Genomic DNA, 144,179 nt, shown 5'->3' with positions numbered 1-144,179 from the left:
CAATGGGAAAATACTATACATTGTGAAATTAATTATTTTAAATAATTAATTTTGGTACAATTTATTTTTTCCTAGTATTAAACTAGAGATTAATAATTAAGCATTCTCTACACTTAATTATTTATTTCTTGAATTTAATACATTTAATTAATTTGAAAATTAAATATCTAAGTTGATTTTTAATCATCATACTTAAATATTTCTTTTTCATGACATTTAATTAAATAGAAAATTATTTTTAGTTGAAATTTAATTTTTCAACTAAATTTAAATAATTTTCAAAATATATTTTTTCTTTATTTTATTAATCAATTTTCGAAATTGCATTTCTTAAATGCTAGAATTTCGAATTTTATCTTGAAAATAGATTAAGTTGTAAATTAATTATTTTAATTAATTCTTGGATCAACTTAAATCAATGATTTTTTCATTTATTGATTAATTTAAAATAAATTGAATTAAAATATATTATTAGAAATTGAATTAATTAGTCAAAGGAAAATCTAGATAGATGATATTTTTGAAGTATTTTTCTAATGTATTTAATTAAATAGAAAATTAATATTTAAGTTGATTTTTATCATCATACTTAAATATTTGAAATTTTTCTTATACATTTAATTAAATAGGAAAATTATATTTTTTTGTTGTAAATTAATTTTATTAATTAATTTTGGGCCAACATTAAATTAGAATAATTTTTCTAGGATTTATTTTTATTTTAATATGCATTTTTCGAAAATTGTATTCTTATATACTTTAATTTTTCGAAATGCAATATATATTTATAGAAAATAAATTTGAGTTGTAAATTAATTTAAATTAATTTTGTAACAACTTAAATTGAATATTTTTCTAAATATTTATTGGAAATTATTACTAAGATGGAAATAATTCATGTTATTTTCATATCCATCTAAGTAAAATTTATAAATATTAAATTAAAATTTATATTTAGAATTTTTCATTCTAAATTAGAAATTTTAATTAAATAAATATATATTTAAAATAAATAGAATAAATAAAGAGAATCAAAGAAAATACAACTCACTTTAAATAATGAGCTTGATTATTATTAAGATATTCGATCTCCATTGTGGGTTTTACACCGCGTTTGTTTTAGTGAGTAATCCTCCCTAATGGAGGAACGTTCATTAGCAATTTCGCACCGTTTAACCTCGCATGATAAGTAGTTTGTAAGTGTTTTGTATGGTATGGATCACCCTAATGGTGGCGACCATACTTGACTTGCAAATTATGAAACAATGGTGGAAGCTCATAAGATAGAATTGCCTTGACTCTCGCCTAAACGGGACAACGCTGAATTCCAATCTTGATCGAATAAAAGGTTGCTAGAATGGTTATCATTTTAGATGAGCTGACAACTCTATTCAATGGATGATGCTTTGACTCTCGCCTAAACGGGACACTGTATCAGTTTGTTGAAAAACCTTGGAAATTATTTAGGATTGTATGTTTTAGTATTTTCACTTGTCATTCCTACTTGCTATATGCTTATAATTTCTGAATTGTGTATGAATTTATATTGAACCATGTTATTTTCTGTTATTAAGTTGTAGTTTAATTTCGAATCTTCATTGTTGGTCCAACATGTTTGTTTATCTAATGAGATAAATCCCTAGTGGATTTTCACCATTAGACATACATAATAGTGTTAGATCTCGAAAGATAAATATTGTATATGCAACATCTAGCTGTTCATCAATTGATGACACCTTAGACTAGTATTTTTACGATATGAAACAAGAAGATTACATAAATAAGATTACTTTGTCTTTCGCTAATCGAAGCATCGTTGGATTCTTATTTATAAACGAAATTATCCTAATTCCTCTTAGCTTATTCATTTCGAATTAGCTCCATAATATATCATTGGATGAATGGTCTATTAATCATTTCATGTCATTATATTTTCTCTTAAGAAATTAAATGACGCCTATGATTATAATCCCGAAATTCTATTCCCAATTGATATAAATCCTCAATCTTAGAAATCTCCTACTTGTATGGGCAAATCTGACTTAGAGTTTAAATAGTAGTGGTGGTCCAAGAAAGAATTACTCATTATATTTGGTTGAATTTAAGTCTTTGACTTTAATTTTAAAATCCAAACAGAAATTTTCTTATATTTCTAATTCCAGATACAATACAGTTACACTTTCTCAAGTGTTTAATATCCATCTTTTATTAATGGATTCAAACTGTATGGAATATGAGTTAGGTATTCTGTGACCAGGACCCACTTGCACTATTCTTTTATAAACCTATGTCATCATAGACACTACCACATTTTTTTTAATCTATGGCATTTGTATCTTGTTCATAGTGGTTTTGACAAGATCAATCTCTGCAAAGAGTTAATATGCCTATATCCACTGAAAGTAGTTCATCTCATTCGCAGATGGATGTACATTCAGGGGTGGATATGAGTTTTTCGTTGTATTCTTAAAACGATAACTCTAGATTATACCTTATGCAAAGAAATTTGAAATGTTTGAAAATTTTCATTAATTTCTAGCAATGGTTAAACACCATTAAGGTAAGTGGTTAAAGATCTTGCGAACTGATAGGGGTGGAGAAATAGTTAGTAGATATGCAGTTCAAAGATCATTAAATTGATTTTTGAATTATATCCAAACTTACCTCCCCGGAAATTTCGAGTTGCATGTTGATGATTAGTTACTAGTCGTTGCCTAAATCCTTCTATGGTAATACAATTTCAGAATGATGTAATGGTTGGCTACTTAATGTAAATCATTACTAGATTCATGGATGACCTAATCAAAATCTTAAGAAAAGCTAGAACTGTTAACCATGGTTTGTTAGCTATTCTAAGTGATTAGGGGTGGACCATCCCATTGTCAATAGATAAGAAAGTGTTTGTTCAAACAAATACTACTTTTCTAAGAAAATGACTAAGTCTGAAAAACAAGTAGCAATAAAGGAGATATTTAATTCTTGATTCTAAAAGCGTTCTATCATCTTATATAACATATGATGATCCCACTGCCTCTGTTGTCTTGTCACAACCGAAGAGATCAATACCATTTAGTTTTCTTAGACATAATTCACGGTGCCTTGTCGTAGTGGGAGAGTTTCTAGGAACTCACCTTCTTATGACTTGGGAGACACTAGTGATTAAAATCCATTGTGAGTTTAAACAAGTAATGGATTGTCAAGATAAGAAACTAAGAAGAAAGCCAATAGAACTATGGTTTAATCCATTCACATGGAGTAACCTAAATTTTTCTATTACAAGGACATAAAAGGAAATTTTCGTTTATAAGTCTATTCAATGGACTTAACAAACTTCCTGTTCCTAGTATTATAGGTTTGAGTTTATCTAAACCTATGGCTTGTGGTATACCTGGTAATTACTTACACTAATGCAAGCAACTTACTTTAGTAAGATGCTGAAGCATTTTCTTTCTAATGGCAATCTATAGAAGCTTCACAACTTCTTAGGCATAGATTTTATTTATCTAAGGAAAAGTCTCAACTATTCCAGAAAAGATAAAGCCATGAAAGAATTTTCTTACATCAACAGTGAGAGGTCTTAGATATGCTTTTGTATGCCTTAGACCAGACACCTGCTGTTGAGTGGGAGTAATGAGTAGGTATCAGATTAATCCAGGAGAAGAACATTGGAAGACAATCAAGTAAATCCTAAGATTAAGAAGAGGAACTATATGTTAGTCTATAAGGGTGTGTTTAAAACTCTTAGACTACACCATATCAGATTTCGAAATTTGCCTTTGTGCTAGTAAATCTTTCTGATAAGATGGTGGTTACTCTGGGGTGGAATAGTGATTTTGGAGAAGTGTAAAAACCTATCTGAAGTCTCTAGGTCTACCAGAGAGAGACTGAATGTTAAAGTCAGCAGAAAGGTACTTATTCAGTCTAAGGAAAGTTCTATACATCTTTGGCACCATTCCAAATTGCCTTAAACTACTAGTGTTAATTTCCTGATTAACCAAAAGTAGTTGCCAAAGGTATAGAATCCAGTATCCCAAGAGAGTAGACATATAGAGAGGAATTTCACATTATCAATGATTTTGTGATTAAGGAAGAGTAATGGTGGAGAAAAGGTTGTGGTTAATTCAACCTTTCAGATCCTATTACGAGGACTTTACTACTACTACACTTGATTTGTATATCAAGGTGTTGAGATTAATTGAAACGCACTTTTTGTTTTATATTAGTGCAAGTGGGAGTTTGTTGGGTTTTATGCCCTAAATAAAACTCATTTCAATATAATCAGATTTACTTATTAATATAGATCAGAAATAAAACTTAATGTTGCATGGTTCACATGATTTATTTCATGATTATATGTACATAATGTATAAATTCATCTGAAACCCTTTTCACATACTTGATCCTGTTTATTGTGCCGTCAACACATTGGAAAGTAAACATGACTATGTGAATAAAGTTTCCTAGATTTATCAGACACAGGGTTTTACTGATATGATAATCTACAACAAGAGTTTACTTGCATTTGGAGAAGTGCTATGTTCTTTCCAGAACATTGGTTAAAGTAAAGCTCAGGTTGGATGCATGGAGTATGCATCGGAAGGGACCGATATTGAACTTTGACTTAGATTTAATTAAACTTACCGTAAAATCTATTCAAGTCAATATCGCCTAGTTGATCCTAGATCAAATGATCTTAATCCTGTTATGTTTAGGTTCAATCTTGAAAGGCTATTCGTATTCCTTGAATTGTTAGTTAAGCCTACCTTTTGGTCAGGGTGATACGTACTTTTTGGGAACACGGTAGTGCAATTGAGTGGGAGCGCTATCATAAACATGGAATCTATAGCTTCTATCTGGCGAATAGTAAGCAAAGGATGATCTCCTTCGAGCTTGACCAAACGAACATAAATGGTGGAGTACCCATTTCACATAAGCTGAAATATCATTTATACGGGGTCAAGTGTTTTAAGGAATAAATACATTGTAGGGTGTAACGGTAATTTAATCCCTTTACAGTGTAGATCATTCATATAGAGGATCATTGATCACATTAGGATTATAACAATGGATAACTAATGATGTGCCTATATGGTGGAACATATAGAGCATTCTATATACTGAGAGTGCAATTCTAAGTTCTATGCGTGGATTCAACGAAGAATTAATAAGTTAGTGAATTTTAGTGCTAAATTCTTGATCTACTTATTGGAAGCTCGGTTATATAGACCCATGGTCCCCCCACTAGTTGAGATAATATTGCTTGTAAGACTCATGTAATTGGTTTTGATTAATCAATTATAATTCTCAAATTAGACTATGTCTATTTGTGAATTTTTCACTAAGTAAGGGCGAAATTGTAAAGAAAGAGTTTATAGGGGCATATTTGTTAATTATGATACTTTGTATGGTTCAATTAATAAATATGATAAATGACAATATTATTTAATAATTATTTATAGTTATTAAATAGTTAGAATTGGCATTTAAATGTTTGAATTAGGAAATTGGCATTTTTGAGAAAATCAGATACAAAAGGTGGTAAAATTGCAAAATTGCAAAACCCAAGGCCCAATCCACTTATGTATGGCCGGCCACCTATATGTATATTTTAAATTGATTTTTTCATTATTTTAATGCCATATAATTCAAATCTAACCCTAGTGGAATGCTATAAATAGATAGTGAAGGCTTCAGGAAAATTACACTTTTCTCAGACTTTCTGAATCAGAAAAAACTGAGCCTTCTCTCTCCCTATCTTTAGTTGACCACTCTCTCTCTTCTTCCTTTGAATTTCGAAATCATTAGTGATTAGAGTAGTGCCCACACACATCAAGTGATACCTCAATCATAGTGAGGAAGATCGTGAAGAAAGACATTCAGCAAAGGAGATTCAGCATCAAGGATTCAGAGAAAGAGATCCAGGTTCAGATATTGATAATGGTCTGCTACAGAAAGGAATCAAGGGCTAGATATCTGAACGGAAGGAGTCATTATATTCCGCTGCACCCAATGTAAGGTTTCTTTAACTTTATATGTGTTTATTTTATCGTTTTAGAAAGTTCATATTTAGGATGTTAATAAACATACTTGTGAGTAGATCTAAGATCTTGGTAAAATAAATTCCAACATTAACACCCTTAGGATATCCAAGAAAGAAACATTTAATTGCCCTAGGTTCCAATTTGTCAGGTTTCTGGTGTGCATATGCAGTGCAGCCAAATATTTTCAAGTGATTCAGTTTAGGTGCAGTGCCATGCAATTTTTCATAGGGGGTTTTTAAATCAATCACTCTACTGGGACTCCTATTAATCAAATAACATGCAGTGATCAAAGCCTCTCCCCAGTAGATTTTACCTAAACCAGAACTAATCAACAAGCACCTAACCTTGTTCAACAAGGTTCTATTCATCCTCTCAGCAACACCATTTTGCTGAGGGGTGTGCTTAACAGTTCTATGCCTAACAATTCCAAATTCAAAACATAACAAGCCAAATTCAGTATTAATGAACTCTAAACCATTATCTGTCCTAAGCACTTTCAATTTCCTTTCATACTGATTTTCCACTTCAATTTTCCATTCTCTGAATTTCTCAAGACATTCATTTTTGGTTTTAAGTAAATAAACCCATACATGCCTACTGAAATCATCTACAATGGACAAGAAATAGTGTTTACCTGAGTGAGTTCCAACCTTGTGAGAACCCCACAAATCAGCATGAACATATTCTAGTGGTCTTTTAGAACAATGGTGACCAGCCATGAATTTCAATCTGTGATGCTTTCCCAACACACATGCTTCACAGAAGGGTAGTGAGTTCGGTTTGAAATTGCCTAAGAGCCCTTGCTTGGTCAGTTCTTTGATCCCTTGCTCACTCATGTGATCCATCCTTTTATGCCACAGTTCCATCTCAGTTTCTTGGTGTTGCACAACACTAGCTTCACAAGCCATTACTGTATCTCCTTGCAGAATGTACAAACCATTCTTCTTTTCACCTTTCATGATAGTAAGAGACCCCTTTGCAATTCTCATATGACCATTGTTAGACTTGTAACTGAAGCCTTCATCCTCAAGAGTACCAAGTGATATCAAGTTCCTTCTAAGTTCTGGTATATGCCTTACTTCATGTAGCATTCGAATAGTACCATCAAAGTGCCTAATAGCAACCTTTCCAATGCCAATTACCCTACAAGAATTGTCATTTCCCATTAGTACAGTACCACAATTTACTTTCCTATAGTCAATAAAATTTTCAAGAATAGGACACATATGGTAAGTGCATCCAGAATCAAGAATCCATTCATTTGTGATTCTTTGATCTGAGACCATATACAAGTCACCATCAGATGAGCAACGATCTGATTCTTCAACATTAGAAGCTGAATCATGCTTCTTTTCTCTGTCTTCTTTGAGTTTGTTCTTGAACTCAATGCAAAACCTCTTGATGTGACCTACTTTCCCACAGAAATAACATTTTCTGTCCTTATGGTATTTTCCTCTTGATTTCGATCTTGATTGGGATCTATGTTGGCCTTTGAAATGATCCTTTCTGTAGTGATCTCTGCCCCTATTGTTGTCTCTTCCTCTGGCCAAGTAAGCTTCATCTTTGACATTGTCTTTCTCCTTGGACATTTCTTGTTCTTTGGACTTCAAGGCTCCAAGAACATCATCAAGGGTGAGAGTATCTCTTCCATACTTGATCACAACCTTTAATTCTTGGTATGCAGGTGGCAAAGATCTGAGAAGAATGACAACTTGGCTTTCTTCATCAACAGTGTGCTTCAAGTTAGCCAACCCTATAATGATTTGGTTAAATACATCAAGGTTATCATCTAAAGACAAATGAGAAGACATTTTAAAACCATATAAAGATTCTAACAAATTAATCTTGTTAGTTAGAGAGGGTTTCATGTAAATCTCTTCAAGCTTGCTCCATAGTTCTCGAGCTGTCTTCATATTCTGAACCTTTCTTCTCACTGTATTGGACAAGTACATTATGATAGTGTAATATGCCAATTCCTCCATATCTTCAAGTTCTTCCTTCTGCAACTTGTCAGTGAGTTCTTCCTTGGGTTTCAATGCCTTGGCCACTTTTTGACGAACAAGAATTCCCTTCAAACTTTCTCTCCATAGGCCAAAGTCCCCTGTCCCATTGAACTTCTCAAGTTCAAATCTTGCTGATCCTGTCATAACTGGTTGCAGACGAGTCTTGATTGAATCTTGATTCTTGAATTCCTCAAATGGATCTTGAACCTAAAGCTCTGATTTTGTTGTAATTTCAGCGGAAATAACCTTGAGGATTCAATCATAAAATCTGCAATGAACTCACAACTTTGACAGTAAAATGAACATAAACCAATTAATCTCCATAATGAATCAAATCCGAAATCAAACAAAGAACAACACACGATTTTATCCTGGTTCCGGTCCTAGAGATCAATATGATCCCTGGCCATACTCCAGCTGAGAAACATCACCAATCTTCATTAATATGAGAATAAGAGAGCAACAGTACAATTACAATAACTAGAGCAATCACAGCTCAGATGGTACTCGACACACACCAGAGAAAACAGTCACAGTTTTCTCTCTATCAACCCGAGTACACCCCTTGTTCTTGACCCTCTTCAAGAACAGAACTCTCAGCTTAGAACCCTAAGCAGTTCCCTCTAATCCTCTCTCTTATTCTCTCTCTGTCTTTCTTCTGTTCTCTATATGTATTAGAAGTGAAAAGACTAGACTTATATATAGTCCCAACTCAAACAAGGATAGCACCAACTAACTAACTAACATAACCGAAAGTTAGTTAAGTTAGTTGGTTTAAATGAGTTGGATAATAAGTTGGTTTAGAGGATCAATTTCCACAACTAAAGTTTTAATTTAACATTCCATACCTATTAATCACTACACAATTACATATTTATATGTTATACGGGCTTTTTTTAAAAAAAGTATCTTGATTCAATCCCACGATCCTCCCAAATCATGAAATATCCCATACTTCTATAGCCACTTGACCTAGCTTCAAGTGGTTAGATTCTACACATCACTTATAATTACTAATTAATTGCTAAGCTCTTTCACTATTTTCATAGTTTAACAAAGAAACTGAGCTGTGCATGTTTAACTCTGCCCACATTGCACAGCATTCATCCTTGTCTTGATGGGTGTGCCTTGTTTTCTCATTGGTTTGATCCTTGTCTTTGTCTTGATGCTTTTTTCATTTCTTTTATTTGAAAGCAAGGAAAGAAACAATTAATTGTGCTTGTTCAAACCTTCAATGTTTAATAGAGGTTTGTTGGTGTTTTAATTTTAGTTAGCAACTGCTTTATATTGTTTAGTTCTCATTGTATTGACTGGTATTCAGGTTGTTGTTCTCGAGTTAATACTGTGCAAGTTATGGATAATAATTTCATAAACCATTTATAGGTCTGTCTAGAGTAAAAGGTTTCCCATCTTGGTTTTAACAGATTTGAACTTCAGTTTATATGTATTCACATTTGGACATATTCTATATCTCTTTTTGTTTCTCTGGAGACATTTGTATCACTTATGTTTATCTTTTTGGCCCAATGTAGATTGTTTTCCCTCTGAATATGTCACATTCCTTTGAATTTGACTTATGAACTTGGGCTAGCGAGGCACAGGTAAGAATGTTCTATTGTTTCAAACCTCAAACCAAGATAGATTTATATATATTTATTTGATAACATCAATCATTTTTGCTTGCATTTCGGCAGGTATTTATTCAAAATTTGGCTATGTTTTTATCTTCATTTTATCAGGCAAGGTTCTTTCCCCATTACTTGAATAGTTTTTGTGGTGGTCTTCATTTTTTTTTTCTCTACTTGTTGCTTTGTTATAAATTGATTAGTACAACCATAACAGTCTTGCATCATTAGATAATAAGACACATTTGTAACAATTGAATTACATCTTACAGAATTACACAATTCCTTGTTATAATTTTGAACTCGTTGGCTTAGCACATCTAAATATTTCTTATCATCCCTCTCTTGTGTTCAGTGTCACATTGATGTACTGGAAAGTATTAGTGAGGTTAAAACTGCATTATCACAGGTCTTGAATATCTCATCGCAAATAACCTAATTATGTACATTGTTTTTCACTATTCTAAAACCACCACAGAGAAGATTTAACATACTAGAATCAGATAGTAGATAACGATGTTAATCATATTTCAGAATAAGAAACCAATTAATTTCAAAATTTTGCATACTACAACAGTTTTTGCTCAGTAAAAGAGGAAAAATCAGCTAGCTAATCATTCCTCTTACAAAAAAAAAAGAGCCTTCTTCAAACCTTTCAAGGTCATGTAATTCCAGCTCATGCGGCTGCGAACAAGAGATGATACTTCAGTTTCTAGATCTGCCTCTCCAGTTTCCACGCCCACCACCACGTCCACCGCCACCCCTTCCACCACGACCCTTGCCACCGCCTAATGCTTTATTGGCACCGGCTTTAATTTTCAGGTCTTCTGGCAAAGGCAGAATACGATCAACACACTTTCGGAAGCTAAAATCATCAGTAGATTCATCATTTCGAATGAGGAAGAAGCATCTACTCTTCCACATTGGATGGAATCGAACTTGGAAAGATTTAACCCCTCCACCAATCTTTTTATCTGACTCTGCGTGGCCCTTCTTAAGCAAGTCAAGTAGAACCATGTGCTCATACTGCCAATAAAGAAAAGATATATTGGTCAGTCAAACAGTCGGTGAAAGTCTACAATGCTTTTACTTTCATCCCATCATAGATTAGTAACAATTATCATTTACCACTTATAGTTTGCAGGACCTATCAATGATTTCTACACAAAACTAGAAGAACACAATTTTATCAAGCAAACTATAAATGAGAATCTATACATGTATATTATAGCTTTCTCATTCCTTCTTATGCACATAAAACTCCGCAATGGTGAAGAGTAGTTATGCTAAGAAAACTTCAGTTCTTACACTCGCCCTGATCATTGACCTACTACACTGCATGTTTTGGCGTTTCTATGACAAATGAAAACGAGCTCTTCAACACAAATTAGATTTATTACTCAAAACAGAACAAGACAAAGCTTTTGATATGAAAAATTATACCACCTACTTGGCTCACATAATATCATGTTATTCATTACTTTCACAGTCCTTCGGGTCTAGTGATTCGCTAGTTTCCTTAATTGAATCAAACAAACAAAATCCAAAGACAGAAGTTTCTTAACACTAATCACGTTAAAATCCTAGCATTGGTCTCAAAGTAAAATACTTTAGAGTTAGGAAGAGCAAAAGGTTAAGTATTTGCTAAGAGAATATACAGAGCACAAAATCCCCACTGAAAAAGTAAAGTACGAACTCAAAGGACAAGTGAAAAACAATGCCTGATTTTGATTTTGTGAAGAACAGAGTCGTAAAAGGGCATAGTTACCTCGTTAATGTTCAGATTAGGAGGCCAGTAGTGCAAGAACTTGAAGAAGTAATCAAACATCTCAACCGATGAACTGAAAGTCTTCGGACCCAATTGAACCGGACTCGGTTGTGGCTCATCTCCTTCCCCCAGCTTCTTCTCTAAGCGTTCCTCCTCCACAGACTTCTCGCCCTCACTCACCTTCTGCTTCTTCGAAACGTCATCGTTTTCTTCTTCCCTGGCTCGCTTCGAGTTGGGGTCTCCATTAGTGGCGGGCTCATCGGCAACGGCGGTTTCCTTGGAAACCTGAACGGGTTCTAGGTCCATCTCCTCGGCAGCCAAGTTGGGATGCTCGGAGTTTGTCTCTTCCGCCATTTCTGTGAAATGTTTTGGGGTTTGATGGCAGTGAAAGAGAAACCTTAAAACCCTAGGATGGATTTTGCTTTATTTCGTTCGAAACTAAAAAGAACCCTAATAATGTTTTGGCCTCTTATAATAGCCTTTGGAAAATTCTAATGTGAAAATTGTGCATCATTTATGCACAAAATTTTTTAGTTTAATTATGTTTGTTATGATTATTATTTAAGACATCTTAGAAATTTAAAAGGGTTTTTTTTTCATAAATGTACAGCAAAAATAACATAATTATAAAAAATATTTTAAAAAAAAATTATTTTAAAAACTTATATATTTTGAAAACTTATTACTGAAACCATTCATTTTAATCATTAAATAATAAACTATGTTTATTAAAACTCAAAATAAACAATTTCGTAAAATTAATTAAACAGTTTTATAAAAATAAACAAGTTATTTTTTTTTATTAAAAGATAAATGTTTATTATTTTTTTTAGTATGAATTATTATAATTTAATAAGATTTTTTTTTTATAAAATACAATATCAAAATTATAAACATTAATGTATATAAATATAAATCAATACTTAAAATTATTAAAAATAAACATGACACATAGAGTGATATAATAAATATATATGAATATTATTATTTTATTTATTAAATTAGTGTGTTTAATAAATAGAATATAAAATAAACATATATATACAAAGTATTTTATATTATTAGTTTGTTTATTATAATTGTAAACATAAAAATAGAGATAGACAATTTATACTATACTAAAATAAGTATATTTTTTTCTATTGTTTCTATATATTGATTATTTTTTAATGAATTAGTGAACGAATTTTCTATTGAAGTATAATTCTTACATCAAAAAATAAATAAACGCTACGCAAGTATACGCAATCAAGTAGTAAATCTCACACAGGTGAGGTCGATCCCACAGGGAATTGGATTAAGTACCACTAAATTATACTTATGATTCTATTCGGTAAATCAAAAGCAATTATGATTTAAAAACAGTAGAATATGAAAGAAATTCAGAAAACTTAATAACACACTTTAAAGTTGAGCAAGATGAGGCAATAGGGAGGAGAATCATGTTGTTGTTTACCCAAATTGATAATGATTAATTACTATCCTATTCTTGGAGTGAATGACAGATTATGAAATAACCTAGCTCCTTTCAGATCTTCTAGATTCTAAATCACATGTTATCTAATTAATTCCTTAATTAAACTAACATGAAATCAGCATTAAGTAATAATCTACTCGTCACATAAGTCATGTAAATACTTTCGTTTCACATAGAACATTGATTATCTTAATTTTAGCATTCTCAATTCTCACTTTTCAGATTTTGAATTGAGATCATAGAGCATGCACAAGGTGATCAATCTTAAACATGAAATTAAGAACAAACTAAGATAATTTCACACACAAGAATTGAGGAATGGTAATTAAACATTAACTAGGCAAAACATTAAACAACAATCATCATCCTCCCTAAATGGGAAATTTAGTTCAGAAACAAATCCATAACCATTCCTATAGCAATATTCAACATAAATAAATTAAAGAGGAATAAAGAAAAGAACTGTTGGAGGATGAATTCTGGATCTTCACTTGAATCTCTATGCTCTTCCTGCCGCTCTCAGCTGTGTTTTAGGGTTCCAAATCGCTCTCCCTGACTTTCAATCGCAGTTTTCTATTTATAATTGAAATTTAGGGTTCGATGGACGAAAATGCCCCTGGTCCGTACGGGATCTCGCCGCGGCCAAGCTTCCTCTCGCCGCGGCGAGAATTTGCCAAATTTAGGCTCTCTCTGTATCTCGTAACTCGCCGCGGCGAGCCTCTTCATCGCCGCGGCCAGATATGCAAAAACTCAAAAATTAAGTTTTTCTTCGGCTCAGCACGTCTTTTAATGAATTTCTGCACTCGAGACCTCTTTTACTCCAAAGAACCTGAAAACATAGAAAACAAGCGTAATTCCGTCCCAACACAGCTAAAAATGCACATAAATTGGATCCAAAACATAGGCTAAAAATAGCCTAACAACTCCAAAAATTAATTAATCAGAAAAAATAAACATGACACAATAAACAAAGAAAAAGATAAAGATAAACAATTTTTTTTTATATATATATATATTATTTATTTTCTAAAAAATTACTAAAAAAATAAACATAGCACATATAGAGTGATATAATAAATTTATGTGAATATTATTATTTTGTTTATTAAATTAGTATGTTTAATTAATAGAAAATAAAATAAACACATATATTAAATGTTTTATATTATTAGTATGTTTTTTATTATAATTGTAAACATAAAAATAAACATAGCCAATATTAACATATATATAATAATCAATAATTATTACCATATATATTATAAAAGAAATTGAAAAAAAAATTATATTTCTATATAAAAATGTATGAGAAAATGATAATAAGTTTTTTTGCACATATTTTGTAATTAATTAAAATAATGTATACAAAATTGTAAAATGCCCAATTTAAAATTCCTATAATTGTATAAGGTAAAGAATTTTTTTATATTTTTATTTTTTACGATTTTTTATAAAAAATAACACGAAAAAAAAAACTACATAAATATAACAGAAAAATAGCATTCAAATAATATCAAAAATAATATACAGATAACAAAAAATTAATAATAAATTAACAAGTATACAATAGAAAAATACCATGTTTTCTATAAATAAAATCGTAAAAATATTAAGAAATCATATTTTTTATAATTTTTTTTTTGTTATTTTTATGTATTTGTGAAATAATCTCTTTAAAATTTGTTAGATTCATCATAATAATTGTATAAAGTAATTGTGATATCTTCAACTTGAGAGATATGATATTATATATAAGTTTTTTTTCATTAATTTTATAATTTGGATTGTTTTTTCAACATTTGAAATTAAAATCATACTTTAATTTAATATTATTATTTAGTAGTGTGTTAATTAAATTTATATATTTATTTTATAGGTGTCTCTTCACTTCACTTGGTTATTTAAAGATCCAAGGATTTTCATAAAATAAGTTTTAATTATAATTTATTTTCTTAAAATTATTTTATCATGTGAAATTTTTATGTTTTTCTTAAAAGTTTGTTACTAATTCTTTTTTAGTGATGTAATTTGTAGATATTCTTTTAGTATGATAAAGAAAGCAAGATGAGTGTTTTTTCAATTTTTTTAAAGTTTTATTATCCATTTCTTTTCATGCCTTTAAGATAGACAAAATATTTTATTGTTTGGAAAAGATACATATGCCTTCATGATTTGGTGCTATATTATTTTTTCAAACCACTACAATAGAATTGACAAAAAAAAATTACATCCGTATTCCTTTTAGTTTATAACATGTTCATCATAGGAGTGATTCGTTCATACAAAATTTTCCTAAAGAAAGAAATTGCTATTGCTTATGCTGTTTTTCTTTTTCGTAAAAAAATGTTTCAAAATATCTTATTTTATTTTCTTTTCGATAATTAAGAAATTTATTGAACAAATGATCACAATATTGTACATTAAGAAGAAAGAAGAAATTCCCTTCAATTAAATAAGTTTTATATACACCTAAAAAGACATGCACAAGTACTAAATTATGTGCAATTTGTTCTTTATAATTTAGGATGGTTTTAGAAGATTGGACATCAAATTTAAATAATCTACAAATGATCTTAAGTTATTTAAGTACAGTATCCTCAAAATAGCTCAACCTTTACGGTCTGCTAACCCAAAATCCTTACAAAAATAAAAAACAAACCAAAATAATTAAAGAACAAATATATACAAGTTTAGCTTATTATTTGATTGATGAAGGAGCAATTATTTTACAACATGCTTAATTTAAACTTTATAAGACCATTACCGATTATACTGTTCAGGGAGGTTAGGAATGTTTTTTATAACAAATAAAAATAAAAGACAAAAAAAAAATATAAGGTACAATTTTCACTACTTAGAAAGGTTGGCCCAAGAATTTAGTCAGCCTTTCGCAAGCCCATGAATACAGGCCGAAAGACCAACCCAAAAATAATATACCAACATGAATTAATTAGAGTAAATTAGATTCTATACCCTTTTTATAATGTTCTTTTTTATTTTTACCATCTTTTTCAAAAGTTTATCATTTTTACCTTTTTTTCTAAATACTTTACCAATTTTGCCCCTGTCACTTCAATATATTCTCTATGTGATTCCCTTATGTGAGGATATTTTGAGTACAGTACATATAAAAAGAAGTATGTTTCAATTAAATTTAAATTAGAGGTAGATTTGGTTAATTGATAAACAAAAGAAGTATCTTCTAATTTATTCCAATTAATTAGGGGGTTTTACAAAAATATCTATTTTTTTGTCATTTTAATATTTTACCATCGCACTCTTTTTTTTTTAATATTTATACCAAATTTTTAAAAATATTGTGTTAAAGTTTCAAAATTATAAACTTAAGTATTTTAGTAAAATAAAAGATAACTTAAAAACAACTCTAAAACAATTTAACAAACAACATAATAATAACTATAAAACCACAAAAAGATAACTGCAAAGTAACAAAAAATAATAAAATAATAACTTAATTGCAATATGCAAAAGAATGTCAACTCAATATATTTTTATATTACGATTTTTTTACTTAGTTTTGACAAATTTATCTTTTTCTACTACTACATTACTTTTTTATAGAATTTTTTATTATAACTTCATACTTTTCATTTTTTTTATTCTTCTTTTCGAGTTAGTGGAAATTAAAAATAATAATTTATTTTTTAAAAGTTAAATTAATAATTCCTTTAATTATAGAAATAATAAAATAGATTATATAATATAATGTCTAATATATAATTAATATATCGATATCTACTTGTAAATTAAAAATAAAGCAAAAATCTTATTATTTTACTTTAATAAAATGTATAAAAAAATAAACTAAGTATTTAAACTATAAAGTAACACACATACAACCAAAAAAAAAAAAAATACACTATAAAAAAATACATATAAATAAAAGAACAACTAGAAAATAATTGTTGAATGATTAACAATAATTTATATTTATATCAGCTATTAATAAAAATATGTGAAATTTAATACTTAACTAAACTGATCCATTCCATATATTTTGTTGAGGCCTATAATAAGTTTGTTGGTTTTATTACGGTCTCGGCCCATGCCAATGACAGGTCCATAAAATGGATATTTGCCTCTTTGTATTTTTGGGCCGAATACGAAATGCATTTCAATGTCAATCTTTATGTTCCGCCATCACCAACACTAAATTTTGGGATATTTTAGGGAAACTTACAAAAATATAAGAATTTGGGTAAACTTTTACAAAAATAATGTCACAAGGAAAAGTTTTCAAAAATACTGTATTTTTATAAAACACCAGTAACACAAAACAGAACAACTCAAAACAACAGTAGAACTAAAAAATACCAGTAGAACACCAATAAAAACACACAGTATACTACAGTATGAAATTTATAAAAAACACAGTAAAAAAGTAAAAAATACCGCATTTTTGTAAAAAAAAAATGGCAAAAGTTAGTATATTATGTAAATTTCCCTATTTTATTTCCTGTTACGTCTTATGTCCATCAATTTCTGAATAAATACTTTTGTATTTATATTTTTAGTTTATGCATTTTTTTTTAAATTAAATAAAAATAATCAACATATTAAAAGCATAAACATATATATTTATTTGTAAATATTCATAAAATTATATAATTATATTTTCTTGCACTTTTTTTCAATATTGAATATTTACTTGTATATAAGTAAAAATGTATTATATTGTATGTCAAGAAATACTACAAAAAATTGTTACCTTTAGTGATAACTTTTTAGTCACAACATAATTTTTTTTATGATTAAATGTGAACTTTAGTGACAATAATATTATTTGTGACTAAAAGATAGTATTTAGATACAAATTGTCACTAATTTAGTTTTAGCCACAATAATTATTGTGACTAAAAATATATTTACTCACAACATAATATTTATAACTAATATTTTTAATTAGCTACGACCTTTTAGTTACAACATAAAAATGATAATTTATAATTAGTACTTAACAACTTTTTTACTTTTAGTTACAAGTTTTATTGTGATTAAAAGTAAGATTTTTTTGTGTTGGATGTAATTTTAAGTATAAGTAACCATTCTTAGTGATGAATATTTGTATTCTCCTTACTCAATTGTATTAGTAAATTAAAATCTTAAATTCATATACAGTAAATTAAATTGATCTATAATATATAATATGTGTAGGCCCTAAAGAATTACAAACGTGCATGGATATAACAAATATATAACGATAAAAGATGAGAGTAGCCTAACTCATAATATAATTAATTTGACTTAGCAACAAACAAAATGATGATAATAATGATGATATTGATGACCAAGTCGATTTTTTTTTTATTACAATTCAACTAAAGTTTATATAGTTTCTAAAATGAAATTACATTTTCAATCCAATAAATAAATAATAATAATAAATGAATAAGTAATTTTTGTTGTTTTTTTTTTCTTTGGGGAGGAGTGCCTGAAATTGCATATACATTCTAGTTGTCTTGTCTGTGGCGTTTGCTAGAGAAACAATTTTAGAAGCCAATGGTTTTCTTCTTCTTTAATTTCTTTTAACGTTTTCTTTCATCTTTTTCTTTTCTTCCAACCAATTGTGTACCCGTGCTATATATGTTATGGTTATAAAACACTTAAAGAAATATATAAATCACAGATCTAAACATATTCCTAAAGTGCTTTAATATAGAAAACCCTAAATCATAAATCTATAAAGCCTTTGCTAAATTAAAGAAGAAGAAGATGATAAAAGATCAGCGGAAGCACTAACCTGAAGCCATTGTTGGAGATTGCAGAGAAGGTTTTGATCTTCCAAGAATACACTAATTTTCTAGAGTATTTTCTCTGATGGGGAAGGAGAGAATACAGAAACCCTAGTGTTTCTTGGGGACCACTACCTATTTATAGAGTCATCTTAGAATAACTCTTGGGTATTTATAATTTGGCCCCTCAACAAATTATAAATTAACTTATGGTATCTACACATAAATTCCATGACACTTTAATACCCTTTTGATACCCATAACATAATTGGTCACTTAATTTTGTATCACACTTTATAATAGCATATACATTATACATATGTGCCCACAAAAGATTTTTAATCTAACAATCTCCCACTTGGGCAACATATGTTACCTGATAAATGTATAACCTTATGAGCTCAAAATTTGCTATTATGAAAAGGTATTTACAACAATCTCGTCCATCAACTATACCCATATAGGATCAAAGCGATTTTCGTCATATCAATCATGACTAAACCCATCAATGGTCACATATACAAATATAGCCAAATGACATAGATCAATCATGGATGTGTAGCATGGAAATTACATGCAATGTGAACCGAACATGCCTATTTCCAACTGGTCCTCCTTAAACCAAAGTGAGGTCAAACTTAAACATAACAAAACAGAGTGAATAAACTGAAAACTTTATTTCTGATCAGAAAATAACCAAATACATAAATGTCTTAAACAAACATAAAGCAAAGAAAATACAAACTCCCACTAAATCATGATATCCTCAAGTAATACTACACCCATGTGAGCAGTGTGCTCATGAAAGACCTTGGGTAATAATCCTTTTGTGAGCGGATCCGCTATCATGGAGTTTGTCCCAATGTGCTCTATGGATATCTGTCCACTCTGCACTTTTTCTTTCACAACTAGGAACTTTATGTCAATATGCTTTGACTTGGATGAGCTCCTATTGTTATTGGAATACAGCACTGCTGATTTATTGTCACAGAATATCTTAAGTGGTCTTTCAACATTCTCCAAAATACGCAGCCTAGTGACAAAGTTTCTCAGCCATATTCCCTGATTTGATGCCTCATAACACGCTACGAATTCAGCTGCCATAGTGGAAGAAGCTACAAGTGTCTGTTTGACACTTTTCCAGGATATAGCTCCTCCAGCTAACAAGAAAATGTAGCCTGATGTAGACCTTCGTTATCTTGGCATCCAAATAAATCGAATCAGAATACCCTACGACCTCCAAATGATCTGATTTCCTGTATGTGAGCATGTAATCTTTTGTTCTCTGAAGATACCTCATAACCCTCTTGGCTGCTATCCAATGGTCCATACCAGGGTTGCTTAAATATCTGCCTAACATCCCAACAATGTACGCAATATCTGGACGCGTACATACCTGAAGATACATTAGACTCCCTACAACTGATGCATAGGGAATCTTTTTCATTTCCTGAATTTCAAGGCTGCTTTTAGGGCATTGTCTAAGACTGAATTTGTCTCCTTTAGCAACAGGGGTATCACCTGGTCTACAATCTTGCATGCCAAACCTTTTGAGTACTTTATCGATATAGCTCTTTTGTGATAATCCAAGAATACCCCGAGAACGATCTCGACGTATTTGAATTCCTAATACAAAAGAGGCGTCACCAAGATCTTTCATCTCAAATTGCTTAGATAAAAATCTCTTGGTTTCGTGCAATAAGCCTATATCATTAGTGGCAAGCAATATGTCATCGACATATAGAACCAGAAATATGTATTTACTCCCACTGAACTTGTGATATACACAATCATCAATAATATTCATCTCAAAACCAAATGAGATAATTACTTGATGAAACTTGTGATACCATTGACGAGAAGCTTGCTTGAGTCCATAGATAGATTTCTTTAATTTGCAAACCATATTCTTTGGGTCACCAACCACAAAGTTTTCTGGTTGCTCCATATAAATTGTCTCATCAATGTCGCCATTGAGAAACGCTGTTTTAACATCCATCTGATGTAACTCAAGGTCAAAATGAGCAACAAGTGCCAATATTATCCTAAAAGAGTCTTTCGATGAAACCAGAGAGAAAGTCTCTGTATAATCAATGCCTTGTTTCTGAGTATAGCCTTTTGCTACAAGACGTGCCTTAAATCTCACCACATTACCATATTCATCCTTCTTGGTTTTAAGTATCCACTTACAACCAATTGGTTTTACACCTTCTGGTAATGGGACAACTTCCCAAACTTTATTGTCTTGCATAGACTTATTCTCTTCATCCATGGCATCAATCCACTTTTGAGAGTTAGAACTTTTCATGGCCTGATGCAAGTTGATTGGATCATCTTCCATCATTCCAATTTCATCCTCATGTTCTTGAAGAAATACAAAATAGTCATCTGAAATAGCATTTCTTCTCTCTCTTGTGGACCTCCTTAATGGCTCTTGTTCTTGAGGGTGTTGAATTTGTTCTTCTGGAACAATAGCCTCATTTTGATTTGGGAGTTGTTCAACATTATCTTGTTGAGGTTCCGGATTCATTTCTTGATCAATGACAGGTGTGGAAGCCTGAACATTGTCTAAAATGATAGTAGGAACTGAGTTTGAATTCAATTCCTCCTCAAAAACAATGTCTCTAACCTTATTTCTCCCCCCAAATTCAACATCCTCAAAAAATGTTGCAGTTCCCGTCTCAAATATATTTCTGACAGTGGGATCATAAAACTTATAGCCCCTAGATCGCTCAGAATAACCAATAAAGTAGCTGCTAACTGTTTTGGAGTCCAATTTATTTTCATGTGGCCTATAAGGCCTTGCCTCAGCTGGACATCCCCAAATGTGGAAATGCTTTAGACTAGGCTTTCGACCTGTCCAAAGCTCATAAGGTGTTTTTGCAACTGCTTTACTTGGTACTCTATTCAGAATGTAAGCTGCTGTCTTTAATGCTTCTCCCCAGAGGGACTCAGGTAAGGTAGAATGAGCGATCATGCTCCTTACCATATCCTTAAGAGTCCTATTTCGTCTCTCAGCAACACCATTCATGCTAGGTGATCCTGGCATGGTGTACTGTGGGACAATACCACATTCCTCTAGGAATTTAGCAAATGGTCCTGGACGTTGTTCACCTGAGCCATCATATCTACCGTAGTACTCACCACCACGATCAGATTTGACGTTCTTAATCCTTTTGTTGAGTTGATTCTCAACTTCAGCTTTGTAAGCTTTGAACACGTCCACAGACTGAGATTTTTCATGAATGAGATATAGGTACCCATAACGTGAGTAATCGTCTATGAATGATATAAAATATTGTTGACCATTCCAAGATGCCGTAGGGAATGGCCCACAAATATCTGTGTGAATCAATTCTAAGACTTCTGAAGCTCTATTGGCACCTAATCTCTTAGTTTTGGTCTGTTTTCCCTTGATACAATCTACACAGACATTGAAATCTGTGAAGTCAAGAGACTCTAAAATGTCATCAGACACAAGACGCTCAATTCTACCTCTTGAGATATGACCTAAGCGTTTATGCCATAATGACGCTGAATTTTCTTTATTTAATTTGCGTTTAGTACCTCGTGATTCCACATGCAAGGTTTCATTATAGGATGCAATTGTTTCTAACAATAAAGATTGTCATAAGTATTCAAATAACCAGTTCCAATAATATTTGAATTTAAAGACAAAGTAAACTGATTGTTTCCAAATGAACAACAATATCCAAATTTGTCCAACAAAGAAACAGAAACTAAATTCCGCCTAAAAGACGGCACAACAAAAGTGTCTTTCAAATCCAAATAAGAACCAGTTCCTAATAACAATCTGAAATGCCCAATTGCTTCCACTTCCACCGATTGACCATCGCCCACAAAGATGTATCTTTCACCATCACTTGGCTTTCGGTAGCTCAGGCAACCCTGCATAGAAACACTTATGTGAGTAGTAGCAATAGAATCTATCCACCAAGTGTTTCTAGGTACTGAAACTAAATTAACCTCAGAACAGACCAAAGCAAGATTAATACCTTTCTTTACACGCCATGCGTGATATTTGGCACAATCTTTCTTCACATGTCCAGGTTGGTCACAAAAGAAACAACCCTTAGAATCCTGTTGTCGTTTCTTTTGAACTGGACCCTTAGCAGCTTCATTCTCAAATTTCCTTTTCTTGCCCTTATCCTTAGGAGTAGTGGCCAAATGAGCACTTTCGGTTTTGTCCTTTTTTAACCTTTCTTCCTCTTGCACACAATGAGAAATAAGCTCGTTGAGAGTCCATTTCTCCTTTTGACAGTTGTAACTAATTTTAAATTGGTTAAACTGTGGAGGAAGCGTTAACAAAACCATGAGTACAAGTACATCATCTGAAAGCTCAATCTTAAGTGTCCTTAATCTTGAGACAATATGATGCATTTCCATAATGTACTCCCTTACATTTCCTTGACCCTTATACTTCATGTTCATTAAAGAACCAAGAAGTGTTGTCATTTCAACCTTATCGTTTTTAGCAAAACGTTCCTCAATTTGTTCAAGGAAATTCTTAGCCATAGTAACCCCTTCGGATTCTGTGCCCCAAAAGGCTTCTGGAATGCTGTGTTTCATAATCATTAGACTCATGCGATTTGAACGATCCCACCTCTCAAATTCCCTTTTATCATCATGGGAACTTTCCTTAGCGAGAGGTGCAGGTTGTTCATTCCTTAGTGCATGGTCCAAATCCATACATCCCAGAACTATAAGTAGGTTCCTTTTCCAATCCTTGAAATTGGTCCCATTAAGCATGGGAATAGAATTAATGTTAGCAGATATTGAAGCAGCAGAAGATGAACTAGCTGAATATAGAACAAATAAAACAAGCTCACATTAATATGCATAATTAAACAATAAATTCAAAAATTGGTTAATCCCATCTCAAGATACCAAACACACATTAATATCAAGTCTTTGGACAGTAATATTAACTGTAAGCGGTACTCTTGGTGTAGCAATCAAATATTGACAATAAAAACTGTGTCAAACAATAGGTCAATCTTTGGATTAACGTATTGCTCACACAAAATACCTTATAATTGTCACACATTTATTGCCACAGGTATGTTTGAAATCTAGCGAAATATTCACTTACCTTTGGGCTAGTTAATATAAGCATCAATTACAAACACACAACCATCCTAATATTTAAATAAATTAATCTACACAAAAGAGGTCACTTTGGCGACATATTGTTTCAATTAATTTACTCAAAATATTAGTCATAAACCAACACCAAAATTTGAATTAAATTGTTCCAAATATATAATAAACTGAATATTTATATATCCTTAACATGTAAAAAATACAAATTCTGAAGCCATTCTTAGTAAATAATATGAATATATTGAATCAATCAATAAAAGACTCATCAATATATGGAAGAGACTAGATATAATAATATACATTAGAAGCCACAAACTGAAGGCAAACCGCAGCCCAAGAAAAAGGATTGATTTTATATATATGCGTATGAATTAATTTTTAGGTTTACTGCTTATATATAAATCGTACAAAGCATATATATAATATGAATTCACAATTCAAGCCATAATACATTATAATGAGAAGACAAAATTATATATACATTGATATATATTAGAATAGCCAAACATATATACGTATATATGGTACAGCATATAAAACAAAATTATATATATAAAATGCTGAAGCCTGAAGCCATTAATTTTCAATTGTAGCCGAGTATAACAAAAGAAAACAAAAAAAAATTAAATAAATAAAACGCATCACATCAACGACAATCAATCGAAACCGTATATATATATATTAACATAAGCAACTCAGAAATCACGAATATATATATACAGAAGCCATAAAATATTAAGGCACAATATCATTCAAATAAAAATCAAAATCCTAATTTTCAAAATCCCCAAATTTCATAAACAATATCATGAGATCTTCAATTAATTCAACAAAGGTGGCTCTGGTACCACTTGTTAGGGTTATAAAACACTTAAAGAAATATATAAATCACAGATCTAAACATATTCCTAAAGTGCTTTAATATAGAAAACCCTAAATCATAAATCTATAAAGCCTTTGCTAAATTAAAGAAGAAGAAGATGATAAAAGATCAGCGGAAGCACTAACCTAAAGCCATTGTTGGAGATTGCAGAGAAGGTTTTGATCTTCCAAGAATACACTAATTTTCTAGAGTATTTTCTCTGATGGGGAAGGAGAGAATACAGAAACCCTAGTGTTTCTTGGGGACCACTACCTATTTATAGAGTCATCTTAGAATAACTCTTGGGTATTTATAATTTGGCCCCTCAACAAATTATAAATTAACTTATGGTATCTACACATAAATTCCATGACACTTTAATACCCTTTTGATACCCATAACATAATTGGTCACTTAATTTTGTATCACATTTTATAATAGCATATACATTATACATATGTGCCCACAAAAGATTTTTAATCTAACAATATATATTAGAGAGTATTAACTAACGAGTTTGACTTTAGTATATTCACATGTGCATAATTACTAGTTTCAAATTTTAGATCATTATTGAAAAACTAAGTATATATGAATTAATAAGTAAATAAACTCATTTTGACTTGTTAATCATGATTAATAGTCATATACTTGAGTATATTTCAGATTGAAATTCTCACCAACTATATTGGCCTTAATAGTTGACTTATCTAATTGACATGTTGTTCGTGACCACCATACTGTAATTTCATACAATCGGAACAAAGTACAATTTCAATCTCAATTATAGTTAGTTGATAACTATATATATTGGTCCCCTATATATATATTTCTTGGCATGGGTCATATATAATACTATATACTATATATAATTTAGCTAAAAATTGAGATTGGGATATATTTTTCCTGAACCACAAGTTGATTTATATATATACATATCTATATATATTTTGATAAAAATGTAAGGGAATACAAACAAACTTTTTATGACCAATGCATCAACATATAATTAGTAAATTTTGTGATCAAAGAATTAATTAATTACGTTGCATCGTTTGAGATTTTTTTTTTTCATTGTTAATTTGTTATGCAGGATAAAATTTGAGATTTTCTTTTCTTTCTTTAATATTTTTTTAGGAAATTAAACATGTTTGTTATATTGGCACAAGTTTGAGTCACACTCTAAAAATTTATTTATTACGTTAAGAAATTAATAACATTGTATTGAAATGGGAAATTTGATTTTCTATACTTAGAAAATCAAAAAAAAATTTCCCTAAACCAAAAATTTAAAACCTAAAAAAACTATTCCTTTTTTTTCAAAACCCCAAAAATACCCCCCTCACAATATTCTCTCTCTGCATCATCTCTCTCTCCCTCTATCTCACCCCAACCGCCCACCCTCACCCGAACCACCCTCACCCACCCACGTCAACCCCAACGCCGATCACCACCCTCACCCTTGTCGACCACGACCCCAACCCCTTCGACCCCAACCCCAACCCGAAAGAGCAACCCCAGTCCGACCCCAACCCCAGTCTCTGAAACTTTTTTTTTTTTTCCTGCGATTTGAGAGAGGGAAGAAGACAGAGGTCCGATGGTCGGACCTTGGGGGTCCGATGGGTCCGATGGTCGGACCCATCGGACCCCCAAGGTCCGACAGTCAGTCTTTTAATTTTTTTTTTTTTATGCGATTTTGGAGAGAGAGGAAGAAAGAGGTCCGATGGTCGGACCTTCGGGTCCGATGGGTCCGACCATCGGACCCATCGGACCCGAAGGTCCGACCGGCTTTTAATTTTTTTTTTTTTTTTTCCCGCGATTTGAGAGAGAGGGGAAAAGAGAGGTCCGATGGTCGGACCTTGGGGTCCGATGGGTCCGATTGGTCGGACCCCATCGGACCCCATGGTCCGACCATCGGACCTGGGGTGTGGGATTCTTGGGACCGGCTAGATAGAGAGAGAAAGAGAGATAGTTTTAGTTTGGGGGTATTTTTGGGGTTTTGAAAAAAAAAATATAGTTTTTTTAGGGTTTAAATTATTGGTTTAGAAATCAAATTTTTTGATTTTCTAAGTATAGAAAATCAAATTTCCCATTGAAATTTAGGCATCCTTCTTTATAGCAAATGCCAAAAACATGGTTTATCCATGGATATTGCATAAAATTCCGTGCCACTTTCTATCTCACTACGCAACAAAAAGAAAATCACATGAACCAGTCTTATATATATTACTTTTTTAAGATAACCCATGATCTCTTCAATAACCTAATTAGAAAAAAAAAAATTAAGGTACAAAAGTTATAACGTACTCTTTATCTATAATATTAGTGCCCAATTCCCAATTAAAATAAGATTTTTTTACTAACAATTAATATAATTATTTTGCCCTTTACTTTTGACGTGTTTAAAAAAATATTAAATAAATATATAAATATAGTAGATGTGTCTAATCTCACCTAAAGGATAAGTAAACCGAAAGAAGATATATAGAGATGGATGTGGTGGTGGGGTTCTTTGCCTACTTGGGATACCTTTTCTTTCACTTTCTTGGCCATGATTTCATTTCCCATGCAAATGGTTTTATTCTCACTATTATTCATTTCTAGTTTGAATTTCTTTTTCATCTTTTGAAATTTCTAATCTCTATTCTTTCCCCTTTTGTTTTATCTGAGATTTTTCTCTATTCTTTGGGCAATGAAAGAGCAAGATGAGACGTAAGGAGGACGGTGTTTCAGGATATGTAAAGAGAGAGAATGGGTAGTCTAAATAAAACTACAATACATATAGAATTTTTTTAAGTAATAAAACATCTCTTTTCCTTCTACTATACTTGTTTTTTTTTTTTTTTTTTGTATTATTATTTTTAGGATATGAAGAATATTTTTATATATCAATTATATTTTAATTATAGTAGGTATTCGTTTTTTAAAATTTTTGAATATATTTCTAGTATCAAAAATAAAATTTAAACACGTACTTAGTTATGCATATATGCATGTTTATTTTTATTTTTTAAGCTGTTAATTTAGAACAAAATTTTCAACACCATAAATTATTTAAAATTTCACAAAAATAAATAATAATCTATTATAACTATAATATATAAAACATCAGAAAAAGAAATATTATTTTTCAATATTCCAAAAATAGAATACATTCTTACAATAAGAGCATGAATGATACCCCTAATTAGGAAATTTCATAATTAAACAAAATATAATACATAAGATTGTTACACACATATTATAAAAAATAGTGACATATATTTATAGGGCTTTAAGGTCAGACTTTTTGGACGGCCTAAGGGCACTACCCACCTTTTTGTACCTAAATTAAGCTAAGTGGAGCATGTGGAACCCATCTGATTTTTGTAAAATTGGGGTTATATCTTATTTTTCTGTCCACTTAGAAATTATATATTTTTTCAAAAAGAAAAAACTAGGATTATATTTCTCTCTCCCCCACAACAAAATAAAAGAATTAATAAAAGAGCTTTTTATGTATATCTTTCAAAGTATTTTTCAAATTATTCTAAGATTAATTAAAAGCACCTTGAAAAAAATTTCATACACCACTTTTTTTTTATATATATATATAATATATTTATTAGACTAGGGGGTAAAATAATTAAATTTCAACATGATCTCCTGATTAAAAAATAAAACAATTTTTGTGGGTTAAAAGAAAAATACGTATTGAAACAAATTTTGTTGGTGGGATTATATATGGTCAAATATTAAGATATTCTACTTATTATCATCAAAGGAATGATACATATATAGTAGATGACATATTTGGTCTCTAAAATTATTTCACTAAATATTTTCTATCGTGTGGCAGTTGAGTCATATATATATATTTCCCTTTCAGCTATCTCGATTGGTGTCAGCTCCATGACCATATATATATATAATTGATCAATTTTTCTTGTCCTCTATTAATTAATTTCTATATGAATAATATACCCTAGTTCTTAAAATGCCCGGATAGCATGGGGGGCCATGAAAGTAACTGCTAATTTCTATTAATATAATTATATATAAAAAATATCGGCTACATGCATGCTTCCAAAAACAATTATATTTGGTATCATATCTTAAATGCTTAATTTACTAATTAATCAATGTTTACCGTGAGTAAGATATAGTTATATTAAATTGGAAAAAGAAAGTAATAATAATTTACTAAAAAAAAATTATGATGAGAAAATAATATATAAATTTGATTAAAAACGTTGTAGAGAGTACTACTATTTCATTATACATACACATAAAATTAGAGAATTGTATAGATAAGCTAGTCAGAATTCCTCCAACGTAGGGACAGGGAATTAAATTAATATATATTAATACTTGATCTATATCAAAGACTAAAGTTGTTCAAATATATATATATTTATATCTATATTTATATATATATATATATATAGATATCAAAGGTTGTAAGACCCTGACGAAAATATGTCGTAATTTGGTATATATAGAACAGAACTTATGTCATTATTATAAATAGTTTTATTTTGAGCAATTTTTGTACAGTAGAGAATTGTCAAAATCATTTAACATCCTCTCCTAAAAACTACTTTTGAAAAAAAAAGGAAATAAATTATAAGAATATCTTATTTTATATATATGTATATTGAAAAAGAAAATAATGATATTACATTCACCATTTTTTCTTAGGTTTTTAAAATAATTTTTATTTTTGATATATATACTTTCCCTTACATATTTTCTCTCTTTCTCTCCTCTTGTCTTGAGAATTGATTTGATCGAGCAAGAAAAAACAGAAAGAATCTCGAATCCCAAACAGAAAATTAATGAGAAAAGAGATAGAGAAAAAACGAAGGGGAGATCACGTACAAAAGAAATTCTCTATAATCTTTATGTGTTACACACATATATATTTATATATATAAGATGCCATTTAAAGCTGTCTCTCTCTTCTTGGTCTCCAATCATTCTTTGATTCGAGGACCACGCTTTTTCCCTTATCATCATCATAAAGAGTATATATTGTATAGTAGCAATTGATTAAACATTTTGTCTTTGACTATATGTGATCCATCAACAGCTATATATACATATATAGAATTTATTGATTTAGAGAACAAAAATATAAATAAATATATACATGGCATTTCAAAATATATGTGTATAATATACCTAATTTTTTATTTTGTAATTATCTCTCTTGCTATTTCTTTTGGATTAATCAAGAGCAGCCAATTTTTTAATATAAACCAAGTAAAGTGAGTATAAGTATATGAGTATGTCCTCTCATTTAGTACCAAAGAAAAAAAAATGAAAGAAGACTATATATATAATTTGTAAATAATAATTGGATTTTCACTAAAAAAAAACATAATAATTGGGAGGAATCGATAAGTATTAAATGCATGTGGTTTAAAAGATTATCAACATGTCACAAAGCTACATGTCCGTATTAATTTATATTATAAACATTTAATTTGTTTATTACTCCAATGCACTCGATCAGAATATATATCTGTAGACTGTAAGTCGTAACTGCTAATTAATTCAACTTCATTCTGATCTTTTTCTTCTTTTTTTGATGAGATGAACCGCTCATTAATTCCACTGTAGTTATATATTATATTGTTATATAAATATGTATTATATATTACAATAGACAATGTGTATGTATCATCGTTCAGTTTGAATAATTTATCATTATATATATTTAGGTCAACTAATTAACACGTCCATTAAATATAATTATAATTAAAATAGTTACTAATCAATTTATATATAAGTTGCTTAATTACACATATAGTCTATTGAGTAGTGATTGATTTCTCTCCCTTTGTTTGATTTTGAACTTTTTGAATGAGGTTATAAAAAAATAAGAATCTTTTGTGTTTGTTAGTTTAATTGGTGTCTTTCCAGTAGTTTTTTCTTTTTCTTGTTTCCCAATATATCCTTTGACAGTGACTGAAATGTTTCCAACACTTTTGGGAGCATGTAAAAGTACATGTCTACCTCTCTTTTAATCTTATAACCATTTGGACCTTTTCTTACATATCACCTATACATCGCTTCATTCCCAAGCCTCTTCTTAATTATTATAATTATATATATAAATAAGATCGAATCATATTGACAAAAAGTAATAAGTACTAAGCTCTTTTAATTATTCCGTCAAAATTAAGATACGAATATAAATAAGAGTAGCTTATACTGTAAGCTCTGTGTTTCAGTTAATTAAGCTAAAGCCTTTAAGTACTCTTTGTGATTATATTTAATAAATGGATGGAAGACTGATTTATTAGTTGTTTTTCTTTTATATATGACATATGTATATTGTATATATATGAAATTTAAGTATATATTATATGTAGGCCCTCCACCATTTTTCTGTGATAACTTTAGGACACGTAAAATTGAAGGCAACCACTAAAAGAAATAAAATGTATTGCATGCGGCCGAGCTGTACGTAATGGGGCCCTTTTCTCTATCTATTTTGGCATGAGATGGGTCTAGAGACAATTTTATTTAATGTTATATTATATATATGCTCTTTGTCTTGTAGCCATTAGTTCTCTGTGTACATACATTTATATAAATATAATTAATTATTTATATTTATATGCACATGGGATGGCTCTTTATGATACATGGCCCAGAATTAAGTTATATGTCATCTACATTCATATTATATATACTTGTATTTTTCACCCATTAATTTCCTTGATTATTTTATTTAGGTAAGGGCAGGTAAACTTCTTTTAAATATATAATAAATAAATGAATTATAAGGTATAAGGTATTGATACGTACTAGCTATAGCTATAGCTAGATGATATGTTTCCCTTTGTTTTAGTTACTTTTATCTTCATCAAGCACATGTGTGGTTTTACAATTATATGGACAAAATTTAAAAAAAAAATATTTCCTTGAAAATCGGGATTACTTAATTGTTAATTTTATGATCCGAAACTAATTAAGATTACATTTTGATGGGATTTTCTTTATTGAAAAATGTAATGGGTGATGGAAAATTTTAAGCAAAATTAATATAAAATTTATACTTTTGATCATATGATTTATGTGATGCGTAGAGATATTTACTTACTAGCTAGCTACCACATTTTATAGGTAGACATGCTAATTTATCACACCAGCTTTAATTAAGAACATTAATTAATATTGCAATTCAACCAAATTTATATACAAGAGCCATATAATTAATTATGTTACAATTCCTTTTCACTTTTTTTTTTTTTTAAAGAAAACTATAAAAGAAAAGAAAAAGAAAAATACGTACGTTATAGACTTAATAATAGTGCGGTGATAATTCTTAATTATTATTTGTAATGAAAGGCATAATCATTATACTAGCAATAATAGTCTTGCCATTTAGTAAATAAATCTTTTTATCACAATGACTAATGTTTTGTTACTTTTAGTAGTCAAAAAAAATAATAATAATAAAAATAACATTTACTGCCACTAATAAAAGTTTAATTTTTATTTTTAGTATGGAGCTAATAATTTTAATATTTAATATACTAGAAATGTTCTTTCTAGATTGAGGGATTTGATTCCAGATCCGAATATGAGGCCTTCATCACAGTACCAAGCCAGCTTTAGATCGAGCAGTACTATATTAGGGGTGTGTTGATGAATTTAAGAAGGAAAATATATACACATATATGATTGTTTAAAGATTAATTTATAAATGTTATTTTGGTTGAGTATGTAAGGGAATATTTGGCTAGATTAATATTGATTAAGTTGCATTATTTAATTCGTTAATGTATTTGGTTGGTAATTATGTGAATACTTAGTTAGATTTATATTAATTGAATTGTGTTATTTGGTTAAATCCAAGGAATCTTACTCATAAATATGTACACATGCTTAAGGAGGTTTATTGGACCACATAGGTTTATTCAGATATCATCTAATTATATATTGGATGTTGAATTTTATAATCTGATCCAATCCAATTAATTTCAGCAGTCATCCAATCGATCCAACATTTATTGGATGTTAGATTGGATTAGTTCTATCAATTGAATATATTTCATGTATATTATGGTTTAATTTTAGTTTATCTAATATTTTAGACATAGTATTTTTTTTTTTTTTTGAACGGATTAAATCCATCTAATATTTTTTGATCAAATATTTATTGGATTAGATTGGATAAATTCAGTTAAAAAAAAATTAATATTAATTTTCATATATACATATATGTTAGGTATAATAATATAAAATTTAATTACTCATTTAAATTAAATAAAAATATTAATTAGTTCGATTAAATATTGTATTAGATTTGGGACACCTAATCCAATTCTGATTTGATTCAATTAGATATTCAAAAATAACATACAATCTAATCCGATCATAATTGAATATTTAATGTTTGGTGGTTGATTGTAAATGGATCCATCGATTGCCATTGAATTGGATTGTTTTATCCACACCCCATCTAAACTTACAATTATGCTGTACCTTTAAAAAAAAATCGTGTGCTAAATATTTAAAAGCTTGATTGATTTGAGATTTGAAAATAATTTTATGTTTTTAAAAACTTAAAAGATGAAGATCCACATCAAGATACTTAAGTTTTAAGCTATAAAAAATTAACAATTTAATATTTTTTATATTTTCAAATTATTGAATCCAAAAGATTTCACAATGTAACAATACTTTTCTTTTTCTATTTTTACTTGTAGACTTAACTTTTTACCAAAACAAAAGATTTAAAAAAAAATTGGACCATATATTTTCATAGCCTATATTTTATAAAATAGACCATAAGTTTAATGTTTTGTTAAATTAAAACTTAATAAAATAATATAACCTCGAGGTGTAATTATTAGACTAGTTATATTTTTTGCATTATTCTGGGCAGAATGTTAACTTTATGTTAGTTATATTAAAAAAATAAATTGTCGAAAATTGAATTCAAGGTCTATTAATTTTGTCCATTTTGAAAAACTCAAGGTTGAAATTATCATTTAACAAAATAAAAGATCAAATCGGTAACTTTTGTAAAATACATAATCTAAAATTATATTATCTAAATTAATATGTAAGAAATTTTATAAAGTACCATTGTGATAGTCAGTAGTCTCGTGATGTGTAAGGGGAAATATCGGGTAAGCTGTGCAATCTTACATCACCTATAAGGAAGGTTAACTGTGATATAATTCTGAGCTGGTATAGGTATGTGACTACACAGTTGAAGAGAGCATACATGGATTGATTGATAGTGCTTATATCAACAAGGTGCATCTTGTTTTCCGGTAGCCCCTTACGAAATAGCTCCACAGTTAAGCGTGCTTGACCTAGGATAATTTAGGGATGGGTGACCTCCTGGAAAGTTTTCTGAGGGAGCATGCGAGTGAGGACAAAGCACGCTGAAAATACTCGTGTTGGTCTGTAGGGTCGGTCTTTAGTCCAAGAAGCAGCCAGAGTGACGTACCCATGTATAAGAGTCATAATTCAATGAGAGGAAGGTCCAATAGAAACTTGAAGCGGGGACATTACAACCATGATACAATATTGTATACAATTTAGAACACTACGAGTAATTAAATAATATAAAAAAAAATATTTGATTACTCCATAAAAATTATTGAAAAACAATAGAGTTTGGTAGTTCAATACAAACTTAAGTCTTCCTCACTAAGGTAGTGTTTCGTTAGAGGTAGTTGTGTAAATATGTGTATGTCGTGCTAGCACGACTCATATTTTATCGTGTTTTTTAAAGTACGAGTCGTGTCGTGCCGTGCCACAGGTAAATTTGAGTCGTATCGTGTCATGCCAATATTTTTAAAAAATAGAGTTCACACGACCCGTAAGCCCGGTATTTTTAGTTTATTTTTTTTACATTATTTTGTATCAAATTTGATAGTTATTTCATTTTTATTTTCATATTTTTTAAAAGTTTTGTATACCTATTTTTAATTTTTTATTAATAAAATTTCATATAATTTTTTTGACTTAATATTTAACATATTTTTTTTATTCATATGTAAATTTTTGAAGAATATAGGAAGGATGATTTTTTTTTTTTTTTAAAAAAAAAAAAAAACTAGTATAAACTAATATTTTAATTTTTGTATAAAGTAAAAATTATTAAATCGGGTGCTTTTATAAATTTTTGAGGTGTAAATAAAATTTTCCTAGGGAGAGATGTGAGCCGAATGTAAAGTTATCGAGGGTTGTCCTTAGGATAGGGCGGCTGGAGCCGTTACCCGAACCCCTGGCCCTCACTCCATGAGGCCTGGAATTATTTTCAAAATACCCAAAAACAACTAAAATTTACGTTTTTATGAATTTTTTTACAGACCATTATTTTAAAAGAAAATTTTTGTTTACACGTTGCTAGAACATGAAAACAACAATGAATATTAGTCAATAAGATTCTTAAAATAAAAAATATAAATAAAAAAAATTTGTAAAAATATAAAAAAAAAAATCATAAAAATGTAAAAGAAAATTTATTTTAAGTATATTGTGTAAATTTTTTTCTTTTTTTTTTTTTTGTTTAAAAACAAGATTAATCCATGATCGATTCCTAAAATAATTTTGCTAAAAAACTGTTTATTTATTTATTTTTTTTGAATTTTATTTTATCTCTCAAATAAAATGTTTATTTTTTTGAATTTCACCTCAAATCCCATATAAGCTAGGGACGGCCTAGAGACGGCCCAGCATGCAATTTTATAAATGCAAGATAAAAAGAGTTCCAAATAAATGTACATTTAATTAAAACCTTTGCCAGCTGATCTGATCATTTCTCAACACAACAGATGGCCATATTATATAAAGCTTAATTAGTACCACAATTTTTTTTTTTTTTAAAAAAATATTTAAAAATTTATCGTTAACGTAGGTTTATTAATTTAAGAAAAAAAAAAGGGTAAGAAACAGACAAAATAAAGTTGTCAAAATAGACAACTCTTCTAATATTTTATTTTTTTGATTAATTGTATATTTATATAGATCTAATGTCAAAATAGACAAAACGCTATCACATTGAATTGAGGTGGTTTTTATGACATACCACATTGCATCAATTTTGGGATCATCAAAGAGTACAAATTAACCCTCTCTCTCTCCCTTTCTCTTTCTAAACAGAGATTCAAGATTATCCATGGCCAAGCCGTGTCGATCACTCAAACGTGAGAAATGTCAAAAATACTAGACAGATCAACCATCGATCTAATTTAACCAACAACCATAAAAAAAAAAAGTAATATAATTACAATTCTTTTTATATATATAAAATAATTAACCACCACACCCTACCCTGATCACCAATTAATCTAATTCTAAACTACCTCACCTCACGATCATTGAGTTGTGAAAAAACCAATCTTTAATTTCCCAATTCAAACTAATTATCATAATTATTATTATTATTATTATTGATCAAACAAGAAATTACCAAACCCCATCTACCAACCCAACAACACCTATAGTACCGCCCCTAAAATAAAAATCCTAATTATTATTATCAATCCTTATAATTCAAAATTTAACAACTATAATTAATATACTCTCTCTCCTGGGTTTGATACATGTACAAAAACAAAATGGCTAGCTTCTACTGTTCTATAGATATATATATGTGTATACATGAATTATGAATCCCAGATAGATCAAAATACAAATGTGTGTATATATAATATATATTCATGTTTAATCATCTATACCATTGATTTCAATACATATATGTACATTTAAGAAGAAAATAATTAAAGAAACAGCTGAATTACACCTTATTTATTCATAAATACATAATTTGATCAGATCGATCCAAATTTATCTGAATTATGTTTTACTGCATACACATATACATATATATATATGTAAGAAAAGAAAGAAAGAAGATCGATCTCCAATATATTTAATTTCTGACCAGAATATATATACATTCACTTTTACATATTCTGAGTCTGAGGAGAAAAGAAGAGAGAGAGAGAGAAGCAACACACATAAGACATGTATGTATACTTTTTTTTTTTTTTTTGGTAATGGTGGGTGAATGAACGAAATTCAGTGTATTATACCCCAAAAAAAAGAGAAAAACATAATATATATATCAAATTACCCCAAAAATTTAAAATTAAAAAAGAAAAAAAATCCGTGTGAATACTTAGATGAAAGAAAAAGCGTTAAAAAAAATTAAGATTCATTTACATGGACAGCATCTTTTGGCCGCCGCCGCCGTAGAAGAAGGCGAACCATTACTATTATTCGTTGAGATCGATCTGAGAAACTCATCCACATCTTCACGATTCTTCACATCGAAGAATTGTAGCTCCGTCAATTTTCTCTTGCATGACGGGACTCGTCTCGCCGGTTTTCTCGGTGCCGGCGGGCACGATACGATCTTCGGGATTTTGTACCTTTCTGATGTAGGTGTGACGCAAAGATCGTCGTTTTCTTTTTCTTTATCGTTATCGTTTTCTTTGATCTCTTTCTGATGATCAGTACTACTGTTATTGTTGTCGTTTATCTTGTTATTGATCTTATTCTTGTTATTGTTTTCATCGTCTTGGCCGTCGTTTAGTCTTTGAATTTGGATGATTCTTCCGAGTAGAGGCGGTTCGGATGGTTCCGGTGTCTGAATTGGGATAGGAGAAAGGTTGATCTTCGATGAAGACGATAAGCCTTGGCGTAATTCTAGATCGGTACTTGACATGGTTACGGAGAAAAGAGGAGGAGAGGAAGAAGATGAAGATGAATAGATATTGAGCTTGTGTAAAATTAATTAAATGGGTTTGTGGAATATATAGATAGGTAGATAAAAAAAAATATATGTATAGCTATATATATAATAAATAAATAAATAAAATTTTATAATTTAATTTTGGGTATGTAATAAAATGAGAAAAAGGTTACAAATGAGAGAGTGAAAGAGAGTTGGAAGGCGTGCGTTGGAAGGTAATAAGAGAGAGAGAAGAGTCAGAAAGGTCGTTGATGGGTTCTTTATTCTAACCTTCATCTTACGAAAATGACTTTCCTTTAAAAAAAATAAATAAATAAATATTTATTTACACAAACAAGAAAAACTTTCTATTTCTTAACTGTCTGAGTAGATTTTAGAAGGTAGCTTTTTATTTATTTATTTAATTTATATGTATCTATAAATCTCGTAATAAAAGCCCATTTAAACATAGAAAGCAGCTTGTCAGCTAGCTGGGGTTTTTTGTGGGGGTCAGTATTATTATTATTAGAGAAAACGTTGGTCTGTTTGCTCTAACTATTTTTTAATAAAATTAATTTCTAAATAGAAATATATTAATTATTATACCGAATGAAATATGGGTACCTTATTTATTACAATTCAAGTGTCTTTCCAATTTGAGTTTAAAAAATCTTGTCAGATTTTATGGGTTACACCTCAAAGCTTCGTATATAGTTAGTAATTAGTTGCATTGAGCTGTTTAACATTATTACCCGATTTATTGATGTTATTATGGTTGAGCCATACTTCCAAATACTCCCTTTCCCTTAATTAATTAATTAATTTAATAACATTTATAGATTTTCAGTAATTAGGTAAAAGAGACGGGACTCAATAAATTTCATAACTAAAATAGATTTATTACTTTGTTTCCTAATTAAAATTGATTTTTTACAAGAAATAAAAAAGCATCTACTTTTGGGCTATGGTGGGTAACTTGGCAGAGCTCTCACAAGCGGACAAATTAGACAAGACCACGTGTCAAGATTGAGGAACTTTCTAACCGAGTAAGCCTAGAGTTAGTTCGATAAAATGACAAAAATACCCCTGTTTAGACTGCGTGTCGTAAAGCAAATCGTTTGGAGTACTTGGGGGTGAAATAGAGGATAAAACTGGAATAGCAAATAAAATAAAAAGGGAAGAATCTGAGGCCGTTGGTTTACTTTATATGGATTGGGATGAGTAACGTAAATTGTACGTTAGATGCAAAAATTGGTAACTGTAGAGCCACCGTTTTTTTAGCTCACGCGCGCTCCAACAGGAGTGAATCTGAGACCACATTATTCATGACCTGAACAATGCTTTCATTGTGTTTTTTTTTGTTTCATTCTACACCTTTTTTTTTCTTAATTAAAATTGTTATTTTGAATGTTTTATTATATACCCCTATTTTTATTTTTACCCAAATTAAATACAGTACTGTCACTTTTTCTAAAATTTATGCAATTCTTTATTTTATTTTGTCAACTAAATTTTATACAATTCTATGTTCTTTTCAAAAATAAAAATCATTAAAAACCGAAGAAAGTTGTTCGATCATTGTGATCTCAATTCTCAAATTCAAATTATTAAATGATATTTAATTAACATATTTATTTGGCATTTGAGTGTAGTAGTTGGGTTGGGGTTTTTCTACTAAAAAATCTAACCAATATAGACATCATTAACATTTCAAAAATATTTAGAAGGTGGTGAAACATATGAATCATTTCTAACCTTTATTACTTCTTCTGATTATATTTTTCAAAATCATTTATGAAAATATTTATAAGTAGAATTAATTGGCTTAATTTTCCACCGAACAACTCATGTGCTTACTTTTTCAACTGAATATATATATGTATTCCTTTTCAAGTGAATTGTCACAGATGACAACAGTACTATATATGTATATTCTTTTAACATGTTAGTCTGTTCTCTTCGCCGGAGCGTGAGAATCACTCTCTCCAGGTGCGAGTGGGATAGAATGAGAGTCCACAAATAGACATATCTTTTTGCGGTCTCTATCTAAAATGAGAAGATTAGTGAAACTGAGGTTGCATAGGATACCTTGTTGGAGCCTTGAATATGCTCATCTACCAGATCTCTATTTATATATATACAAATATATATGTACATATAATAAAAAAGAAGAAATAGGAAGATTGGTAGGAATGGGTTTTTACCAAATATACCAAACCAATTATCACAAATGAATCTTTCCACGTGAACTGTCTGCTCTTAAACACTCTTATTAGCTTCTTTTCTTTATTTATTTATTGAAATTAATTTAATTTAATTCTCTTCTCTCTTTTTGCTTGGTTTTCACCGTTAATGATTAGCCTTATACAAAAAGAAAGAAAGAAAGTAAAGTAATAGTAGTAGTAGTAGTAGTAGTGAAATCTAAGTCTTAATAATATTCTTTTCATCATCCATGTGCCCTTGGGTTTAGCTCTACATAAATATTGTACACATACATAATATTTATTATTTCTTTTTTTATATAAATGTGGCTATATTTGGTGATCATTTCCAACACTCAATTCTACATAATTATAAATTATTATTATATTTATAGATAAATTTTCAAATTTCAAACTGAGATTCAAATTGGCGGCCAAACTAGCTATCACTATATATAAGTTAGTGCTGTGTGACAATATATATATAATTTTTTTTATATATATTGTGAATCTCAGGCCACCGGACTGTTAAAAATGTAATATAAATTATTTTATCAATTCGATCACTGTTAATCATGTTCTGTAATAATAATCTGAGTAAAAAACATTACATTTATAGACCACAGTCTAATTGAATTTTTTATTAAGTTATTATTAAATGCTTGAAATAATTATATGCACTATTATTTAGTCAGTGATGACACTACAAAAAAAATCTTGGGACAATATTTCTTTTTTTCTATTTAATAATGACAAAGTAATAAATATTTCTTATTCACAACTTTCTATATATATATAAAATTTAATAGCACATTTCAATTTTTTATTGACACCAAATAGTAAGATATATAATATTTTTATTGACCAAATTTTTACAAACTGTGTTTAGAAAAATACTAATGGTAAAATTAAAAATAAAATATAGATATAAGCCTATAAGGTTATGTTAATTAATGAGAAGTTAGCACATATAAAAATTTTTTAGTTTACTAAATTCAATCTTATTATTCCCCAAATCTATAATTAATCTCATTTTATTACTCCTCGAATTTGTAAATTACCGAAACGCATGCATATTTTACTAATTAATATGTATCAAAGTTATAAATATGAATGTTTCAAAAGTATAAATAATCATTTCTAACCTTGCTGAAATTTTTATCTTCCTGTGCGCTTTACCGAAAACTAAAATTAATCGGTTATTACAATTATTTTTATATTGCAGTAATTTCAAATTGAAATAATAATATAAAATATATAATTAATTGTGTATAATATAGTATATATATAGTGCAAACTCCAAAGTGAATTATTAATAATAATAATAATTATAATCTTATATGAAGGCTTGCTCCCTTATAAGTGATCCTAATTATATTATGCTAAGATTTTTATTTTTATTTTTGGTGTGTGTTAGAACTAGCAGACAACAACATTCCAGATCTTAACTCCATAATTCTAAATAACCCATTGTTTACTTTATTCTTTGTGTCATTGGTTGCTTAAGAATTACAGTTTTTTTTTCCTTCTCTTACTTTAATTTCCTTTTAATATTCTCTGCCTTTCATGATAAATGTACTAATGAGAACAAGAAATCCAGATCCAAAGGTAGAAAAGAAAAGAAAGAAAATAATAATCCCATCACCACAAGCCCTTGTAAGAAGAATTTATTCTTTTATTTTTTTAATATATATATATGTAATACATGTTAATTTTTTTTTTTCTTTTTAATGCCAAAACAAACCAAGTCAACAAAGTGCGGAGCAAAAGTTGGAGGAGACCAGATTGATTATGTATGTGATACATTCTTTTTATTTTAATTATTATTTTACTTTTTTTACGATATATTTATAGAGTGAATTGTAATTAGTGGAAATTAAAAAATTATCGCTTAAGAATATTATATTAACGTTTAAAAAACCACTATAGATAAAACGCAATAAATACCACTGTAAGAATGTTGCGGACCTTACTAATAAATGTTTTGCTCTCTTGTTCAGTAAATAGATATTGTACTATATATATACATATATAAATATTTATACTGATGATGATTTTCTTTTTCATTTTACTGTTCATAATAGAAAAAAATAAAATATATATATAAATATTGTTGAGATGTAGCTAGCTTGCCATGATAATGACGGGTACAGTAGTACTTGTATATAAAATTAAAACATGTGAATAAATTCCTTGCATTGTAGGTAATTATATATATACATTTACATACAACAGCTAGCTATATAGTTCAGAATTATATTAATATTTATTTCAATTGACTTTAAGCTTTTCTGTATTTTTACCTATCTGAATTATAAATTTTTAATCCAATAAATTTATGGATCCTGTTTTTGCATAATTTGGAGATCTACCTTCCAGGTTCATCTAATAATTAAGATCACATAATTAAAAATATAATCTAATTTAAAGATATGCATAAAATTATTAGCATTTTCCCAAATCATGCATGTTTCTACATTAACTGCATGCCATCACAAAGGATATATATTTATATTATTATTTTTTTCTGAAAGATATACATATATTATATAAAAATAAATTATCTGGTATACAACTTTTGCAGACTTTATATATATACATTAAATACATATAGTTGTCTGACTAAAGGCACTGAAGATTTCAGTACGTACGTTTATATAGACTATAGTAATGTCCCACTATACACTACACTTTTAAATTCGGTAGATTTTCGATTGTACAATTGTGCCAAAGACTACACTCAATGTAATTTAGGTATGGTAATTATTATTAAATAAAGTGCTTTTAATTATCTATAGCATGGCACTCTATATATAATATTAGTTGGCCCGTAATTTATCCTTTATAGTTTATATATAGTAAAGAATAATATTTGAACATTAGTTTATATATTTTCTATTTTACTTTATTTTATATTTAGCTTGAGATCTTATAAATTTTGTAATTTTCTTAATATTTTTTTGAATTAAGCGTTTATATATTACAATGCATAACCTGAGACTCGAATCCAAGACCTCCAACACACACGCACCCTCCTATGACCACTTGAGCTAGCCTTAAATGTTTGTAATTTTCGTAATATGATTACATTTTCATGTATCACCGTTGCCAAAAATAACTTAATAAAAAAAAAACGTATGATACCTCATTATTAATATAAAAACATTTTAATAAAAAAAATTTATTAAAAAGAATGGAAACTTTAATTATGGAATAAATAGAATCAACCATTATAATAGATAAAAATCCAGCACGGATATTATCAATATTGAAACTGCAAGCTGGGCATAAATAAGAGCTACGAGCAACACCATGAACAATTTTATTCACATAACGCTTAATAAAAGATAAATAAAGTTTAGAGAAGTTAAAATGAGCTTATAAGAGCTTACAATCTGGGAGCACAATACCAAAGGGGGAAGGTAAGTTTAAAGAACTAAAGACAACTTGAATTGAAACTAAAGAATCGGTTTCAAGTTGTACAACTCTCCAATCTTTCAAATCAACCCAACTCAACGATTCTTTGATCTCCAAATAAGCCTCCATAAAGGTCGGCTTCGCCCAACCATCATGGCACAATGAGCGAGCTGATCAATCAACATGCCAGAACTATCACGAGCCACCAACCCAATCCCAAACTTCCTAGCTAGGTGAAGCAAAAATCACCCTATCGACATTCACCTTATAATTGTGTTAGAAACCGGTTTCGTCCAATGCTCTAAATCATTATTCGATCCCGAAGGAACAAATAGAGATCTCATTTTCTTTTATTGAGCATATAACCATTAATTAAGGACAACACAAGCCGAAAGAATAACATATATGGTGCAGAAGAGGACTTCTCCCGCCAAACCACTGAGTTCTGAGCATTCCACACCGCACAAGCCACCATTGTTGCCTCTTCTCTCAAACCAGATGAAGCAGAGTGCTGGCAATATCTTCCCAAACCAATCACGAAAATCTTGTTTGTTTATACATTACCACAATTCACGCTTGAACAAGACCAACAAGATCTTGTAAAATGATAATTTACCAACAAGTGGAAGATTGATTCAGCCTCTTAATTACACACAAGGCAAATCTATCAATTAGTACATATTTAGACACTAATTGAACTTTAGTTGCAAGATAGTCACTAAGAGAATGCCATAAAAATTGGTACACTTTCCAAGGAATTTTCAAACTCCAAGAAATTTTCTACAAAAACACATGATTATTAGTTATAAGAAGAACATCATCTTTATGTAAAAATTAATTATAAGCTTTTTCAACTAAAACTGCTCATGGATATCAAGTTATTATTTTATGGATGATTATATGATGGTTATATTTTTGGGATTTTTCTAGTTTTAACAAAAAAAAAATAACAATATTACAAAAAAACTTTCAGCTGGCCAAATAAACAAATATACAATCCAAATAACAAATGAAACCTTCGATCAACCACCCAGCAACTCAACACAACCGAAATGAAACCCAACCAGAAAGAGAATCAGCATTAATTTTTGCGACATCACTTGATAAGACAACCGAAATCAATCAAAAAAGGGATATACTGTTTTGAATTCATAAAAAAATGTAGAAAAACTAATATGAAACTAAAATTCAATCAGAAATCCAGTATAATTCGCATAAAACTAATATCCTAACTTTAATTTTCAAATCCATTAATTGCAGATCTCAAAAAGTTGAACTAGAGTTCCCAAACAATCCAACTCAACTATTATCCAAAAAAAAATTCATCAATACTATAGTAAAATGTTTATCCCGGTGTATTTTTATTGTTTTCTTAATTTCTAATGGTGAATTTATTTATAATAAATCACGAAGAAACATGTAGATAGAGTTACACACGTGAAAATACTATTTTGATTTTTAATATTTCATAACAATTTTATTACAGTTGCATAAATATTTTGCTAACAATTATTTCTCCACATATTACTATTAAGGTATAAGTAATTATTGATCAGTAACAAAAAAAAAATACTAACAAATAATTTCTTATTACAGATACACATTCACATTTAACATTTTTAGTTGCAATTAAGTTGCACGTTAGTTGAATAATAATTTTGCTACTACAATATCATAGTATTATAAAAACAGGGCTTGAAATTATCAAATATGCGACTTGAACAGATAAAATATGATTGTTGTACTATTCATTTATATTAAATATGTGGAATTATTAATTGTTTGGTGGTTTTATGTTAGTTGGCTCACAACTGATATAACTATTGCATTACAGTTGTCTTGAAGTTGACTTCTTCTTTTCCTACTGGCTGTCAAGGTTGAAATTATTTTTCAGGCAAAGACGCCTTCAACTTCTTCTTCACTAGACGACGACCACCTTTAGCAACGGGAGGAGCGAAATCGACGTCATCATCGTCGATAACTGGGCGTTTCCCTTTAGCCTTGTTAACAACTGATTTATGATCTATTTTTTAAGCTTTTTTTGACAAAAGAGATGGAGAAGCAGAAGATGATATATAAAAAAAATTGATAAAGGAGGTAGTTGGAAGAAGAACATGGCGAAGGTTATGGCTAAGAGGTAGTTTTTGTAGGTTAAGAACGTGGGTTTTAAAAAGGTAATGACTGATGGTTTGGGCAAATAGGAATGGATATGTGTAAGTGGTATTTTGGTAAATAAAAACTTATTAAAAATAAAATTGTTGTCTACACCTTCTGAAGGTATTTTTGTAAATAAAATGCTAATTTATATTTTTCATGTAATAATTCTTATATTTTTTTTATAACTTGTTATAGTAGATTATTAGGAGGTGAAAATTCTATTTTTTACTTAAATTAATTATAATTAACTATTTATTTAAAATAAATTAATTTTTTTAATCATAATATTTAATTAGACCTTCTTAACACTTGATATTTATAATTTTTTTTATTTATTAGAAAATACAATAAAATTAGTTAGTATTAAGTTATAAATAATTTATTATCTATTTTTTATTAATTTTTATTTTATTTATAATAAAAAATTGCGAGAATATAACGCTTACTTACTCTCATTAAAATATATATAAATTATTATAATATTTATATTTTCACGAAAAATAATAGGGGAATTACTTCATATACTATTTTTTTTTTTAACTTTTTTTTTCAAATTTACGGTTTGGGTTTCTAAAGTGGTTGCAGTGTTAGTTGCAATAGGACTTTCTGTACGATTTTTTGTTGCAATTTAGGTTGCAGCGCTAGTTGCAATAGGGGTTTCTATACCTAATTCCGTAAAAATAAAAAATAAAACTGTTTTGAAATGTAAAATTAAAAATGCCCCAAAATAATATAAAAGCGACATAATATAAATGTAGCACCATATGAAAATGTGAAAAAACAAACTTAAAATAGTACTCTTTTGTATTTTTGTTAAAAAAAAAACCCCTTCAAATCTGTAAAAGTAAGACTATTAAAAATGCTATATATATATATACATGTATTTGTGTAATTTTTTTGTCTTTTTGGTAATTATAAAAAAATCCTTATTATTTTAGCGTGCCTTTTTTACATGAAATTTCCTTACTTTTGATTTTTTATCTATAATTTTACAAATAATTTTTGTGTTTTGTATATCTCTGATCGCACAGTATTTATAGTATTATTTTTCCTATAATATTAAATAAATAATATGTATTTTTTGTATTTTGATACAATTATTAAATTTACATCCGTACAAATAAATAAAAATCTTGCATGGAATTGCCTGTGTAAAAGCACATGATATTAATTGTTATGTATATTGGTTTTGATAGAAAAAAAAAATGGTATAAAGATATAAAATTAAATATGATTGTATATAGATATTTCGTCTTGTTTGAATACTGTCGTTTAATGAAAGCACAATAACTTCTGCAAAAGTTGAATTATTGAGGAATTCCTATTCCCTTTGTGTGCACTGTGCGCAGTGTCACACTTTTTCTTTTAAAAATATAAATAAATAAATAAATATCATCCATTTTTTTCAGTGTGTATTATATCATCTTATTTTTAATTAATGTATAAATATCTTTATTTTTGTTTTCTGAGAAGAAAAAGCCCCATAGAACACAACCTTTAAAAAACAGTATATGCTCAAATAAAGGGGCCAAAGACAATCATAGATTCATTGATAATAATTGGTATCATCTAACATGATGTTCTGAATACAAGTAGGATAATCCGCCACCAAATTACTACTATGGCAAAAAAGTGATATGATATTAAGTTATTAAAATTTAAGGACAATGTATAAAACAAATATTTTGAAAAGAAGAACAATGCGCTATAATAAGAAGAATCAAGGGGAGCCCGACATTGTAACTTGAGCACCATGCTTTGGCAGTCGGACTCAAAATACACCTAGTGAAGCCCAAATATATGACACTGACCCTTAGCCTTTCGAAGAGCCATAACCTCCGCCATCTCCGAATCATAACACCCAGGGCCGGTCTTGAAAATATATAATATTATACACCTCAACCAACTAAGTTATGACTATTTATTGTTTATAATACACTTAATTTTATTTTAATAAAAGCCTAATATTTTTTTTTTTATTTTGGGCCTCCAAAAAAGGACCCTAGGCACGGCCTAGCTCGCCTATGCCTAAAGTCGGTCCTGATAACACTCCAAAATTGTTAAAACTTATTTTACCAAGATATTAATTTATTAACATTTATGTTTAATTATCTCATAAACAATCAAATATTCTAAAAAATAAAAGCCATAAAACGATCAAATAACACATAAAAGATTAGACATCCTCACATTGGTTGTAGCGGAATTAAATATCTTTTTCCGTTCAATTTCTCTAATCTCTAACACTTGATTCTCGTTCTCTAGGAGAGTATTATTAAATAATGAACCTGGACCCATGACTGAAACAGACTAATGGCCCAATATATTTGATTTTTTCATTATTTTTTAAAAGAAATAATTATATCTTTCTCCAAATATACAATTTGTTTAATTTTATTTAATAATTATAAATAATTATCAAACATATTTATAATTTAAATATATTTATTAATTAGACCCATAAAGTGTATTAATTAACAATAACCCCCAATCTTTCTTTTCTTCTCAAATTTTTCCAAACTTAGTAAAAATTGTCAAATAAGACATACTCCTATTTTAGAATTCTAATTAACTTATTAAATCAATTAATTGAGTCTATAAGACAGTATTATCTCAAATAATGTAAGGATCATGGGCCTATGTATCTACACTCTCAATAAATATATCCAAAATTTACCAAGTAAATTTTCTTGCTAATTATTAATTCCTCATCACTTCACTATAGATTAGAAATATTGCACTATTGATTACATAGAATGCTTTATATACCAAATATAAATACGCTATGAATTATCCATTATTTCAATCTAACTAATTAATGATCCTCTATAGATGGTCTACATCGAGTAGAGACAAATTTACTGTTTTATCATTTGATATGTTTTATCATTAAAACACTCAGCTATATATAAATGATATTTCAGTAAACTATTATAATTACTGAAATAAGAGTTCATCTTTATATGCTTTAGCCAAGCTCTAAGGAAACTACCGTTTCACTTCTAAATAGTTATAGAAGTTATAGATTCCAAATCTATAATTAACGTTCACACTCAATTGTATTATCGAACTCCTAACATTTAAGTTGTTGGGAATATTTTATCAAGATCTAGATTTACTAACAAGTATGTTGATTAACATCCTAATTATGAATTCTCTAAAACAATGAAAATAAACACATAAGGGTTTAAGAAAACCTTACATTGATTGCATCGAAATATAATGACTCATTCCGCTCAAGATCTCTAGCCTTTGATTCCTTTCTGTAGCAGAGCATTATTAAGATCTGAACCTGGATTTCTTTCTCTCCTTCGAGTTTTGTTATTACCACCGTCTTACTTACTATGATTGAGTACTTGACTTGCTATATGTGGGCATGGCACTCATTCACTCAAGGTGTTTCGAATGTGAAGAACAACGAAGGAGGTGAAATCACTAAGGAAGGAACTCTCTCATCTAGGTTGGTTGAATAGTCAAGTTGACACTAGTTGGATGAGTGAGAGTATCATGTTTCTTTTATAGTGTTTCAACTAGGGATTATGGCTGAATTATATGAATTAAAAAAAAAATATTGGGAAAAATTAACTTCTAGGCCGTACACTTCAATGAGCAAACTTTAGTTAGATTTTTACCACTTTATTTTAACCACTTATTCTTCTTTCAATAATATCATATTTTCCAATTCAATCTTATAACTGCCAAAACTATTTATTTAATAATTATAATTAATTATCAAATAAAATTGTTATTTATATAATTTATTAATTAGACCATACAAAGTCTCTTAATTAACAAATTGACCTCAAAACTTCTTTTCTTCACAATTAAGCCCTTGCTTAGTGAAAATTCATAAATAAGACATAGTCTAATTTTAAAATTATAATTGATTAATTAAAATCAATTAACTAAGTTTGCAAGCATGTTATCTCAACTAGTGAGGGGACCATGGGCCTATATAACCAAGCTTTTAATAAGTAGATCTAGAATTCACCAAGTAAATTCTCTAACTTATTAATTCCGTCTTGTGTCACTATAGATTTAGAATTGAATAGCACTTTCAATTATATAGAACGCTCTATATGTACCGCAATATAGATACGTTATGATTATCTATTGTTACAAATAGTCAAAGATCGTCTATAGATGATCTACACTAAATAGGAATAAATTTACCGTTCTACCCTTCAATGTAATTTATCCTTAAAACATAGCAACCTATAAATGATACTTCAGTAAACTAATATAACTACTGAAATGAGGCATCAATCATTTATCTCTATTCAGCCAAGCTCGAAAGAAATCAGCGCTCACACTTAATTGAATTACCATGTCCTTAATCTGTATGTCACGAGAAGATCCAATTGGTCGATTTTAACGAACAAATTGAAGAACATAAATAATACAACTAAGTTGAACCTATAACCATATCAGAATTAAGATCCATAGACCTAAGATCAATCATTGATATTGACTTAGAAAGATATAACAGAAAGTTTATGATATCTTATGTAAGATCAATATAGGTCCCTTCCAATGTATACTCCATATATCCGATACTGGTAAACTTTGTCAATGCCCTGAAAAGGACATAACACTTATCCAAGGTGTAAGTATATCTTATCGCCGATTATCATGCCAGTCTAAATCCAGTGAACTAATAAATCATGGGAATTAAACTTTTGAATATATAATCATGATCATATTTCACTGTGCTGACGATACTATAATCATGAAGTAATATATATATATATTACATATATTCTGGACTTAATAGAATTTATACATTAAACATAATCATGAAATAAATCATGTGAACCATGCAACATAAAAGCAATTTCTCATCTTATATTAATTAGTAAATCTCATTATATTGAAAAAGAGTTTTATTTAGGACACAAAACCCAACATAAATATGGGCTAGTAAGCTGTTAACGAACAAGTCTAAGATTTTACGTTGTATAATTAATAATAATTCAAAGCTTAACTATTTCAAGATTGAGATCAATTGATCTAAGATATCAACTAAGTGATAATGACTTAGAAAAGATACACGTACAATTTTTCGTTTGGCATCCAAACAAAATAGCTTCTTTCAAGCATTCTTCTACCTCACCAAGTATTCTCTCCAAGCATTATTCTCTAAATTAAGTGGGTAAAACTTGAAAGTCTTGTCATAAATAAATAAGAGGGGGATGGAGGGCTAGTTATTTCCATCGATACAAAGTTGGAACCGGAGTTAATTCCAAGACCAAAATGAGATAACTTCCATGAATGTGATTATTATCATATTTACCTTATACCTATATTTTTTATGAACATTAACTATACTTAAACATTGTCCTATTTATAGGCAACCTAACAGTTTTTATTTTATTTTATTTTATTGAAAATGGAGATTTTTCATTCAACAAAACAAGGATTACAACAAAATAGGCTTATCTCCATGCCAATAAAGCAGAATAAGCAACAAAGGAGATGCCCTTATTCCACAAAGCACTAACACCAATTTCTAGTGCGTATATTTTGCTAAAATATGAGCTAAGTTATAATTTGCCTCTTTAAATGTAAAATGAAAGCACAAGAAGCTAGGTGTAACAGGGACGAAACTAAGTGTAGACTAGGTGGAGCAGGCCACCCCAGTTGAAATTATTTGTATCCGTCTTAAACTATTTAAAGTTTAGATCTAAATAAATTTGTTTTGGGTTTTATACAAATACTTTTTTGGAGATACAAAATCCAACTAAAATTATTTGGATTAATCTATTTAGAGTTTCGGTCTAAATAAATTTGTTTGGGGTACTATATACAAAAACTTTTCTGAACATACAATATAAAGTAAGTTTGTTTGATGTAGTGGTATTATAATTTTAAAAATTTAAGAAGGTCACAAGTTCAACATATCAACACTCCATATACCAAAAAAAATTAAAGTTTTATTGTTGGAATTTGAACTACCTAACAACTAACATCTAAGGTAAAAAAAATAAAATATCATTACATAAAAATCACTTAAACATAATTAAATATATTTTATTTCCCTATTTAATTCTATAATTTTAATTAAAATCTTAAAGTATCGACATGGTATAAAAATATGTTATCGTTTCACTTTAATTTTATTTCTAGCTTCGCTTGTGACAATTGTGAGAAATTAGACTTTTGATGCTCCAAGTAATTCCAACAAGATCACCATAGTAGTTCTATCGAATTCCCTATAATAATTAATAAAATTGATTGTGATTGAATTTTTACGAGTTATTAATAAAAATATTGACAAATAGTTAAAACTTTCAACCACTAGAGAGGAGAAAAAGGTATATTAACGATGTTTTTAGATAAAACATATAATTCACTAGTTGATATAAAATGAGATGAATTATGAGTATTCTAATTAAATCGATCAATTTTGATATGTCAATATTATTTTGTACGCAGAATTTTGTATAATCTACTCAATTAACATTTGAAACATACACTCTCAATCGTCTATATCTACATATATATAAATATATGCATGTATCATATTTAGTGAGTAGTAGCTACTAGCTATAATTATTATTAATTTCATATAATAAGTATCCTAAGAATAATCACACCACCGGACCCATAAGAAGCCTGCCTCCATAGACTTCTTTGTTTCATTTTAATAATTTCTATTAAAAAATTTGATATATTCACTCCAATATTTATTTGGGTAATTATACCATGTAGGTCACACTTCTTATTTTTTTTTTTTTCTTAAAATTTTATGTGATTTTAGTTGCTAACGTGACAATATGGGTTGCGAATTGAGTTAGGTTGCAATTTAGATTATTGTAACTTGAGTTGCCATTTAAATTGCAATTTTAATTAAGTTGTGGTTTGAAATTGTGATTAGGATATTTACTATATTTATAATTTATACCAATTTATTACAGTATTGATGAAAAAAAAAATGAAATGTTTAAGTAAATGAACAAATCCCTATTTTTCTATACAAAATTAATCGAATTATTATTATTATTTTTTTAAAAATTATGAGCCATATAATAATCATGGAGACGTGTGAATGTGATGTGTTATATCCATATTAACATCGCCCGTGACAAATTTTTTAATTAACTTTTTTTACACATTAATATTGTTTATTATATATATGTCAAAGAGTTAATTTCTGTTGTTAGGTAATAGGTATGACCATACTGAGGATTAAAAAACAAATTACGTGCATGGTTTTTTCTTCTTCCTTTTTTTTTCTATAAAATATATTTGACGTAAATATATGTAACAGTAACAACAATCACCTCACTATGTGGCTGCTCAGTAGATCAGTGGGTGAAGTTTCTTATTTAATTTTATATATTTTTATAAACACTATATAATGTGATGACAGCAGGGTTGGTCGGATAAAGACTTTCGACACATTTCGAATCTGGTTAAATTAATTAATAAATGGATAATATAGGATTTTATTTTATTACAAATTAATTAATTAAAATAGCTCTGTTCATGCATGTATGTAACTCCATCGTCAAATATATTAATATATATTATCGTTTGTATTAAAACCAAAAGTTAAAACTAGAGCAGACCCTGGTTTCTGAGCCTATGCTAGTTAAATATGGTACATTCTCATATTATAACTTAGTTTATTTTATAAAAGAAAGGAAACAGACAAAAGTTTCATGCATTATTTGTTAAATAAGGTTTATGCATGTAACATTGGTTCTTTTCTTTTTTCTTATTTTTTTGGCTGGTTGTTGAAGAGAGGATATTTCTTGGAAAATGAGTACATAATATTTTTCTTGTTGTAAGAATCTCTTTTATTTTTACCCTTGTAATTTTTGTACTCTGCTCAACATATATAATATACATATAGTAAGTATATAGTACATACGTACGTAAAATAAAATATGTTAATTAAATTTAATCACGTTGTCACACTAAGAAATAATTAATTCACCTAAAATTACCGGCCGATATTGATGATTATTATATTGTTTGTTACAAAAATCAAATCAAATAAAATGGTCTTAGTGATCTGCTAGCTTGGGATTAATTAATGACGATCGATTAGGTAGTGCAATAAATTTTAGAGAAAATGTTTAATTTGTTTTTTTTTTCTACAGCAAAAGTTAAAAAACACTTGATTTTAGCTTGAAACTGAAGTTTGTGCCACCTTGTAAAGAAAAGGAAGTAATCATGTGCTTCTTAACTAAATGGTTATTAAGTCAAACGCTTTTAAACAGTACTACCTATAAGATATATATATATAAGTATATATATATATATATTGAAATAAATATTATATTATATAATATAAATATATTTCACATGAGATGATTCCCTTCTCTACAAGGATCCAAATAACACAGCTTCATATTCTGATTTAATTTGTCCATGGCAAAACATTTCATGAGAACCAACCCAAAATACATCAAACGCATATATCATATTTTAATTTCATATTTTTTTACAGAAGAAGATTCACATAATTAATTTACATATTTTCATTTGTCATCAAATCCATATTTTGATTTCCTGACTTCCATGGTGGAAGTACTATAATAACACATGTATGTTATGTTATATAGTGTCCTATTTTTTCTTCCAAATAATAATCTAGATTAATTTTTTTTTTTTTGAATTTAAACTCAAATCAACATAATAATCTCCATTAATGTGTATTTAGACCCAGGAAACAAAGCAATGTATTTCCCATAATTAATAAAGTAATGAATTATAGGTTCATGAGCATGCATAAAAAATATAAAATCAATAACAGTTATAGGAACATGTGAATTTATTAACAATTGATATATTTTTTCCGATTACAAATGCCTCCACCAAACCTTTATTATGAGTATTAATAATTTATGTTAATGACATGAGTGAATAGAATCTTTGTAGAAACATGTGATTCTAATCAAATTAGAAATGCCTCCAAAAACACAAACAATAATCTAATATCGTGAAAATTAAGAATCTGTTCATAGCAGTGTGTGATTTCACTAATTTACTTTTTTCCAATCACAATGCCTCCTTTTTTTTTTTTTAATTTTAAATAAACAATAAAAATATATTATTTTATTTTTACATTTTAAGACAATTTTTTTTATATATTTTTTACTGAATTTTACACAAAACTCTATAGCAACTAATGGAAAAATCTAAATCGCAACCAAAATTCATATGCAACCCACATAAAAGTAACCGGAGCAACTAAAATTATAAATTTAAAAAAAAAATAAAAATAATATATAAAATAATTTTCTTAAAATTTTGTAAATTGCCCATCTCTTTTTAGTATTATAGTTTTTTCTTCCTTGATTGCCAAAATTATATAACATATATAAAAAAGAAGGTAATGAATAAATTACTTTATAACATCACTTATCAATTATCACAAGATTTTTGTATGAACTTTTTGCATCGGGAAATTCACCTACCTTTAAACTAATTTTAGCTGATCACGACAACTATACGTTAGTTTTCTCACATATGCGTTTGCAGTGGTGAAAAAAATAAAATCGGAGGGTAAAAGAGGAACTCTACTTCAAGAAGAAAAAAAATAAATAAAGTAAATCATGTAATATTATTAATAGCAATTTACAATCTAATTAGAAAAGGTAAATATTATTTTGGACCATGTTTTTACAAAAGTTATAGATTGGACCTTGTATTTTGTTAAATGACAAAATAGACCCTGTATTTTTTAAAATAATAAAAATAGGACCTGAGCTTAATTTTTGACAACTTTTTTTTTTAATACAACTAACTTGAAGACAATGCTTAATACGAACAGATACAAAAAAAATATAAACAGTTTCGCCATAGCACTTTTAGATCGGATTATAATTAAACTTTATTTTGACAAAAAATCAATTCAGGATCTTATTTGTACTATTTTAAAAAATACAGGGTCCATTTTATCATTTAACAAAACACAAGGTCCAATTAGTAACTTTTGTAAAACAGACAAATAGTATTTACCCAATTAGAAAACACAACTAAAATTAGAATTTTTTTAAAAAAAAAAGAAAAACATGTCAACTAATCAGCCACTTAATTTCCAAATAAAAAAAAAAAATAAATAAAATCAGATGAAAAAACCAATTAACCTTAAAATGCTTATATTCAGTATACTTCACTACACAAAAAAACAAAAAAAAAAGACACAGCAGTAGATCTATTGCAGGTTGCAGTCTTGCAGATCTCTACTTCTCCATTATTATTTCTTATTATTTAAAAAAATCGGTTTTTTTAATCTGATTTTTTTTTGAAAAAATCACTGTTAGTAGCTTCAACAAGAAGCTATTGTCTGTGTACGCAACTACAAAGATCAGAAAAATGCAGAGAACTCCTCCAAAATAAGGAAATCTGATTCCTATTCTTTCAAGACTTTTTAGCATTTATTGAATTGGATGGACTGCAATTCCCACTGAGCTTGTCCCCGGATGCTCTTCCAACTCCAAATACATGTTAATATGCTAGTCTACTTGGCTACAACGTCACATAATATCTAAGCAATCTTTTCTTGTCATGAAAAAATCTCTACGACCTCTTCTATTCAAATTCCAATACATGATAGTGTGATGGCCTAACTACATCTAATCTAACCAATACTTCCAATAACATTTTAGAGATAATATTTTTTTATTACTATTATTCTTTTGTAATGAAGAACATATATTATACTCCACTCTTGAAAACAAGTGCTTTTAAAAGTACTACTTACTACAGCTACAAGCTACAACATCGTGTCAACCACCAATAGGCAATAGACAATGATACCAAACCCATATCAACCAAGTAGAACAGAAAATGGTTAAGAGCACACTATAATCTAAACACAAAAGCAGAGTCACTCAGTGAAATCAACATCATTTTATCAGATATACAATCAATTCATGAGCATAGCAACAAAATTTTAAGCATCAGTCTGAAGAAACATTATTCAGACCAAAACTTCACAAAGGCATCTACAAACACCTTAAAAACGACCCATATTGGGTTGCCTTCTGGTTTTCCAGGGTTCTTAGAGGCCCCTCCCCAAGATTCACTGCCAAAGATAAAAATGGACAAATGAATAAGTACAAATGAGGCAGTTAGAATTACCTAATTCTTATAACAGAGCAAAGATCACTAAGCACTAGAAAATTTGAAATTGAAATTATTTTATACTATGAGATTTGAAATAACTACTTACAGATTGATTCTATCTAAAGTTGGATTACTTCCTTTCTGGGGCTTGCCAACTTGTTGAGCATCAACTTCATTTTCATTCAGCTCCTTCTCAGTTTTCAAATACTCAGATTTACCAACACTCTTGTCAATATACTTCACATTGATGCCATTTGGAACGTTTACAGCCTGTCAATGCATCAACAAACACAACTTAACAAACTATAGATAATTGCAGAAGAAAGAATTAAAACAAGCAGCACCCATTATCTTGTTCAAATATTCAATTTATCTTCTATCAAAAAAAAAAAAAAACAATGTATCAATTTACTAAAACGAGAGATTTTGTGAATCTTGATTCTTGAGTGTCAAAAAATTATTAAAATGATGTAGCGATGACATGACATGCTTCACCAAAAGCCTACCTTAGCTCCTGAAATTGCCTGGCTTTTTTCAATGGTTACTGCCGTTACATCGTTGCTAGATACTTTAACATCGTTGCCATTCAAATCTTGAATTTCATGTCCAGTACTTTTGTTAGAGCACCTTGAGCTTTCCAAAGATGGATCTCCATGTTTCTCCATTTCTTCCGCATTCACCAAGCCAGACTTGTTATCATCTAAACTATTAGAAATATTTGTCATGTTTTTCTCATCCATCAAACTAGAACTTTTTAAGGACTCTATGCCATCTGTCTGAGAACTCCCAGTATCAGTTGCTAGATCCACTTTTACAAGGTCTTGTTTATCAAAAGAATGTGCTACATTAGATAGTTCATTGGAGCTTCTATCAAACTCACCTGCTGTCGTAGTAGCAGGCTTCAGAGGAAATGTCTCAACTGTTACATCTGCAGCTATACGTGTCACTTTAGACCTAGAAGCTGTTGATTCTTCAGCATTCTCTGCTTCAGAAAGTTCACTTGAATGCAGCTCTGCTGCATTCTGTTCCTGAGATTCTATATTTCTCACATCAACCTGAATGCCATTGATAACATGCTCGCTGTCAACTTCCTCTTGTCCAGGACAAGCATAATTCCCATCTGAAACTAAATCTGCTTCCTTGTTAGATTGATCATCACCATTCTGCTCTAATTCCATAAATCTCTGCCCTTGCATCTCTACATCTTTTGGCTCACTCAATCCTCTCTCAATAGTAATATTGACAACTTGGCCATTGTCAAACACCTTGTCTTCAAGTACAGCATGATGCCCATTAACCAAATTTGGTTCTTCATTACTTCCATGGTATTCATCCGTTATTATTTGAGATCCATTTGATAATTGTGTCAAATGATATTGAGGAGCCATAGCAATTGAACCCAGCGGGTATTCTTCCAACTGATTGGTGCTTTTACCATCTCCACTTAACTTAGCAGGACCTAGAACCCTATTTTCTTGGATTATATCCCTGACGATTTCTCGTACTGTGTAGAAAGACCCACCCACCTCCTTGTGGGTAAGATTAAGTGATGGAAAACTCCCATTGTTTAACGTTTGATACCTGAAAAATCACCAAAAAAAAATGAGAAATGCAGATTTTTAGTTAGCTACTTCCCTTTAAATATATAATTGATTCAAGATAATTAAGGTATTTTAGGCCTTCTCAAATCTAGAATGTGTGAACAACACCACACACTGATACAACCATTAAGCAAAATTTCAAATCAGACCACGCATACTTTATCCAATGAAGAGTAATACTATTATATTTCCTATTCACGTCATTGAACCAGTGCAGAGCATTGCAATTGTACTTCTGAAATAGGACTTTTAAACAGCCTGAATGAAGTTTATTGATTGCTGGTAAGACATCAAATGAGATAAACTACACAAAAACATAGCAAAATCTTGATGTAAGGTTTGAAGTAACACATTTTACCAAATAAGCCCACGACGTTTAAGAGCCTAGAATACGATATACAAGATAGATACTATGAATAAACAAAGTGATAAGATTTAACACACAGCAAGGATCCTCTTCCAAAGTCAATCACCATAAAGGAAAGACAGTGTGCTAATATGACAACTTGCAAACGTGAAAATAATAAAAAACTTGAAACAAATAACCATTTGGTGCAGCATAGCATAACAAAATAGCAATTACTTCTTTATAAAGGACTCGACCATCGCCTTCCTCTCTTTCTTGGAAAGCCTAATTCGGGACTTTCTCCCTTCAGACTCATTGCTTCTAGCTAGGGCAAATGTTTGCCCAACCCAACCACCCTTTACAGCATGCATGACATCCAGAGAGTTCACCACCTGGAAGTCCTAACCTTTATGTAATAAACACAACAAGTCAGTAAATTCGTGGAGAAATGGTACAAATAATTAGCAAGCCCAAGCCAGAGACTGGAATAATATAAAAAACACACAAAACTTCATTCCTGAAGCCTACTTCAATGGTTTGGCAAACTGTTAAATAATTATGATGGCCTCAAGTCAAATCAAACACCAATCTGAAAATTCGTGGAAAAGCCCAATCTAATGACAACACAACATGAATTCAACACTCAACAGGCCAGTGTTCTAATTAGGAAGCTAGCAAGCAATGGTTTTCTTCATATGAGCATTGAATTACCACTTCAATTCAGTACGCTTCTACCATAAAATAAAATTTTGAAACAGACTCCATAAGTTCAAAACCAAAGTCCAAAATAAAAACAGCAATACATACAATTAGATTTAAACTACAGATGTTGGTCCAAATTGCAATTGAACACTCCAAACAGCAAGAACCCACATTTTAGAACAAAAAAAAAAAAAAACACAACCATCTACTGTCACACGAGCACATTACCGAAACAGATGATAACATAGGTCGCACGAATCATAACTATTCGTAAAATGTTCTATAACACATGAGTTTAACCTTCAATCTTTACAGGGTGGTGAAAAAGGTCTAAACCCTTATAACAACAAAAAAATGGAACACAACAGTCGATAGAGCTAAGCAAAGAAAACCCATTAACAATAATCTTGTTTGAGGGAAATGGAAGCATTTAAAACCAATATGTTTGCAATTTTATTATTATTATTTATTTTATTTTTTTGTAAGAATTGATTCAGTGCAGGGGAATTCAAGCTAAGAAGATAACGAAAACAATGATAAGAGTACTAATGCCAAAAAAAAAAAAAACACAGTACCTGGAGCGAGTGAGATAGGAAGGAGAAGAGAGAGATTAGGTAAGGTGGGCTGGTGCAAAACCCTACACTGCACTCTGTCTCAGAGAAAAAGATCACAGTTGTAGAAACATTTCCAATTGGCCCGGTTAGTGAGGGCGGGAGGTGCTATTAGTTTACTATAAAAGTTGGGTCGGGTCTTAGTGATATGATGGGTCAATCGATCCATGGGTCGGGTTGTGCTGCTTCCTTTACTTTTTTATTTTATTATTCGTTTCTTCTTTCCTATGTTTGACCCGAATGATAAACGGGTTTGGTTTGGGCCATTGGCCCATCAATGGGCATGAATAAGACCTAACCGAAAACCCATAATTTTGGGAGGAAAATAGGTTGTGTTTTGATTGGTATTTGAAAATTTCATAATTGTACAAAATAAACAGAAAATTTAATTAAAAAAAGTTCTTTAACACTTGGAAAATAAACTACTCTAATCTTTTATCTGAAACTAATTAATCTTTCAACGTGATTTATGTTTTTATTTTTTATCGAAAAAAGTAGACTACGTGGTTCAAATTTCTTCGATTCTGAAAATCATATAAATTTTAAATAATTTAATCTGTAGAAAATTTTGTTAGTTAGGACCAATTTAAATAAAAATTTGGTAGCTATTATTTATCAAAATACTAAGCCCCCTCGATGTCCATCTTTCTCATTCTCTCATTCTCGATTGTGCACAATGGTGCCAACTTCGGTCATCGCAGACCGAAATAGAGGCCATGGATGGCCTCCCCAAGTCTCGAGAGGCCCAAAAATGAGGAAGATTTCATCGAAGAAATAGAGGGTATGGATGAGTTCAGAGAAATTGGGAATTTGAATTTTGGTTTTAGGGGATTCTCAAGATACGAGTTTCATGTCGGAGACTATTTGAGTCGATTTTTATTTCCTTCTAAGCATTATTTTATGAACTTATACCCTTTTACAACCATTAGAGTACTTTAAAGAGGAATGGCGAGTGAAAGGTGGTTGTGGTGTGTTCTGATGGAGCTCTCGTGGTTGGTGAAGAAGAAAAGAAAACATAAGTAATTTGCGGCATAAATATTTAAGTTTAACTTTTTGTTGTAAGTTATAATTTTTGAACTTTTGTAAATATTTAATTATTAAGTGTCAAGTAAATTGTCACGTGATAATTCTTGATTAGTATAAATTATTAAATTTTTATTTTTGAATTAATAAATAAATTTAAATACCAATAATATTATTATTTATTATAAATAAAATATTACGATATATATATTTAGTCAGTGCCGAACTTTGACATGGGGCCTATCGTACAAGGCCCCCATTTTTCTAAGGTCCAATTTTTTTTTTTTTTTTTTTTAAAAAAAGGCCTACTTTTTTTTCCTATTGAGATTGTTAAATTTAAGGACTTTTGTCTAATTTTAGTAAAAAATTCTAACATGGATGAAAGTTCAAGGAGCGTGATTTATTTTATATTATTAGCAATAACATATATATATTTATTATACAAAAATTTTATGCGGATGGTGTACATAAATAACATATCGAACAAAAATAAATAACATAGTGATAAAATATATAGAAATGTTCATTTTAATTAATAAAAAATACAATAAAATTTAATATTTACTAATTAATAAATATTTTTTTTTAATAAATAACTATCTTATTTTTATATGTAATTAACATTAAATAAATATAATAAAAAAATATTTTTATTTTAATTTTTCAAAATAATATATATATATAAGATTTTTGTACTCAATCAAACATTGTAATTTAATTAACAGTAATATGATTACATATTACCCTACATAACCAAACACAGTTTACACATTTCCCTATAATCATATTCTCTTTTATAATATTCCCTATAATCAAATTATTTTAAACACCTCATACCAAATGCCACCTAAGTGTTAAGTAATTTCTCACGTGATAATTCTTGATTGGTTTAAATTATTAAATTTTTTATTTTTTTAAAAAAATAGTTTAAATTTACTAATAAAAAAATAATACGTGAATAATAACTTAACATTTAACTTACAGAGTTTGAAAAATATAACTAAAGTATTATTAGCACAAAAAATTAAACTTAAATATTTATACTACAAATTACTCAAAAAAAAAAAAACAATACTTTAATAATTTTAAATTATTTTTAATTAAAATTATAATTTGGATTAATCAAAATTTACACATCACATTTTATTAGTATTGTAAATTGTAATGGTTAAAAAACCGACAAAAAAAAAAAAAAGACTTAAAAACATTAAAGTGTGAAACTATTACCGCTAATTTTATTAATAATTTTGGTCTTTCAAAATTCCCTGTATCGATGTACTAAACATCACCTTTGTACTAAAGTATAAAGCTAAGAAAAGTATAGAAGAAGAAGACGCAGCACAGCGAAGGGAAAGTTAATATTTGCAGTAGCGAGTTACTAGTCTTATTGTGTTCTGCCGCAAAGAAAAGAAAAAGAAAAGGTAGACCCAAACTCAAAACTTGATTCCGCTCGTAAACTCGCAACTCGTAAATTTGTAACACTTGATCTTCTCCCGCCAAATTTATCTCCTGCTTGCCTTCGGGCTTTCCTCTTCTTCTTCAGGATCATGAATCGCGGTCGTGGTCGACGAAACCCCCAAACCAATCCCTCTCCGGATGGTGCCTCCGCCGGTCGTACTCATCGTCCTCATGTGAGTTTAAACCATGTGCTTCTGCTTCTTTTACTTTTTTAGTATTTGAATTGTCAAAAGTCTGAAACTTGGGTTCACTCTACTTTTCTAGGGTTTGAACATTCACATTAAATTTGGCTTTGTGTCAAAAACCTCCGAAATCTTTTTGTTCTTTTAGATGAGAAATGATTAGGGTTTCTAATTTAATCATTAAATTTTTAAATTTTCTGTTTTAAGTCTTCTGGTGGGCTTTTACTCTACATGTGAAATGGAAATATGAACAATATAATATTCTTTTTTTCCACAATAAGGAGAATCATACTTCCGTTCAATGTAGCATTTAAAAGCTCTTGTTTCTGAACCAAATTCAGAAACCCAATTATAATGTCACTTTTATATTTTGTTGTTTATCGTTGAATGCAGGGATCAAGAGCGTCTTCAAGTGGAGGTAAAGGCAAGTTTATGTATGTTGCTAAAGATCAATCAAGATCAAGTCCAGTCGAGCCAAAGGCTGGTACTCTGGAACAAGATAAGTGTTTGATTCATACTGATGTGGTCCCCAAGGAGAATTGTCCTGTATTAGTTTCTCCTTCAAGTAGAAGTAAAGATAAATTTGTCTATGTTGCTAAAGATCAGGCAAGATCAACTCTAATTGAGCCAATTACTGGTACTCTGGAGCAAGATAAGTCTTTGTTTCATTCTGATATGGCCCCCAAGGAGAATAGTCCTCTAATATTTTATCCTTCAAGTCGAAGGAAAGATAAATTTGTCTATGTTGCTAAAGATCAGGCAAGATCAAGTCCAATTGAGCCAATGACCTGTACTCCGGAGCAAGATAAGTCATTGTTTCATTCTGATATGGCCCTCAAGGAGAATAGTCCTCTATTATTTTCTCCTTCAAGTGGACGTAAAGATAAATTTGTCTATGTTGCTAAAGATCAGGCAAGATCAAGTCCAATTGATCCAATGACTGGTACTACGGAACAAGATAAGTCTTTGTTTCATTCTGATATGGCCCCCAAGGAGAATAGTCCTCCATTATTTTCTCCATCAAGTGGAAGTAAAGATAAGTTTATCCATGTTGCTAAAGATCAGGCAAGATCAAGTCCAATTGAGCCAAAGACTGGTACTCCAGAACAGGATAAGTCTTTTTCTCATTCTGATATGGCCCCTAAGGAGAATTCTCCTCCAAGCTGCTCTGCTGCCTTAAGTCATAAAGGAACTCAGATTGCACAATCTATAGTGAATTTGACAAATGATAGTGTGAAATCAAACGAGTTAAATATTTCTTCCCCGGACCTTACGCCTTCTGTAAATTGTGGCAAGGTTGGAACTTCATCATTGAAGGGTCCCAAACCTCTAGCAAGTGATAAGAAGCCTGAGAATTCAGAGCCCTCATCTGTCTCTGGTGCTTTTGATATATGCCCGCCTAAAGCCACCAGTTCTTCTAAGTTAAAACCTTCTCTATTTGCAATGAATCGAGAGAGGCGGAGTCAAGTGAAACAGACGGATAGTAAAAGTGGATTTGTGAGAAGGCCTGGAATGGTTTTGCTCAAGAACTTCATTTCACTTAGCGAACAGGTGTTGCTTTATTTACTCTATTTCTTACAAGATAGCTTCTGGAGGGACCTCTATCCCTTGATTTATTTGATTACTAACATAAAGTCTACCTCGTAATAATGTGTGACATCTTTTTTATGACCACGGATTTTTCTTACCTTCGTTAATTACTTCTATGGTGTTACTGTTTCTTATGTGTTTAGGTGAAAATAGTGAAGCGATGCCGTGACTTGGGATTAGGCCCTGGAGGTTTCTACCAACCTGGTTACCGTGATGGAGCAAAACTGCATTTAAATATGATGTGTCTTGGCAAAAATTGGGACCCGGAGTCTAGCCAATATGGTGATATCCGGCCAACAGATGGTGCAAAACCACCTTTAATTCCTGATGAGTTTTATCAATTGGTTGAGAAAGCAATCAAGGATTCTCACGTCCTTATATGCGAAGAAGGGAAAGTTGTGCTTGCGAATGCTCAAGGCATTCTTCCCAATATGAAACCAGACATTTGTCTGGTAAACTTTTATTCAGCTAATGGGCGACTTGGTCTTCATCAGGTTCCTCTAATCACACTTTTTACTAATATTTATATTATTTTCTCTTGAAATTGATTATCACAGGCTTTTTATAAACTCTAAAATATACTGTATATGCATCTCGCGACGATGCCTTCTGTGCAGGATCGTGATGAATCTCCTCAAAGTATCAAAAAGGGATTGCCCGTTGTCTCCTTTTCCATTGGAGATTCAGCAGAATTCGCGTACAGTGATGAAAGGGATGGCAAGGTAGACACTGTCACTCTGGAATCAGGAGATGTTTTGATATTTGGTGGAGAATCTAGAAATGTTTTTCATGGCGTGGCTTCTATTAAGAAAGATTCCGCCCCGCAAACTCTATTGGAGGAAACTAATCTCAGGCAGGGCCGGCTAAATCTTACTTTCAGACAGTATTGAAATATCCAGACCTCTAGCTAGTTGTCATTGAAGTCATGTTAGCTGATGGTGGAACAATTTTGTACTCTTTGTACAGTTTAATAGTTTTAGTTCAATGAAAGTGTGTTTTGATATATTGATATTAGATGCAGTTGTTAAGATAGGACTTGTTTTGTAATCCGTACCTTGTCCAAGTAAATTCATTTTTGTTTTCCACATTATTTTAAGGTTACTTTTCATTTTTGTTTTCAACACTATACTAAGAAGTATTTAATAAATCTAAAAAATCTTAAATGTGAACCTTTGATGTTAGTCTACTCCCCAAACCCTCTACTTCAGTAAAGATATCATTGTTTTTATCATTTGTCTAAATATGTAGATATGGATTAGTAGTATCATGCTAAATCTGCGGGCACGTACATTTTATATTCCTTAAATTTAATACTTCATTATTACTCTACCAACAAGAAAATTAATGAATAATAAATGCTCTTCATTAAATTACCAATTATTATCATTATTTTGTTTGGAAGGGATCAATTAAAATAAAAATTATTTGTTGGAGTGAAAATTCAATTCAAATGGTTCAAAATTTGTTGTAAAATAAATAATAATAAAAAAAGCGAGAGAGAGAAAAGGAAAACTCGTTTTTCAGTGACGACAGAAGAGAAAAGAGAAGAGAGACGAAGTGAGAGGCATAACCTTCTCTCCTCTCCAATGCCAGCTCTCACTGTTCACATTGCCATCTCTTCACACACCCACACCTGAGGATAGCTTTTCCGTCCCTTTCGCCGGGAAAAGAGAACCAGAAACCAATCAAGTCTGCCAATGGGCCGAAATTCGTCTCCTCCTCCTCCAGATGGTTACGACGGTAATGTCAACACCGTTTCCGTCTCCGGTGCTGGTAATGATATTGGTTCTCACTCGATTGGTTCTAGCTTTCTTTTCAAGCGGAACCCTAATCCTATCCACCAGCGAGATCGAGGCAAGACATTGCCGGATCGCCCTTCGTCGTTGTTGTTGCGGGGTGTCCGATCGCATCCCAGTCGTTTCAATCGTAAAGGTTTTATGTCGTTGTTTCCTTTCAAAGGGAAGTCGACGTTTTATTTGGTGATAATCTTCGCTGTATTCTTGTTTGCAATGGCGTCCATGGTGTTGCAGAGCTCGATCACGTCGGTGTTTAGGCAAGGAAGTGATAGGGGGAGATTGTTGAGAGATGGTTTGAAGCTCGGAAGTACGCTCAGGTTCGTGCCTGGGAAAATAGTACGTGGACTCGCTGAGGGGAATGGTCTCGATCATTTGCGGAATGAGCCGAGGATTGCTGTTCGGGCGCCTAGACTTGCTCTTGTGAGTGTTAAACTGTTACTTGACTTTGCTTTAGTTTCTGAATGAAGATCTAAATTCGTTTCTTAATATGTGGTCATGTTAGTGTTTATAAATTTGAATTTTGGTTTATGGAAGTGTTTGATACTTGTTTTGTTGATAATTGATCGTCATTCTAGTGATGGGAGTGAATTGGGACTTGTTGTATAAACTAAAGGCTTGGCAACTGTACTGAATGCTTATGTGCAATTGAAATGACTCTTCTGTCTCTTTTTCTCTTGGTAGAGGGGGAAAGATATGGCTTCTCTGTATCTTATTTGAAGTTTTCTTAATCGTTAGGGGCATTCCATTGCTTCCGGTGGGAGTTTTTTTTTTTCTTTTTCTCCTGAAGTCGGGTTTTAGATTTCTGGATTCCATTTCCGAAATTTCTCCATGGAGTCCGGACCAGTACTACTTCTTATGAAGTTAGATATGAGTTATGGTTATTAATTGATAGTTTGAAGCAGGGAATGACTACTGTGATTAAGCATATTTTCTTATATTATAAGTATAGCTGGCACACTTGTTATAATTCACAAATCAGAAATATCATGTTCAATTCTACGTTACCCCTCCTCACTACTGAGTACTGAGCCAGCCTCAGTGCTAAACAAGGGTTTTAGCTCAGGAAGAAGTTCCTTTTTATTTCGATGAGAGAGGCAAGTTTGATACTTCAAAGTATTGTTTCCTAGTACATCACCGTTGCATTTGTCTGTGTTCAGCTTTATTTTTTTGATGAAAGAGACAGTTTAGAAATTGCAAACGTGGACATACATAAAAAGGTCCCGCTGGATCCTGGAATCCATACTTGAGTCCTTCAGCATTTGAAAATATGTGTAGATAGAGCTTTCAATGGTTTATGGAAATTTGAACAGGGAGAAGGCTATGATCATGAACCTTCCCTCCTTGGTCTGCTCTTCTTTTATCTATGTATTATGATATCTGCAATATTATTATCCAATAGTGATCTATGTTATCGAGGTATTACATTATAGCTTTAGCGTATGATCATGGTTAAATTATAATTTTAATGTACTTTCATGAGTATAAAATTTAGCTTAGATTCCTAACTTTTGATATCCACATCATTTTTTGTATCCTGCAGAAATGGGGATTTGATGTGTGTGTGTGTGTGTGTGTGTGTGTGTGTGTGTTTCACATTGTATTAAATTGGGATTCATTTTGTTGAATGACAGATATTAGGAAACATGAAGAAAAATCCACAATCCCTGCTGTTAATAACTGTGTTAAAGAGCATGCAAAAGCTTGGTTATGTGCTTAAGGTGAGGTTTTACACATTTCATCTTTTAATTATTTATCTTTTATAATTGCTATTGTAAATATTGCTCGTTTGCTGAGAAAAAAATGTTTCAATGATTGTATATAAATGGTATGGCATGATGCTGTAGTAGAAGCGATCTATTTTCTTATTAGATATTATAATAAAAAAAGGGGGCCAAGGAGTTCTTTAATATACAGTGTTTCAATTTGGTTTGAAAGCTTGTGTCTCTTTATAATGGCTTTTTGACAGATCTTTGCTGTAGAGGATGGAAATGCACGGTCAATATGGGAGCAACTTGGAGGCCAGATTTCAATTGTAGGTTCTGAGAGTTATGGACACATTGATTGGTCAATGTATGTTTTCCTCTACTCTATCATTGTGTTTTTTATTTTTGATGAAGTTATTTATTTATTGCTTCTGGGTTTCCCAACTTCACTGTTGTGGCTTGAAAACATCTATCATTTGGTCAATCAGGGAAGCTTCAATTCTAGAGAGGGTCTTCTCTGTTTCTTTGTTTGCATAGACTGATCATTGGTATTTTATTTTCATTTCTCTGTAGCTTTGAAGGTGTTATTGTTGATTCGCTTGAAGCAAAAGGGGCTATTTCAAGGTGGGTTGGTTTGATAGATTTTTGTAGCTTCCTTGACGTTTACATTTTAGGTAGAATAGCTTTTTTTTTATTTCCTTTCAACCGACTGGTTAGTTCTTCTTGATGTCCTTGTTGACGGATCTTGTTACATTTCATATTTTGCATTTCCTTTTATTTAATATTTTAGGCGAAAAATTTCTTTAGTACGTGAGCTATTTATCTTAAATATTATTTTCATATTTGAGAGGAAAAAGGGAGAGGGATGGATATTCTTTCAGTGAATTAGTTTAGGAATTTATCATGACTTACATTGATAGTTAAGAGGTAGGAATGAGACGAGCTTATAATGACCAAATATGTACTTTGCGACAATCATCAATATTAAGTTTGTTTTATTTGAAGATTCAGTGATCGTTAAGTTTTATATTTGCAGCCTTATGCAGGAACCTTTCTGTTCAGTACCTTTGATATGGATAATTCAAGAAGATACCCTTGCAAAGCGTCTTTCGATGTATGAGGAAATGGGTTGGATGCACCTAATTTCTTACTGGAGAAGTGCTTTTAGCAGAGCTAATGTTATTGTGTTTCCAGATTTCAGTCTGCCGGTAGATCTGCTTTCTTTTTTTTAAATGTTATGTTGCTCGTTGTTCCAGTACTTATTTGTATTACTTTTCTTAAATTTAATTGCTTCCTGCATCCCTAATCAGATGTTATATAGTGTGCTCGACTCTGGAAACTTCCTTGTCATTCCCGGATCTCCACTAGATGTTTGGGCTGCAGAACGCTACATTAAGACCCAATCCAAAATTCAGTTAAGAAAGAATAATGGATTTAGCAATGATGATTTGTTGGTTCTTGTAGTTGGAAGTTCCACTTTTTACAATGAGCTATCATGGGATTATGCTGTGGCAATGCATACAATAGGACCTTTGCTAATAAAGTATACTAGAAGGAAAGATCCAGGGGGGTCATTTAAGTTTGTTTTTTTATGTGGTAATTCCACCGATGGATATGATGACTTCTTACAGGTAATTATTTCTATAATCTGCATTAAAGATAAAATTCTTTTCTCTTATTAGTTTTAAATTATCTTGCATCAGTTCTAAAATGCTTGATTCTTTCTTCTCTTTTCAAATGGTCAATAGTAATGACTAGGAAAAGCTCTGATGTCCCAAGAAATACATGTACATTGCTTGGTGAAAATTAGTTCCTTAGAAATTATTGCATAGATGAGCATACAAATTTTGCCTCATGTAGTTTTTCTGTAACGTACCTTGTAAATAAGCTTTTTTAGATTTTTTTTTGACCTATTATGTTTGCTGAATAATGCTCTAGGATGATTTGAATGGTGGATCAGTGAGATAAGTTTTATGTTAAATTTATGCAAACCTGGCAGTGGCAAGTAAGCTTCACAATATTTTTTTGAGAGAACCTTTTTTAAATAGCTTTTTGAATTGTTGAGATTATTAATTTTATTTTATTTTAACTTTAAAAAACTTTAAATTTTAATGGCATCGCTCATTCCCCAGTGTAATGTTTATTTTGTCAATAATTGTTTGTTTTCTTATAAAGATAAAAAAGAAAAGGCAGTTTGGTGATGAAAAAGGATCAGAGGATGGATAATACTCTTTATGAACATTGCAATTAGATATTTGTCTTCTGGTGTGTTGAATTGACAATTGACAGAAGTTTCTAGTCCTTGCTCTGGGGGATACATTGATTTATTGATTGAACCTTTATTTAGGAAGTTGCTGCACGTCTAGGACTTCAGGATGGTTCTTTGAGGCATTTTGGATTGAACAGTGACGTGAAGAGTGTGCTGTTAATGGCTGACATTGTTCTTTATGATTCCTCCCAACAAGTTCAAGGTTTTCCACCATTGCTTCTTCAAGCTCTGACTTTTGAAATTCCAGTTGTAGCACCTGATTTACCTGTCTTGAAGAAACATGTGAGTTTTATTATCAATATATTTTTACTGTTTTTAATTTAAGAAAAATAGATACCATGATTGACAAGATTAGGGAATTTTCTATAATTTTTATTTAGTTTTTAAAGGACCTTCTAAATTGCAGGTAGTTGATGGAGTTCACGGGATATTCTTTTCAAAGCATAATCCAGATGCTTTAATGAGGGCTTTCTCACTCCTTATTTCAAATGGAAAACTTTCGAGATTTGCTCAGACAGTTGCCTCCTCTGGCAGGCGCCTTGCAAAGAACATGCTGGCATCAGAATGTATACTGGGTTATGCACGACTTCTAGAGAATGTGCTCAATTTCCCTTCTGATTCTTTCCTGCCAGGTCCGGTGTCTCAGCTTCATTCTAGGGTATGGGAATGGGAGTTGTTTCAGAAGGAAATTGATTTGAAATATGGTGAAAATCTAAAATATGACGAGGGTGGATTTTTGCTTCAAAACTTGAGCGTTGTTTATGCCATTGAAAGAGAGCTGATAAATTCTGCTAATGTCAAGAACATCTCAGAAGATGGGACTGGAAATATGGAACAAGATATCCCACATCAACTTGACTGGGATGTTCTAGAGGAAATAGAGACCTCTGAAGAATATGAGAGGTTGGAAACAGAGGAGGTATGCTATTGTTTTTACTCTTGTAGTTTTTGGTTTACTATAATTCTTTCCCGATTCCACCACTTTTCAGTCTTTTACTTTACTATGAAATATTTTGTCCTTATCCGCAGCTTGAAGAAAGGATGGATAGAAACTCTGGTATATGGGATGAGATATATCGGAATGCTCGAAAATCTGAAAAGCTTAAGTTTGAGATCAATGAGAGGGATGAGGGAGAACTTGAGAGGACAGGTCAGCCAGTCTGCATTTATGAAATATACAGTGGGGTTGCAGCCTGGCCATTTTTGCACCATGGTTCGTTGTACCGTGGACTAAGTCTTGTGAGTACTTTATGTATAATTATATATTTAATATTTATGTTAGTAAGTCTTGTGAGTACTTTATATATAATTATATATTTAATATATATGTTAATTTTGTTCATATCCATGTCAACTTTTTTACTTTCCTTGTATTTTTGTACAATCTAATTGTATGTTAAAGTTAAAGGAACTTAAAAACATTATGGAATTCTAATCTATAGATTGGTTTAGCTAGAGAGAGGGGATCTAAAACATAAAATTACTACTTACAAGGCTTTATTTCAAGAATCATTTTATTTAACAGTGGCTGACCCCTTTTTTGCTCTTTTTGCTTTGGTTTGTTTCTTGCGGATACCCTGTACCCCTCTTTCTTGTAAATTTCGTTCTTGATATTTATAATACACTCTTTCTTACAGAAAAATGTAGATTAAAAATGCAAAATTACCACTGAGAAGTCAGAGAAGTTACAAGTGACAAGCACTCATTTGTGGATTTTTTTTTTGTAATGTGTTTATATGTGTTATATTGTACTTGCATAATTGAGTTCTTATAGGCGTGTCTTTTGTCTTCTCACCCTTATCAGAACTTTTCAAGTTAGATTAAGTCATAAGTATTGAAATTTGCACTAGAAGTTTGTTGTTACACTACTTATTGAAATTATCCTACGATGTATGTGGCAGTCTACCAGAGCACAGAGATTGAGATCAGATGATGTAAACGCTGTTGCTAGGCTTCCTATTTTAAATGAAACCTATTATAGGGACATTCTTTGTGAAATTGGAGGAATGTTTGCTATTGCAAAAAAGGTGGATAACATTCATGGGAGACCTTGGATTGGGTTTCAATCATGGCATGCTGCTGGTAGGAAGGTATTTAATTTATTTAATGAATTTTACTTTTGACTTTTATGGAATTCCCTTAATTTATTCCGTCTATTTTTTCTGGTAAGTATTAGAAACTTTTCAATTATGCCACAAAGATGCTGCTGAACCTGATAATGTCATCTTTATTTTTCGTTACAATAAATGCTGCTGTAATATTTCTTTTTTCATTCTTGAAATAAATGTTTACAGTTTCCTTTTCATTTTTGAGAAAGCAGGTTTCATTGTCTACAGAAGCTGAAAAAGTTTTGGAGGAAACAATACAAGAGAACACTAGAGGAGATGTGATATATTTTTGGGCACGTATGGACATGAATGAAGGGTTTCAAAATGCACTTACGTTTTGGTCCATGTGTGACATCTTGAATGGGGGATACTGCAGGTATGTATTTTGACGTTTGGTTTGTCTTTAAGTATTTGTATAAAAGAGTAATGAGCGAGTAACTGTGCTACTTTAGTGCCTGCATCAGGAACAATTTAATTAATGTTCTGATAATTTTGGGCTGTGAATGAAACTTTTCTTTGCTTAAAAATGCTTCAGAAATGCTTTTGAAGATGCATTTCGACATATGTATGGCTTGCCATCACATATTGAAGCTCTTCCTCCCATGCCTGAAGATGGTGGTCACTGGTCTGCTCTGCATAGCTGGGTTATGCCGACCCCATCATTCCTGGAGTTTGTTATGTTTTCTCGGTATGATTCTGAGGCTCAAGCTTGCTATTTTTATTTTTACAGGGATTTTTTCTTCTTTATTCAGTGATACTGAAGCTTGTTGCTGAATTTGAATGGAGTTAAATTGACATATCATAAATGAACTGCAGAATGTTTGCTGATTCTCTTGATGCCTTACACACCAATGTTAGCAAAAGAAATATTTGTATGCTGGGCTCTTCAGACATTGAGGTATGTCATGCAGGCATTTAGTTTTATGTTCCTGGCTCATTCCTGTTCTAGTTTAACATTCGTCTATTGTTATATACAATGAACAGAAAAAGCATTGTTACTGTCGGATCCTGGAAGTTCTTGTCAATGTTTGGGCTTATCATAGTGGAAGGAAAATGGTTTTAATAGATCCCCACTCGGGGTCATTGCAAGAGCAACACCCAGTTGAGCTACGCCAAGGACATATGTGGGCAAAATACTTCAATATTTCTTTGTTAAAAAGAATGGATGAAGATTTAGCAGAGGCTGCCGATGATGGTGATCGTCCTAGTGAGATGTGGTTATGGCCATTAACTGGGGAGGTGCATTGGCAAGGTATATACGAAAGAGAAAGAGAACAAAGGTATAGGTTAAAGATGGACAAGAAAAGAAAAACAAGAGAGAAATTATTTGAAAGGATGAAATATGGATACAAGCAGAAGTCACTTGGAGGATAGATAGCTTACAGGTAACTAAGATGGTCAAATTCTGTTTCATCATCACTTGAGACTAAGGCAAAGTTGAAGACCTGAATTCTATTAACAGTCACTGAAATCTATCTTTTTCTACTCAGGACTATTTAAGTGACTTCAGGGTTTAGATTAATTCTTTCTAACAGCCTCAACGTAGTCCATATTGACAGATTTTTCTTCTTCTTGCTGAATATACATACTTAATGAGAGCGGAGAGGGAAGCTTCGCAGCAATTGCTGCTCGCCACCATTTGAAGTATTCATTGATTGCCATCACAAATGGAAGAGTGGGTAGCAGAAGATTCTTGAGGAGTTCACCAGCACTTGAAAAATATATTTTTTCTACTATTCAGAACAATCAGTTTAGTGAGTATATGTATTCTTTTATTGATGTATATGTTGTTTTTCTTTTTGTCTTTTGTTTAGAAAATTCAAAAGCAGTTTTGGTTGATATAAAGGTGATTAATACTGTAAAAATTGATTTTCTTCCAAGGAGAGGAAAATCTTTGCAGTTTTCAATATTAGCTTACACATATTGGATACTAAACAAGAAGAGTTTTGTTTTACTTTTCCCAAAAGAGAGATTATAAGTTTTATGTGGCAATGGCATTTGTTTTACAAACTCGAATTAGAAAAGATGTAAATCATCAAGAAAGTCGTCCATATAGTAAGCTTTCTAGATCTGGCTTTGAATTATCTCTAATGTGTTGTATTCTGAAAAATATTTGAATTATAGTGCTGTGGTGTTGAAAAGGGCTTGGATTTTTATTGGAGTTAATATCACTCGTAGCTTGGATTATCATACAGTCAGCCTTTTTTGTTTTCTTTGAAACGATCATTCAGTCAGCTTAAACCTTGTTTTTTTAACAAATAAGTGGTACGAGTTTTTATAATAAAATTATGGACTAAAATTATAATTTAAGATCATTGCTATTTCTATTTGGTATTAATGATACGTAGTAACAAGATATCTTATGATTGATTAAGAACACTCCATAGAAGTTGATATTAAATTATATAACATTTGAGGAGGTTAAATATTAAATATTAGGCATCATTAGCAATTCTGAAAAGTTTATTATGCAATAAAGGATGTCCTATGTACTTGAATTTGGAGATATTATTTTAATTTAATTAAATAAAAAGTGGTAACATAATATAAAAAAAAAAATGTTAAAGGACACCGTAGTGTCTAATATTGTGAGGTATAATGTTGAAATTCAGATCACTTATTTTACTTTTAATAAAGATTATAGGCTAATTAGTAATTTTTTTTATCAAATCATACCTTTTGAATTTTTTTGTGCGTTAAAAATTCTCCTGAACTATTGAGATTGTTAGATTTAAGGACTTTTGTTTAATTTTAGTAAAAAAATTTTAACATGGATGAAAGTTTAAGGAGCATGATTTAGTACATATAAAAATTTGAGGAGCATGATTTTGTAGATATCAAAGTCTGAGGAGCATGATTTAGTACATAAACAATCACTAAAACAGTAAAATTGAATGAAATTAGACAAAAATATTTAAATTTAACAATCTTAATAGTTCAGGAGAATTTTTAATGACCAAAAAAATTAAAGGACACGATTTGGTACATATCAAAGTGTAGTGGAAAAAAATTACTAATTAGCATGGGAATATTACCAAATATTACCATGGGAATTACAAGGCTGAGGTTGTTGAGGCTTTAGGGGTTAAGGAGGCCCTTAGTTGGCTAAAAGCCAAAGGGTGGAGCACGATCGAGGTGGAAACTGACAGTTTACTCACTGTTCAAGCAATTTTTAGTAAACAACAAATGTCTTCTGTCTTTGGTTTGATTACTAATGATTGTAAAATTTTATTGTCTTCTTCACCTAATACTAGTTTACGTTTTATTAAACGATCAGCAAATTGAGTGACACATTTTGTGGCTAGACGCTCTCGATTCTAGACGCTCTCGATTCTACTCTGATCGTAGCAATTTTGAAGATAATGTTCTGGCTGACCTTCTGCCATTTTGTATTTAGAATGATAATTTTAATGAAGTTTATATTTTATTTTTTTCAAAAAAAAATATATACATATATATTATATTATAAAGGTACACCTCATAGGTGCAAGACATTAGTGCCCCGTAGAATGGTCATGAGAATATGGAAAGAAAAAAAGGCAAGTTATATTCAGTAGAAAAAATTATGGTACTGACAACCGACAAGTGACAACTGAGGCAAGCACAGAACAGAGCAGAGGATGCAAGAGAACGAGTTCAGGCTCGGCCAGCGAGTTCACTCAGCTGGAGATCCCTGGCGAATCGGAACGGTGCGGTACCTTGGACCCGTCCAAGGCTATTCCGGCAGCTGGGTCGGAGTGGACTGGGACAGTGAGGACGCCAAGCACGATGGTTCCATCAATGGGGTCCGATATTTCCAGGCCAAGTCTGAACGATCCGGCTCTTTTTTTCGGACCCATAATCTGAGTTCCGGCATTTCGTTGATTGAAGCTCTCCGGCTCAGATACCAAGGTGAAACGACTGAAGAAGAAGAAGGTATGTATGTATGTATTGTATGTATGTATTGTATGTATGTATGTGTTATCATTTTCCATTGCTTATTTGGTTGTCGAGGACATGTGTGTAATGTGTTATATTATTTTTAGCAATGCCAGTTCTGATTTCGAGTTATTAGTTTCCTTATGATAATTTGGACGTAGCCGACCGTAGAAAACGTTTGGGTTGATGATAGTAAGTAATGTTGGAATCTGAGTAAAATTAAGAAAACTAGTTAAACGGTCTCTCAATTTTGTGCTTTGTCGTTGGTGATATTGCAGATGAAATGTATGTTCTTTCAGCGAGTAATAAACGGGTTTCTATTCAGCTACTTGGTAAAGAAAAAATTCAAGATAAACTAAGTCGATTCGAGGAGCTGACTGGAGCATCGCTTTCTTTCTTGGGTGTTAGCTCACCTGGATTCTCTGGTGATACTGGTAGTCTCCTGCCAAGTAAGTTGGAAAGAAAAATACTTTTTTTATTGAGAATTTCGATTTACATTTTGATGGATTTCCTTGAGTAGGAACTTATGGATGACTATTCAATTCAGCAATAAGTTGAAATGTGATGGTATTTTATTTGTTGTTCACAAGTTTAAGCATTGGTTTAAGTATATACAATATAGTTGCTAGTCCTGATTTTTGGCTGAGAAGTTCTTTTGGATTTTGTAAAGCTTATCTTACAAGAAAGTGTTTGGAATAGTTATCTTTATACATACTGCCTTATTCCCCTCCATTCTACCTAATTTTGTGTTTTGTTCTTTTTTGTAGTCAGACCGAAATTTTTTGTTCTGATTGTGGAATTGTCCTTTCAAAATTCTTGCAACTTACTAATAAACAATGTTTTATGTTGTTTGAGCTGTATCTTCATGATGATCCTTTAGAGTAGGCTTATATAGATACTTTTTTTTTTTTCAAAAGCCACAGAAAATAAGGTTCTTTGTATTTCTTGCATCTCTCTTCGATTTAAAATTTGAACTTTGGCCTTTTGTACCTGTTTGCATGGAAGGAGATTTCTAGAATCTGATGATGGCTTTATGGAGTCACGGTGTTTTTATGTGTGCTTTGTTTTGCTATACTCTTTAATGTGCCCAATGCCATTCAATAAATCTGTATTGCTGTTTTTGCAGATTTAAAGGAGCTTGATTTGACTGGAAATCTGCTATCAGACTGGAAGGTCTGTACTGAAATTACCATGTTAATCTTTCTTTTATAAATATTCTTGTTTTGCATGTACTCAGTGCCTCTTAAAATATTTCTCAAATTGCTGTACTCATTTGAACTTACATTTCTGCCCTACAAAATAGTAATTTTTATATCATAATTTACTATTGCTTTTTTAGAAATATAAAAATAAAAAGGCAGGGTTTTTATAATTAAATTCATTGTAAGGTTATCTACAGTCTGCACAATTGCTTTTAGGGATTTCTTGAATACATTTTTTTTAAACAGAAAATTCATCTAAAGTTATTAGAATACCTGCTTCCATGATGTAGCATATTGGTAATTTTGATCACTAATTTAAGTGGTGAAAAAGTAGTAGAAAAGAAGAAAAAATGGCAGCAGGGATTTAGCTTTTTCACCTTGCCTATGTAATAGATACATAAGAAAAGGATTTTGTCAAATTTGTAGACTAGTAGTTTTCTTTTCTTAAAACTTGATCACTGTTGCCATATTAAAAAAGATTCCTTTTCATTTTTGTTCAATCCTTCTAAGAACAATAGGGACTATAAAGTCAATTGGTCCTTTAGTAACTCCTTCATTTTACTTCACAGATTTAGTATATGGTTCCCCCATCAATCTCATATCATAAAAGTTTGGTGTTCTTAGCATTTATGTTTTCTGAATGTGCTACCATTTAGCATTTTTTCTGTTAGTTTTATCAAACTGGTTGTGGACCTCACTCATTTTGTCTTGTTTTCATCCTCACTTGAGTGTTTACATTTCTTTGCGATTTCACAAAACTATTCTTTGCTTATATTGCATTGGTTATTCTCCAACTTTATACATCATTGATTGGAATTGATTAACTGTTCTCCAAATCTGAATTGATATTTTCTTGCAGGATGTTGGCACTATCTGTAAAGAGTTACCAATGCTTCAAGCCCTCAATTTGTCCTACAATTTAATGGCGCCAGACATTGTTGAGCTGCCACAATTAAAAAACATACGCATTTTAGTTCTGAATCATACAGGTGTAAACTGGACAAAGGTATTCTTTCTACTAGATTTCGCCTTTTATTTTTGGCTTCTCGAGGACTCTTAGCAAATTAGTGTGGAGAGGGAACAGAGTCTGGAGTGGCTAAACAACTGTGCTTGGACTTGATAAGAAAGGCCAAAGCACCTCTTGTTTTACCAAACAAATATTAATAATGTTTTTAATATAAGCTGAATTCTGACAGCTCTCAACCTAATCATTTTTTTTCTTTCTCTTGAACTCTGCAAAATTACAGTCTTTTCTTGCAAAGCTTTTTTCCCTTATTTTCTTCTATTTATTTGCTACATATATTTTTTTTGTTACGAATTTTCCCTGTTTATGTTATCTTCTTACTAATTAATGTTACTTAATGTTGCAGGTTGAAATTTTAAAAACTTCACTGCCAGCAATTGAAGAGTTGCATCTAATGGGAAATAGCATAAGCACAATAGATGTATGCATCTTACATTCTTCCTGATCAATATTCTTTCATATTATAAATAATAAAAATAAAAAGTATCATTGGCATTTGTTTATCTAGATTAACGCATGTTATTGTTATCTTGAAACTAAACATTACAACTTTTTTTGCCATTCAATGTTATGGCTTTGTGAATATATTAACTTTACATTAGAACCTCAGATGAATGGGATATTTTTTAAGAAAGAAAAAAAAAGAAGTAACTCTGATAATGTGAAAGCTAGACCCTTAAGATCCAAATACAACATTTATTAAACTGAAATTATTCTCGTCAATAGAACCTTTAGCATGTTGGTGTTTGTGTACAATATGAAAGAAGTATAAAAGTACTCTCACAAGGATATCAGTAACATTTACCATTGCATGGAATCCAAAACATGCTACTTGGTGATTTCAAAACTAGTAATTCATTTTAACAGAAAAAAAGTTTCTTTTTTTGTCTTGGTTCTTCCTGAATATTTCTTTGGTTCCTTTTTTTTTTTTTGCTCAAATTTCTAAAGCATCCTGAATTTTGACTGCAAAGCTTTTCTTCTCTATTTGTCTTTTGTCTTCCAGCCTCCTGCATCCTTTACAGTTCAGGGATTTGATTCTCTGCGGCTTCTGAATTTGGAAGACAATAGTATAGCTGATTGGAAAGAAATTATAAAACTTTCGCTGCTGAGAAGGTTGAAACAAATTTCTGTTCTTGACTCCTTATGCCATTGAACAATAGGAAGTTTATGAGTCTGGTTCAAAGGCTACTGATAAAAAAGAAAGAGTATAACAGTTGATTATAACAAGTTTCTATTCTTTAGTCATTTGCTATTGAAAAATAAATTTCAAAGTCTACTGATAAACAAAAAAATAGAATGGATAAACTCTTTAAATTTTCTATGGTAGTTTTCTCACTAATTCTTGTATTGTTGCTGATTTTTCTTGACATCTTTTACGTTGTGGTTCCTGCATGTAGCTTGGAGCAGCTTCATTTGAACAAGAACAATTTGAGCTGCATCTCGTACCCAGATCATGATATGTTAGATGAACAAACTGACAAGCCATTTCAAAATTTGCGTTGCCTTCTTCTCGGTAAATTTTCTGTTTATTTGATACTGACTTGTATTTTGCCGTTTATTATCTTCGTTATTGTAATGCATATCTTAGCTATTCAATGCTGTAGGAAACAACAATCTTGAAGATCTGGCTTCAATTGATACACTGAACTTATTTCCAAAACTAGTGGTAAGAATTTGTAAATGAACCCTCATATTTTTGTTATTAGAAAAACTTAGTTTCAGGGAGAGATGCATTCAACATGTTGCAATTATTGAATGCAAATTCAACCAGTGCTTGTCATTATATGAATCAAACTATCTGCTATTATTATGTTGTATATGTTGATTCTGTAGTTTTGTTAGGATTATATGTTTTGGGTCTTTATTTTTCAATAGGAAGGAGAAGTAAATATAAATAAATCTAGGAAATTTTATACCTTGAATAATAGTAGCCTTACTGATGCTGCATTCAGCAAGAGGACTAGCAAAGTTTGAAATAACCATGCTTGCCTTTAATGTTTGAAACAATTTGTATTTCACATTTGCAAGACACTTCGAGAAAGAGATTATTGATGAGCCAAAACATATTTAGTTGAATAACATTCAATATGTGGTTGTTGATGGCCCTTTAATTGCCCATTTTGTGTATTAAAGGATATACGGCTCTCTGATAATCCAGTAGCTGATCCTGGAAGGGGTGGAATACCAAGGTTTGTTTTGATTGCGCGTTTGGCAAAGGTTGAAGTTCTGAATGGGAGTGAGGTAAAATTTAGTATTCTATGTATTCCACAGCCACATTGTTTCAGCAATATGAGAAATTTGATGGCCTGAAACTATCTTTTCAGGTTAGGCCTCGTGAAAGAAAAGAGTCTGAGATTCGGTTAGTTTTTCTGTTTTGACTTAATCTTTCAGTTGATCTCTTTAACTATAAATATGAGTTTTTATAGTTTATTGCTTGCTCATGTATTTAACTGCTCCTATAATATGCAGAATTTTTACATTAATTTCTCATTGCTGCTAGAATTTATTTAATTATAGTTTCTATGCTGTCCTGCTGAGTTGTTCGTATTGGTTTCTCTAACAAAAATTTCCTGAGTTGGCTCTTAAGTTTGACAACCACAGGGTACTGGCTTATGCTCATAAAAATGAAGGCATGTGTCTTGCTGGTTTAGATGAAGAAAGTGAAGAACTTTATTTAGGTTTTTCTTTTGTTTATTTTGGCTCATGGAAAAACATGGTCAACGCCTCTTGTTGTGCTCATAAATATTAATAATAAATGATAACTAAAATGTTTCTAAACGTGTACCCTTAAATGTTGAAGGAACGCTTAGGAAGTTTAGCTGGTAAAGTAGTATTTCCATGCTATTTGATATGCTTACTTGGTCTTAAACACATAGGTGATTAGTCACAAAATTGTGGTATGTGCACTCTTGATTCCTATGGATATTTAGTTTTAATATGCAACAATTTGTGTCACTGAGATTTTGTAAGTAATTACATGTTTTGAATGGTATCTGTGTTAATCTTCTTACAGTTAATTGTCTTAGAACAAAATTATTTTTCATGAAGGTATATTCGCTTAGTGATGTCAAAGATGCAAGGCAGTCCAGAAGATATCCAGCGGCTCCACCCTAGGTAACATTGCTGTTGAAGTATTTTTCCTGCAAGAGTCTGACAACTGCATGGTTTTCTTGATTATAATTGTGGTATAGATAATAGTTGAAACTTGAAAGGGTGTGTAAGGACCAAATTCTGGTGGAAGTATCAGACTGGGGGATGAATATGATAAATAATACCAATCTATATCCCATAAATAGATTATATTAAACTTGATGTAAATGTAAATCAAAACTACCAATATTAAGTCTAAAGGAAAAATCATGGGTATGGCCAACAAATCTAATCCATTATAAAGGTTTTTACAAGACTCAAAACTAGGACTTGAATGGTTACCATACCTTCTTCCATATTTATCCTCGACAAGAACCTTAGTCCATTGGAAAAATTCATAGTGAAATAAGGGATCCATTGTCTTTTCACTGGTTTCCCTAAACTATGATATTCAAGCTCCTTTAGTATCATGGTTTGAGGATTGAATTTTACTAGGCTTCACCAAAAAAGTGATGAGAATTCTTAGTTTTGAATTAATATGTTATCCTTAATGTCGGTCGATCTTCATTACAGGTTTCTTGAGCTTAAAAGTTTTCATGGAATTGAAGATGAGAAACCCTCGAGTGGGGGCACAGGCCCTCAGAAAATGGCATCCGGGTTTCTATGTATGAGTTTTTAAATTTAAAATTAGTTTTGTTCAGTTAAAAAATGAATACTAAATTCAGTCTAACATTTGTGCAGCCATCATTCTAAAATGTGTTGGAGCATCTATTGGAGAGAAGCCCCTACTTACAAAAAAGCTACCAGGCACCACAACGGTCTAACCCCAATCCTCTTGTTTTGAATTTTGGTTGCTTTTCTGTTCTATTGAGTTTTTTGAGGGGCTATAAGGGGAAGTCGCTTGTCTGGACAGAAGAGTCTTCTCAGTCTTTCTAAATGGCTAAACTAAATTATTTGATTAAATTAGGTTGGCAAGCTGAAGATCCTTTGTGAGAGCTTTTTCAAGTTGAAGTCTGTAAAGCTGAAATTGTATCTTCAAGAGGAGGTATATTTTCGCTCACACTTTCTCCAAACCATAACTGCTTTTTCCGAATGTTAATAAATACATATTCATTTGCTTCTGAATTTGGTGTTTATTTTTTTTTTAACTTGTCGTTTGGTATGTGTGGATAAGAAACAAGATAATCTATTATCGGTGTTTAAAATATTTTAAAAATTCTGGTACTTAAGAGTATTTTTAACTTGTGAATCATAGAAGAACACTAAATTATGCAATTAAAAAAAAAGTAAATTTTGCTATTATTTTCAGGGTTCTCCTTTTCCAATTTTGCTGGACGATGAAATGGCATCTCTGATTGATGTTGGTGTTGGCAATGAATCAACCATACTTGTTGATGAGGAGAGCTAAGAGAAACTATGTACAACCATATGTGCATTGGCAACTTTGTCGAATTTGCCTTTTTGTCTACTAAGTGTGCACAATCGAAGTTTTCTTCCTTGTTCACTTTGAGTTAAGGCTGAAAATTTAGCCCCAAGAGGTGCTAGTAAGATGAGGGGTAGAACAGGAGTGCTCTTCCTATCTTTATTTCACAAACTTTTAGCTGCCAAATATGATTGTCGAAAGTTTCATTTTGGAATTGATAATGTTTTGATTAATGGCAATTTTGTTTCAATTTCAAGTGATTTAATTGTTTTTCTTTTTTCAAAAATAGAAAACTAGTCTGTATAATGAAAATCCATCACAATTAGAAATTGAGCATTGGACTACCAGACTACCAGTATCCTCTAACCTCACACATTCTTCCTTCAAACCCAAAAAGTAAATTTGGTTAAGTGATGCTTTGTAAATTGGGAAAAGAAAAAGGGTTAGAAAATGAGAAACATCACTAAGCAAATCATTTACAACAGGTGTATAATAATAAGCTAGGCATCAATTTGAACTTCACTTTGTATGCCAACTTCACTTTTCTTAAACAAGTAGCTTATTACTCAGATATTTCTTGCATTACAAAAGTTGCAAGCACTACAAAAATTAGTAACACTGGTCTTTATTATATATTATTCTACGAGATCATTCCTTTCCTTTTGGAGTTGAACATGCTTATTCCAATTATGCTACATACAAAATCTACATTCTTAATTACTTCCCACCAAAAGTTATAAATAAAAAGAAAAAAACTGCAAATATGATGATGTTGTGAATGGGAAGATCTGAAATTATTAGTACTCTACATGATGCAGGGTTGATCAGATTCGTATTTATTCTATTCATCAGCAGGAAAAGTTTCCAAGAACTTCTTTATATTCTCTCTTTCCTCTGTTGTAAGATCAGAATCCTCAAACAGCCTCGTTCGTAGGGATGCACTAGCACTATTTGAATCATCGTCAAAAACCTGCACACCAATTTTTAAGAACCAGTTACTACATGACATCAAGAAAACCCTTTTAAGAGATCAATGCTTTTCATGCACAGAACCACTGTGTAGAGCTTACTTGAACATAATTGTTAACATGGCCATCCTTGTTGGGAGTAGTGATTTGTTCATGTTGGTTGGTTGTCCATTCGCCATCGATAATGTACTTATACTCGTATCGACCTTCCTGTTGAATAAAGGGTAAAATAAGGTACTTTTGCCTTACTAGGGAGGGGTCATTATGCAAATTGATATAATTTAGACATAGATAGTGGGAAGGTTACTTACGAACAGTTCCTTCTTTAGAGTCCACAGACCTTGTTCCTCATCAAAGTTTAGAGGTATTCTCTGAAAATTATCAGAAGACAAGTGGAAGAATAATATTTAAAGACATAATATTCCAACCATGGTTCCATTCCATTTTCATTACTGTGTGCAATTTAGGCATGCAGATTTATGGCAGCTATATCTAATTTCCCCAATCCCCAGGCACAACATTAAATCAAACTTCCACAATAAGCACAAAGGTCAAAAAGGGTGTCTCTAGAACAAAATAATTACCTGACCCCATCCAATATCAAGTCCAGATACTTCCACCGTAGAGCAATTGTTATCTTTCCATGTCAAGGTAACAGGCTTCTTTTTCAGGCCTGTAAGCTTTTAGCAATAACACGTGTAAGCTCGTAGCAACTTCTTTTTGTGCACACACACACACAGAAAGATAAATAAACCACTATCTTTGTCAGATATTATAAACTGCAAGAGAACTCCATAACACTTTTCAAAAGTTTCCTATCATTGCACATGAGGAGTTAGTATTTCAGTCCTAAATTTGGTATCCACACGTGATGTTCCTAAAAGTTTGGTCTTATACAATTTTCAAACAAGATATTAATATCATCATTGAAATTGTCAAAACTCATTACTTAAATCATATCTATTGCCTTGAACAACTACCAATAAAGGACAAGTTTTCTTGGACAAAAGTCTATTTTCTGTTCCTGTTAGTTGCACGTGATTTAGGTCTGCATTTTTAGCAGTTCACGTACTTTTAGTTACCAGTAATGTGAAACTGCAGCAACCACTAAGAAAACTGCGTACACTTTTAGTAATCATAAGAATTAGCGTAATGCACATTAATTCTTTTACTAAATCTTCATAACGAATTTGTACAAGGAGAATAGCAATACAAAATGCAAACACAGGGAAACCTGTATAATATAAGAGGTCCTGAAAATTTAGTTAAGAAAATGAGAGAAACTCACAATATCAGCAGTTGCGCTTTTTATAGCATCCACTTTAGGGAAGCATGGGCGTTTGCTCTGCAAGAGAATCAACTATCTGCCTCAGATACTTAGTTGACATTTGGAGTTACTCAATCCATAATTTAAATTAAGTTATTATTATAAGTTCATTAGAAGGTAATGAAGATAGACATAGTATTCAAAGTCTATTAATCATAATTATTACTCCTAAGCCATTACCAAAAATATGTATGGTTACTTTTCATATACTACATGCATCCATTGCAGTTATGTGGATTCTTCCAATACAATATATTGCATCAGTTATAAACAAATTAGCAATTACGAAATTCTATGTGGATAGTGAAATTCAGCATTGCAGACACTTCAAGATAACATATGTAATTCCAGTGTTTCCAAATTTCCAAGTAGAGAAAAAATAGGATGCGTTATAATGATGAAATGAAATGAATGTTACCAGCAGCAACTTCACAGCTTCGTCTAGTTTATACCCCTGAACCCAGAACATATATGCTAACTGTGATAAGAAAGAGCCTATTAGTAAACTCAACATAACAGCCTGTAAGGACTACATAGTATCATGTTAAAAGAGCTGAAACGCATACCGCAGTCGCAGGAGCTCGCCCCATTCCCGCAGTACAATGTATATAAGTCACACCTCCATTTCGGTTTACGGCATGGTATAATTCGCTGACAACAGCTGGCAGCCGTAACCGTAAATCATGTGCATCAAAGTCTCTGATAAATAAAACATTAGCCTGTGAGATAAACCAAAGAAACAAAAGAATACAAATAGGAAATCATTTATAGCAGAAGGAGAGTTCCCTTTTGTTTTTTTCCTTTACTCAGAAGCCACTTGAAGGTAAAACTAAAAACAGTGCAAAATCTGTGAATACTATTGTTATAATGAGGCTGAAAGCCATCAAACAACAGACAGATAGTCGAAAATAGTGCCAATCATTTGTGAACTTATGTAATCTTAGAAAATCCTCTTAGCTGTACAGAAATGCATTATTTGCACGCACACAAAAACGCTGATAATTTTTTTTTTAATATTTTTGCAGCAAAATGCTGATATTTTGAATAAAAAAAAGGTAATATTTTTCTATACAACAAACTATAAGATGCACTGATACAACTAAGTCAAACAGCAAACATAGTTCAGAAATAACTACTTTGGATGTACGTGGTGATCAGTCAAAAAAAGAGATGACCCAATATACAACTAAGAACTAAGAACTAATTTATAATTTCAATGATAAGTAACAAATTAGTCATGCTTTAGAAACAAAAAAGACAGTTCTTTGACTAACTAACCTTATTTCAGCTCGCAAGTGCTCAATATCATCAAATGTACTGGCATACTCTTGTATAGCTCCAATATCTACCCCAAAATATCTGAAGATAGCAGTAAAGGATCCATAGCAATATTTTAGTGGCTGAAATAAAAATAATTGGAATTCCAGTAGAAGGTAAGGAACCTATTCCGTTACTGTTCTAATCAACTTTTAACATGGCTAATAAAAAGCTTGTTCGATGTTGTCCAAAAGATCACAACACAATATTACATTCAATACTTCAATAAAATAATAACAAATGCTTTTAGGATACTCTAAATCTGGATTTTGTTGCAAGCAAAATATAGTTTTGACTCCAATTGCACGAAGCTTGTCAACATCATGAGGGGTCTGTAATTCAGGAAAAGGGTTAGATCATCATTTTAGGAATAATGTTATAAATTGTAGTTCATATTTGAAAAAGATCACCTGTAGGCACGACCCCACAATCAAATCTGGACGAATGAAATTGTAGTTCATTCCCAATTCGTGTCTATAAGTCAGTACTGCATCAAATCATTTTAAAAACAGTAATAATCAGCAACAACTTTTAATCTTGATGCAAAATAACATTAACATACTAAATTAAATACAGCATGGAGAGAGGGATCATTTAACAGCTTTTGAGCCACCACAGGTAGCAGATGATACAAATGCTGATCAAACAGATAGGTCATTCAAGAAAAGCGTTAAATTAACAAGTATGGTTTTAGCCAAACATATCAAGAAGCATCACTAAATGCAGCTTCCAACATATAAAGACAGTATCTAACCACCAAATTTTCTATTAAGCTTTCTCATATTGAAACTACAACATAGAATAAGTGAGCTTACCAGCACCCATTGCCTCTGTCATGTTGTGACTATATGTATCAGATTTCACCTCCTCTACATCGGCCCCGCTGGCATTGCCACTTATCTCAGCGCTAGATGTGGAACCAGAAGTTGCCTATAGAAAAACCATAAGCTTTCTATATAAAATGGTACCCAAAGAGACTAATAGCTTTAATCAATACTTCTTACTGAAAATCAAACTTCTACTTCATCAAGCAATCATAGCTAAACTACAATTCAACACACAAAAATACCTGCACATGCAATATAATGAAAACAGGCATACATTTCCTACTCACAACACAATAGTAAGAAAAGGAGACAACGATTTAAGAATTCCCAAGCCTGAATCAGTAAAATGTATGATAAATGTTATATCTCATTCCAACCAACCATTGATATACTTTAAACGACAAATGGGTAGTGCTGAACTCTTTTAGTAAACTTGAATGGGATTCTAACAAGAACTAAGAACAATGAAGTCAAAAGATAAATGGAAGAGATATATCCAAACTTTTCCACAATACGCTACATACATAATTAATCAAAATTCATTTTGGATTTTCAAGCACACCACGAATGATAAATTAGAAAAAATAGATAAATCAGATTGGAATAGAAAAGCAGACATTTTCAGTGACAACCTTGTCATCATATATTTTTCTTTAATTTGCGATTAGAAAAATGCAACATGTATTATACCATATTCCATACACACCACTTTTCTCTCTAAAAAGAAATGGCGAAAAGTTCCACTAACACCTACTCATGTAAAAATGAAAATTAAACAGTACCAGCCATCACTTTCGACTCGCTTTTTTTATTTAGCTCATTCAAAAAAGACTTACCTTGATAGCCATACTTCTTCGAGATAGATCAGTTGTATTGACCACTCTCTACAGAAAAAAACAAAGAAAATTACTGGTATATACAATACGGATGAATTATAGACATATATAGAAAGAGAATGAGAAATACCAGAGTATTAATGGGGCCAAAAAAAGGCTTCCTTTGATGACAGGTCGGGCTTTGGAGAAGCAAAGCTGGTGATCTGAAACCGGAATCAACGAAAGACATATAAAAATGTATATAATATTATTATTTGTATTGTTGTAGAAATGGAAGACAGTTAAGATGAAGAAAGAAAAGACCTTGAAAGGTTGTGAAGGCAATTCATATCTGATCTCGTCCAGCAACCAAAATATCTGAGCTCTGAAACAGAGAAAAATGAGAGAGAAGAAGAAGAGGAAGGAGAGTGAGTAAGAGAGAGGAGAGAGTGGCAGTGTATTGTATTGTATTGTATTGGCTATTGGTGATTTGGTGGGCACATATTATTTGTGTATTTTTTTTTTCTGGAAACTAAATATTTATTTTATTTTTATTTATTTTTGTAGTGACGCCAAAACATTTACTGATATTTTTTTTTAGTACAATTGGGATATTTATTATTAGGAGCTTCGAGGGAGTGAAATACGGATCTCTCTCCCCATTCGGAATATGTCATATCACACCATTTTTTAGACACATTTTAAACTGAAACTACAAGTATTGTTGTCTGTGTCTCGATGGTAACACAAATTACTAATTTTACTAACAATAAACTGAGCTTAGTTAAAACTAGAATTTTTATGTTGGATATGAGACTCTAGATTTGACATATATTTTTGTTCCTCTTGGATATTAGAACATGGTAGCTTTGTAAAAAGCTTTCTGAACATTTTTTTTAAAAAAAAAAAAAAATCAAGAAAGTACTTTTGTTTCTTGAAGCTATTTTTGATCACTTCTTAACTAGTTTCATGACACTAACATATGAGATCATTTCATTTTTTATTTATAATTTTAAATCAATATCATCTAATATTTATTACAGCTGTTTTTCATATGTATATATAAAGTCATAACTTTATCAGCTGTCATACTTTCCACTGCAGCGAATAAAATCTCCTTGCAACTGAAAAATCAGACAGGATTGTTTATGGTATATTTTTCATTTTTCAAAGAGAACAAGGTAACTATCAATAAAAACAGTAACTAGAAAAGATAGTACCATGTGAATAGATTTTGTTTTGAGTCTTCAATATCTTAAACTTTTAAAAAAAAGAAAACTGAACTTGTGTTAATGTAAATTTTATATAAAAGACGAGAAAACAGACTAAAAGATTTCTCAACTTAATCACTAAGAAATATTTTTAGGATTGCAACTTCAGATAAACAATGCCAGTGATGATAGAAGCCTGTAAACCACATATGATTTCCCTTTTACTAGTTTAAGAGGGTTCTACTACATACATCACGGCCAAAAACATACAAGTAAATTTGCTCAAAATTTTGAGACAAGTTCAAACTTTGTACTTCTATGAGATGGGTAAATTAAATGAATAACTAGGGAAGAAAAAATATGTAGAAGCAGCGTTGATTTGGCAGCATGTTCCAGTTGTCCTCAAAGAAAGAAAGAACCTATAATGTTAAGATGATCACATGGGGAATAATTCTTCATTCATTGTACAATGAGTGGAACAGAATCATGGAAATTATCACATATCTACTGGAAAAAATGGATCCTCCGAAGACTGTGAATCACCAAAAAAAGTTTTATACTTGGTTGCTCCTGGTTGATTTCTCTCTGGGAACTGCCAAAATGAATCTGAGTTCTGCATAAATATGTAAAATGCCAGAGCAGAAGCCAAAAATAGTCCCAATAGCATCATATATATTTGCCATTCTGCACATATTTGAAAAGAGCATTAGAAAGGGTTCTTTTGAAGAAAAAAGAAAAACAGAAAGCACACACGCACATTAATGGGACAGAGAGAGAGAGACCTTTCCAATCTACTGGAACATTTAGTTTAGTTGCCACAGCTCCCCATTCACTAGAAGTAGTAAGAACAACCCTGCAAAGAAGCGATGAAAAGGCGAGAGTTCAAACACGGAACTATTGAAAACAATATCGAAAATTTGAATCATGAACTTCAAAAGATACTCTCGAGAACAAATATGAGTTCAAGTGAATGAATTAATTGTATATATAACCCACAGTAACTAATTAAGAACAAATATCAGTTTTTATTTAAGAGCTTGACATTAAGAAGCATCTTCAAAATTTAGGTAGCAATTTTCTGCTCACGATAAGAAAGCCAAATTAGAAACTTTTAGGGAACTCCAGCATAGGACACTAAGCAATATAGTTCAAATTTTGAAGTGCAAAAACAATGCACAATGGCACTTATCCATGTAACATACTAAAACTAAATTAAAGTTCTTTTTTGCAAATCACCACTCCTTTTGCCTCTTAGTATTGATCAATGAATCCCATTAACTTAACACGTCAAAATCATCAACACTCAACAATTAGCCTATCCAGTTGGATTACCTTTCACTGGGACAAAACTCTAGCGTTTCAATGCATGTCCCCAGGTGTAGCCTTCTACTCCAGTGGCAGATCACCATCTTCTTTATATCAACAGCACATATATCTCCATCTTTGCTTCCCCTACAATTAACACTCAGAAAGCATATTAAGAACCATTGACACTCAAAGTTCCAAGTAAAGAAAACAATGTAGTTTAAAGTGCTTACAGAGCAAGATATTTCCCATCCTTGCTGATGGACATTATGGAAGCAGGCTTTTTAAGTAGCCCCTTATGCCCGATTCTGTTCCATGTACTTATATCCCAAACTGCAATGACTACTTTATCACCTGATTAAAGAACACACACATTCTTAAATGACAAGAAACAGCTAGAAACAAGAACATTAACTACTAAAGGAAAGTGGAAAACCTTTTTGAACAGTGCAAAACAGAAATGGCTTCGTCCCATCCTTGGAAAACCGGCATAGTTGAATGTCTTCCCCCTGCAGAAAACAAAACTCTGTAACATACAGGAATAGGAAATAAATCAACCTACTAACAACTAAAATTCAAATAAACAAACATACCGTTTTGCGCGTTAAAGTTGTCAGGGGATAACCATCTTCTGTCTTCCATATTCTTGCGGAGCCATCTGTTGATGTTGAAACTAAATACTCTGAGTCTAAGCTGGAAAGTGAAAAGAAGGCCAGAGTTAGAGCTGAAAAAGACAATTTGTCCATCAAAACACTTCGAAACACATAAAAAGAAAAAGAAAACCAAAAAAAAAACTTATCCATCATATTAATTTTTCAACATAACCATTATATCTAAAGGGTAGAAGATTACTCCATCTCAAGGGTTTTCAATGGCTTATGAATAAGATGGAGTGAATCTTTAAGCAAAACCAGGTTCACTGATTCTTTAATTAGTTAAGAAAACTAACAATGCCTTTATCATACAACCATACTTTGAGTTTGATGTAAAGAAGCACATTTATTCACGATTGTCCAAGTATAGGAAAAATAAAATAATCCACATTGGTATCTGTTGCACATGAGCAGCCTTATTCAAAATTCAAATTAGTAAGTAAAGCACATAATAAAAGACAAAGGATGTTGTACCTAAAATCCATATCATGAACTGACTTGTGTGCCTTCGGTTCATCTAAAATGACACGAAGACTTGGCCATGCAAAAATTCTTAAATGCCCATCCTGTACATTGTAAATTATCAGATCAGGTTATATGCTACAACAAATGTATAAAACCGAACAATGACAGAAAGAATAAGATGGAAACTAGAAATTACGGATTATCACTTACCACACCACCAGTGGCAAGTTTAGAGCCATCAACACTAAAAGCTATACATTTCTGAGGACCAACACCTTCAAGAGGTGTTAGCTTTCTTGCCGAGAGCTTTGCATTTGATTCTCGACCATACTCAAACAATCTGCAAATCAATTAACACAAATATATCATACCACAGCAATAGTATTATGTACGAAGGTGTGGGGGCAACAAGAAACACTAAAATGTACTCAATAATTGGACATTCTGACCTTAATGTTATGCAATCTCCAAAAAATATGTCGAAAATAGAAAAAGATAGGGTCACAAGTACCCAGCAACAACAAAAAACATAAAAGGGAAAAGAAACCATCAGATGAACGAAGCAAATAAAGAGTAGAAGAAGGCTCAAAAGAGTGGCTCATGTGACAGCCACGGATCGGATATCCAATAAAAATTGAAATGGACTACAGGAATTTTGAAAGCCAGTTGGATCAGTTCAGTTAGAAAATTATATTTTTTGAACTTCAATAGCACATAACAATACAAGTTTTCCTATATGACTAGCAAATATCAGTACTACTAATACAATATACGCATAAATCAGTTTATCAAGATGCTCCACATTAATTGTTGTTGCTCTAATTCTCAAATGGTAATATTTGAAATCGGTTAAATGGTCTCTAAAGAATAGGGTTTTAGGATTAAATTTGGAAAAGACACAAAATTAGTAGAGTGAAAGTTTAGCCAAAAAAATCTTTTAACAAGACTGAACTATTATCCAAATACGAAGTGAATTTGATGATAGTTATAACTGACCTAAAATTGAATCAAATAATGCAATGACCAAAATAGAAAGAATAATTTGAAGGTACTTATTTATTTCTATCTAAAGTTGATCATGAATTCAAACGAAACAGGAACCAACAAAACAGTAACCCACTTTCAGAAATTGCTCCCCAACAAAGGCCGACAACATTTTCATTTCCAACAATAAAATTTCAAGAAATGCACAAATACCAATCTCAACCGAACGAATAATACGAGTTAAACGCTCAAGTACAACAGTCATTTCGAAAGTGATGTATGGAGAAAATAACTCACTTGCAGCCACCATTAGTTGTAGAGCACACAATATCCTCTCCACTCGGATGCACTGCAATCGATACCAAATCACCTTCCACTTCTTCAACTACATACTTATCCTGATAAAATAATAATAACAATAATCAAAACAATTACTCCAAAAAAAAAAACATATCACACACTAAAAGAGAGTGTATTATTATGATGTAGAGACTAGAGAGAGATATATACCAGAGGAGAAGAAGAGAGAGAAGTGGTCTTGGGATCAAAGGAGAAAATCTCGAGCATAGAAGGCGAAGCATCTCCTCGCTTCCTGGACCTCCCCAAAACAACCAGGTTGACATTTTCGGGTCTTCGGATCCAAGACCCGCAACTCACAGAGCCCTTATCAGAGCCGCCACCGCCTCCACCGACCTCCATCGAAATTTTATTTAATTTGGATAAAGCTGATTTTCCGTTCGGTTCAGTTAGATTGAATAATAACTGTTTTCGAGAATTTCCGTAGTGGACCGCGAGAGAAACTGGTTTTGATTTTGCGAATTTTATAAGGCAGGAGTATAAATATAAATAATTAGGCCATATGGGAAGAGAGGTACAACCATGTACAGCAGGTAAATGGAGTGGACTTTGACAAGGTACAAGTTGGAGTAACGTATGTGTTAAAATCTAAAATGTAAGTGGTGGAAATAGGTGGGTCCGCCTGTCACACAAGAGGCGATAAATAAACAATTGTCAAAGTCAACGGTTTTAGGGTTTATGCAGAGGATATTCGCTCGGGTGAGGTGTGAGACCGTGTGAAGGCTTACAATGGAATGAATACAGCGAAGGAGGGCGTTATTTCCTGCGCTGCACATCCTCGCTATCCACGTAAGTCCGGCCTTCATCCTACACTACGCTATTTGGTTTCAAAGTAGTACCATGATACCATCCACTTTTCAAAAATAGATATTTTCATAAGTGAAAATTTTATGTATGTTTGTTTTTTTTTTCAGAAATACAAATGAGTTGTTAGACTATTTTTAGTTTGAGGGATTACCTTATTTATTATTTTTTTAATTTTTTTTTTCAAATTTACCGTTTGGATTTTTAAAGTGGTTATAGCGCTAGTTGAAATAGAGGTTTCTATAAAAAATTTTGTTGTAATTTAAGTTGCAGCGCTAATTGCAATAAGGGTTTCTATAAAAAAAAATTATTTTGAAGTGTAAAAATGAAAAAGACCATTTTAGTTTATTGTTCAGTTTATTTTTAGAGTTAATTTTCTTCTTTATTGTCATTTTTTGGAATGAAATTATGCTTGATTTCTTTGGTTTCAGGTTTCGATGCTTGAAATGTATAAATTTGCCAAATTTTGAAAAACAGTAATCTATAAAATAGAGAAAATTTTGCAAGAAAATAAAGCTGAAACTTTAAGCTTAAATTCGACTATGTTTTAATCTGATATTAAAATAAATCAAAACATAAAAGTTTTAGATCTCTTTTTTAACTTTTTAACGCATCTTGAATCAACTCATTTGGAGTTCGTATGTGAAAATTATTTATATTTTACTAAAAGAGGTCAAAGTAGAAAAATGTGTGGTCGCGACGAGCCCAATTTTGGTCGCGACCACAATACTTTTGGTCGTGGCAAGAGATTACGTAAACCCAATTTTTTCACTTTTCTGCAACCGTCGCAGCGAGGCTATTGGTGGTTGCAGCGCCGCCCCTATACGCGACATGGGCAACTTCATCTTTTCTCGATTTTGGGCTTAAAAATTCTATTTTAATGAGAAGAGATCACAAATTTTAGAGGGGATAGACAGAATGGAACCCTAAAAACACGAGAAGAAAAAGCTTGGAGCGAACATGGGTGATCCATGAGTTTGTGACAATCCTCCATCTAGTTTCTTTTTCTTCTCATGATTTTTTATGTTTTTATTTGTGTCTAGTTTAATTATAGATTTGATTATATGAGATAAACTTTATATTTAGGGATGTGATGGATATTGTTTGAGATTATTTCATGAGTTAATATTAGTTAATTATTCTTTCTTCTTTGATTGTGTGATTTATTCATTTTTGTATTTATTACATGTTGAAGTTTGATCACCTTATGCATGATGTTAAGTTCAATTTGGCAAATTAGTTGAAAAAATATTTTTAATTAATATGCATTTTTATTAAGCAATTAAATTGATTTTATTGCGTTAATTTCGTGCCTTTAATTGCTCATTTCTTTTATGAAAAGTTCTTTTCTCAACTGGTTGTATTTGTTTGGGAATCTTTTCTTGCAAGAGAAAAAATTCTCTTATGGAAAATTGCTTATTTTTGGGAAACTTAACTTTCTATTTTTCTAATTGATAATTTCGATTTTGCTTGAGCAGATCAAATAAAACTGTATTTTGCAGGTTTAAAGTCCAAATTCGTGATCTTGGTCCAATTTGAAAAGTTTCCTTTCTTACCCTGATCTGCTGCTGCAGAGTCCGATTCTGATGCTGCAAATCATATTTTTTTTTTTAAGAAAGTTTTGTACATATGAAAAATTATTTTTCTGGATGTCTCTAGGATTGCTATGTGCTATAAATAGGACCTAGAGAGCGGTCAAACGATACTCACCTCTTCTAGTATCATTTTTCATATTTTTATCTTTGTGACGAGAGAGTTCCTTTTGTAAAAATTTAGAGTGTTCAACTAGGTTTTAGTGCTTGTTTTGATCTTATACTATTCATAGAATAAGCTGAAGAGAAGCTTTGAACAAGTGTGAGTCTTTGGGAGAAGACTTTTCACAGTCTCATTTTGGAAGGAAGTGCGCATATATCTTCGGGAGAAGATTTGTTTAAGCCTTACTTCGAGAGGAAGTAAGCACACATCAATGGTTGAAGGGAGTTCACTACTTAGTGTGTTTCAAATATCAGATTAGCAAGATGAATTACAAAATATTGCATAGGCTTTGGAATTTCTTAAAAAGGTTTTGTAAAGCTCAAAATATGAGCATTTGGCAATGAGTGATTAGTGGTTAAAAATATACTTTTATTTATTTTAAATGAAAAAATAAGTTGAGTTTTAATTGATATTTTGATGAAATTATTGTAATATATTTTATAAATAAAAATATTTGATTTTGATTCAATTTATATTTTTCTTGTAGGAATTAAAGTGTATTTTTGTTGAAAGAAAGAAGAAGGAGCAAAGTTGAAAAGAAATGAAGAAAAAACTGACATTTTTGTTGAAGTCCAAAGCAACTCAATCCAAAAAGGTCAAGCCTAGCCCATGAAGCCCATCATTAATTTTCTTTCTTCCAAAGCATGTAATACAATGATGATAAATCTAGGTTATCATCAACCCTATTTTCCTCTTTCACACTCAACCTTCATCCAAAGAATAGAAGACAAAATAACAATGATAACAAAAATAATATTAATTTTATTTTTGATTTCAAATGTCAAATTTAATATTAATATTTATTTTATAATCCCAAACTTTTATTTATTTATTTTTTGTCCTTTTATGGCTCTATAATAGGAGCTCATTTTAGTAGTAAAATGTGTAATTTTTAGAGAAGAAACTATAGCAAAATTTCTCTCCACTTTTTTTCTCATCTTTTCTCTTTAGAAATTTTATGAGAATGATTAGAATAATGGCCTAATGGAAGATTAGGGATGATTCCATATGTAAAGTGAGGTTATTTTGTATCTTTGATTCACATGTAATATTTATTTGAGTAATGCAAGTTTTTATTTCACTCTTATTTTTATGTTCTTCTTCCATCTATACTATCTATGCTATTATATACCAAATATATATATATATATCTTTATATATCAAAAGTACCTATCTAACGACATTTCTTGGTTTCTTGGTTTAACAGAATATACCTTAAAAATAAAAGAATATTCTGGTAAATTTAACGATGTTAATAAGTTTGATCTCCCGTTAACAAATAAACACAATAATTAAACTCAAAAAATTAAACAATTTTTAAATTAAAAAAAAAAATCATCTTAGCCTCATATCTCTCTAACAAACCGTATATCCCCAAATTATCAAATCCGATTCTCTCGCTTTGGTTTACGATAAACCAAACGCAACTATGGCTTTGCACTCCGGTGTAGGTTTTTCCAAGATCCTTGTCATAGCCGGAACAGGTATTATTAATTTCATATTTCACACTTGCTTCCCCATTCAAAAAGACCTATTTTTCGATCTTGCTAATTTGTTCTATCTAGGGTACACTGTCGGGTTCATAAAATAAATAATTGTTCCTGTTGACTTTGCTGTTTGAATTATGGTATGTTGTTATGTGCTTATTGTTCCTCATATGACTTCAGGATGATATATTACCAAAGTTGATGACATCAACTGGCTCCTTTGAGGACCTTTTCAGGAAGGAGATAGCAAAGTACGATCATATATGTGAAGATATTGCCCACAATATCGATGCAAAAGAACAATTATTGATGCAAATCCAGGTCTTTTTTCCATAAAACCATAATTTGTTCTTCACTTTTTATTATTTTATTTTCATATGGTGTATTAGAACATCATTTTATATTGTCAAATCTGAACCAAAGTTACAAATTTAAACCCTTTCGAATTTTCTTTATGACATACAACAATCTACTATGAGGAATGTTATTATATTGACGTATAACAAATAAATTAGTATTAAATTTGCCTTACACATTAACGACTATAGCAAAACAACAATAATTGTTCTTCCACTTTAAAATCCTACTAAGGATCTGGCGAATTTGCCTTGAGATTTTCTCGATTACTTTCACACTATAGAAAGTTCTTGGAAACACTATGGATCCTATTGTTTTAGATAGAAGAGAAATTTATTGATGTTACCATGTTTAGTATTTGTTATCATATATCGATAAATTAAAGCATGGAACTTCAGTTAAGTGAGTTTGTGTTTACTTATCATTTTTGAGGCCCAAAATGAGGACTTTGCCGCCATCTTCTTTGGTATATTTTGTTAGACATTTATATGTATAAACTGAAATATATATGTTTATGTATAAAATGCGGAATTAAATCAAACATATATACACTATGAATAAGGATCGAAATACCTCCAGCCATTGATTCTTGAGCTTTAGTCCCACATAAGCTTTGATCTGCAAAGAAAACTGGTTGATGTGGGTAATCGGGCTTCCTCGCTCTCTCAACTCTCTTTAGATGGATTTTGCTGTTATGAACAGAATGAGTGAGGGCTCGGGGACCGAGACCCTATATTTATAAGTGAGATACTCCATCAGTATCTGTGCTACATTAATTGTCAGAATATTTTGACAATTAATTCAGGAAATCAAATCGGGTAATGAATATAGAAATCTGACCATATATAGAATATTACATAATTGATTCTGTCCAGATTCAATGAATATAAAATATTCATTTATCAGAAAATCAATTATTTATTTATTTCCTTAAATAGAAATATATTTCATTTAATATAAAAATATTCTTATATTCTCCCACTTGGTCAGCATTTAGACTAAAACATTCAAACCCAAACGTTCCTCATTATATAATAAACATATGAATCATAGTGACATGTCCTCATTATAAGTCGAGTATTATCTTCCATGTATTACGATATATTTATTATATAACAATGTACTTTATGTGGCAATGTACTTAAGTGAATAAACCCTAACCCTTATGTTTATTCAGGTCCTCTTACGATAATTTTCTCAGATGAAATTAAGGTGCACATAAATATGAGAAAATATCGAAATTAGAGTTTCATTAAATAATTTTTGGTTGTACAAAATAAAAAACTGCATATGGGTTAATTGAAACCCATATTTACTTTATGATCCTTGAATTTGTGTTGCGGTATGCCTTTAGTCAAGGATATGCTATCACCTAATTCAATTTGCGTGATTAATGACCACTTATCACGCCTTTTTATGGCTAAATACTTAATGTCGATATGCTAGCTTCGACCAGTACTCTTATAGTTATTAGCCATAAATATTGTAGCTGAATTTATCGCAAAATTTTCTTAATGGCCTAATGAAACTGTAATTCTGAACTCTAGGCCTACTATAAAACTCTATAATACATCATACGAGATGTATCCTCAAAACAATAAATGAATCTGACTTCTATAGTGGAAATAACAATCAAGATTATCTACAATATAACTTACTGGTAATCTTAAGGACGTAATAAAATATTGATTTACGTGAAGAAATACAACCAGTGAAGTATGTTAGAATCTAATTGGTTAACTATATTTCCAGATGGTCAATTCATCTTAAAATATGTATGAATATAATTTTTAGTATCTTAAAGATACCTCATCACTTTGTATGAAAAATAAAGTGGTCTTAACTTTAGTTATTCTGATACTACTTAACGATCCTGAAACAAATGTAATGCAAAGTCTTATTCAGACTCTTAGGCATACATTAGGCTTCTAAAATAGAAGCAAATGAATGTTCTTAATTTATTCTCACTTCAGATCATTTTTCAGATGTTGGTTCGAGTTGAATTTATCACACTTAAAGATAAAAGTTATATGAGATGAATAATACATAATTTTATTTAATCAGAGATGCTGTGGCTACTCTCTAATTAATTAAAATTATATATATTATTTATATTCCTTATCTCAAAATAATAATTTGATATATGAATTATTTCAACTCATATAGAAAACTTTTATCATCATTTGCAAGTAACATATTGTCTACGTATAAAACAAATATTACTCCCACTAACCTTCTGGTATATAATTATTTCCATAATTCTCTTTTCAAACCTAAAGGAAAAGATGATTTAATACCAATTTGTGAGATGTTTGTTTTAATCTACAGGTAGACACCTTAAGCTTGCATATGTTCACCACTATTAGAGGAAAATCTTTATGACAGTCTGTATACCTTCTCCTCTAGGTCATTGTTTGGAATTGATTAATGAATTGAACCAAGAAACAAATGCCAAGGTCTATAATAGAATTATTTATAAAAACAAGTGAGAATGTAAATCTCCTTTGTTATTGATTCTTATTTCAAAATGAACTTCTTAGCAATAAATATATTCTTTTATATCTTTATGTTTCTCAATGTTGCCTAATGAATATTGTTGGTGAAAAAACCTATGCTTAATTAATGTTCTCCACCCCATTAGGCAACTTAACTAAAGATAAACTTTATTGCTCTTTAAGATATTCATTTCTTTATTCATGGCATGTTGTACTACAACTTCAATTCTTTATCATTCTATAATTTAATTTGTGTCTCAAATTAATATTGTAGTTGAACTCTTATTGTACAAAATGTAATCACTAGAAAACATTGATCTTATTGTTCTAATAAGTCATCTTAAGGATGGACCAACAAACTCTTAAAAGAGCAAATGGTTCAATATGCATGTTATTTTAGAAATTATAAGCAATTACTAAATAACATAACTTATTAGAATTTTATCAATGACTTGTAGACTATTAATGATTAGTTATGAATTCTCAATAACCATTAACCTTAAGGGTTGTTGTACTAAATCATAATTAATCTAATACTTGAGGTGGAAGTTTGAGAAAATATGAATGATCTTTCTCGGAAACTAGGTTCCTAGATTGATTACTCCCACTGATCAAGTCAATTCTTAATTCCACAATTCTAGTATTGTGAGATGGATAATAAAATATGTAACCCTTAGACCTTATAGCTTTTATGATGAAATGCTTATTTATGGTATTTGGGCCCAGATCTTTTCTTTGACAATTGTACTCTAACTGTATATGGGTATTTATAAAATGTGTACATGTCATCAAGTCAGTTTTCAACCTTATCACAACTCAAAATATGCTTGAGAAACATCTTTGGTTAGAACACGATTCAATATGTACACCCCATTGAAGAGTATCAATAGAGAAAGATTTAGGAAAGTTCGAAATTTGCTATGTAGGCTCCACCCCATGTCCAAAAAATGCTTAGTTTCTTAAATCTGTCACACACTATGATTTAGGTGTACCAGGCATATGTATCGGGCAATGAACCCATGCTTTTAAAGAAACTTTGCAAATGGACTGGGAGTTTATCCATGCTCACGAATTTTAATGTAGTATTCTCCATTTTATATTTGATCTCACTATCTTAATATGCAAAATGTACTATTTCTCTACTTAAGATTTAAATGTCTTTGAAACATATAAATCTATACTTTTGTAGAAATATAATTTATGTGAGTAATCATTAAAAAAGAGATGCAAAATTTGAGTCCATGTCTTCAAAATTAATTGACTTGTATGATTTCTAATATGATAGGATTCTAATATGCACCGATTTTGACTTGTTGGAATACATATTCTTAATGAATTTAACACAAGTTCTAAATAAAGTTAGTAAAAAAAAATCAAGTGTAATGAATATCCCCACCATTTACACATTTCTTATTGTCAGATTGAACTTGCATATCTTTATGAGTGACATCATTTGTAGTAAAGACCTCTAAATGTGTCTAAATCAAGTTTCAATAGAATCTTGGAACATAAAGGTCTTTGCCAATTTTAAAACAAAGCCACTACTATATTGCTTGTTCCTTAAACTTCTAAATGTGAGAACTTATCTTGTCTGTGGATAAGATTTGCTCACGATTCGACTTTCTTAGGTTTATTTGTAAACCTTGCAAGAAATTATGAATGTGGAATAACAATCTAAAATAATCCACTATGTGTTAATAATCACATTAACTATATTAGAATGAATTCATACACAATAAATTAAAATTTATTGGTGATAATAAAGTGTGATTTATTTTTCTTAATTATACAGTAAAAACTGTACATTTTAGATTAAGTTATCAGAATAAATTTTTGGAAATTTCTACTGGTATGGAAGAAATTTATGAATAGTGATATAATAAAATTACATATATAGTTTTGAGGTTTAAATGAATCATGTTTTTACAATTGAATAAACATGCTTACTGATAACTCTATGAAAATAGAGTTATTTATATCTTTTTGGGCATTAAATTAGCTTTGTTCTCAAGTATTTTTAGTTTATTTTAGTGACTTTTATTTGGTTTTATTTAGTTATGCATAAATAGTAATTTTAGTATTTTTCAATTAATTTTGTAATATTTTATCAATTTTATTTAGTTTCCCATTTTATAAGTTTTAATCTCAATGTTTTGTTTTTATTTTGTAGAAAGTTTAAATGTGTATTTTGGGCTTGTCACATTAGTTCAAATGAAGAGTATTAATGTTCATGGATGGACTCACTAATGACCACCAATATTTGATGTAAAGTGAAATGGACTAAAAGCCCAAACATTTTACACTTGAGTGGCTATATTTATTGGGCTTTAAATGAAAGTCAAAAGAAAGAAAGATTGGGCCTTTAAAAAAAAAAAAAAGAAAGAAAGAGAAAAGAAAATCAAGTGAGGGCTTGATTTGAAAAAAAAAATAGAAATGAAAAAAAAAGACATTATATATATGGTGAATTACAAAGGCAGAGAGGCGTGGGTGATTGAAAAAAGAAGGAGGGGCGGCAGTGCTACTCCAGGACGCCACTCAAAGCAAGAAAAAGAAAAGGAAAATGAAGAAAAAAAGAAAAAGAAAAAGAAAAAAAAAAAGAAAAAGAGAGAGAGAGTTTTATTTAGGGTTTTAATTTAGCATTTTTATTTTGAGATTGGCAAAAATCAAGAGGAAGAAGAAGAGGAAATAGGAGGAGAAACTTAGAGTCTTGTGGCAACTCCAAATGGGTTTTATTTCTATCTTTCTCTCTTTTTCAACTTTGTAATTTTTGCACAATTTAGTATGAACTAATTTTTCTTTTTACTAGAATTATTTTGTTGGCTGAAAATTGTGATTTAATATTTTGTTGCTATGTTTAGTAAATTGGTTTTGTTCATTCAAGAGTGTTTATTGTGCAATTGCTTACTTTTGCTTGATCACCATTAGTAAGTAGTAGCTAATCTTGATTTTGGAAAAAATAGGGTTAGTGGAATTGCTTGAATGATGCATGAATATCAACTTGAAAAAGTGTGATTTGTAAATAGCATAGGAATGTGTTATTTACCTTGTATGACTTGAAGGAATTGTGCTTAAATTGGTATTCTTAAAATTAATTGGGCATAGGAATATGTTAATTAATTAGAGAATTAAACCATAAACACTTTGAAAAAAGGATTATGACATTTTAAATTCCTAGTTGACATTATCAACTTACAACAATACTCATTAGCACCATTATATCAACTTTGCATTTTTTAGGTCAATCTAATAGTTCTAGCTTGTTTTATTCATAATTTGTGTTTGTTAATTTTTTTTTTTTTTACATATTCTCATCACTTTATTTTATTTTATTTTTTTTTTGTTGAAACCAATTTGTGAGTAATTAGTTTTATAAATCAATTTCCAATTTTCAATCCATGTGGAGACGATACTCGATTTATCACTTTATTACTTGTTACGATTGCGTACACTTGCGTATACAATTTTCACAACAAGTTTTTGGCGCCGTTGCCGGGGATTGATTTAGTGAAATTTTGTTTGTGGAACTTAATTACTATCAATTTGGTTTTTTTTAGTTTTTCATTTGTTTCATTTTATTTTCCTTGTTCTATTTTACGCTTTGTTTGTTTGTCTTGGTTCCTTTTTCAAGGTACTTGGGATGTCTCATCGACAAGTCCTTATGAATTTTGTTCAACATGACTTGGAGTCCTTGTATGAAGTATGGTGGAGATACAAGGCACTCCTAATGAGGTTTCCATATCATGGGTTGTCCAAAGAGTGTCAATTAGAAAGCTTCCTAAATGGGTTGAATCCAAGCACAAGAAAATGGGTAGAAAGAGGAAATGGTACCACCAATTTCTACCAACTATCAATTGATGAAGCCTATTGGATGTTGGAAGACATGGCGGAGTACAATGAGTGGTGTTGTAATTGTCCAAACAATGACCATGTTTGGGAGGACAATTACAACAATTTGGAGCCAAATTTGGACACTTACACTCAAGGACCAAATGATGAGATTTTAGAAAATTTACAAAAGTTCAACATAGAAGAAGATCTTCATCAAATGGTTCAACCAAGCTCACTTGAGGCATTGATGATGGAGTTCATGGCGAAAAATGATGCCTTAATTCAAAGCCAAGCTTCATCCTTGAAGAAATTGGAGAATCAATTTGAGCTTTTGGTCAATGAGTTGTATGCTAAACCCCATGAAACTTTGGGTATTGATATGGAAAATTCAAGGGAGGAAGAAGAAAATGAAAATGTCAGTTTGAGGAGTGGTGATGAGTTGGAGATACTTGGGGAAAATTTTGAGCAATTACAAGAGCTCACTTCAATCCAAAGTAGTGAAATAAAAGATAAGGAAGCAAGCATTCCAAGTTGGTCAACATTTATTGCTGCTCATAATGCTGTAGCATTATCACAGCAAAACTGTCTAGTTTTTGAAAAAATTCAGCAAGAGCATTTTTGCATTCCTCAAGTCAAAGAGCTCATGGTAATGGAATACTATGTTTATGAGGATCCTTTTTGGCCATTACCTCCTCCTCCACCATTGGCATGGTACCTTGGCATCCATCATGTGCATTCATTGAATTCAAGAAAAGTTGAACATTTGCGCTCATCAATTCAATATCTCGCCAAGCTTGAGGGCGTTCATGACAAAGACCCATTTGTGAGGGCATATGCCACTCTCTATGGGCGGAAGCCGCTCTTTGATGAGTGCTTCTCAAAAAGTCAAGCCGACGACTTTAAATCAAGCGCTTCTTGGGAGGCAACCCAAGCTTTCTAAACTTTGTCTTTATTTTGTTTCAAATTCAATAAACATGCAATGTTAAATGGCTTTGACAGTTGCATTGTAGTTTTTTCTCTCTTTCTTTTCTTTTTCTCTCTTGTAGGTGCAAGCATAAAGTCAAATAGAATTGGACTCACTTATGGAGGTTGACACAAGCAAGTTTGCACATCATTGCCTAGGGGAGTTCTTCTTTAACTCTTCTTTATTTATTTTTAAACTTGCTCACACATATTTGAGAATTTTGTGCTTAACATGTTTTGGGAAACTAAATATTATTTTTTTCTTTTCTTTTCTTTTATTTTGCTTGTTTGAATTTTATTTTTTTAGGCATATGTGCTTTGGTTTGGTGATTTTCCACATTCTAATACATGATTGATAGTGTGCATAGCTTGTTGAAAAATGTAAATATTGTTTGAGCTTGTGACTAATTCTTGTGCTAGTTTCATTTTGATTGAGATATGGCTAATTTTGAGCACGAATGCCTTGATCATTTTATTGTGTGTGATTTGGTGAAAGTTTGTGTAAATATATGATTTTGTGATCTCACAAGTCTTAGAATTTTGTTTGATTCTCTCTTGAGGCGAAATCCTAGACAATGCTTAACCGAAGACATGATTTAGGCCATTTGTGGACCGTTTGAGCCTTTTGAGCCAACCATAATATTATTTTATCCCTAGTCACCCTCTTTGAGCATAATTGAATCCCTTTATTTTTTTTTTTTACCACATCTAAGCCTAGCTAAATACAAATCTTCTCACCATATACCCTTTGAGCACCTTATTATTCTAAGATTTTGTTTGTTGTGTCATGAAGGGGATGGGAGGGGTGTAATTTTTGTAGCGTGGTAATTGGGTGAGTGTTTTCATTGTAGTACTTCATTATTCTCACCATTGGGGACAATGTTGAATTTTAAGTTGGGGGAGAATTATCATATTTTGTGTATATTGCCATTATTATATTTGTATTGTTAGTTATTCAAAAAAACAAAAAAAAAAAAAGAAAGAATGTTTAAAATTAAGTTTGGGGTGTGCCACCCCTTGAAAAAAAAAGAAAGAGTGTTCAAACTTAAGTTTGGGGTGTGCCACTCCTTGAGAAAAAAAAAACGTGTTTAAAATTAAGTTTGGGGTGTGCCACCCCTTGCAAAAAAAAAAAAAAGAGCAGGATTTTTTTTTTTTTTTTTTTTAGAAGCTTGAAGTCCCAGGTGTTATAGCATTGCTTCAGCATTCTGGAGCAGAGACAGAAAAAAAAAATGCTATGCTAAAGCATTGCTATAACTCCTGGGAGCACATTATTTTGGAAAATTTTGGGGCAATAAATAATGGCAATATTAATACTCAAATTTTTTGTGGGATATTATTTGAGGAAGTAAGTGTGAGGTCTCATTTTGGTCTTAGAAAAATTAAGGTGTTTTTAGGTGATTTGAGCCAAAAATGACTTCTCTTAACCACCTTCACCTAAGCCTTACATTACAAGCTCGAAAAAGTCCTTTTGATCTTTGGTTTGTGTTTGTCTACATTAGTGGAGAGAGAGATGAAAAACAAACCTATGAGACTTTTTCACTTTAGAGATTTTGTGCTTAATTCATATTTACATAAATTGATCTAAATTGCAAGTAATATTTTGATAAAAGGCATTTCACACACACACACTTGGAGTATCAAAAATTGGAATGAAACTTGTTCTTGAATTTTTCACAATCATTGGATAATCTTTTTATTTTTCTCTAAGCTATGTTCACTAATCAATCTTTAAGGAAAATTCAAAGATCACCAACTTTAGTATCATATTGCCTCTTGTTTTATTTTCTTTATTTTTCTTTTTGCTTGAGGACAAGCAAAGTTTTAAGTTTGGGGTGTGATAACTCTATGAAAATAGAGTTATTTATATCTTTTTGGGCATTAAATTAGCTTTGTTCTCAAGTATTTTTAGTTTATTTTAGTGACTTTTATTTGGTTTTATTTAGTTATGCATAAATAGTAATTTTAGTATTTTTCAATTAATTTTGTAATATTTTATCAATTTTATTTAGTTTCCCATTTTATAAGTTTTAATCTCAATGTTTTGTTTTTATTTTGTAGAAAGTTTAAATGTGTATTTTGGGCTTGTCACATTAGTTCAAATGAAGAGTATTAATGTTCATGGATGGACTCACTAATGACCACCAATATTTGATGTAAAGTGAAATGGACTAAAAGCCCAAACATTTTACACTTGAGTGGCTATATTTATTGGGCTTTAAATGAAAGTCAAAAGAAAGAAAGATTGGGCCTTTAATAAAAAAAAAAGAAAGAAAGAGAAAAGAAAATCAAGTGAGGGCTTGATTTGAAAAAAAAAATAGAAATGAAAAAAAAAGACATTATATATATGGTGAATTACAAAGGCAGAGAGGCGTGGGTGATTGAAAAAAGAAGGAGGGGCGGCAGTGCTACTCCAGGACGCCACTCAAAGCAAGAAAAAGAAAAGGAAAATGAAGAAAAAAAGAAAAAGAAAAAGAAAAAAAAAAGAAAAAGAGAGAGAGAGTTTTATTTAGGGTTTTAATTTAGCATTTTTATTTTGAGATTGGCAAAAATCAAGAGGAAGAAGAAGAGGAAATAGGAGGAGAAACTTAGAGTCTTGTGGCAACTCCAAATGGGTTTTATTTCTATCTTTCTCTCTTTTTCAACTTTGTAATTTTTGCACAATTTAGTATGAACTAATTTTTCTTTTTACTAGAATTATTTTGTTGGCTGAAAATTGTGATTTAATATTTTGTTGCTATGTTTAGTAAATTGGTTTTGTTCATTCAAGAGTGTTTATTGTGCAATTGCTTACTTTTGCTTGATCACCATTAGTAAGTAGTAGCTAATCTTGATTTTGGAAAAAATAGGGTTAGTGGAATTGCTTGAATGATGCATGAATATCAACTTGAAAAAGTGTGATTTGTAAATAGCATAGGAATGTGTTATTTACCTTGTATGACTTGAAGGAATTGTGCTTAAATTGGTATTCTTAAAATTAATTGGGCATAGGAATATGTTAATTAATTAGAGAATTAAACCATAAACACTTTGAAAAAAGGATTATGACATTTTAAATTCCTAGTTGACATTATCAACTTACAACAATACTCATTAGCACCATTATATCAACTTTGCATTTTTTAGGTCAATCTAATAGTTCTAGCTTGTTTTATTCATAATTTGTGTTTGTTAATTTTTTTTTTTTACATATTCTCATCACTTTATTTTATTTTATTTTATTTTTTTTGTTGAAACCAATTTGTGAGTAATTAGTTTTATAAATCAATTTCCAATTTTCAATCCCTGTGGAGACGATACTCGATTTATCACTTTATTACTTGTTACGATTGCGTACACTTGCGTATACGATTGCGTACATATGAAATCTTATAAAACAAAAATTGCCTGTGGGCTAAATTTTTAATTTAATAAGATTAGATTTAAATGTAGATTATGATAGATTTACACAATTTATGAAAAACTTAAAGTTTAATATTTCTATCTCAATGAAAGGTATGAAACACTTAATTATTTATAAATGTTTCAAAATTTTATACTTTATAATAAAATTATTAAATTAAATCTACATAATTTCCTGTGGGATAAATTAAGAGAATTTAATTTAACATATTAATTATGTATAATAAAATCCCTGTAGGGTAAGATTATTATGTTCACATAATTCATGTCCATTATGTGATCTTGATCCACATAATATATATAATTTTATATAATTAAGGATGATGTGACTACTCTCTAATTATTTAAAATTATGTGGTTCGCTAGACACCAAAGTATAAATTAAAATTTTACTAAATCCAAAATTGCTTGTGGGCTAAATTTTAAATTTAATAAAATTAGATGAACCTTATGATAGATTTAATTAAACAATTAGTTTAGGAAAATTAAGGTTTATTATCTATCTTTAATTAAATTTGTGATAACACTATTAAATTAAATACCCATAACTCCCTGTGGGGTAAATTAAGTAAAATTAATTTAACATGTTATCCTAATTAATTATACAAATATAATAAAATCCATGTGGGGTAAAATTATTATACCTATATAATTAATTACAAGTTTTGTCCATTAAGGTGAATTTTAATTAATATAATTTTATATAATTAAAGATGCTGTGGCTACTTCCTAATTATATAAAATTATATTTTCACTTTGACATTAGGTATTGGGCTCTACCTAAAAGTAATTTCGTTGTTAACATAATAGACAATCACCGAAATTAGTGCTCCTAGTGTGGTCGTCCGAAGATCATTAAAAACCGTTCTAGATATGAGCATTTGTCCCAGGTTCATGTTTTCTTAGGTACCACAAAATTCCTTATATTTTATTCATTTTAGGAAAGTTTTATGAATATTTTATGAATAATTTTATGAAATTTTATGAAAATTAATGTGCTAAATAAAATATTCAATGAATATTTCTAAATATATCTAGCACTATAAAAAGAATTTATGTATAGCATTTAAATCATACAAATCAAAATTAATTGTATTAAAAATAAATTTGTCAAATAAATATAAATTAAAACAATTATTGTATGATAATAAATTAAATGCTTAATTCCATGATATGTAATTAATTATGCATTTATAACCATATAATATCTTAAATATTTGTACTAATAATTAATTTGTATAAATAAGGTAAATATACAAATTAGTACAATTAATTATATGAAATGAATTAAATGCAAAATTAAAAAATATACTTGCAGATTTTTTTCAACTTTTATTAATTTAAACAATAAATTACATAAATTTAGTAATAAATAATTAAATGCACAATTATTACATGCCTAAATAAATCATGTAATTAATTACCAATTTAAAACAAATTTCCATTTATAATTTATACTAAATAACATATTAATTCTAAATATATGTATTAAATTAAAAATGGAAATTGAATGAATGTAATTTATTGACTAAATTAACACAAAATAGGAAAATAATTAATATTCCAAATAAATAAAAATTGATAAAAATTTGAAATTTTCCCTTTTTTTTTTTTGAAAAACAACACCGATGACCAAAATTCATGAAACCAATTCCAAAATGATCTAAATGAATAAATTAAGAGATCCATATTGATTTCAAGCATCGAAAACACGCAAAATGTAGACTTTAATTTCATAAAATATTCTTTCGGGTCCGATCGTGTTCTTAAGAGAATTTTTCAGTTTTCAGATGGATTTTAAATCCTTTTCATTCATAAAATCGATCTAAAATATTATATGAATATAGTAATGAATAGAGGATTTGAAATAAATACCGAAAATGAAAACGGAAAAATTATAGACCGAAAAATAAAATTTTCATGTATATATATACTCGTATACAATGTATATATACTGCATAAAATCATCATTAATGTATGAAAGAGAGTATTACATACAATTTTATGCAATAAAAATATGAAAGCATTGAGTATTATATATAAACATATATACATGAAAATTATATGTATACACACAGTTTATGAACATAAATATAAATGTGTATATATATATGAACATATAGATTATGAAATATTAATATAAAAGTATATATATGAATATATATACGTAAATGAAAAGAAAATGTATATATTTTACAAAAATCAATACTGTATATGTATATATATACATATATACTTGCATATACACATTAAATCATATAAAATATCATAAAAATATATAAAAGAATATGATAATCAATTATATGGAAAGAAATCAATTAAAATGTATACTTAGAAATATATATATTATACGGTATAAATGAATGTATAATATATATATATATATGAACGTAAATATGAAGATAAATATATACATGTATATATAAAAAATAAATTGAATATGAATATATATAATCGGGATTATATAATATAAAAGTATATATAAAATATATATAATTTATATTATAAATGAAGTACCCCGTAAATGTATATATATATATATGAAACTCAAAAAAATCAAAGCAGAGATATATAATCTGCTCTGATACCAACTGTTAGACATTTATATGTATAAACTGAAATATATATGTTTATGTATAAAATGTGGAATTAAATCAAACATATATACACTATGAATAAGGATCGAAATACCTCCAGCCATTGATTCTTGAGCTTTAGTCCCACATAAGCTTTGATCTGCAAAGAAAACTGGTTGATGTGGGTAATCGGGCTTCCTCGCTCTCTCAACTCTCTTTAGATGGATTTTGCTGTTATGAACAGAATGAGTGAGGAGCTCGGGGACCGAGACCCTATATTTATAAGTGAGATACTCCATCAGTATCTGTGCTACATTAATTGTCAGAATATTTTGACAATTAATTCAGGAAATCAAATCGGGTAATGAATATAGAAATCTGACCATATATAGAATATTACATAATTGATTCTGTCCAGATTCAATGAATATAAAATATTCATTTATCAGAAAATCAATTATTTATTTATTTCCTTAAATAGAAATATATTTCCTTTAATATAAAAATATTCTTATATATTTGACATGAGAATCGGTTAGTATCTCCACTCTTCTGTTTCTCTCCACCTAGATCCATCGTTTTTTTCAACTTCATCTATCGTTCGTTCTGTTATCTTGAACAGGTTTGTATCACTATTAACTGTTCTAAAATTTACCTGCTTGTGAGAAGCGGGAAATATAAGGTTACTATATAGATACATATACATAGAGTATACTAGAGTATTTCTTTTACATCTTTAAAGTTCCTTTCCAGATGAAGATGTATTAAGCTCAGTCCACCATTTTCGGCCCAATTTTTTGGGTAGCTCCGAATGCTTGCCTTGTTATTATGATCCTAATGATTTTGACCATAGTTGCATGAGATGCACTTGAGGTGGATGATGAGAACTCTCAAAGAAATGTTTTGCAATATACCCTTTGTTAATTCTAATAACTTCAAAAGAATTGGCGTGGCTAATGAGTTCGCAGCTATTATGAAAGAGGTATTAATATTCAAACATTCACTATCTGAGTTGGTTATCCTCAATGTAAAAACTGATTGTTTTTTATTACCTTGTATTTAATAGATAAAAGTTTAGTGGACACAAGGTATTGTTGGTTATCAGAATACAGATTATGATTCTTTATGGTGAAACTTTAACTAATAACTTTTTCCCCTATTTTAAGATGATATTTTTTCATTCATTTTCGTTACATAATATTTTCTTTAAACTTTCTGAAACAAATATATTGATCCTTTTAATTTTCCCGAAACCAAAAGTAAATGTTAAAGTCATATGTTGTTATGACTTATCATAAATTATTTCATCACAGTAAGGATAATTACTATATGAGTATAAATAAATTGAGATAAACTTACTGTTTATTATTAATAACAATGTGTATATCATAGATTTATACACACAATTATGCCATTCTTAACAAATTTATTTTTATAATTAAAACAAATCGTTTAAAAATTACAATTAGTTACCGAATTCTTAAACAAAAACCACTAGAACTTAAATAAAACTAATATTTACGTGGCTCGCCACGTAATCTTCATCTAGTATATATATATATAGACTTAGTTATGCTCTTTCTATATATTTTTATTTAGTGATTATAGTAATGGTAGTATTGCTCATTTTTATCTTTTATGTTCATTTTTATTTATTTTTTGTTATATGATATATAGGTTTAGTCATGTTCTCCCAATGTATAAAAATTAATAAAAGTAATATTAATGTTTATTTCATTCACTATCACCACCATCTCCATCTCTATCTCTTTGTCATTATTTTTACTAAAAATATATAGAATTAGTCATGCACTGTCTATGCGTTACTATTTAGTAAAAATAATATTGATGTTTAGTTTTATGTTTAATCTTTTATTGCATTATTGCTTGATGTATAATGTCATTTCTAGGTTTTACATAAGATTAAATTATTTTTTTTATTTTCAAGAACTTGTATACTCAAAATATAATGAACTTTATATTATTTGTGCCAACTTTGTGAATCAAAGATACAAAATAGCTAAACAAGCATATGGAGGATTCTTGAAGTCTTTCTCTCTTTTACTATTGATTACACTTTTATTTGCTTTCTTTTAATATTTATTACCAAAACACAAAAAATTATCAAACTCATTTGTTACTATTGTTACTCTTTATTAACCTTTTATGTTTATTTTTCTACTAACACTTTTGTCTATAATTACCTCCCTGTGGAATCGACCACCCGATTTATACTACAACTACCGGTAGTGGAAGTCACATTTTGGGCGTTAAACAATGAGGGAGCAAATCTGAAAAAGTTTGGTGGGAATGGGGAGCAAATATGGAAAAGTTCAACTCAAAAATATATGTACCTAAGAAAAATTAAGGGTGCGTTTGATAATACATTTTAATTAGTTTTTTGTTTTTAAAATTAGAAAAGTAAAAATATTTTTTAAGACCATGTTCTATAAATCTGCTTTTACTTTTTATTTTTTTAATTAAAAATAAAAAAAAATCACTTTGAAAGTTTTTTTAAACAATTTTTTAATTAATATTTTAGATTTCAACCTCAACTTAGACCTTAGAAACTGAACTTGGACCATGCCCCAGACTTGTACCCGCCTTCGATCCCAATCTCGGACCTCACTTAAATAAAATCAGCAAATGAAAATGAAAATGAAATTTACAGAACACGTTTTTGTTTTTTGTTTTTAAAATTGAAAAACAGAAATGGATATAGAACACATTTTTGTTTTTCAAAAATAAAATTTTAAAACAAAAATTTTACTTTTATTTTTGTGATTAAAAAATTTTAAAAAAAGTAATACCAAACACCACCTAAGTATATATATTTTTTTATTATAATTTAATTTGATATTTTATATTGGTAATATTTTTTATTCACTTGAATTTTTACGGATTAGCAATATGGTAGTTAAAAGTCGTGTTAAGTGCTCAAAAATGTGTATTTATATATGTAAAATTATTATTTAAATTTTTAATAAAATTAATGTGATAGATTTTTCTCTAAAATATTTTTGTAAGAAAAATAATTTTGTGGCACATTTAAAAAAAATAAAAAAAAAAGAGCAAATGTAATTTTTAAAAGTAAATTAAAAAGATATTTTTAGGAGAAAAAAAATAAAATCTCAAACTTAAATTAACCCATAAAAGATAATGTCGGGTAACACAAGAAAATATTCTATTAGTGAAACATAAATTTAAAGGGGATTTTCATGTATATGGGAATTGAATGTATAGTTTACTCTTTTTTAGCATAAATAAATAATATCATGGGGTTAAGGATTTTTTTTTTATTATTACTATTTTACATTTATATAAGCTTTTTATGCCATATGTTTGTTAAAAAAAAGGGTAGAAATTTCATATTTATAAAATAATAATAAGATTTGCCAAAAAAGTCAACGGCGCTGGAAAATCGTCGAAAAAGTTAGTAGAATAGTCATCGTTGCCAAAAAAGTCACTGTCACTGGAAAACTCATCAGAAATAAATATCTCATATATAACTAAAAATAGAACCAGTTCTATGAATATATACTAATAACTTAAACTGGTTATAATTGAAATATAATAGGTTCTGTAACATAATAATTAAAAATAAATAACACAAAATAACTTAAACCAATTATAATTAAAATAGAATCAGTTCTATAACAGTGTTATAATGAATAAAAACAAATAACACGAAATAACTGAAACCGATTATAACTAAAATAGAACTAATTATATAATATAATGAATACAAATAAGTAACACGTAATAACTCAAGCCGATTACAATTAAAAAATAAAGTAAAAATCAGTTCCTAGAAATAAAAATGATTATAATTTTTTTTTTTAAAAAAATAAAGATCAATTCTAAAAAATATTGAGGCATAAAAATAAAAAGAATTGGTTTCATAACAAAATAAATAAACACAAATAATACACACAATAACTTAAATATAATATAAAGAAACATGTTATATTTATCAACTAGTTAAAAAATTTAAGATAAAAAAATTGATTTAGTAAAACAACTAAGATAAAAACTTACACACAAAAACTAGTCAAATAAAATAACTCAAACAAAAATATTTATTCAACATGCTCCAACCCACTAAATAGTTATCCTCATACCATATCTACCATAAAAATACTCATTTATTATGTTATATAACCGGTTTGAGTTATTTTGTGTTATTTGTTTTTATTTATTATAAAATTATTATAGAACCAGTTCCATTTTCCGGCGACACTAACTTTTTCGGCGTCGGTGACTTTTTCAGCAAAACTTATTATTATTATTTTACAAATATGAGATTTTCATCTTTTTTTTTTTTTACAAAAATATGGCATAAAATAATCATACAAATGTAAAAAATTAAAAAAAACCCATAACCCATGGTATTATTTATTTATGCCATAAAAATTAAACTTTTATAATTTTTCCATATATTGTGTAATTTTTACTAAATTTAATATAATATTACTTTTAATATTATTTTAAAAAAATAACTAATTAGTCACCTAATCTCTTTCTTTATATTTCTTATGCTATAAAAAATAGTTAATCATTTAATTAATAGGAATATTTGCAGCGAAACTTTCTTAATACTTGTAATTGTTACACATATAATCCTAATAAAAAATTAGCGGCAAAAGTACTTTATCTTACGACTTTGTTGCAATCGTATCTTTTTTTTATTGTTAATTTCCAATTAAGTCCGTTAAGTGTCAACTCTAAAACTCGTGGCGACGTAATTCTTTAACTTATTTAATACATAGTCCAATAATATGTTGCCATGTATTTTTGAATTGACACTTAATAGTCAAAAAAGAGTATGACTGTAACAAAATCGTAAAATAATTTACTTTTCTAATTTGAAAAAAAGGATTTTTATTTGCACCTCATAAAATTATAAATACACCATATTTTAATAATTTTTATTTTATATAAAATATATACATTTAATTAGTACTATTTTTTTTTAATTTTTTTCTTTATTTCTATATTTTTAAAAAATATACCTATAAAATAGAAATAAAATATTTTTTAAAATATTAAGGTAAAAAAAATTATATGAAATTTTATTAAAAAAAATTAAAAAAATCATACATGATTTTAAAAAAATATGAAAAAAAAAACCTAACTATTAATATTAAATGAAAATAATGTGAAAAAAAAATTCAAAAAAAAATTAAAAGTAATTTTTAAAAATTAATTTAAATTAATTATTTTGTAATATTAGGTGCAAATAAAATTTCTAAAAACAAACGTAACATGGTCAAAAGATACATTTCAATGATTTCATTAAAAAGAACAAAATAAGTTCCAAACGCGCGTCCTCTTTCCACCACAAGCAATTGGGGCCACGCGCATCACACCTTGTACTGACACTGAGAAACAATATATCAGAACATAAAGAAAAAAAAGGTAAAATAGAAAAGTTTTGAATTTGAGTTGGTTTGTGTAAATATTCTATTATTATACAACAACCACAAATGTTTTCAGTTACACACAAAAAAAAAAAAAAACTGATAAAACATTTTTACAATTTACAATGCGTTTTTGGAATGGACTCGACAATTTTTTTTGAATTGATAACTCACAGAGAAGAAGGTACCTGCTAAACTCACAGAGCATTGTTCTGCTACCATGACCCTCTTAACCTACACTCCACCATTAATCGTGCGCCAACCCCCCTTCCTCCGTACCTCCGCCGTCGAATTCCTTCGTACCCCGCCTTTTCCCGCCCTCCTCTCGCTGGAGCCTTCGTCCCCACTTCGCCTCCAGTTTCTCTACCGTGCTCCGAATGTTCCCCGACACGCTTCCTTCCCCGTGTGTCGCGGCCTACCGATTGTTGCCGGCGCTGATTTGACGCAGGACGCCGTAGCTGTGGCTGCAGTACTCGCCGGTGCGTACGGACTCGTATCTACCTTTGACAGTCTAACTGGGCGAAATCTCATTCAACAGGTCTTTCTCTCTCTCTCTCTCTGATTGATTGGTTCTGTTAACAGAACTCTGTATGAGATGATATCTGGCAAGGTTCTTTTTTGTTTTATGTATTTAGATTTTTAGCTCATAAATGTTCAATTATTAGTACGAAAAGCTTTGAAGATTCCATGAGCTGTGATGATGACTTGTGAGTATGGATGTTGCTAAAGTCCATTTTTTAAAGCGATATATTAGTAATGACGATGATGATGAAATATAGTTTCAGTCATGGACATTTGGCAAAATTTTATATTAAATTCCACTCTTTTGTTATCTTGCAAAATCAAAGTGAAACAGACTAAAATTGAAACAATTGATTAAAAGTTAGTATGAACTGTTTATTTTTAAGGTTTATTTCGATACTGTATTGTACAGTCATTTTGGACTTTCTCAATGAACAGTTTAAATAACAATACTAGTAAGTGGTAGACGGTAAAACCTTGCCGGTGCTTATGGGAAACTATCTATTGGTTGTTATTATTTTTCATAACCAATTAACCATGTAAAACTCAATTTGCACTTATTAAATTTACATAGGCAGGCATACAATTTTTCTTCTCTAATTCACACATATATAAAACCTTCTGTGTTTTAAAAGGGATAATTAGAGCTGAAAAAAGCTAATAGTGAGTGACAGCGGGTGGGAAGCCAAAAGACTAGCTTATGAGAGGAGGGTGCTCAAGTGGTTATCAAGCACTAACTGAACTAATCTCATACAGTCAATTAGTCACACTTAGTTTAGGTGAGATCCTAACAATACACCCCCTTTAGAGGGACATCGCTAGAGAGTGCTGATTTGCTCCAACCACTTGAGTAGAACACTGTTACATGACTAACCGATGAGAACAGGATGCCTAACTAAGTTATAAACCATCAACTAATGTCATACATATTGGATGTGTGATCCTAACACATACTTGGTATAAATAGGGTGAAAAATCTTAATTAATGCTTGTTGGTGTGATCTGATGTATTTTTCTTATAACATGAATGTGTTAGGTATTCAAAAATAAGTTACTGATCATGCAACTGCAATTGTTATAATATTAAAGTTTTAAATGATGTGTACATTAGTTCATGTTTAACTGTTTCTGACAATGCTTTTTATGTCTCAATAATTGTGGCAGAGTTTAAGCAGAAAACTAGTTCACATATTGTCCGGGTTGATGTTCATGGTTTCATGGCCAATTTTTAGGTACCCCTTTTCTTCTTGTTCAAAGATTCTGATATCATTAAACTTTTCTTTTGTGCTCTAATAATTTATATATCAGATGCCCTAACTACTTCAGTTGATGGCTTTGATGGTAGAATAGCACTTCAACCAGTGCTCGATACTTTGCTTCATTGGTTCCTATGGTGAATTGCTTAAGGCTTCTTGTCCATGGCTTTTCGTTGGTTGAAGATGATGGACTCATAAAATCTGTGACTCGACATGGAAACCCCGAGTAAACTTTCCTATGCTCATCATTGTTTTCTTCATATCGAAGACATTGTTAGGGGCTTAGCTTCAAGTTTTTCACACTTGCAGGGAGTTGCTTCGAGGTCCTTTGTACTATGTTATTGTGTTGATCTTATGTGCTCTTGTCTTTTGGCGAGAGTCTCCAGTAGCCGTGATCGCATTATCAATGATGTGTGGTGGGGATGGTAACTGTTCTAGCCTTCTTCCAATTCACTCTATTCCTTTTGCACTATGTACTTGGTCTTTTTCTATATAAATAACTTTGTGGTTTCAGGTGTTGCTGATATAATGGGCAGAAGGTTTGGGTCTGCAAAGATTCCTTACAACCCAGACAAGAGTTTGGTGGGTAGCATATCAATGTTCGTCTTTGGATTCCTGGTTTCTGTCGGGTGCACTTCTAAACTTTATTACTAATATCATTCCTTAGTAGTTAAAATACTTGAGGGATTAGCTGAGAGGCCAGTCCTGTGGTTTGCTCCCAGATGGTCTGAAACTCAGGCCCTGTTAAGTGGAAAAGGAAAGGAATCCATTTCCTTTATTTTCCTTAGTTTGGTTGGAACTTTATTCCATTGCATTCTTCCTTAAGTAAAAAAATCTTGTACCATTGCTGATTATACGAGTTTGGTAAAAGATCTAATACTGCATATCTTATAAGTGCAATTCTTTTTTTCTTTTGTAGGATGCTGTACTATTTCTCAGCTCTGGGGTATTTCAATTTGGATTGGCCCTCAACACTTCAAAGAGTGGCTCTGGTGTCTATGGTGGCAACAGTGGTTGAGTCTCTTCCAATTTCGAATGTAGTGGATGACAATCTATCTGTTCCATTAACGACCATGGTAGCAGCGTATTTAAGTTTCAATATTTAGCTGTGTTTACTGTTAATACTGCTTGTATTTAAGTTTCATGTACATATATAGATTTTCACCTCTTCATCATGGATGGGATGGGCCTTGTCTATAAACCACAAACAAACCATATGTATCCCTTCATGAATTAGTCAAACAAATTAAGATGCTGGCCTTAAAACATGAAATTGATCGGTTGATTTCAAAGCTGTAACTACGTGTCGTGCTAGCTCGATTTATATTTTTCAAGTTTTTTAAAGTACAGGTCGTACCGTACTGGGTCATAAAAAATATGGGCCTTGTTGTAACGTGTTATAAAAAAGAATAATTACATAAGACACTATTTTTTGTAAAATATTTACATTTTTACGTTCAAAGAATGTATTTTTATATATTTACGGTTTTTCAAAAATAACACGAAAATAACATAAAATTAACAAGAAAATTATATAAAAGTAACATAAAAATAACATCAAATAAAGATTACAACATAAAAAGACCGTATTTTCTGTAAATAAAATTAAAAAAATCGTAAAAATATTTAAAATTCCGTAAAGCCGTATTTTTGTAATTTTTTTGTTATTTTTATGTTTTTGTGAAATAATCCCTTATAAAAAAATATGAGTCATGTTGTGTCATGCAACAATTAAGCTCAGTAGTTTCGGTTTCGTGCTGTGATTGAATTTGTGTCGTGTTTTATGAGAGAAGGTTTCAACAACTTAAATTAATCAATTGTGCCTTTTGTTTAACATTTTCTCCAATCCAGCAAAGTCGGTAGTTTTTACATATTGGTAGTCTCAATAGTACAGCAACTACCTCACCTTCGTTAATGTTTGAGCTGAAGCTGACTTTTTCGACAGTCTCATTAATTGATATCTCATTTTGGTTGCCACATATTTCTGTTCTTAGTTTTAATTTGTACTATTTTCCTTCATAAATTCCAATAGTATTATTAATTACAGAAGTTCACTTATTTTTCCAGATTTGAAGCTATCGTTTGTTACTTTGTTTCATAAAGTAGCAAAGATTCCTGACCATAAGTTTAAACAAATTTGGGGTCACACGGGCCCAACAGTTAAAGTGGCACCTACTCTAATAAATACTATGTCTTGTGGTACATGTGGATTTCATGACTACATGAAAAGTAGTTTTTGAATATTTTTGTTCTAGAAAGGGGAAGTGGTGTTGAAAAGTAAGTATTATCAAGATTGAAAAATCAAATCCCTTACAAAACCAAATTCTAAGACATCCATATTAGGCTAATTAGTATTATTGGCCCCTCAATTTTTAATATTTACCAAATGTAATAATTTTTTTTTTTGAATTATTAAGAATATTTGATTTAATGATTTTAGTCTAATTTTATTAACGAAAGTTAACGGTGAATAAATGTTCAAGGAGTATAATTTTATATATATTAAAATTTGGAAAATACAATTTTGTAGATATTAAAGTTCAAGAGTATGATTTAGTACATAAATAATTATTTTATTAGTAAAATTAAATAAAATTAGACATAAATATTTAAATTCAACCTTCTCAATAATTTAAGAGAAGTTTTTAGTGATTTGAAAAATTTGTGTGATATAATTTGATACTTATCAAAATTGGCGAAATTCTAAATTAATCATCGTATAAATATATATGTGAGTTGACTATTGTTTACTTTCATATGAACTTTACATGAGTATAATTAAGGGACTACAATTAATGTATACCACATGCTATTTTTATGTAGTGCATGTTTTAGGTTATTCTTTCGTACACGACTTTCTACTTGTGTTTCTTTCAGTTGGACAGTAATTTTATTTTGAGAAAACAATAGACTACATCTTCATTAAAAAAAAAAAAAATACTATACGATTTAAAGTGAGGGGAATATATATATTTTTTTTAAGGTAAGGAGGCAAAAGTAAACTTAAAAAGAAAAAGAAAATAATACTGTTTATGAAAATTAAATCATTGACCTCTATTCTATATGTAATCCAATTTAACTATTATACTAAAGTTAATATTATGTCTATAAATATTTTTTTTTTTTACAAATATATGTCATAACTAATTAAATTATATTTATATTTTTTTCTCAATTTTTTTTTTCCAAAGAACGACTGTCTCATCTCGCCTATATGTGAATTCACTCCTAATACTACATGATACATGTTACTATATAGTGGAACTCTAAATTTGAAAACCGCCCTTGTAAAAATTATTATTATTTTACATTGTAATAGCATTGTTTTTCCATTTTTAAATACAATAATTATTCTATAATAATAGGTAATAAAAAAGTGATCATTTTATTTCAATATTTTAAAATGTAAAGAAGCAAAAAAATAAAGTAAAAATCATTTTATTTTTATTCAATTCTATTAAATTTAACGTTATTATTGGACGCCAACACCTTTTATAAATAACAGTTTATGATTGATTTATTTTAGCTTGTAGAAATTTCCTTTGACATAATATTGAAGTTAGAATCAAACGCATTGATTGACAACGTTGATATAGGCCACAGTAATTAATAGTTGAAAGTATTTGACATAAAAAACAAAAACCCAATTCTACTAATTTTAGTCAATTTTGAATTGGAATATTGGAATCTTAGTCGTGAAAGAGACTCCTTTATTCTCCCTTCCCAAATCATGACCCGGCCCACGAAGACAACGTATTATTTAATTTATTTACAAAGATGAAATTAATAATTGGAAATAAGAGTCTTACAGTTTTTGCCTTCTAGACCTTTAACTATTTTTATTTTTATTTTCTTATAGAGTGAATGACTGTTTCATTATTTCCTTTAACTGTCATTTAAAGAAATCTACTACTGATCTTTAGCAAAAATAAAGTATATAATATATAGGGAAAATTACATGTTGACACGTTTTTTTCCATTTAATTCTAATAATAACGTTACTTTTTAAATTTTTGGATATACCGTTATTTATACCGTTTTCTCATTTTAAACCATTTTTTTTGACTTGTTGGGCACGCTGAGTTGATGGGGTGACGTAAGTGTCTGCTGGAATAGATGGAGGTCATGTCCAACTGGGCGCGTGGGCACGTTTTTTAAGTTTTTGAATTGATTTTTTAAATTTTTACCCAAAAAGTGGTTTGTAAACCTACCAATAAAATTCTACAACATAATATTTTTTATTTACATCGTAAACCTACATAGTTTTTGTATACAATGAAATTCCTTGCTCATAAGTTTATTTGGCATATATGCGTATACTCATATATGCCTAATAAACTTATTAGTTTATTTTGAGATATTGAAGTATATTTTCATTCTTTGTTTACATAGTAGCATTTTCATATAGCCTATCATCGGATATGCTAATAAATTTATTAGTTTATTTTAGCATATTGAAACAAATTTTTATTTTTCTTTTCGTATATTGGAATCCTAATTCAGTTCATTTTTTATAGTCTACCATTATATATGTCAATAAACTTAGTAGATTCTATTTGTTGGAACAACAATTTATTTTTTATAATACATAGTAAACTATAATCAAACATACGTCAATAAACTTATTAGTTTATTTTGATGTCGAAGTTGACGTACTTCTTCTTCCTCGAAGCAACGATCTCTGGTTTTTGTTTTTTTTGTTGTTGTGATCAGCTGATAGGTTTATTGGTCGATTGAATTGTAGATCGATTTAGAGAGATGATGATTTGCTTGTTGTATACAACAACGTATTTGAGAGATATGATGATCGATTCTCCAATTTTCAGATCTGTCGAGGTCTCCGTCAATGGTGTTTCTTCGTTCAAGTTTGGTTTGGTTTCTTTCCGTTTGAATCAGGTTAACCACGCGCAGGGATGACCGAGAAAAGTGGAGTTGTGGGCGCGTCTCCTTCATCGCCGGTGGTTCCAAAATAATCCCGGCTAATAACGGTATGGTGATGACGTGTCACGGTATATGAATGGATTGTTTTTATATAACGTTGTTTTTGTAATATTAATGTATATAATGTATATATATAAAAATTTCCCTAATATATATATATATCACCTCACACATATTATAAGAATTACAGTGTATAATTGTTTAGAATACAGGGCAATAAAATGTATTTTGCTCGAAGTAATTAAATTAGATGGATGTACATCTTTAGAGGAAGCAAACTAAAATTTTCTTGAATCATGATAAGTGACAAAGCTAGAATTAATATTTATTAGAGGGGTGGCCAAACTTTTATTTTATTTATTTTATTTTTAATATAAAGACTAAATAATATAGTAATATATATATGTTTTTTTTTAATATTAAATTTATATTATACACCAAATGCAGAAAAAACAAAAAAAAAAGGAAAAAGGTAAGTACATCACTTGTAGTCCCTAATTCTTGTCTTTTTCTTTTTTTGCTCATCTCTAACTCTGTCATTGCTTATGATCGATGTGCAATATTATAAAAACCTACCAAATCCTCACATTACATTTGTCACGTACGTACCAATCGAATTAGCTCCAATTATATATATATATATATTTGCATTTAAATAACTGTGGCTATCGTTTGGTTACTTTTAATATCTATTAATGGTATAACTGTGCCAAAAAGTAAGAGAGGATATTGATTCAAATCAATGCCATAATGTTGCGATCGATATTGCATGCGTAATCCTTTATAATTACATCATGGAAAGAATATATAAATTGACTTAATATATACGAAATACGACATTGCCAGCTTCCCCAATATCTATGTGACAACATTAATAATGAATTAATTTCTATATATATAATTAATGATGAAATGAAATAACAAGTCGGCATACGTAATACTAACCCTCCTATATTATATGAAGGAAACAAACATATATATATATATAAAGATATATTACATATGTTTCTATGAATTGATGAATATATAAATTACATATGTACTTATATGACGTTATACAATTCGAAATGCAACATCTGTATATGGTTTTAGTGTTTGTCCTAAAAAATTAGGTTACCATATTTATATATATAAGGCACATTTTAGCCTTGTATCTTGTGAATGCGTACGTACGTGTTCAAATATTTAAACAGTACAAAACAATTATAAATAGACATATCTTGTTCAAAAAAATATGTATATGAAAGAGGAGTGGACATATGGATCTGGTATTGATATAATTAACAACATTATATTAAGTGACTTAATAATGTTTTTCCTCCACTATATTTAGATTAAGACCATTCACAAAGCACCACTATATCCATTTGATCATGATATTAATTAAGAAAAAATATCTTTGCACATTTTGTACACATTGTGATCAATTTCCACGATGCTGCATGACTTCAAAAAAAAAAATAGTAGAAACCATAATTATACATATATATAAATACTACAACAAATTTTACATTTATTATTAATCATAAAATTTGTGATTAATTATAATATATAATTCCTAACTATATTAAAAATATTAGTCACAAAAATATCACAAAAATTAGTCACAAAAATATTGTTGGCTTTTGCCTTGTGTTTGTATTGTTTGTCTTTTGAATAAAGCTTTCCCCTTTTTCAAAAAAAAAAAAAAAAATATTAGTCACAAAAATTATAATTTATTGTGACTAAATGCGTTTTTAATTACAATACTATATTGTGATTAAAATTAAATTAGTGATAACTTGTATCTAAACACTACAAAAAATTGCTACTTTTAGTGACAACTTTTTAGTCACAACATAATTTTTTTGTAACTAAATGTGACTTTTTGTCACAACAAAATATTACTTGTGACTAAAACATAGTATTTAGTTACAAGTTGTCACTAATTTGATTTTAGTCACAACAAGTATTGTGACTAAAAATACATTTTTAGTCACAAAAAATTGTAATTTTTGTGACTAATACTTTTAGCCACGGATTTTTTAGTCACAACACAATAATGATAATTTATAATTAGCCACAATATTTTTATTTTTAGTCACAAATTTTGTTGTGACTAAAAGTAAGATTTTTTGTAGTGAAATATTATATTTTAGTCACAAGAAATTTACTTTTAATTACAAAAAATTTATGTTGTGATTAAAAGATTAGTACTAAAGATAATTTTTTTTAGTGAAGTGCAAAAAATTAGAATGTTTATACTTTATTATGTGAAACTGATGTGTTAATTATCAACTCAAAATTTCCATACACAAAATCCTTGGCAGCTAGTTAAATCAAACGTGTCTAATTAACTTTACAAAATTAATAGTTGTATATTAATATTAGGATTTCTCATGCGTGTTAGTTTATAGTTACAAGAAGTTGTTTTTTTTTTTCACCAGCCAGGCCTGTCGATTTTTTATGGGCATAGGTGCAATTTGATCGGGATTGTGTTTTGCTATTGGGATTCGATTTTTGCTACTGTAATTAGTCTGCGACATAATTTTGAGTATTTAGTATTGTTTTTGTAACATGGTTTTGAGTATTTTTTGTCTTTTATTGTGATATTATTGTTTTGTTTTCGTTGGTTTTTATTTTTATTTTTTGATGGTTGCCTTCAAATAATAGCTATTAGCTAGTGATTGGAAATAATAAGTTCTTTGTGACTAAAAGAATTTTTAGTAGTGCAGTTACGTATCTTGCACAATAATTGAATGCTCAAGTTATAAGTTTGAATGAACATGCTACAATATTTTCTACTGTTATGTATTTTGAGCGGTAAATGAAACTAAATGTAAGTATTCTTAAGATTATATGTGATGTTGTAATTTTTTTCATTTGATTTTACTTTTAGTTTATTTATCAAACATGCAATCTAGAAATTAGCTAGGTGATTGATTATTTCGCTCATTTTTTTTTAATTTTATTTATGATCGTGTCTTTAACAATAATCCCAATTGGATTACGTACACTCAATAATTTTATATATAATGACATATATATTTGCATATTCTTAACTATATTAATATGAAGATGGGGCCACAAACATAAAGGAACCTACTATATATGTATTTATATATATCATTACGCAAGATATACAGAAAATTCTATGGTGATTTATCGATCACTACAGTACTACGTCTTAGTCAAAAGGTTCAATTCTTTAGTAAACGGTATGAGATCATATATACTACAACAACGTTATATTTTTGGATAAGGAAGATTAATATTGAAAAGGATATATACATATAGATGATTCGTCATATACATATAAATATATATTGATTATTAGGTATACACGTACTATATATCTTCGGAATTATTAGGTATGCTACACGTATACTGTAAATATTGTTTATGGAGAGTTTTTTTTTGTTGAATATATTTAACATTGTTTTTTTCTGTTCTTATAATTCCTATCCTTTTGGAATTAATAGATATAGTTATCTTAGCAAAAAAGTAGGATAATTGCTATGTATACGTACACAGAGAGGACACTTTACAGACATGGCAAAAAGTAGAGTCAAAAGTCTCCCTTTGATTCCATCATCATTACACACTTGAATTATTATTATATATTATTATTATTATTATTATTATTATTACTCCATTAGTAGTAGTAATATGTAGTACTACAATTATTGTCCAAGTTATTATTAACTTGGGTTATAACATCACATACATTGATAACTAATAATTGAAGATTCATTTGTGTCCCCATGGTCCAAAGTCACCAATATTATAACAAATAATAATGTTAATTGTAATTCATTATGTTTCGTCTTTTTGGTCACACTAATAATTCTGACATTAGGAGTAGGAGGAGGACCATATGACAACATATATATATTTCATATATGTTATATAAATTAACAATTAACCCAAGATCTATTTGTATATAACATGGAACACAATAATAAGATATAATAATTAGGTATGTGTACCTGATTGATCCATAGCAATTATCTCTGATTGATCCACAGCAGTTACTCCAATTTGATAGTGCAATACTATCAACTAAGTCTTCCTCCCTAGATCTCTAAATCAGAAGCAGTTTATTTTCTCTGATTATCAAAAGGTATACAATTGTGATGAGACAATATGTATTTATAGAGTTAGGGAGGGGACTTAGCTACAAAACCCTAGTTGGGCTGGGCCTGCTCATCAAAGGCTTCAGTCAACTAGAAAAGCCCACACTTCTGCTTCACCTAGACTTTACTCACAGATGCTAAGCCCATTAACAATTGATCACCAACAACATGGGCTAACACAGCAAAGAACTATCCAATCAACCCAAGTTTTAATAAAACCAATAAAATTTAATGTAAGCCCAAATAAAAAGTCTAACAATATATGTATCCATCTATAAATATATTTTTTATATATGACATTATAGTACTACTATAGCACCACCACCCCCTTCTTTTCCTAAAAGCAAAACATTATTATTGAACTAAAAAAAATGGATAAACTCGATCATAAATTATCTCCACACACATATATATATATTTATTCATTAACTATATATACAAGGACTAGAGCATCAAGAAGAAGAGAGTTGATCAGTAGTTAATAATATATATGTACGTCAAGGACTACGCACCACATAATATTAATTGGTTTGGTTGTACTTACTAGCTTCTTCTACACATTAATTAAGGTCACATTAATGTGATTATGATATGATAAAGTATTTAACTAAAATAATAAGTCTCTCATGCATTTATATTGGTCTTGTATTAATCATAATATTGTTGTTAAGCTGTTTGCGATTTTCCCATTTTGACCTCTAACAGCCAATTTGTAGTTTAATATATAATTAAATTATACATTTAGGCTCGTTTAGAACGTCGTATTAGGTCGTATTGTATTGTATTATATTAAATTGAATTTTATGCAATATTTTTATGTAAAACTATATGTGGTATTAACTTGTATAGACAACTAAATATATAATATTTTAGTATAAATTAAAGTTTAACATAGTATTATATAAAAATATGATATATAATCCAATAATATAATACAATATAATACGACTTAATATGGCGTTTCAAACGAGTCCTTATATATTTGTTTCAAGTTAAGTATATAAAATTAAAATACAATAATGATTCTATCGCAAATTACCCTAGTTTTTGTGTTTTGCAAATAAAAAAGAAAAATATCTACGTGGATTTATTCTCTTTATTAAAGAAGAGAAAATGACACTTATTATCTTGCCTTATATATTAGAAAGAGAGTAAGAAACAAATTAATTATTCTTTTTAATTAATAAAGTTCACTAGATAATAAACTATGTATATATATTATTCTTTTTTTCCTTTTCTAAATGGATATATTTGGTTTCGATCATAACAAAAGGAAGAAGATGAAAGAGAAAGTTATACCAATCCTCATGTAAAATTGAAGAAATTATATATATTATTGTATATTCATTTTATTTTATTTATTTTTATTTTTATATTTTTTAAAATATATATTCACTCTTATTAATGATATTCTTATTATTCTTTTTAAGTTAGTGTAAATTATGTGCTATACTTAAATAAAGAATAAAAATATATTAAATAAATTTATAAATACTTTTTAATAAAATATAATATAAAAATATATTTAATTAATAAATACAAAGAGTTACTTCTCAACTTATCCCGTATAATTAGTATTATTGTATAGTAAGACTCATCATATTAATTTACATGTATAATTGTATATTGACGATTAATGATTTTTTTTTTTTGAAAGAGACGATTAATGATTTTATTTACAGTGATAGTGATTGGAAACCCTTTTTCAAATATATATACTCTATTTTTAAAACTACAACCCTTTTTCAAATATATATACTCTATTTTTAAAACTACATCATCAATTTTTCTTTTATTTTACGACCCATTTTATATTATAAAATACATTAATTTTTTTAAAATACACTATTAAAAATCTTATTTTTTAAAAAATTTTAATGTATTTTATTTATTTTAAATATATAATGTTAATATATTCACATATTCCCATACAAAAATATATATTTAGAGCAATGAATAGTATTATATAAATGTTGAACATAAATAATAAATTTTAAATAAACTTTAAAAAAAAGAAAACTAGAATACTTATTGTAGTGTGTTTTTTGTAAGATTCTTAAAATATTTTAAAACTTCTCTATTTAGAGAAGCTATTGTGAGTGTTGCCCAAATATATTTAGCACCACAACACTTTATTGTTGCATTGTTCGTGCAATTATTTTTTACTTTTAATTAGTCACAATAATATTGTGCCTATTTGTATGACCAAATATGTTTGGTTTTATTATTTTTTTTTTTTAAAAAAAATATGTTTAGTTTCAGTCTATCACTTGTTGTTGCAACAATAAAATTAGTGATAATTTGTATTGCTAGGAGCTTCTATTGGTAGGTGGTCCGTATAAGAGTCATATATCTAATGAATAATAATGAAAACTATAAATGTTTATATGATAAAATAATCTATTATATTAATTATTACGACCATAAACAATGTTAATATATAGTGTAAATCGTATTATTCAATAAATAATAAATAATTTATATTTACTTGTATTATAATATTTACAAAGAGTTTATTAGATCGGAATCCTAGCCCAAACACGGACACCCTGGATCAAGATGCGGGCATCCCTGGACCCGAACCTAGACCCTAGATCTTAGATTCAAACCCTGACTCAGACTGGCCTCGAATATCGAATTCGGTCTCGACCTTGGACGATCCCAGACCGGAACCGGAACCCTAGACCCCAAACCTTAGACCCTAAAGGTCTTGGTCTAGGGCCAAGGTCCAAATCGGAGTTGAGGTCGAGTTTATGATAAAAATAATATAATTGTACACAATTTATTAATATATATAATTAGTCAATATTAAACATACTATAAATAATACTAATACTACAATCCATCACAATACTGTACAATACAATAAGATGTATCAAATAAGCCTTAAGGTGACGTTTGGTTAGAGGTAATAAAATGGAATAGAATAAAAAAAAAAAAATCTTCATTCTATTCTTTTGTTTGGAATGTCATTCCAATAGAATGACTATTCCATTTTGAAGAAAGACTATTCCAATCTATAATGAGAAAAAATTTAATAATTTTTTATCAATTTTTTTTATACATTTTATATTTTATTCTATTCTATTACTATTCTAATTCTCATTCTTATTCATATTCTTATATTTTTAATCCCAACTAAATATCACCTTAAAATAATGTTAAAACTACACAAATCATTCTATGTTTCATGCATATTTCTTTTAATCTTTTAATATAAGAAATAAGGGACATAAATGTGTAAAATTTTAAATAACTTAATTAATTTATTATACTGCTAGCGATGATATAAAAATCTGAGTCAACTAATAAGTATCTATACATATAAAATTGACTAAGGTTTCCAATAAAAACCGCTAAGATCATTATCAATTATAAGATAGTTGGCCAGAGAAGTAAATGTTTGGATATTAATATGGTTAGTTATTATGAGTTGATTTATTAATAATGTGTGGCATTAAGCAAAATCAATCGCTCAACCAAAGCTAAGATCATTATCAATTATATTGTTTTATTCATTCATATCAGTATCACTATGAGCAACTACATCTTATAATAATACATATTTAAAATTTGATCGATATTATTATTATTATTATTATTATTATTATTATTATTATTATTATTATTATTATTATTATTATTATTATTAAGCTACCTAATTACGACCACAAAATCGATCGAGATTTTATTTTTGGTAAATTTGCCAATTCAACAGAAATAAATATGTATGAAGCCTTATCCAATATATATATATATATATAAATATATATATATATAAATATATATTTATAGCATGTATGAAGCTTGCTTTTGTTTACTTAATTTTTTTTTTTTGCAAGACTTGACTTGAGGGACTACACCACTATAATTTATAATAAAAAGAATTTGAGCTTTAACCTTTGGAATGAAAATTTATTATAGTTGCTTAAAAAAAACGAATACTAATAGAAAGTGGGTACTTTAAGTTGAATGGTTTAATGTCCAAGTTTAATGATAAAATTCTCTATCTCAAATTCTTCTTAATTAATGAAACAAAAAAGTTCAAAGAAGAATATTACATTTATTTATATATAAATAAATTGTATCTCTTTCAAGTTTCAACATTATTGGCACGTACGTTAGAAAATAGAGATATATATAAAGATGTGACTTTTGTATATTTATGGTTAATTTTAATAGATAAACAAATTAGCGGCAACCATTGATAATCCCACTATCATTTTTTATTGTTAAAAATAAGTGTAATAATTAACGAGTCGAAACCGTGTCCAACATACCAATCAATCAACAACTTGTATTTAATTATTTATAAATACATATACAATATCCATTTCAAAAATATATCTATTCTATATAAAGTATGCCTATATAACTGAATTCTTGGTTTATGAGAAATTCATGGGTGAATTTTTATTTATATTTAATAAAATAATAAAATATTATTTATATATAATAAAATAATAAAAACTAAATAAAAGATTGGTTTGAAAATAATTTCTTAAAAAAATAAAAGAGAGTACAAAACATATATAATCCTAACTTTACTCCAACAATATAATAGAAAAATAGCAATGGTGAAGGAGGAAAATTATTTATTTCTTTGACGTTTCAATATTAATTGTAGCCACAGCTCATCTGGTTCCCAATTTCCTTCTATATACGAATAGGACTATGGCTGCCCATTTAATACCATACATTTCTTCTTCTTCTTTCATGTATATGCATGGTTTCTCTTAAATAAAATATTATTCATAGTATTATTAGAGTGAGTAGCAAAAATGGCTACCCAAAAGTGCAGTTGCGTAGTTTCAATTGGCGCTGTTCATCGCAGTTGCGTTACCTCTCCTCACTATTCTTCCACAGTACCTTCCACATTTGGTATATGTTTTTCTCAATTGTTTAATTATTTCGTTTTCTAAGAAAGCATCACATCACCTCTTCTAAATAATACTTTTTATATCTATTTATTTTTCCTTTTTAAAATTATTGCTCATTGTTTTTTTAATTATTTATTAAAATAAAGAGGAGAGTCATATTCATTCATTACTAAATTGGTTAAGTCATAAATTAAATAAAAATTCTAATCACCAAAGTAATTTAATATGTTTTTTCAAAAAAAAAAAGTAATTTAATATGTATATATATAGAGATCTAAAACAGAAAGAAAATAATAAATCTATAGAAAATTCATCATATAATTTTAAAACAATAATCATCACCGTATCTCATTTATAGTCACTATTAAATTTAAAATTGATGTCATCACCGTATCTCACTTATAATTATCATTAATATTTTTTCTAATAAGTTTGCTTTGTACATAAATAAGTTAAACAATGATCGTTAAGTACTTATTTACTTTTATTATATGAGGGAACAGAGAATAAAAAATTTAGAATTTTGATATTTTTAACATATTAGCAAATAAATTAATATTAACTATATCTCTCTTATCTCAAAAAAAAAAAAAACTATATCTCTCTTAAAAAAAATTATAAATAGATTAATTTTTTTAATACATATATATTTATTAGTTATTATATACAAATATATAGTTGTTTTTTTAATTTTTAATTGATTAGCGATCTCTAATTACATAAAGCAGAATAAAAAATTAGAAAAATGAGTAAATTAAGGAGAGAATTTAAAGTAGAACAAAAAAAATTAGAAAAATGAAAGAATTAAAGAGAGAATAGATGTTTAGAAATTTTTATTTTTTAATTATTAATTAATTATCATAAATTTAAAAATTATAAATAGATAGTTTGACGTTGCTTTGTTAGTTATTATGTATGATTAGATATTTTTTAATTATTAATTATAAAAGAGGAGAGAATTAAGGAGAGAATACATAGACCTATTTAAAGCATTTTTAGACCGTCACGTCACCTGCTAATACTTCTCCTTCTTAAGCTATATTTTATAATTATAATTTTCATTTTAAAATTTAAAAAATACTAATAAAGACAACATGCTACATGCTATTATACAAAAGTATTGCATTTATATATCCCACGATGTTTCAAAAATACTTTAGAAAGTTCATCTTGAATTAATTATTAATATGTAATAAAAGATATTAGTTATTATACTATTACTTCAAACAAAGGAAAGTTCTAGCCGTGCTTCTACTTTCTAATCATAAACTTCAATTTTGGCTTCTTTAACTAGCTGCCACACACAAGTTACTTACTCTGAATTTATAACCATTTACAATTTTTTAACACTCAAAAAGTTCGAGTTTGTTTTCTATAGCTCTACTTATTAAGGTAGAAAAATATTTTTAGATTGACTCCATTCCATTTATTAAATGAATTATTTTCAAGTTGACACATTAACTTAAAAATGACACAATAATGACCTACTACAAAGTATACACTTATATTCATTCTATTTATTGAGAATCAAAATTTCAATCTTCTTCACTAGATTAGTCAGACACACACAATATTTGGACATAAACACAGGACACAATATTATAACTCAAACTCAAAAACACTTAGTCGAAACTTGAATAAATAATGCCACTCTTTTAAGTTTTAAGACTGTATATGACTAGACAATTTTGGTTATTGTATTATCGTTCCTGCTACATAGTTGATCATTTTTAGATTTTTGATGTAAAATTTCGTATTGTGAGCTTTTTAGAGTTTCTAATAGACTTCAATGAGTAATAGATTTATATAATTATACTTGGAATAAATTTTAATAATGTTGTTTGGTGGATTCCTATTTTGTTATTAGGTAACATAATATTATTATTCGTTAGGTCTGTCACAATTATTAACTGAGAATGAATCAATTTAAAAACCTTTCACTATATTGAAAGGTGAGATTGATTTTAATATGAGCTTAATTATATCTTTTATTTTGTATATCGATTGTTTTACTTGAAAACAGGTGAATAAATGACTACACTATATACAACAACTAAGGACATCACTCCAACTACAGAAAGTTGGAAGAATAAAATGAGAGTGTTAGAAAAATTTGAAAAGCAGACAAATAAGAGTTCACCACTCAAATATCAAAAGCTTAATGTTAGCAGACAAAAAAGTATACAATCAGTTCATTTACTGTTGAAATTATCAATACTCTACTAATAAATGCTATATTTTCTAAATTTTGCCTGTACTCGCGTTGCAACAAATTATTATTTCATAAATATATTTTTTTTTCCTTAAAAATGAACACAGGGTAATGATATTGAACCTAATAACTAATAATTTTTTTTTTTAAAATTTTTAATTGTATCACTTTTCAATAACGTAGAAAAAAACTAGCATAAGATTTAGTATACGTGCCTCGCACGTAACTTTTTACTAGTATATATATATATATACGAATAATTTATATACATATGTAACTTTTGAACTTAAATGAAGGGCTTCCATTTTTGAAAAAAAAAAATACACATGAAGAAATTATATATTTTATAAACTAATAAAAATATAGCCGTGTTTAGCACGGTTTTTTTTTTTAAAAAAAAATTGTTGTATTTATTTAGTTAGTTATAGTTTTTTCAATACATGATATAAATTGGATGAGAAATTTTTATATATGTTGTAAATCATGTAAATTCACCTCAATTTATATGAATGCATACAGATGTATAATTATTTAAAAAATTATCTCATATATTAATTATTATTTTTTCAATAACTTTGTTAATAACTAATTTTGGCTGTCAGTTTTTCTGTTATTACTGTTAATTAGTTATTAGTTAGGTAGTTATTTTTTTTTTCTGTTAAGATCTTTTCTCTGTAATGACTTTGTACCCTTCTCGGTATAAATAAAGATGTTGCTAATCTCTTTGATTAGCTTTTGCCTTCTCATTCTGTTTTTCTCTGTTTCTACTTTCTCTGTTCTTTGTGGTTCCATGGTTATTGTTCTTACATGTATCAATCGCTAGTTAACTACCATCCATGGCTTCTTCCACAACCGATCCTGCTTCTACACCAATGGCTCATGCCACAGCTTCTGCTGCTACCCCATGGAATCCTTTTTCTCATTCGCTTACGTCCTCTCTCACTCTCAAACTAGATCGCCTTAATTTTCTCTCTTGGAAATCTCAGGTCGCGCGTGCCAACTGTCATTGGACACGATCTTGATGATATTCTCTTCACCGGAGTACCACCACCCAAGAATCTTGTCAATGGAGCATCGAATCCCGAGTATGTTCAATGGAGGCGAAAAGACCAGCTCCTTCTTTTGTGGCTCAGATCATCAATGACAGAGGTTGTTCTTGCATCAGTCGCCAACTACCAAAGCTCCTTTGCTGTGTGGCAAGCACTGGAACAGAAATTCTCGAGCCAAACTAAAGCCCGTCGCCTTCAACTCAAATGCCAGTTCTCCAACATTAAAAAGGGAAGTCTTTCTATATCTGAATATGTTGACAAGATTCAATCTATATCTGATGCATTAAGTGTTGCTGGATCACCAGTTGGTTATCAAGACCTGGTTTTACAACTTCTAAATGGTCTTGGACCAGATTTTGACTCTGTTGTAGCAGGGATTACTTCACGGAGTGACAACCTTACAATTGAGGAAGTTCAAGCCTTACTCCTCTCTCATGAAAGCCGCCTTGAGCATCACCAATCTATGACAGATTTGGCTGTCAAAATGCAAGCTAACTTAACCCTCGACAATGGACGTTCTGGTGGTGTTCGACCATATGCCAATTCCAAAAACTCCAATGATACCAATCAGTCTGCGTCTGGCCGTGGTCGTGGGTATCCAAGGTTCACTTAGCAACGGGTAATTTGTCAAGTTTGTCTCAGATCTGGCCATACCGCTCCTGTATGTCACTATCGATTCGATAAAAATTGGGTTGTGCCAAGAAACAACCAATTTGCCAGGGCCAATCTTGCTGAGGTTGAGTTTGACATGACCCTCAAGCTTACTCCACTACTCTTGTTCAAGATTTTGGGGATGAATACTCTTGGTATGCTGACACAGGGGCCACGACTCATGTAACATTTGATGCTGTCAATCTTGAAAATCAACAGCCTTACCACGGTAATGAGACTCTTGCTGTAGGGGATGGTAAGAAACTCCAAATTTCTAGTATTGGTCAGTCTTTTCTTCCATCATCTAATCCTTCATGTCATTTGCAATTAAAATTGGTCTTGCAAGTTCCTTCCATCACTAAAAATCTTGTCAGCATTTCTAAGCTTGTTGACGATAATGACATTTTTCTAGAATTTCATAGAAATTGCTGTTTTGTTAAGGACAAGCAAACCGGGGCTCCTCTCCTTAAAGGAAGGCGTAAAGAAGGACTATACCTGTTGAGTGAAGGCTCTAGCTCACATCAGTAACAACCACAATGCTATCTTACCACCAATTTCCTTTCCTCAAGTCCAAATTCTGATCACTATGTTGCAGATCAATTTTTTGGTTGTAACAATACTATAAGTTCAACTTCTTGTAATCAGTTGAATATCAATAAAGATCACTCTTTCTTTTCTGCATATTCTGCCTTACATACTTGTGCCTCTAATGACATTAACACTTGGCATTGCAAATTGGGACACCCCTCTATGTAATGTCCTAAATAATTAGGCACGCTATCCAAAAATACTTATGAAACCCTAATCCCCTAATCGGGACTACTAATTAAAATAGCGCAGGATTTAAACTTTTATATTAAACAGACTGAAAATAAACTTGTAATATATTTAAACTTTTCAAAATAGTTGGAATCCCAAAAATATTTACAAACTTATTACAAGTTCTTTCTTACTAGCCGACCTAAGCGGCAAAACAAAATACAAAAGTCAACACTGTTAGACCCATAACCCGCTTAGTCTGAAGTGGCGTGAACATGTACACTCTTCGTCTGCTCCTGAAACTCATGGCTGATCAGTTATTGCCTTACCCTTTCTTGCACAGTAGAGCACCCGTGAGCCAAGCCCAACAAGACAGTATAAATCATAACAAATATAATATGCTCATTCACATATATGTCTGTATAGCACAGACCTGATCACTATATCAGTATGCCCATTTATGTCTACGTGGCGTAGACCTATGTGTTGCGCTCACACATCTAATTAAATCTACGTGTCATAGACCCACGTGTTGCTCTCACACGTCTAATTACATTAAGGCCTTAGAAGTGGTTCATCTCGGTTATGTGTACCGAGTCCAACCTGATTATGCCTTGAGCGCATAATCCATAAATTTCATTTCAATTAACATGGCATGGCATTTATACACATATTTCACTAGGGTAATAACCCTAGGCTAACAAACCGTTCCTATTAGGGTAATAACCCTAATCCCGGTTACAATAACTCACATATATCATATTCAACATAAGCGCCACTGTGCATACTCTACGTGCAAACTACTGTCTTACCTGTTGTCCAGCAATAGAAGGAGATTCTGAATCCCCGGGTGCTCCTGATCAGGTGCCGGTAATCCTAGTCACACAAATCTGGGATAACTCACACTTAGGGTTAACCCCTGACTTTTAACTCAATAAAATTCAAGCATGGCATTTACAATTCAGATAATCATACAGAGCTCGGAACGAGCTTTCCAACGATATAAAGAACTCCCAAATTCGAGTTCGGAATCAAAAGTTATGAACTTTCGAAAATCAACTCAAAACTGCCCAAAAACATGAGGGCGGGCCGCGGCATGCCCAGACCATGCCGCGACACCTGGGACAAAACCCAGGGTCCACCAACAAGGGGCGGGCCGCGACATCTGGGTGCAGAACCCAGAAACCAGCAAGCAAACTTCGAATTTTCAGCAAGAAATCTCAACCTAATCACTCCAAATTCTCAACCAATTCACAAATTGACCTATAGAATTATTAACACATAATATATACTCATTTTAACATATTACATGCATTAAAATTCCAGAATTCAGCTTGCAAAAGCCAACTCAAAATCATGCATAAACATGGCACATCCAACTCTTTGAGCAAGAGCATCACCTTCAACTATTTCTACACTTTTCCAGCCAACACAACATCACAATAACACATGATTCAATACTAGAAAATACCCTAGAATCAAAATCCATGCTCAAGAACTTAAATCCAAAGATTAACACACTCAATTCATCAAGATTATAACCACACCTAAGAACATGCAATCACAAGGGCAAGATACAACTTAAATCATGTTTTTTTTTCCATAACAATTTCAGCAAGAGAAATCACCAATAATCTTTACACAAACTCAGCAAGAAATTACCTAATTCCAAGCTCAAGAATCCACAATTCTAAAGCTTCAATTCACACCCAACTTCAAGCAATTCTCAATAATCAACTTTGAAAATCAAATGGGCTTAGGGAAAGAGAGGGTTCGGGTGAGAGAGAGATAAAACCAGAAAAATAATTTCCTTTTCTCTCAAAATTCAATAAATTCAATATAACTCACAAATGGTCAAATGACCTTTTTGCCCTTAGGGCTATAAAACATACATATTCATTTTCAAGGGCATAAATTCCATTTCACACTCAAATATTGCCAAATAAATTTCAGATTATCACATGTCAAATAAAATGCCAAATAATCAATTCAATTTACATTTTGGGCCCGAACCCGGTTCGGCTCGAAATTCCCGGGTGTGACTATACCGCGCCAACCTGTCAGAACACACCTGAAAAGACAACACAGTCATACTATATAATAATATATTTCTATTAAGCACGTAATTAAATTAATCTCAACAATTTACCCTTCTCGGGTCATAATTATTAAAATGCCCCTAGCTCACCAACGGGGTCTTTAACATGTTAAATTTCATATAATTTCACATATATTGAATTATATAATAATATAATTCATCAATTAACTCATAATTATCTAATTAGGGTTTTGCTAATCTTTTTCTTAATTCCGGGCATTACACTCTACTTCCACCTTGTGCAAAATATTATCTCATATACCCCACACGGGTTCCTTAAAAACACTTCAGTTTTTTCATGCTTGTCAACAAGGTAAAAGCCACAAATTACCCTTCCCAATTTCCACATATTGAGCCACAAAACCCCTTGAACTTGTTCATACTGACCTATGGGGTCCCTCCCATATACAATCCAAAGATGATTTCAAGTATTATATCCATTTTATTAATGACTGCAGCCGTTTCACTTGGATTTATCCTCTGGTTCTCAAATCCCAAGCTCTTGAGATGTTTCTTAAATTTAAAGGCATGGCAGAAAAACAATTTGGCCTTCCTATAAAGGCTGTCCAAGCAGATGGTGGTGGTGAATACAAACCTTTTAAAAGATTCCTAAATGATCAAGGTATCTTATTTTCTCACCCTTGCCCTCATACTCATGAGCAACATGGGAGGGCTAAAAGGAAACATAGACATATTGTGGAAACTGGCCTTACTCTACTTGCTAAAAGCAAATTTGATTTTACCTACTGGTGGCATGCCTTTCAATATGCCACATTCACTATTAATAGGCTGCCTACAGTTGTTCTCAACAACATTAGTCCTTTTGAATGTCTCTTTGGCATACAACCTGACTACAGTATTATGAAGCCATTTAGTTGTGAATGTTTTCCACATCTTAGGCCGTATCACTATCATAAAATGGATTTCAGGTCTGAACAATGTCTATTCCTTGGCTATTCTTCTTATCACAAAGGCTATCTATGTGAAAATGCTCAAGGACGGATCTTTATAGCACGCAATGTTATTTTCAATGAAAGCTGCTATCCTGGAATTCTCCCATCACATGCATCAGATTAGGTACACTCTCATTCCCACTCTCATCCTACTGCTAGCTTCACTACTAATTGATGTTGCCCCACACTAATGTTGTGCCTGATGCTGCATTACCACAATCTGGTGCTGAGAGAATACCACAGTCTGGTGCTAAGATAATACCACAATCTGGTGCTGAGACAATACAACCTTATCCAAAAACTTCACCAACTACTGAACCTGTTATGCCAGATCACACCACCTTACTTGATGCATCTCCTACTGATCTGCCCAACAACACGTCTGATCCACCACAAAACAATCCTACAGCTTCAACTATTATATCCAACCTACCCATAAGTCACAATGCCATAAATAATGCTCCAACCAACAATATACCTTCACCTACTGTCTCTGCACCAGACCCATATACTGCATCCTTGACCAGTGCAAGAGTATCAATACAGCCTGCTCCTACTCGCACTCATTCAATGACTACAAGATATCTAAATGGTATAGTCAAGCCAAAGTCATATTTGGCAACTAAGCACCCACTGCCACAGTCTCTTCTTCCTACAGAACCAAGAAATTTGAAAGAAGCTCTCATGAATCCTAAATGGCTGGCATCTATGAATACAGAAATTACAGCTCTAAAAAATGCTGGCACTTGGTCCTTGGTTCCTTACAAAACGGGCATGCATGTTATAGACAATAAGTGGGTTCATCGACTGAAATTAAATGTTGATGGGTCTCTAGATCGGTTTAAATCGAGACTTGTGGCTAAAGGATTTTTGCAAACACCGGGTATAGATTATGCTGAAACTTTTTCACCAGTAGTTAAACCAGTTACGGTTCCCACAGTATCATTTCTTGCTGTATCTAAGAGTTAGACTGTCAAACAACTCGATGTTAGCAATGCCTTTCTTAATGGCACTCTAACTGAAACCATGTATATGGAACAACGGCCCAGCTTTCTTGACTCCAGCAAGCCTGACCATGTATGCCTCTTACACAAGTCCATTTATGGACTTAAACAGGCACCACGTGCGTGGAACGACAAGTTAAAAAACCAGCCTTTTGAATTGGGGTTTTGTGGCATCCAAAGCAGACACATCGTTATTCATTTACCACTCTAGACAGACCTTTATTATCTTACTGGTATACGTTGATGACATCTTGGTTACAGGTCCAAGTGAGCCTCTTATCAACAAGCTACTAGCAGATCTTAATCATGACTTTTCTTTCAAAGACTTGGGTGAAGTACACTACTTTTTGGGGGTGGAAATATTCAGAGACTCTACGGGAATGTATCTTTCCCAAACAAAATACATAATCGATCTACTCACTAGGCTAAATATGGAAGGAGCTAAAAGTATTCCCAATCCCTCTAGTGCTTCCACCAAACTGTTCCTCGATGATGGTGAACCTTTCCCTAATTCGACTTTATAGAGAAGCACTATTGGTGCATTATGTTGGAATTTATTTTACCAGGATCTTATATCTACTTACAAGTATGTTGTTTAACACCCTAAATATGAACTTTCTAAAACGATAAATAAACACATATAAAGTTAAGAACCCCTTACATTGATGCAGCAGAATAATGTCTCCTTCCACTCAGATCTCTAACCCTTATATCCTTTCTGTCGCAGAGTATTATCAAGATCTGAGCCCGAATGTCCTTCTCTTTGTGTGTGATCCTTCACAGTCTTCCAATCTATGATTGAGGTACCACTTGCTGTGTGTGGGCACTACTCTATCACTAAGGTTCGAAATTATGAAGAGGAAAAGAGAGAGGTATAGGGTCGGCTATAGAGAGAGAAGTGGAAGACTCAGTTTTTTCTGAAAAGACAATTTTCTGACAGAAGGCTTGAAAAAAACTTGTTAATTGACTGAGCCATCACTTTCTATTTATAGGCAACTACTAGGTTTAGGTTAGTAATTATTTGGCATTAAAATAATGAAAATATTAACTGGAAATATCTGCTTAAGTGGTCGGCCACAGGTGTTATTGGGCCTCACTTGGATTTTGCAGTTTTCACAATTTTTATTTTTATTTTCTCAAAAACGCCAATTTTTCAATTCTAACCTTTTAAATGCCAAAACTAATTATTTAATAACTAAAATAGATTATTAAATAATATTGTCATTTAATTTAATTATTAATTACACATATAAAGTCTCTTAATTAATAAATAAACCTAGAATCTCTTTTCTTTACAATTTCACCCCTGCTTAGTGAAAATTTACAAATTAGACATAGGCTAACTTTAGAATTATAATTGATTAATCACAAATCAATTATTGAGTCTTACAAGCAGTATAGTCTCAACTAGAATGGGGACCATGGATCTATATGCTGAGCTTCCAATAAGTGAACCGAATTTACTAAGTAAATCCCTACTTATTAATTCCTCGTTGAATCCACTCTTAGAACTTAGAATTGCACTCTCAGACTTATATAGAGCATATTATATGTTCCACGATATAGATATGCTATCTCATTTAACCATTGTTATAATCTTATTGATCAAAGATCCTCTATATAGATGATTTACATCGAGATGGGATAATTTTACCTGTAAATGATGTTTAGTGATCTAAGAATTAGTCACTTAAATAAGAGCTCATCCATTTACTTCTATTTAGCTAAGCTCGAAGGGAATCATCACTTGACTTCTATAAACCAGTAGAAGCTATAGATTCCATATTTATGTTCAGCACTCCCACTCAATCATACTATCATGTTCCCAAAATATACGTATCACCCTGACCCAAAAGTAGGCTTAACTAATAAATCAAAGAACATGAATAGCACTCCTGAGTTGAGCCTAAGCATATAAGGATTTAGATTCTTTTAATCTTAAGATCAACTACTGATATTGACTTGGAAAGATACAACGGTAAGTTTATAATATCTTAACTAAGTTCAACATCGGTCCAGTCCAATGTATAATGTTGGAAGTTATTTTACCAGGAACTTAGATCTACTCACAAGTATATTGATTTAACAACCTAAATATGAACTTCTAAAACGATAGAAAATTAAACACATAAGAGTATCAGAAATCTTACATTGGGTGCAGCGGAATATATGTCTCCTCCCACTCAGATCTCTAACCCTTGATTCCTTTCTGTAGCAGAGTATAATCAAGATCTGAGCCCGATAGTCCTTCTTTGTTGTTTCTGAATTCTACACAGCCTTCCTCACTATGATTGAGGTATTACTTGATGTGTGTGGGCACTACTCTAGCACTTATAGATTTCAAAACAGTGAAGGAATAGAGAGAGAGAGAGAGGGTGGCGGCTCAGAGAGAATTTTCAGAGAGAAAATTCTGTCAGAATAATGTTGTGTATCAGTTGTGTTGAAAACTGAAGCCTTTGCCTTCTATTTATAGAAGACCGCCCAGGGCTATGATTGAATTAATTGACATTTAATATTGAAAAAATCAAAGGGAAAAGGGAACTTAAGTGGCCGACCTAGGCATTGTGGAAACAAGGCTTGCCACTTTTCCAACTTTCCTTTTCCTACACTGATAGTTTCCTATTTTGTCAAAAACTGCCAATTCCTTTGTTCAACCACATAAATGTCAAATCTAATTATTTAATAATTAAAATTAATTATCAAATAATATATTGTCATTTATTTTATTAATAATGAAACTAATTAAAGTTTCCTAATTAATAAATATGCCCTTCAAAATCTCTATTTACTGTTTTGCCCTTAATAAGTGATAAATTCTCAAATAGACACAGTCTATCTTGAGAATTTTAATTGATTAATTAAAATTAATTAAATGAGTTTTAAAAGTAATATTATCTCAACTAGTGGGGGGACCATGGGTCTATATATCCGAGCTTCCAATAAGCAGATCTAAAATTTACCACTTAAATTCACTGACTTATTAATTCTTCGTTGAATCCATACATAGAACTCAGAATTGCACTCTCAGTATATAGAATGCTCTATATGTTCCACCATATAGACACATCATTAGTTATCCATTGTTATAATCCTAATGTGATCAATGATCCTCTATATGGATGATTTACACTGTAAAGGGACTAAATTACCGTAACACCCTACAATGTATTTTATCCTTAAAACACTTAACCCTGTATAAATGATATTTCAACTAAGTGAAATGAGTACTCAATCATTTATCTCGTTTGGTTAAGCTCGAAGGAAATCACCCTTTGCTTACTATTCGCTAGATAGAAGCTATAGATTCCATATTTATGTTAGCGCTCCCACTCAATCGTACTACCGTGTTCCCAAAATGTATGTATTGCCCTGACCAAAAATTAGGCTTAACTAACAAATCAGAGAACACGAATAACACTCTTGAAATTGAGCCTAACCATATCAGGATTTCGATCATGTGATCTAGGATCAACTTATGATATTGAATTGAATAGATATTTACGGTAAGTTTCACAAATCTATTTCAAAGTTCAATATCGGTCCATTCCAATGCATACTCCATGGATCCAACCTGAGCTTTACTTTAACCTATGTTCTAGAAAGAACATAACATTTCTCCAAATGCAAGTAAACTCTGTTGTAGATTGTCATATCAGTGAAACCCAGTGTTATGATAAATCTAGGAATACTTTATTCACATAGTCATGTTTACTTTCCACTGTGTTGACAACACAATAAACATGATCAAGTATGTGAAAAGGGGTTTGGATGAATTTATAAATCAAATACACAAACAATTGATTAAGTGAACCAAAACATACACAAATGAATGAAAAATACTTCTGTTACTTTATTGATATTGAATAACCTGGATTATATTGAAATAGAGTTTTATTTAGGGCATAAAACCCAACAAACTCCCACTTGCACTAATATAAAACAAATCAGTACATTTCAATTAATCCTAAATTCTGATGGTGCTTTTCGAATGAAGTTATTGCCAAGACTTTGGTGAATGGATCAGCTAAGTTGTCCTACGTGTCCACTTTCTCCACCAGTACATCCCCTCTTGCCACATATTCTCTGATAATATGATACTTTCTTTTTATATGCTTACTTCTCTTATGGATCCGAGGTTCCTTACTGTTGGCTATAGCTCCATTATTATCACAAAGT

General features: G+C 30.3%; 9 protein-coding genes across 11 annotated transcripts; 4 read left to right on the top strand and 5 right to left on the bottom strand.

The window, feature by feature from the left end:
- Nucleotides 1-10,173: 10,173 nt before the first annotated feature.
- On the bottom strand, nucleotides 10,174-11,906 carry LOC115707499 (protein EMBRYO DEFECTIVE 514). The gene is made up of 2 exons (XM_030635492.2): nucleotides 11,438-11,906; nucleotides 10,174-10,695 (listed from the first exon to the last, which is right to left on the bottom strand). The coding sequence occupies exons 1-2, from the start codon at nucleotides 11,789-11,791 to the stop codon at nucleotides 10,375-10,377; spliced, it is 675 nt and encodes a 224-aa protein (XP_030491352.2). The 5' UTR covers nucleotides 11,792-11,906; the 3' UTR covers nucleotides 10,174-10,374.
- Nucleotides 11,907-36,388: 24,482 nt separating this feature from the next.
- On the bottom strand, nucleotides 36,389-37,458 carry LOC115706591 (uncharacterized). Its single transcript, XM_030634288.2, has one exon. The coding sequence runs from the start codon at nucleotides 37,339-37,341 to the stop codon at nucleotides 36,829-36,831; it is 513 nt and encodes a 170-aa protein (XP_030490148.1). The 5' UTR covers nucleotides 37,342-37,458; the 3' UTR covers nucleotides 36,389-36,828.
- An 18,490-nt stretch (nucleotides 37,459-55,948) lies between these two features.
- Nucleotides 55,949-59,572, bottom strand: LOC115706231 (uncharacterized). Its single transcript, XM_030633808.2, has 5 exons — nucleotides 59,429-59,572; nucleotides 58,389-58,557; nucleotides 56,711-57,785; nucleotides 56,311-56,474; nucleotides 55,949-56,163 (listed from the first exon to the last, which is right to left on the bottom strand). The coding sequence occupies exons 2-5, from the start codon at nucleotides 58,520-58,522 to the stop codon at nucleotides 56,055-56,057; spliced, it is 1,482 nt and encodes a 493-aa protein (XP_030489668.2). The 5' UTR covers nucleotides 58,523-58,557; nucleotides 59,429-59,572; the 3' UTR covers nucleotides 55,949-56,054.
- A 2,151-nt stretch (nucleotides 59,573-61,723) lies between these two features.
- Nucleotides 61,724-64,807, top strand: LOC115706242 (uncharacterized). Of its 2 annotated transcripts, XM_030633826.2 has the most exons (5): nucleotides 61,724-61,908; nucleotides 62,031-62,118; nucleotides 62,521-63,678; nucleotides 63,861-64,211; nucleotides 64,335-64,807. In XM_030633826.2, the coding sequence occupies exons 2-5, from the start codon at nucleotides 62,035-62,037 to the stop codon at nucleotides 64,605-64,607; spliced, it is 1,866 nt and encodes a 621-aa protein (XP_030489686.2). In that variant the 5' UTR covers nucleotides 61,724-61,908; nucleotides 62,031-62,034; the 3' UTR covers nucleotides 64,608-64,807. The 2 variants fall into 2 exon arrangements, with proteins under 2 accessions (XP_030489686.2, XP_030489684.2); XM_030633824.2 differs by having other exon boundaries at nucleotides 61,761-62,118.
- Nucleotides 64,808-64,948: 141 nt separating this feature from the next.
- Nucleotides 64,949-73,677, top strand: LOC115706041 (uncharacterized). 2 transcript variants are annotated; one of them, XM_030633543.2, is made up of 15 exons: nucleotides 65,118-65,933; nucleotides 67,145-67,231; nucleotides 67,480-67,583; nucleotides 67,790-67,840; nucleotides 68,253-68,424; nucleotides 68,527-68,847; nucleotides 69,564-69,767; nucleotides 69,892-70,404; nucleotides 70,515-70,724; nucleotides 71,387-71,575; nucleotides 71,806-71,969; nucleotides 72,129-72,281; nucleotides 72,410-72,491; nucleotides 72,578-72,978; nucleotides 73,084-73,677. In XM_030633543.2, exons 1-14 carry the CDS (start codon nucleotides 65,415-65,417, stop codon nucleotides 72,965-72,967), a joined length of 3,159 nt encoding a protein of 1,052 aa, XP_030489403.2. In that variant the 5' UTR covers nucleotides 65,118-65,414; the 3' UTR covers nucleotides 72,968-72,978; nucleotides 73,084-73,677. The 2 variants fall into 2 exon arrangements, with proteins under 2 accessions (XP_030489402.2, XP_030489403.2); XM_030633542.2 differs by having other exon boundaries at nucleotides 64,949-65,933; nucleotides 72,578-73,677.
- A 1,396-nt stretch (nucleotides 73,678-75,073) lies between these two features.
- LOC115706042 (tubulin-folding cofactor E) lies at nucleotides 75,074-82,510 on the top strand. The gene is made up of 15 exons (XM_030633544.2): nucleotides 75,074-75,508; nucleotides 75,790-75,960; nucleotides 76,638-76,684; nucleotides 77,573-77,719; nucleotides 78,084-78,158; nucleotides 78,741-78,850; nucleotides 79,135-79,250; nucleotides 79,342-79,403; nucleotides 79,871-79,978; nucleotides 80,062-80,096; nucleotides 80,786-80,851; nucleotides 81,401-81,492; nucleotides 81,569-81,645; nucleotides 81,795-81,872; nucleotides 82,137-82,510. The coding sequence occupies exons 1-15, from the start codon at nucleotides 75,214-75,216 to the stop codon at nucleotides 82,233-82,235; spliced, it is 1,578 nt and encodes a 525-aa protein (XP_030489404.2). The 5' UTR covers nucleotides 75,074-75,213; the 3' UTR covers nucleotides 82,236-82,510.
- Nucleotides 82,511-82,855: 345 nt separating this feature from the next.
- LOC115706043 (phosphoglucan phosphatase DSP4, amyloplastic) lies at nucleotides 82,856-88,171 on the bottom strand. Its single transcript, XM_030633545.2, has 14 exons — nucleotides 87,829-88,171; nucleotides 87,656-87,728; nucleotides 87,526-87,573; nucleotides 86,678-86,792; nucleotides 86,273-86,349; nucleotides 86,118-86,194; nucleotides 85,824-85,904; nucleotides 85,112-85,244; nucleotides 84,964-85,023; nucleotides 84,507-84,563; nucleotides 83,803-83,898; nucleotides 83,530-83,589; nucleotides 83,321-83,428; nucleotides 82,856-83,220 (listed from the first exon to the last, which is right to left on the bottom strand). The coding sequence occupies exons 1-14, from the start codon at nucleotides 87,852-87,854 to the stop codon at nucleotides 83,092-83,094; spliced, it is 1,140 nt and encodes a 379-aa protein (XP_030489405.2). The 5' UTR covers nucleotides 87,855-88,171; the 3' UTR covers nucleotides 82,856-83,091.
- A 730-nt stretch (nucleotides 88,172-88,901) lies between these two features.
- LOC115707553 (SEC12-like protein 1) lies at nucleotides 88,902-93,625 on the bottom strand. Its single transcript, XM_030635562.2, has 10 exons — nucleotides 92,633-93,625; nucleotides 92,420-92,520; nucleotides 91,349-91,478; nucleotides 91,148-91,239; nucleotides 90,614-90,713; nucleotides 90,457-90,529; nucleotides 90,254-90,374; nucleotides 90,048-90,167; nucleotides 89,498-89,568; nucleotides 88,902-89,399 (listed from the first exon to the last, which is right to left on the bottom strand). The coding sequence occupies exons 1-10, from the start codon at nucleotides 92,819-92,821 to the stop codon at nucleotides 89,212-89,214; spliced, it is 1,185 nt and encodes a 394-aa protein (XP_030491422.1). The 5' UTR covers nucleotides 92,822-93,625; the 3' UTR covers nucleotides 88,902-89,211.
- A 21,921-nt stretch (nucleotides 93,626-115,546) lies between these two features.
- On the top strand, nucleotides 115,547-118,640 carry LOC115704057 (probable phytol kinase 1, chloroplastic). The gene is made up of 6 exons (XM_030631279.2): nucleotides 115,547-116,101; nucleotides 117,250-117,317; nucleotides 117,436-117,567; nucleotides 117,651-117,766; nucleotides 117,856-117,970; nucleotides 118,261-118,640. The coding sequence occupies exons 1-6, from the start codon at nucleotides 115,784-115,786 to the stop codon at nucleotides 118,445-118,447; spliced, it is 936 nt and encodes a 311-aa protein (XP_030487139.2). The 5' UTR covers nucleotides 115,547-115,783; the 3' UTR covers nucleotides 118,448-118,640.
- Nucleotides 118,641-144,179: the final 25,539 nt, after the last annotated feature.

The sequence above is a fragment of the Cannabis sativa genome, chromosome 1, assembly GCF_029168945.1.
Source record: "Cannabis sativa cultivar Pink pepper isolate KNU-18-1 chromosome 1, ASM2916894v1, whole genome shotgun sequence".
Classification (NCBI taxonomy): Eukaryota; Viridiplantae; Streptophyta; class Magnoliopsida; order Rosales; family Cannabaceae; genus Cannabis; species Cannabis sativa.
This window is presented reverse-complemented; position numbering and strand designations above follow the sequence as displayed.

What these genes read in the sequence shown, in the direction of transcription:
- LOC115706231 (XM_030633808.2), bottom strand. Translation starts at nt 58,522, where the DNA reads ATGCATGCTGTAAAGGGTGGTTGGGTTGGGCAAACATTTGCCCTAGCT. An exon ending in GTCGAGTCCTTTATAAAGAA is followed by an intron (nt 57,786 to 58,388) that starts GTAATTGCTATT and finishes GTGATTTTTCAG; the next exon opens with GTATCAAACGTTAAACAATG. An exon ending in ACTTTAGATAGAATCAATCT is followed by an intron (nt 56,164 to 56,310) that starts GTAAGTAGTTAT and finishes TATCTTTGGCAG; the next exon opens with TGAATCTTGGGGAGGGGCCT.
- LOC115706043 (XM_030633545.2), bottom strand. Translation starts at nt 87,854, where the DNA reads ATGAATTGCCTTCACAACCTTTCAAG. An exon ending in TTGGCCCCATTAATACTCTG is followed by an intron (nt 87,574 to 87,655) that starts GTATTTCTCATT and finishes TTTTTTCTGTAG; the next exon opens with AGAGTGGTCAATACAACTGA. An exon ending in GGCGAGCTCCTGCGACTGCG is followed by an intron (nt 85,024 to 85,111) that starts GTATGCGTTTCA and finishes TTCTTATCACAG; the next exon opens with TTAGCATATATGTTCTGGGT.
- LOC115706591 (XM_030634288.2), bottom strand. Translation starts at nt 37,341, where the DNA reads ATGTCAAGTACCGATCTAGAATTACGCCAAGGCTTATCGTCTTCATCG.
- LOC115707553 (XM_030635562.2), bottom strand. Translation starts at nt 92,821, where the DNA reads ATGGAGGTCGGTGGAGGCGGTGGCGGCTCTGATAAGGGCTCTGTGAGT. An exon ending in ACAACTAATGGTGGCTGCAA is followed by an intron (nt 91,479 to 92,419) that starts GTGAGTTATTTT and finishes ATTGATTTGCAG; the next exon opens with ATTGTTTGAGTATGGTCGAG. An exon ending in GTTCATGATATGGATTTTAG is followed by an intron (nt 90,714 to 91,147) that starts GTACAACATCCT and finishes TTCACTTTCCAG; the next exon opens with CTTAGACTCAGAGTATTTAG.
- LOC115706242 (XM_030633826.2), top strand. Translation starts at nt 62,035, where the DNA reads ATGAATCGCGGTCGTGGTCGACGAAACCCCCAAACCAATCCCTCTCCG. An exon ending in GTCGTACTCATCGTCCTCAT is followed by an intron (nt 62,119 to 62,520) that starts GTGAGTTTAAAC and finishes CGTTGAATGCAG; the next exon opens with GGATCAAGAGCGTCTTCAAG. An exon ending in GGCGACTTGGTCTTCATCAG is followed by an intron (nt 64,212 to 64,334) that starts GTTCCTCTAATC and finishes CCTTCTGTGCAG; the next exon opens with GATCGTGATGAATCTCCTCA.
- LOC115707499 (XM_030635492.2), bottom strand. Translation starts at nt 11,791, where the DNA reads ATGGCGGAAGAGACAAACTCCGAGCATCCCAACTTGGCTGCCGAGGAG. An exon ending in CTAATCTGAACATTAACGAG is followed by an intron (nt 10,696 to 11,437) that starts GTAACTATGCCC and finishes CTTTATTGGCAG; the next exon opens with TATGAGCACATGGTTCTACT.
- LOC115706042 (XM_030633544.2), top strand. Translation starts at nt 75,214, where the DNA reads ATGCAAGAGAACGAGTTCAGGCTCGGCCAGCGAGTTCACTCAGCTGGA. An exon ending in AACGACTGAAGAAGAAGAAG is followed by an intron (nt 75,509 to 75,789) that starts GTATGTATGTAT and finishes GTGATATTGCAG; the next exon opens with ATGAAATGTATGTTCTTTCA. An exon ending in AAACTTTCGCTGCTGAGAAG is followed by an intron (nt 78,851 to 79,134) that starts GTTGAAACAAAT and finishes TCCTGCATGTAG; the next exon opens with CTTGGAGCAGCTTCATTTGA.
- LOC115704057 (XM_030631279.2), top strand. Translation starts at nt 115,784, where the DNA reads ATGACCCTCTTAACCTACACTCCACCATTAATCGTGCGCCAACCCCCC. An exon ending in ACTCGACATGGAAACCCCGA is followed by an intron (nt 117,568 to 117,650) that starts GTAAACTTTCCT and finishes TCACACTTGCAG; the next exon opens with GGAGTTGCTTCGAGGTCCTT. An exon ending in GGATTCCTGGTTTCTGTCGG is followed by an intron (nt 117,971 to 118,260) that starts GTGCACTTCTAA and finishes TTTCTTTTGTAG; the next exon opens with GATGCTGTACTATTTCTCAG.
- LOC115706041 (XM_030633542.2), top strand. Translation starts at nt 65,415, where the DNA reads ATGGGCCGAAATTCGTCTCCTCCTCCTCCAGATGGTTACGACGGTAAT. An exon ending in AGCTTGGTTATGTGCTTAAG is followed by an intron (nt 67,232 to 67,479) that starts GTGAGGTTTTAC and finishes GCTTTTTGACAG; the next exon opens with ATCTTTGCTGTAGAGGATGG. An exon ending in GGACACATTGATTGGTCAAT is followed by an intron (nt 67,584 to 67,789) that starts GTATGTTTTCCT and finishes ATTTCTCTGTAG; the next exon opens with CTTTGAAGGTGTTATTGTTG.